Here is a 119,675-nt window from a genome sequence, read left to right as displayed (position 1 = left end):
ATCATCTGTGTTTCTTATGCTGAGATGGCCATGCACAATGGCACAGCTTTGCCTTTTCCTTGCCTGCACTGAATTTGACAAGTCCTTTTGATTCCAGCCTGGAGCTGGGTGTCAAACCGACTCGAGCTGCTCCGTTCTTCTGGACCTCAGTTGAGGGAAGCAAGGCTGGAAGAAGTAGCAGGGTTGCTGTAACCCACTGTCTTCTCCCCCTCCTCCTCAGCCTGTTTCCTGACACAATTCCTATATAGGACAAGTTGCTGTTGCAATCAACTGTTAGGTTAATGAAACCCTGAATTAACCCCCCTTTTCTCCCCCCACTGCAGGGAAACTGTCCCAGCAGGCAAAGCAAATCCCAGGTATCTGTTCTCTGCTCTGAGGGAGGCATGTTCCCAAGGACACACGTGGGAACTCAGGCTGGAGTGTCCTGCAGGGAGAGGGCTGGTTGATACTGACCTTTAAACCTCCGCCACATGTATGTGTGGGTATGCTCACGTGCATGCTCCCACCCTCACCAAGGGTGGTAGGAAGAGGGGGAGGGAGAGGTGGGATTGTGTAATTGGGATTTCTCTTACCCGACACAGAGCAATCTCCCTGGGCACCAGCAGATAACAAGGCAGTGGCTGGTAAAGGAGCCAGAGCTTTTGGGCATTGCTTGGCAGGACGTTTGCTGTCCCCAGACAGGCTGGTTTGCTGGTGGTTTGGAGGGTGGCCTGTCTGCATGCTTCAGAAGAAATCAGTGCATTGGGAGAGGGGCTGCTCCCTTCTTTCGGGAGCTTTTCTACCCAGGAACAGAGCTGGTTCAGGGTCACTACAAGTGCCAGCTTAGCCGGGGTGCTGAGCACCTTTTAAAACCTGCTGATGCCGGACTAACCAGTGTATTTTTCTTATGCAGTGCTTTTCCTCATTCGAGGTTGGCCCTGAGGTTCATGCCTGACTCTACATGTTTCCAGAGACCGTTTTTTTACCTGTAGCGCTTATGGAAATTACCGATCTAAAGACTTGAGTCTATTAATTCAATGTGTTTGTTTTTCTGGCTCTTCTCTGAATTGAGGTGTTGCAGCTTAGCTCATGCTAGGGGTAGAAAACTCTTTCCCTCTGCTTTTATGTTCAAGCTAGCATGGCTTCCCTCTCATTTGCACCTTTACCACATCTCAGATCAGGAGTGATGCTCGCCTCCTTCTGCAGAGGGGCTGGGCTCCCCAGGGTTATCTCTGGTCCTGCTCTAGCTCCAGGCAGGGATGCAGCAATGGGCTCTGAAGCATGAACACCTGTGTTTTTGCTGAGAGGTAGTGCTGGGTGGAAATGCCAAACTCGAACTGATGTTTCTGTAAAAAATGCAGGCAAGCTGAAAGGGGTTGGGGGAGAGCGTGAGTTATACAGAACAGATCCTTTAGTCCTGTCTGGAACTAGGAATAATAGCAACAATAGTAATATTCATCATCATCACAGTATTCAGATATCAGTTTCCATCTTGCAATTTCTGTGTGTCACTGAGTCATTTATTTTCCCTGGTGAGACAGGGAGGAATTGTTAGCTCGTGGCAGATGTAGGGAAGCAGACATCCCAAGCCCCGTGGAGAGGGCCAGTGGTGGGGTTTAGTCAATAAATTGGTCCCCGCCTTCTAGTTCCATATCCACAAGCCTCAGAGTGATAAGTGCCCACTAAAAAAAACACCATCCCGTCATGGTGTTGGTAGATTGCTGCTTATTAGCAATGCTGCTAAGGCCATGAAGGGCTCAGTGAATCAAAGTAACCAACTCTCCAAAACGATTTGAGATTATTTTTTCCCTAGCAAGGCTGTTATTGTGTGTGGGCACATGGGAAGGTATTTATCACCACTGTACGCTCCTGAAGTCATGGTATGGGCTTTAATTTTCAGTGCTGAGGCTCTGGCACCTCGCAGTGCGACTAAATCGGGTAAGAAGCGTATCTAACCACAGAGCCATCCGTGTGACGCATGAGCCACCAAGTGCCATGAAAGGCAGGCTGGTGGCTGAAGCCTTTTTCCCAGACCAGCCTCCCCCGCTCCCAGCTGTGCTGGGCAGGACCCTCTTTGCAGCCATGGGACCGTTGCGTCTGCAGCTCTGTGTCACGGCCGGCCATGCCTGCCCGAGATTCAATAGCAGCCATTGTCCCTGGGAAAAGGTCACCCAAGCCAGGCACGCAGACAGCAGCGAGCGTGGAGGCTGCTGCTGGAACAACTGAGCATGGGGAAGGGAAGCAGGGGCAGAGGGCAGAGAGGGACGAGGGGATGGAAGGGGCAAGGGTGCTGGAGGAGGTCTGGGTTACCTCCTGCTTGGGGGACGTTTTGAGTCCATACGTAGTGAGGAATCGGCTGATTTCCACGGGGTTAAGCTTGTGTTTGTGTGGGCAGCACCTGGACCCTTACTGGGAAATGTCTAACACCAGAAAGCTCCCAGCTTTCCTAGGCAATCTGCTTTTCCCATAACTGGCTGCACTTTTCTTCCCGTCTCGAGTGCAGCACTTGCAGGGCGTTAATGGCTTTAGCACCACACCTACAGCCGACATCACCTAGTCTCTTCTTACCCGTCTGGGTCCCCAGACAAGTGCTGTGATTTAGTACGTCTGACCTTGTGCCGGGTGACATAACGAAGGAATGTCCCTCTGCACAGGATCCCCTTGCCTTTATTGTCCCGATGAGGTGCTGCATTTGGACTGCCAGGGATTTTCACTCCTGTTTAATGAGGCCTTTACTCCCCAGACTGTGGGCATTGGGTCATTTTGTGCTTCTTACTGAGGCTTCACGAAGAAGGCGGGCTGGAGCCATTCTGGCAGTCATTTCCTTTCCCCTCATTCCCTCTCTCTGGAAAACACACTGGAATTTCAGTAACAAATATTCCTCCAATTTCACGATCAGATGTCTGGGCCATGAGTCCCACCCTGGTTTCTGTAGCACGGCTTCTAGCAGCCCAGGGTGGGCGTCTGCCTCCACCAATTCCTGCCTGCAAGGATATCCATGAAACCACTTGCAACGTCAAAGCAATTGCCGGCATTTTTTCCTAATCTATTCACAGTTCTGTAGGGCTTTAGTCAATGCTCTGGAAGCATATGCCATTGGGTGATCATCTTGCTTTTGAACAGCTGCTAATCTCCACAAATTTACATTCACTGGGGTTTTTAGCCTCCTTGTTAATCTCAGGGCATTTGGTTTTGGGGTTTCTGTAACAAGTATTTTTTAATTTTCAAAAGCAGTTCTCTTCTCATTATCGGAGGGATCACCCTGGGACAATCATTCTCCAGGGAGAATAGAATGGAGATAAATTAGAGGTGCATTTAATTTTAATTCATTTAACATGCCCAGGATGATCTAGAGGGTGGGCAGGGTGTCAGGGGAGGAAGAAAAGTGAGAGCAGTTTGCCCCCAGGTACCCATTGAGAGTGGCCTGGCTCGTTATGTTATGAAACATCCTCATTTAGGAAAGATCACAGGCCTGAGTTTTGCCCCAGACCCTGTGGAACCTCACTGTGCCCCTGGATATGTCTGAAAATCTCCAGGAGGATCCTCCATTTTGGGATCCTTCCCAAACTATGGCCTCCCAACCTTCTCCCTCTTCTTCCACTGCCAACCAGGGACTAAGGGAGCGGGGGTAGACCCCCGTTTCCAAGGTCTGCCTGCAAAAGGAGGTCACCAAAGCACACTGCCAGCAGGAGACCCCAGGAGAGCAGATTCTGCAGTGCTGTTTGCACCGAGCTGGTAAAGCCTCCGGGGCCCTATTTCCCCTGGCTGAACCTGCTTGAACCTGCCCTTGCATTCTGCCAGGCTTCTTTACGTTGGCACCAGCTCTTCTGCAACGAAAAAATAAGGGGACTTTCCCAGGCATCCTGCTTTAGTGGTACCAAAATGAGACAACTCTGAGAACGGACTGTTCTCAGCTACGAATATCCCTCTGCCTTCGCAGGGCTTGACTCTGCAAGGAGCTTTAGTGGTGGTTGTTATTTGGGTCAGAGCTCCTCTCTTTGGAGTTTCTTCTTCAGACTCCAGTTATGATTTCTGGTCAATTTTATTCCAAATCAGCATGACAGCCACAGGCATTTCTGAGTTCTCACCCTCAGAGATGTGCTGCTGTGAGAGACCTCAGTTACCGAGAGAAGACTCCTTGCAGCCTCCAACATGAGAAAAGAGAGTGGAAATAGTTGTGCTTTCTTTGCCTTTGGCTCTAAAGCATTTTGTCCCCCATCCCCATGTTGAAGAGACCCTTTTATTTTGATTGCCTTATGACCACTTCTTCAGAGGTTTTTCTGTGCTACCCAAAATCCCCAACGCACTATCAGAAAAGGACTAAGCAGCAAAATTAAATATTTTCTTCATTAATTCTGGGATCTCATTGTCGAAACAGAGATGTTTAGAGCTATTTGAGATGTCTTGGGGTATCTGAGACACATGAAGGGGGCTGGCAGATCTGTCACAAAACTTAATGGAGACCAACACCCATCTGGAGGAGCAGCTGGCCAGGCAGGATATGCTACTGCATCTAAAATGAAACTGGATACCAATATTTGGGCAACTGCATCAAATCAAACCACAGCTGAATGAGTTGCAAGTGCATCCCCAGCTTCAGTGAAACAACCTCAAGATGAATAAAAATCCAAGAGCTGAATAAACGTGGCACTACCAAGATTTGCAAGCACCCAGTTTTCTCTGCCAAATCAAATCCAGTTCTTACACTAACACTGAATCGAGCTGCTTGTCAGTTCTGCAACAAAATAATTTCATCCCCGCTCAGGCTGGCCATCTGTTCACTCTTCAGATTCACATGATTTTATGCCGTAGCTCTGTAACCTGATGATCAATAGCTTCACCATTTCTGGCAGCTGGCATGCTGCATAAAATCTTTCCCAAGTGCTCTTCTTACATGGATGGGTGGAAGGAGCCTTGAGATTTCATGATGGTGTTGACTAGCAGTTTCCTCCTGCTGTCACCAGAATGGAGCATGGCTCTCCACCATCTCTGCTTCTCCTGCATGAGGTGGCATGGACTATTTCTGGTCTTCCTCCTGCCCTTGAAGACTCACTGCTTTAGGGGCATCCAACCACCTGCAGCTACCTCCTCCCATCCTCAGCCAGCAAGCTCAACCTGCTCTGCTTCTGCCAGAGATTTAACTTGGTCACTGCATAAGCGTGCTGCGAATCACAGCAGGGTTGATAAGAGCCTGAGTTTTATTTCTTGGCCTCAGTTACATGAGGCTGATCAAGGTTGCAGTGAGTTATAGCACTGTCACGTGGCTGGGGCCACCATGTGTTGCCTGTGCTTGCTGCCCAGCTCAACATGTGCTTGGACCGGCACCAGACTGTGGTACCCCCAAAGGAAAGTAAATGGCTCTCTGTTCCTTGCAGGGATCTCCGGTGTGTTTGAAGAGGGCTGCAAAACCCAAAGGCGCTGTGGTGGGGGCTCAGGTGGGGATGGAGGTACAGGCATAGTGGGGAATGTGTGCTCAGGGGTGTGTGGTGAGCCACAGGGCAGGGACCGCTGTGGTCAGGAGCTCCCATCGCATCCCCCAGCAGACGGGGGTAGGGGAGGAGAGGCCCACTGAGGAACAACAGAGCATTGAACTGCCCTATCTCTCCGGGGCGAGGGAAGCGGAAAGACGATAAGAGCCCTCTCAGATGAGGAATTCCTTCTCACTTTCCCCTTTCTGTTTGCCTTTCGTCAGAGATAACATGAATCGCAGGCAGCTTACCCACAGCTGAGCTGCCAGCACGAGAAGGGGCAGCCGCAGCCACCCCTGCGTTTGTGCGCCCTGGGCACTTGCCCAGGCTGGCCACCCTCTCTGGTGGGCTTCCATGGGAGCCGCTCAGCCACAGCCTCCTCTCCTTGCCCCCATGTCTCACCCATGTCCTCAGGTCCCCTTGCATGACATCCCATTGATTACCATCAGGAGCTGTAACCTGAGGAGCAATTCGGAAAAGAGGAGTGAGATTATGTGTGGTAAAGCCAAGGCTGATAAAGATGGTGGAATATTTGGGTAGCGTTTCACTGTGGCACTATCTGCCTGGGAGGGAGCGGGGAGGATCTGAGCACCTGCCCACACTGTCACCAGCCTTGGCTGCACACGCCATTGGAAGACTTGGTCCCTCCTGGCCCTCAAAGCCTTTGAGCCCTCCAGCTGTATCACATGGCGATGGTCTTTCCAGCTACCACTGCCCTGTCTCAGCTGTCCCTTCCAGCTCTCACAGCCCACCACCGGGGCACTCTGAGACTGTTCAGCACCTTCCCATCATGGTGGTCAGCCATTTTCACACTCATGGTACCAAACACAGACCTGCACCAGAGCCAGGTTGCAGAGTATCATGAGCAACCCACAGCACCCATAACAGTGTGTGCAGGCCAAGGAGAGCAACCAAGGACCACTACCTGTGATAGTGGCCAGGTGGAAAATCCTTTCACAAATTCCTGCAAGCTTTGCCTATCAAGGCCACATTCCTAGTTCTCAGAGGCACTGAGTCCATCTCCTGCCTCCACAGATGTGGTAGGTTTGAAATGAGGAGAACTCTGGGAAGAAAGGCCCAGAGGAGCAGCCAAATGACAAGTCTCTTCTGTAACTATCTGAATCACCTCCAGAGGAGGCTGATTTCCAGCTGCCTTTCCTAAATTCAAAGACAACCACTCTGAGTGCTTAGTCCGATCCCCTTGTTCCCTACCCTGCATGACACAATCCAGAAAATCTTGCTTGCCAAGCCTTTCCCCCAGCCCATGTTTTTGTGGCTGTGATGCCTCCAGTGACCAATCCTAGAGATGTGGCACAGTGAGGTACGAGCACGTTACGGGCTCAGTGTGGGAGATGGGAAGAAGACAGAGAAGTTGCAAGCGGTTGGAACCAGTGAGGCTCAGCCTGTTGCCAGTTTTCTCAAGAGAGGTTCAGCTGCACGGTGCTCGGGAATCCCAGAGCATGACCGGGCTTGCTGGTTGCCTCTTCAGCAGATGTGACTGACGAACAGTTTGGCTGGAGATTTGAGCTGTGGTGGTGCCCCAGCTCCACACCTTCCTGCCTACACGCCCTTGCCAACAGCAGGGAGATTGGCCATTTGCTCTGGCAGTTCAGGAGGAATAACCTGCCAACTGTTTGAGGTGGGCATGGACGTCCAGGCTGGGGTCTACCCACTGGTGTGAAGAAGCAAATGAGAGAAAAAACAAGGAGGAAAGGCTGGATGATGGACCCAGAATGCCAAAGCACAGAGCTGGTGTTTTATCCTTGGTCTGGACACAAACCCTTGGAGCAGGGAAGGATAATTGCTCTGTCCAGAGCAGGATCTGGGAATGTTCCCTTGGTGCTGGAAAAGACCCCAGCTGGAATTCAGTCCTTTTGGGCAGCAATGCTTGAGTGCAGCTTCCAGTGAGATGACTTGGAGATTCCTCTGTCCCCTGGGGTTACCAGCCTGTGTTGCTCAGCAATAGGTACTGCCCAGTTCTCTGTGGTGCTGCAGCTGGGACACATGTAGCAGGATGCTGGGGACGGGCTGCTAGTCCCTTAGCCATCCGAGCCCCTGATTCATTCCCGCTGTTTGTTGCCAGTCTTTGCCAAAGGGAAGGCTGAGGAAAGCGCGGGAAGAGGGGGTGACTCATCCTCAAAGCCCAGGTGGCTGTCCTAGCTGAGGGACACCTGAGGGCTTCCAACGTGGCAGGAAAACGGTAGGAAGGGCAAACATTCCCAGAGGAACCATGCCGAATAACCGCAGGAGAACAAGGGTTTCCCCACTGCATTGTGTGTCGCCACATCTGCGAATCTCATCAAGCCCACGCGGCAGAGTGAGCTCATAGCCAGGGTGGGAAGGCAAACCCGCAGGCTTTGTCTGCCCTGAAGTCCCCTTCAGACGTTGCAGTGGCTCCCTGTTGTGCTGCTGACGCTGGTTGCTGAGTTACTACCTTCTCATCCCACCATGGCATCACCCCAGTCCACCCACGGTGGGACAAGGAGGTAAGATGGTCTTCAACAAATGTGACCTTGAAGGTACAGGCACACTTTCAATAGCATCAGTCACCTCGCTGCCACAGCACAACCCTGTGCCAACACCTCCAGAGACCAAGTGCTCAGGGGAAAGCAGGGTAGAGACCACTCAGGAGAGCAAAAAGAAGGGAGGAGGGAGAAGAAGGTATGGATGAAGGTAGGGGAGATGGTGGTCCAGACAACAAGGAAAGCCGGAGACAGCCAGGAAAAGCTTGGGGCTGTGTTTTGGAGAAGTAGGTGAGATGGAGGTGGAACCACTGTTAGTGAATACTGTATGTGACCTGGCAATTGAGATAGATCGTACAGCAAGATTAGAGGTCATGGAAAGTGTATAACAAGCCCTGCATTGCTTTTATTCACTGGAGACTGTTGGAAAAACAAGCAGGAAGGCAGCACAATGGGTACCCCAGCTACGGACATCTCAGCACACATTTGAAAGACAATAGAGAAAACTATTAACTCCAAGAGTCCTCTATCCTGTCTCCAGTAAGATGCATGCCTTGTTTTGCCTGGCCAGGAGCTACAGATCAAACAGACAATGCCAATTAAAGAAAAAAAAATCTTAGAAACTTCTTCAGGGGAAAAAGGGGGTGGGGAGAGGGGAAGAATGAGGAAGCCACAGGGATTAAGCCTGAGTAAACTGGGCCTTCAGCAGATGTTGACTTGCAAGGCAAAGCAGGTCTGCACATAGCCTGGCCTGTTGCTGTGGGATCCCTCATTCCTAGATAAGGGGTGCTTTGTTTTGAGGACGTGGTCTGGCTACCAATTCCCACCATCCCCAGGTGCTGATGACCAGCCAGGCCTGCAGAGCTGTTCCACCTGGCTGCTGAGAGCTGCAGTCCATGGCTTGGTCTGTGAACACCACATCTCCACCCCAGCAGAGGGGAGGACTAGAAATCCGAGCACTGTGGAGGAGAGGACACTCAGATGGAGCAAGGGCCTCAGGAGCTCAGAAGCTCCCAGCTCCCACAGAGATGCAGCCAGCTGGTTGTGTTGGGGGGCCATGTCTCATCTGTCCCCCCACAGACGGGAGGGCAGCCAGTGGGGTTGGGCAGTGAGGAGGATGCTGGGGACCTGCAGCCCCTCTTCTTGCCCAGGCACTTGGCCTTGGTTGAAAGAACAAGGTCAGGAGCATCCTTGCTTGAGGTCTCTCCAAAGTTCTCTCCAGGAGGTAAATTTACAGCCTGTCACCTGTCTTAATTAAATAGATTATCTAATTAAATTTCTCTTCCCTTGGTATTCCTCTTTCTGGTAACAGATGGTGGCTTCCTTTCCCAGGAACCAGGAAAGCTGTGCATCTCTCCTCATATTCTGCCACATCCCTGCTCATGACCACATCTCCCCCGCCTTTGCAGAACCATCAACAGTTCACAGGGCTCTACCGAGGATTCTAAAGTTCAGTCACATTTGTCTGACAGATGAGTGGATGGTACCACCTTCCCTGCATGAGATGACCTGAGTTCTTTAGCAGTGACTTGTCTACTAGACAGAAGCAGGCCAAGGAACGTAGGCAAGGCCTCTCAGGACTTCAGATCCTCATGCTGACAGGGCTTTCCTGTACCTCCCTGGGGAAGCAACACCAGGATTGACAGCTAACTTTAGCAATGGCAAAGCCCCGCTCAGATAGACAGTGGAATTGAACAGGCTAATGTGCTTTGTAAGTCCCTCAAAGATGAGAAAGGCCTGGCGTGATGTTCAAGCTGGCCTCTTGTTTCTCCTGCTGCTGCAACATGACCCTGCTTGCTCTTCCAGACCTCCCAAAGCCCATCACATCATCTCCACGGCCTCTCCAGGGTCAGCAATCTCACCCCTCTGTCACTACATTGCTCCCTGCCTAGTCCTGACCCACGTGTATCCTGTTTGCGTGGGCTTGGAAAGTTTCAATCGCCGGTTCTTGTTTCAAAATGAAAAACAGGGGGAGGGGGGAGACAAACATTACTGATGGAGGAAGGCTAGGAGAAACGGAGGAGGTGGGAAGAAGTGTGGGTCAACCCCTCCTGAGGACACCTGCTGCAAGTGACCCCCTCACCATCACTCTCCATGGAGCCCTAGGGAGGTACCGTCACATCTTGGCTCTGGAGGAGAGGGGATATCCTTAACATCACTTCTTAAGGTATTTTGGCTGAGCATCCGGTCCCCTCTTCCTCTCCCTGAGTTCCTGTCCTCTGCAAAGAGTGGTGACCTCAGCTTGTTCAACAGGCTCTTGAATTCAGAGATATGAGACCTCCCCATGGTCCCTTCTGGGCCAGTGGGCTACTTGGTTTGTTTCCTAAGTCTAGAAATAACCTGTTATTTCAGAAAATCCTTCCCAATTTCAAAATTATCCTGCTCAAGGGTTCTGTTTGCTGCTTTGACTCACATACCCTCTTCTTCTTTCTCCTCCAGCCTGGAATGGTCTCAGCCCCTAATTTAACCATGATGGAGTGCTAAGAAGTTGGAAAGAATTGGAGAGTCTCCAGTTGAACAGGTCCTCCCTGGAGGAAAACAAAGTTTTACACAGGTGGGGAGGTTTTACCACTCCTTACCTTCTCAGCTCTCCCTGGTGTAGATCAGCAATCCCTTTCCATTGCCCTGTATCCCTCAAGCTTGCTTTTTAGGGGCACCTCTGTTCCTGGAGGTACTCTGAGCATCTACTCCTTTGCCAATATGGTCCCTGAAAGAGAAGCCTTCCCTGATCCTGACAACATCCCTGCTCTAACCTCCACTTAGCACACGTCATCGCCTATCTCCCCTTCCTCTGGATGCCCTTCCACGTTTCCCTTCCCAGCCCTGCTCCTGGACACATGTGACAACCCCCAGGTCTGTTCTGCAGCACAACATGCCTCTGTCCCCGGCTCCGAGATACATCAGCCCCTGGCTGTATCCTGCTCTCTGAGAGTGTCTCGGCTTCATGATTCCCAGCCCTCCTGTCCTCGGCAGCCTCACCCCCTCCACCACCTGCCCCAGGAAATGCTGTTCAACACAAAGAGCAGCAGTGCTGGATCCTGCTGCCAGATCACCATTTATCTCCTGCCGGGCTCCATCCCTCAGTATCCAACACACATCCTTAAACCTTTTGTATTCTGCATAAACATCTTTGCCCAGATCTTCTAAAGGGCTGGGCAAGAAAGGAAGCAATAGTCTACAAAGAGCATGAAACCTTTGTGTCATAGTCTTATCCACTTGTCCTTCACGGATGCTGACAAGTCCAGCTGTGCGACACTGCGTGAGGCTGGAGTTGCACAGGGAGCAAATTGGGATATGCAGGGTTGGAATGTGACACAAAAGGCCAACATATGTTGGTGATGGATGCAGAGCCCTGATTTCCTTCTTCCTGAGCTTCCAGTTTCCAAGCTGGGTCCCATAGAGCATCCCACAAGCCACCCTGCACCTGCAGCATCCTCCCTGTAACTGGAAGCCCACAAACCATCCCACCCACCAGGGCTTTCCCTGCCAGGCAGAGCTGGGCTCCTGTATTCACATATGGGGAGTGAACACAGTCTATCCGGGAGGAAGAGCAGGTGCAGATAAATTTGGAGCATAAGGAGGTGGAAGAGAGCTCACAACCTGGAGGAAACCAGCTGCTGGTGCTGGGGTAGCTTAGAGGAGAAGCTGCAGCAGCACAGCCAAAGGCAGGGTTGTAAGAGCTGGGAGGAGGCTTGAATGGGGAAAGGGGGGTGAAGCTGATGAAGAGCATCCGGACATGTAAGTGAATTCAGGTAATTCCTCATATAGCAGTTCCTGCGCCACTCTGGGAACAGACAAACAAGGCCTTCCTTCCTCCTGGCTTCCTCCTCCTCAGCAGCTCTCCTTTTCAGGAGAGGTGGCCAGCTGGACCGCTCCTCCCGCATCGCTGGCTGCATCCCTCAGGGTGACTCACCTGGCCCTCACTGTGCTCCGCAGCTTTACACCTCCCCGTCCTGCCGCAGGCAGCGTGGCCAGCACGGGCAGCATGAGCAGAGGGGTCTTGCCTGGGACCCACATATGGCAATGGCCAGTGGTGGCCTGTGGTGGCACAGAGTGGTGGGACAGCAGCTGGTGCTGCATTGGGCAAAGGTTGCAAAGCACCTGCTCACCTCCCAGCATGGTGAGGTCATGGCTGCTATTTTAGGCTGGGAAAGTGCAGGATAATAGACCTGAAATCTCCCTGCAAAGCCGCAGTGGGCACTTGACCAGGTGTCAGCTCCAGAGCTGGCGAGCCCGAGTGGCAGTGCTATTTTAGGGATGTATTCTTTCCCTCTGCTGGGGCTATTTTTGGAGGCTGAGTGGGTACCAAAAGGACCCGGATATGTTGCAGATAAGGGGCTGATGACATTTTGGCGCTTGTGTTCCAGCCACAAACACTGCTTACGAAGGCAGACCCTGGGAACAGCAGCACTCCCGGCAGCAGCAGAAGCATCCTGGCTGCGCTGTCCTTGCTGCAGGCAGCGGGGCAAGGGTGCTGTGGGCTTCCCCCCAGGGAAGGCAAGGTTCCACAGTCCTCAAGGCTCCACAGTCCTTGATGTGTTCCTGGGCATTAGTGGTGCCCCCCAGCAGCACCGAGCCTCACGGTGTTGCTGATGGGAGATCCCGCTTTGGCTCTGCCCTGGAGGAGGTAGTAGATGTGCCATAGGGACGGGATTATGGACCAAGGGGGTCTGTGTCTGATGGGACTGGGATGGGCTTTTGCTCTTCTGCTGCAGAAGGGTCTGAGATGTGAGTGCTGCCCCCTGTAACACAGGAAAGGAGGGTCTCTGTTGCAGGCAACTGTGACACATGCCCTTTCTTGGAATTAGGCGTATGATGGTGGAGGGAATTTTTTTGGCACAAGTGTGTCAAGGAGAAGGTTGTGACCACTGTCATTGCTCTCTACTGCTATGCACAAGGCCAGGGCTTAGCGAGCTCTCCAGCCAATCCTGGCTGGGACACCTGTGTCCCACCACGCCAGGGCCTGGGAGACTCAAGGGCTTTGCGCCATGTTGGGACAGTGGGTTTCCTGCTCCAGGGCTGTGCAGACAAGGTCTGCACACCTGGTATTCCAGGAGGATGAGGGGCTTGGGCCAAGAAAAAGCCCTTGGCACTGCCAAGCCACACCTTCAGGAAAGGGAGAACACAGGGGCTTCCTTGGGACCTGAAGGGTGACGTGGATGGGGACATGTACAGGGACGGCTCATGACTCTGCAAGGCAGAGGCTTGCATGCTGCTCCTGGCCCTGGGTGAGATTGGCAGCCAGGGCCTCTGGCCTTTTTACTCAAAGTTTCCATTTGTCCCTGTGGGACAGAGGGCCCGTTGTGTGCGCAGGGAGCAGGGACAGCCCAATTGGCATTTCGGGGTGACGGAGGCAGAGCTTTGAGGCAGTGGTGAGGCCAGAGCCCATGCCACCACTGCGTGCTGCCCTGTTCCCACGGCCGTCCTCACTCCACCACCCAGCCAAAGCTCTAGCAGCCGGAGCCAGGACCGAAGACATTCCCCCAGTTGCCTTCCACAGGGCTTCTCCATGCCAAAACCATCAGTGTTGGCTTACAGCTGCCTCCTCTCCCCACTCTTGGCTCCCCTAGGTCCCCTTGCACCCCAGAGCTCAGCAGAGGGATCTCAGGTTGGGGGAGATGCAAGCACAGTGTGATGGAGGGGCGGGAGCTGTGCTCTAACCTGGAACTGAGACGACTTGTTCAAGCCGTCTCCAGCACAAGCCCATGCATAAGCCCTTCTGAATCTCTGTCTTTGTTCCCCTCGGTGGCGTCAGCAGCTCTTCGCTCCCTCCAGGAGATGATTCTGCTTCCGTCGCTGCCGTTTCCTGTGTTTCTCTCTCCCCCCTCACTCCCGTAGAGTCAGGCAACACCGGCACAAAAACAGGATTCGAGCTGCTGGAGAATTACTCTGATAACAATGACCAAGGAGACAGTTCGCTGGACAGGACCCTTCCGGGAGCCAGACCAAGCGGGGCCCCTGACCAGCTCACGCCAACCTTTGGTGCCCCATCTTCCCTGTCCCTGGGGGCCACTGGTGCATGGGGAGGATTTCAGGCAGGGGAATGAACAGGCGAAAAGGGGAAATCCTGGGTGACCTGCTGCCTGCTGGTCGGTGCATCCATCCCCAGAGCTTGGCCACGGTGGCCAGGCAAAGAAGCTCTGATCATCCCCACAATAGCTTCCGTCCCCACCAGTGATCAGCAGAGCAGGGACCACACTGTGCTCTCCCTGGCCAATCCAGCTTCATTTCCCTGGGGTCAGGGAGTTTTCAGGGATCAGCCAGCAGCAATTGCATTCCAGCCTCATCCATGAGCAGAGGTGAAGGCAGCTCTGGCTTGCAGGCAGGATCGAGGGATATAATGTCTGCAGACATGTGCCTGTGCAGCTGTAGCCCTGGACCTGAGCGTCCATCCATCCACGCTGGGCACGCCCAAGGGAGAGCTGGGATTGCTTAGCACCTCAGATCATAGAATCATAGAACAGTCTGGCTTGGAAGGGACCTTCAAAGGTCATCTAGTCCAACCCCCTGCAATGAGCAGTGACATCTTCAACTAGATCAGGTTGCTCAGAGCCCTGTCCAGCCTGGCCTTGAATGTCTCCAGGGATGGGGCATCTACCACCTCTCAGGGCAAACTGTGCCAGTGTTTCACCACGCTCATTGTAAAAAATTTCTTCCTTGTGTCAGGTCTGAGTGTCCCATCCTTTAGTTTAAAACCATTACCCCTCATCCTATCCTAACAGGCCCTGCTAAAAAGTCTGTCCCCATCTTTCTTATAGGCCCCTTTTAAGTACTGAAAAACCACAATAAGGTCTCCCCGGAGCTTTCTCTTCTTCAGGCTGAAAATCCCCAACTCCCTTAGCCTGTCCTTGTAGGAGAGGTTTTCCATCAGATCGAGCTCTGAAACCCGGGAAACCCTGACCCATGGCCCAAAGTCCTCTCCTGGATCTAGCTGTGCTTCTGGAGGAGGTCCCATCTCTGGCTGCTCACCCCCGCTCCCTACACCAAGGAGCTGCCGCCCTCTCAGCGTGCTGGTGGAGCCGTGGAGGGAAGCATCGCCCACCTTGCTTGGTGCGGAGCTTGCTGGTGCAGCTGGGGCAGGGGAAGAAGGGTCTGAGCGCGCCTGGCTGACGTTGCCCGCAGCGAGCTGGGAAGCACAAGCACAGACCAATCCAGCAGCAGTCTGGAGGCAGCGACAAGCATGGGGAGGGAGCTGCAGAGCGGGAGCGCAGCTGGAGCCTGAAGAAGACATGTCTGTAACTTCGCACTGGCTTGTTAAACAAGCTGGGTCCGTGCACGCACGGGTGTCTGCATGCCCTCCCCTTCGCAGGTGCTTGCTCACCCCAAACTTCGCCTCACGTGGCAGGGACCTGCAGCTTGGGGTGCAGCAAAAACTGCCTCTGGTTGACAAAAGCCACTCAAGTGACATCCCCCCTGGCTTTATGGCCTGGAAACCACACTGCCGTGCCCCACTTTAATGCGTCATCTGCCTCCCACTGGGCTGCGTGTGTCTGGGAGGTAGTGCAATGCAAGAGATGCCCTGGAGATGGAGGAGCTCAAAGAAGTCCTGCCTGCTGCAACACTCAGCAAACACCAGCCTTGCAGAGCAAAGCCAGAGCAGGATGCTGTCTCCAGCCTTACTGATCCCTCCAGATTTAGCCCTGACCTTGCTGTTTCAAGGGGAGATGACCACTACCCTACCCTGTAGATGCCCAGCAGATGCACAGGACCTTGGAGCAACTTGTGGGATCAAGGCCAACCGTAGGTGTGAGTCTGTCCTGCCAGGGCCAGGGGGTTGTAATCCCCTATTTACCAGTAATGCTGCTGATCCATAAATTCCCAGTGAGGGAGGAAAAGTTGACTTTCGGCCAGCACAGGAGGTCTCTGACCAACAGAGGCAGGAAATAGCTACAGTGAGCGAACAAATAAATGGTGTAACTGTAACTCTGCCTTACATGGTCTTCATGGGGAGTTTTCCTTTGTTTTTTAGGTTGGCTATTTATACCATGGAGTGTGAAGATTATGTCAGCGAAGCCTCTGCTCTTCACTACGAAGAAAACCAAGCCTGAGAATTTTTGCAGGGCTGAGAGACCTCCTTGAGCAGCAAGGCTCAGAGGCTGTTCGCAAGGCTGACAGAACTGGCGGGAAAGCCCAGCTGCTGTGTGACTCCTGAGGAGTCCCCTCCTCTTCCACACAACGCATCTTGGGGAGCCAGTTGTCCCAAACCCATCTAGGGTATGGCTCCATTTTGTCTCCCATAACCCGTTCCTAGAACATCTCCAACTCCCTCGCAGCCTCCCCTTTCTCACTGCTTTTGTTTTTTGCTCCTTTTTCTCTGTCCCCTTCTCCACCACAGCCCCTAAGGGTTTCAGCTCCAGTCTACTTAGTCTGGTGGTGTTGCCCCAGATCTGCCTTGAGGGACAGGGGAAGAGGGGACAGGGTATCCCCCTCTTTGTGGGTCTTTCCTGCCCCAGTGGGAAAGCCCAGGAGGTATTTTGGACAGCTGAGGTCCCAGACGGGCCATCCACACACTCACATGACGTAGCAAAGCACAAGTTCAGCCCAGAAGAGGAAGATCCACCAAGTTGAAGCTGAGCCTGCCTGGCAGTAGAGGAGGGAGGCAGTGGCCCCACTTTGGGAGAGGGGAGGAGGAATACACCCTCCCTTCCCACTCTGCTTGTCCCCTGCAATTAGGAGCGGCAATGGCGAGCCCACATGAGCTCAGCAGCCAGAGAAACCTCAGCCACTGGCTCTGGCACCCGCAGACAGGGGTGGCTGGTGATGGGGTGAGAAGGGAAAAGCCAACACGAGTTCAAGGGTTGCCGGTGTACTTGAGATGAAAAAAACCCTTGCTGGTGACACATGCATCAGGTGTTTCCAGACGATAACAAAACCTGCCTGAGGTCATCGATATTTAATTAGCAATGGGCTCAGTTAAACATTATCCCGGGGGCAGGAGGGAGGGGAAAAGTGCTGAATTGAAGAGAGAGATTTAACTCTTTGTAGAGAAAGAGGAGGAAGAGGGAAGGTTGCCTACAAGGAGAAGAGGTCTCCATGGTTGGACCCTGTCAGGTCCTGACGTTAGGCTGACCAAAGAGAGGAAAAGCTTTGGGGTACACACCTCTCTTGGGGCTCAAAGAGAAAGAGGTGCTTTGCCCATCATGAACTAAAATTGGAAACTCAGTGCTGTACGCAGCTGCTGGGGTGGAATGCTGGTGAACGTTGAGGCTGGTGGCTTGTCTGGTTTCCCTGCCGGAGCCCCCCTGGCCGCAGCCGTGCCGGCAGCTGGGGCACTGCGGAGCTTTCGGTCGGCTGAGTCACGGCCCTGCTACCTGCAAGGTTCACACCTGGGTCCCTGCCGCGCCGCCGTCTCCACAGCTTCCGCCGGCAGCTGAGCCCCTGGCACCCATCCCGTGCCCCTGCCTTGGGGAGACCCAGCTCAGCACCCTGGGACGAGGAGGAGGAGGGAGGCATAGGAGTGCCTTACCTAGGTTTTCCCTTTGGGACAAAGGCTCAAATTGAAGAAGGGATGCCAAGGGCTTGGAGCTGGGGGGGCTGTGTACATGTTGGCCCTCCAAGCACAGCCTGACACCCTGGTGCGCTCCAGAAGGAGGTGCTGTGAAGGTCTGGCTCAATCTGGGGTGCAAGAAGCAAAGCAGCGTGCAATGGAGGGTGAAAGGCACGTAATTAAGGGAAGGGAACTACTTTGGGGCTGCAGCTTTTGTATCCTACTTCCCCAGTTCTGTCCAGTGCTGAGCAGGAGCCTCATTTATGCAGCAAAGGAAAGGCCCAGGCAGCACACAAGAAGCCGTGATTAACAGAGCTGGATCATCCTGGTCTCTGCAGACTCTGAGTATGGTTGCAAGGGGGTAGCTGCAGACCCTGAAACAGGGATCTGGCGCCCAACTGCCCAGGGCAAAGGGCTGCCACAGCACCTCAACATGGAGCAGGGCAGGACCCAGGTGAAATGGCACCAAAATCCCGCTAGCACCCACCCAGCTCCATCCTCCCCTGGCCCCTCACTGTCCCCCAACTGCTCCTTGCTACCTCCCACCTCCAAAATCCCCTCTTGGCTGCCCCGAACTTGACACCTGTAATTACCCCTGAGATCATAGGGACCTGCTGAAAGAGCGACTGTGAGTCAGGCTGGGGGGGAAACATGAAAAGCAGCCGCAGCCCCTGCCTGCAACTGAGCCCCCGCCACACCAGCAGCCCCCCGGCGCTGGGGACACCTGGGGAAGGTGCCTGCTGGGAGAAAGGAGCGGGAACCAGCTTGGGAGAAGAACTGGACAGCACAGCCTGGCTTGGGATGTGGCCAGGGGCAGCTCCCGGGACCTCACCCTCCCCTCATCCCTGCTCATCACCAGGGCCAGGCACTGAGGAAGAGGAGGGAGTGATGGGACAGAGAATTAAACTCCTGCCAGGCACCTTCCCCTCATCCTGCTTTCTCACCCCCGGTCTCAGTGACACCCATGGGCACAGGCTGCATGTCCTGCACAGGAGCCCTCAGACCCCACGTGAGTCCTCACCAAGGTCCCTCAGAGCTGGGCCAGGGGATGAAGCTGAGCCAGGGAAGGTGCTGCAGTCCCAGTGCACCTACACCCCTCACCCATGACCTCTGAAAATGAAGGGAGGTGAGAAAAATTAGGAAATCCCCCATTTTGGGGCAGAAGAAACAGCAGGAGCAATCCCTCAAGTCTCTGAGGCAAGGAAGAGGCTGCAGCGCTGGGTAGGGCGGAGCGGGGCAGCAGATGCAGGGATTTCATCCGAGAGGAGCGAGGAAATGTCCTGGAGCTGTTTGATCTTATTGTATGGAGGGAAGCGGGAGTGGGCGTCCAGCCTTGCTGGAACCAAACAAAGATTATAAATACCTCCCACCATCAACAGCTCCTCGTCGACCCAGCCCACCAGGGCCCCGGTTGCTGGCTGATCCCCAAGGGGAAAAATCAACTTTGGTTTCCATCCAGCCCTCAAACACCGTGGTGGATAGAAATGGAGTGCACAGCAGACAACTCCAGCCGTAAAGCTGGGGGGGATTTGTGTCTGTGGGAGGATGCTGCTGGCGTCAATAAAGAAATTAAAAAATATGTATTTTAAAAGCCCTGTGATGTGATGGCTGAACGTGAAGTGATGCCTGAGCCCAGGGACAGCCTCTAAGAGGTATCCCCATGTCCCTTAGGGCACCAGGCTGGATCTACTCAGCATCAGGGTACTTTGGGGATGGGGGGCGGGCTGAGCCCCAGTGTTACCTCTCAGGTGTCACCTAGGGGCCCCGGGGACCCCAGCAGAGCGGCTGTCCCCTCTGGGAAGGAAGGGCAGCCCCGCACCACATTTTGGGGAAGCTAGGAGGTGGTAGGAGATAAATTTAATCTTCCCCACTGTGCCTGACGGCCACCACAGAAACATGTGATTCTGCAGCACTACGCTGCAGGGGGATGAGAAGACTTCCTAAAACTCATGTGGGCTCCTGTAAGCCCTGTGTGGGCCAGGAAGCAATGCTGCACTGGGACCAGTGTCACCCAACAGTGGGGAGGCCCTGGTGGCCACGGGGATGGGGGGAACTTGGGCTTTGCCTTGGCTTGGCATGGGGAACTGGGGGTGCCCGCAGGTTTGGGGTCCCAGAGCAGGCCTGTCCACCACCCCCTCACCCCATGCAGGGAGGACCAGACCTCCACAGGGACCCATCTCCCCACCGCATCCACTCCCACCAGGTCCAACAGACACTTCTAAGGGTTGGTGAGAAGCCAGAGAGTTGTCAGGTAGGAAAGCAGTCCTCGGGCTGGGGGTGGGGGGCTGCAAATCAAATGCACGTCACGCTTGGAAAAGCCCAGTAGAGAAAAGCTGCTGTGCCGCATGTGAACCCAGCCGTGGCTCCCCCAGGGCGCTTCCATCAGCCCCTTTCCCCCTTCCAGCATACTTAAAGCTCCCTGCCTGTCACTGAGATCAAAGACAGGGGCTGGGGTGGGAGGCAGGGGTGTCAGCTGGGCCACTTGTGAAGCTGATTGTGGGAGCCAAGACCTCCAACTTGAACTCCAACTTCTTTTTCCCCCCCGGGTGTCCTCACACGCTTCTAACGTCTCCGCTCCAGCCTCACAGCTGCATCTCGTTTCATCTCCAGCAAGGGAAAGAGGCAGCGCCAGAGCCAGATGTGCCCCAGGAAGGCTGGAAAAGAGGTCCGTCACCCCCCGCAGGGAGCAGCAGGTCCCAGCTCCTGCACCACTGGCAGCTGGGGATGAAACCCAGTCCCACTTCACAGCCGCAGCCCTTCCAGCACCAGCTGGGACGGGGCACGTTCCCACGGTGCCCGGTGCTCTTTTGGTGGGGTCAGGGCTGTGTCTGCCCCCACCGCGGTTCACAGGCTGGTCTGAGCATCGCCAGGATGCCAGATCTTTTTTGATGGGGTGGTTGTTGGCCATTTTGTAGCAGGGAAGATATACTTCAGTAGTGCCATCACAGCGCTGCACAGGAGAGATGACTGTGCTGAACAGAAAAAAAACTCACCGTTAAGAGAAAGCAGTTAAAAAAATCATAAACCCAAATAAAAGCAGTTTCTGGGCTGTCAGGAGCTGCTGGACTGATCTGTGACCTGCACTGATGGCTGCCTGTTGCTCTTGGGACTGTCCCCAAAACAGAGTAGGAAGGCTGGGGGGATGAGGGCTGTTGGGTGAAACCAGGCACTGGGAATGGGAAGCTTTGCTGAAGCCAGCTCAGTGTCCCTCAGCTTCACACCCCACCTGCCCAGCTTTGCAGGGACCTCACAAGCCTGGATCCCCACAGCACCCCAGCAAAGCACCTGGGGGGCATCATGGGGCTTCAGGGAGACCTTTGGAGGTGCCAAGAGCCTCAGGTAACCTGGTCTCAGCTAGGCGAGGTTTTTCTCCAGGCCAGTCCCACCAGCCAAGCCCCTCGGGACAAGTGTCCCACACACCATCTACAGAGGGAGGAGCGCCACCTCCTGACATTGGTTTTCCTCTTGTCCCCAGGATTCCAGGGTGGAAAACAATTAAAAAACATTTTTGTGGGTTTCACTCCCACCCCCATCCAGTGTTTTATCAGTCAGCAACCATCACTTCACAAACAAACTTAAGTCTGGCACTGGGTCCCAAGCTGAAGCAGCTCTTCCTGCTAGACACGTGCCAAGCATCTTCAGCAAGGACAGCATTTCTTCAGCACAACTTCCTTCTAATTAGGTGCTAATTTGACTAAAAATTTTCTCCCCTGCCATTGCCACTTCAAAAGACATTCAACAACTCCCCAGCCTCCACTGGAGCCCTCACCACGGGATTTGATTTGTTAAAAATAAGGTGCTTTTGCAGATTTTCATGAAGGTGGCACATAGCTCATCATGGATGCTCATCCCTGACACCTCATCATTTATCCCAATAATCCTGGTTGCCCCTGACACGCCTGACTGGTTTGATAGAAGCAGCAGTAGCAGACAGGGCTGGCTTAGGGCCGGGCACTTGCTAGCCAACTCACACATACATGGTTTAAAATTTCACAGCCAAGCAAAAAGGCCACTTAGGGCTCCCTAATGTGCAGGAAAACCTCACTCTTCAGAGCTGCTCATAAAGCCATGGCCTCAAGATGAACCAAGAATGGAAGTTCCACTTTCCTGCATTGAGGGAATAGTAATTTGGGGCTCTTCTCTGCTAATTTGAAACTTACAAAAAATAAAGAAAATAACATTAATGGGTGAGACCTCTTGTTACACTTTGGCTGAAATCAGGCAGCAGGTTCATGTGTTAAATGAGGTTGACAGGGAGCCAGCCAGCTTGTGCAGTCATGGAGTCTGGTTACTAAGGAAACAAGGTAAATGTTTTTCCTCCTTCTTGCCACCTTTTAACTCTTCAAAAGGTCCCTGCACGTCACCACAGGAAAAATTCTCAACATCCATTTTTTCCCCATTCCACTTTGAGCAAATAGCATCAATCTGGGTCCATCCCAGAGCATTGCTGCGCATCAGCACGTGAATCTGGAGGGTTATTGCCTTGATCGCTGCCGTGTCTCCAATTATGGTCAGTGAAAGCGACGCCAGCAGTTATCTAAATTTACACAAGCCTTCAGCCAGGGTACGGCCTGAGGCACGAGTGATCTCACTAGCGCAGCTGGAGGCAGATGGGCACCAGGGCCACCCCTGCCTTTCTTGGTATAAGGTCTCAGCTCCCGCAACTGCAACGCTTCAGTGGTGTGGAAGAGCTGAGGCGGGAATTCGTCATGTTACCTGCTGCCTCCTGCTGCTCTCAGGAACTGCAACAAGCTGCATTAGCAAACAGCCTGCAAGCTACATCCCCTCATATGGAAACAGGAAGGTTTCCATAGCAACAGCAAGCAGCAGCCACCTACCTAAAATTTTAGTGATGTTTCAGCAATCTGAAGTAGTTTCATTAATTCCAAAACCCATTTGATTCAAAGAAGTCCTCCAGTTTCCTGGCAGAGAATTAACATATGGAATATGTCAGTAACTGAAAACACCTTGAGAGCTCCTGCTGCTTTACAGTTTTGCACAACCAGGCCGAGGACCCTATGCCCCAAAATCTTAGTCTCCAAAACCAGCAATGACAGATTCCTCCTCATCACAGGACCCTGTTACAAGCTGAATGCTCATGAGTTTGCTGCTTTGGTTTGGCTAGTCCCACACACAGAGCAAGCAGAGAGTGCCAGACCGACACAGCTATGTACAAACCAAGAGACAAAATTAATTTCTTTAAAATATTTATTTTTTTGGTCTGAGAGCACAGAGATCACAAGACCATTGCACACATTAAGCTGTCTCCTCTTTTGCAATTCGATCTTTCTTGAGTGGTCCCTGAAAAAAATAAAAAAGAAACCATGTAAACAGCAGCCTACAAAGACCACATCACATCCCAGTCATAACACTGTAATTTCTTTTCCTTTTGCTGAAAAGAAATTAAGGCAAAAAAAAAGCCCTCAACATGGCAGCCTGTTCGAAATCCCAAGCCCCATCCCCAGAGCCACAGGTTTTGGGGGAAAGCTGAGCTTGGCACAGCCTCGCTGCACCAGAGCCCCGAATTCAGAGGTGACAGAGAAGAAATGCTGGTGCCACCTTGTGGAGAAGCTGCTGTGCAAGCCCAAGCAGCCAAACCACACTCTGACCCAGCCACCTAGAGCCTCACACCCAGGACTTCCATCCTCCCTTCTCCAGCAAGTGACAAATTGCCACCCCTGGCACCATGCTCCAGAGCTGCTCTCAGAAACGCAGTGCAGAGCCACCCCGTACAGGTGTCAGATACTTCTCAGTGCTTGTTCCTCACCCCATCACAGACTTGTGCCAAAACATGGCACCATGTGTTGTCACAGGGGAAGCAAGACCCCAGCCCCTCCTGTGGTTATAACCAAGCTGGCAGGATGAACCATCTTGACAAGAGGCAATGGCCTCAGTTGCACCAGGGAAGGTTTCGATTGGATATTAGGAAAAAACTTCACTGAAAGGGTTGTCAGGGATTAATTAGCACAGGCTGTCCAGGGAAGCGTTGAGTCACTATCACTGGACATGTTCGAAAGATGCATAAAGGAGGGTCCTAGGGACACGGTTTAGAGGTAGACTTGACAGTGCCAGGTTAACAGTTGGACTTAATGACCTTAAAGGTCTTTTCCAACCAAAACTGTTCTATGACTAAAGCTGTTTCTGTTTCACAGAAATTTGGCCTTGTGGCAGCTCAAAGGTGAAGCTACCAACTACCATTAGTTGAAAGACTAGTCCAGAAAAATGCAACAGAAAGCTGCCAGCTTCAGAAAATGTCCTTACCATGAAAGCCTTCTTCTCTTCAGCCGTCTGGAAGCGGCCATGACCAAACTTAGAGGTTGTGTCAATGAACTTCAAGTCAATCTTCTCCAGGGCCCGCCGCTTGGTCTGCACAAGCAGGGACTGCAACAGAGATGCCAGGTGAGTACACAGCAGCATCCTTTCAGACTGCTGGCTGCTTTTCCTTATCACCTCTTTGGATAACACCCTCCTAACATCACTTTGACCTCATGCTTCACGTGCTATTATGTGTAGGGAGCACTTGCCAATAAGCCAGCCCACACCTTTGGTCTTCAAGGCTGAAGGTTGGTCAGCTCACACCATCAGGAGAGCCCAAGTCTGCCTGCCCATGTCTTCAGGATCCACAGGAATTCTCAACCCTAAAGCACACCCTTTGCTACAGTTTGAAATAACTGGGGAACAGACCTCATGTTCCTCCCGAGGTCATCAACACAAGGTGGATTCACATGCATGTGTCCAACAACAGCCTTCTCATCTTTTCCTTCTAGCTGGCTGCATGAATCCCCATGGCAGCAAGCAACACCACCTGTAGCAGAGGCAGTGCAGCCAACTGAAGCTGCTCCAGCCCATTTGACAGCAGGCTGCAGTACTCACCTTGCGCAGAGTCAGGACCCTCTTCTTGGTCCCAACAACACAGCCTTTCAGCATGATGAAGTCATTGGTCACCTCACCATAGTGGACAAAGCCTCCCTGAGCAAGGAGAGAACAGTTAGTGCTCTGTATAAAGCATGACCAGTGACCACATCTGCCTACAGCCTGATGTTCTCACCCCACTTCTGTGCCTTGGCCACTCCCACATTCATTGAAATCCTGTCTCCAGCAACATACTTGGCTGCTAGTAAGACTTTTGCTAAGAACAGCAGGAAGAGGGTGACAAAACAGCAAAAGCTGCTCTCCCTGCTACACTAGTTCTTATTTATAATTTCTGGGTTTGTGACATCCCTCTATACTATTGCCACACACTGAATGCAATTAGCAAGTTACACAAGTCAATACTGAGAATGACTCAGCAACACCACCTCCCACAGCTGCTGAGTTTTTCCTCAAGAGCTCTTCACCCGATCATTTTGCATCTTGTACCAGGCCCACTTGGCTCTTTAGGTTGCAGCTCACAAGACTCTCACAACACAGCTCCAACAACTTACCAGAGGGTTAATGCTCTTGTCAGACAGGTCATAATCAGTTGATGCATTGTTTTTGATCAGCTTTCCATCCTTGATTTGGTAACCCTGGCCAATCTTGTAGATCTGAAAACATCAAGAATTTCTACTTAGGCACTTTCTCCTGCCTTTTGCTATCATCAGCCAAAATTAGAAGAATACTACACAGGGCTGGAGAACAAAAAAAATCACACTTTGAAAACACCTGGCCATACAAGAGTGTTATGGTTATCCAATATCATGGATTACAGCTACTGCCCCCAAGATGACATTCAAACAAACACAGCAAAATGTCCAAAGCAAAACTCTCCACTCTATTGGCTCTCCTGCAGCGAGTGACCATGGCCAGCTCTCGTTTCCTCCCAGCAGCTCAGAGAAACAAACCTTCTTATTGATCTCAGTCCGGTGGTGGTAGCCCTTCTGACCAGCCCGGGCCACCGAGAAAGCCACACGAGCAGGGTGCCATGCACCAATGCAGGCCACTTTGCGCAGACCCCTGTGAGTCTTGCGGGGCAGCTTTTTGGTGTGCCAGCGGCTGGTAACACCTGGAAGAAACAAAAGCAGTGTTGCTAACTACTGTCAAGCTGAGATGTTGCCAAACTGTTTAATCAGAGTCTAAGCCACCTTTGAAGCTGCTGTACCTGGGCAACCCACAGAAACCCAGAGCCAGCACCCCAGGAATTAAGCAGATTTCCTGGTGAAGTGCCCTGTCCCTGATCCACCCACACTCCCTCCTCAGCTGTCCTGGGTTGTGTTCTCAGAAGGAAGGCAGCATGGAATGACTCCTCACAGATATCAGGCGCTGTGCCCAGCGCTTATTCCATGGTTTCATCATTGAACTGTGACAGCAGTATGGATTTACCTCCTCAGCTCTTAGCCCCCAAACTTGTGAAAACTTAATTAAAAATATGTATCCAGATCACAAAGAGAACTTCCACACATTTACCTTTATATCCCTTGCCCTTAGTGACTCCAATGACATCTATCATCTCATCCTGGGCAAAGACAGTTGACACAGGCACCTGCTGTTCCAGCTTCTCCCGTGCCCAATCCACTTTCTCAGCAACAGTGCCACCATTCACCTGGATCTCCATCAGGTGAGACTTCTTCTGCCTCAGGGGAAGCAAACGCATCTAGGAAACAAAGAATGAAATTTACCTCCTGCTCTTCCAAGATGGAACACATTAATCATCCCAGTGGCATTCCAGTTGTTATCTGATTTCCTAGCTAAACAGATCCTTTGCCAAGATATACTTCTCCAGCCAAACTTCATCCAGGAAGGACAAGAGACAACAAGTGGCAATGGTTTTAAACTGAAGGAGGGTAAACTTAGATTGGACATAAGGAAGACTTTTTTTGGTCTGTTCCAACCCTAACTACAATAAAGCCTGCTACAATGGACACTTTGGGTAGGGTCACATTTACAGTTACTTCTACTATAATTAGCAGAGAGGGACTGATAGGAGTATCAGGAGCAGCTGCAATACTACCTTTGCTGTCTAGCATAGGAAACAAATTCTAGTAAAATGAGCAATGTCATAACTAGACATCTTATTGCACTGACAAAGATTTAAGTCTCCCAAAAAATGTGGCAGAGCACTGATGTTTAAGACATCACTGCATGACTCAGTGATACACCTCCTCCAGCTGAGCAACAGAAGCCTGAATATTTGCAGTCCTGAAAGACCCAGCCTGAAATTATGCTGACCACACAAACCTCAAAGTGTTCAGCCTGTTAATTAAGAGAGCCGGGATCTACATGGTATCTGCACATGACTGAATCCAAGAAGTTCCTATTATAGGGCAGTCTGTTTTGAGGACTGCGCTTCAGAAGACTGGTAGGGGTTGCTCTCAAGACTCCTCAACCATCCTGTGAACTCACACCATACAGAATGAAAAGTACTAGTGTTTATATCATGCTTAACAGGCTGCAGGGGGAAGGCAGAGGTCTCCCCTACAGAGACAGATCACGTTTTATGTTTGCTCTCTTAGCTGTACACCTGAGTCCCACACTTACCTGAGTGTGAGCCATGACTCTAATAACCTGGCAGTATTTCTTCATGCTATTGAAATCCTTCTCCAACTGCTTTTTGCCCTCCTCATCTTGCCATTTCTTGCAGTATTTGGTGAAGGCCTTCTTCTTGGACTTGTGCCTTCAGAAGCAGAGCAGAGACAAGGTTTGGCTAAGCCCTTCATCAATCCCCTGGGGAACGGGGACGAGCGGAAGGAGCTGCCACCTCAGCTGGTTTTGGCTCATTGTCAGGTTCTAAGGACACTGGCAAGCGGAGCCTGGAGCTCATCAGACAGAGGCAAAGTTGCCAGAGCTGAGCGGAGCTGCCATGAATTCCAAAGCACATTAATATTCACAGTACAGAAGACAAAAGACTGTAGAGAGATGTTGAACAATAACAGAAAAAAAACAGGTCTTTAAAGCAATTATCAGATGACTGCCAGTTGTTTCAGTATACTGTAATTTCCCCCCTTTTAAGCCTAAACTATGCTTGACAGTAGGGTTATTACTCTAACACCCTTGAGATCATTATTGCTTTACTCTGACATCTTTTCAGCCTGCAAAGCTCATAAACAGGCTGCAAGCTCTAGACATGCTGGAGCCGCACTTTGGCAAATGCGCAAGCTTTGAAGCACAACAGTGCCTGGAACAGTCATCAGAAATAACACTTGTCTCCCCGTTTCCTGAGAAAACAGGGCTACAGTCAGGACTCGACACTCAACAACAAGCGCCAAAGGCGATTTCCTTATGTCCGCCCGTCGAAGTATCATCACGTGTAGCCTTTTAATGAGATCTCAGGCAAAAAACAACATTGCCACCCCCATGCCATAAAGGGCACTAAAATTATGCTGTCACCTCCCAAAGCCATTTCTACAGCCTACCCCCTTATTAAGTCGGTTCATCAAGGCCAAACACTAATTTTCAAAAAGCTGTACTAGCATAACGTGCAACTCAGCAGAAAAAAAAAATAAAGCATGGTATGAGATTAAGGCAATGAAGTCCTGCTCACTTACCAGTTCTTGTAGAAGCGACGCTTACACTCATCACTGATGTGCTCAGCAAAGATGGTCTTGAAGCTGCGGAGACCGTGAGGAGTCTTCACGTAGCCCACGATGCCCACAATGACCATAGGAGGTGTCTCTATTATAGTGACTGCCTCGACCACCTCCTTCTTGTTCACCTCTGGATTAAGACAAAAATACAGCACAACAATTAACACCAGCATTGACTACTAAACGTCTCCTTTCTCACTCACAAATCCTTCATGTGAAAGGTCAAATGATTTAAGTTCTTTACACAAAGATACAGAAGACACACGGTAAAGTGACCAACTGTGAGTAGGAACTTAATGCCTTGCAAAAATTTGAGGCTGGTTTAGCAGGAAGCACAGACAAAGCCTGACAGGCAAAAGAGATGGTAGCAAGTAACAAGTCTATATTCAGGACTCTACAACCAAAAAAAACAACAAAAACAAAACAAAACACCAAAGGTGGCTTATGTCCACCCATGAAGAAGAGGGCATCCTAAGTAGCCTGTTACAGTAAAGCTAAACCAAGCCATCAGGTCACTACACATCTCAAAAAGGACCATTAACGTAACAGCCACTGCTGTGAAGTCTTGCTGCTGACACATCACTTGCTTTGAAGTGGGACAGGTTTGGGTGCTTTATACCCCACCCACTCAAGGACTTTGAACACCGTGAAGTCAAGCCAGGACTAAAATCCAGAGCTACCAACAAGGAAGTCAACTTTCACCATTCATAAGGAGAAACTACCACCTCTATTCAGAGGAATGTTAATACATACTGGAACCAGGTCTGTCGACTTCACGGACAATGTGGGTCATGCCAGCTTTGTACCCCAAGAAGGCAGTGAGATGGACAGGCTTGCTGGGGTCATCCTTGGGAAAGCTCTTCACCTTGCCCCTGTGCCTGCTACTGCGCTTGCGGGGCAGGAAGCCCAGAGACCCGTGCCTCGGAGCCGAGAACTTGCGGTGAGACTGGAGACAGAAAATAAACATTTAGTGCTTGCTATAGAGATTCACTTATACCCACTTAAGGACCAGGGCCCATTCTCTTCTTGCCTTTTAACATTATGTATATACAAGACATTTTGCATTCTAGAAAACCTTCTCATTATCAGCTGTTTGGCTTCTGAATTCCATTATGTTTTAAGAACAAAATCCTCAGGTCCCAACCACACAGTTCCTAGATCTCCTTTCAAGCTTATTTTAAGACGTTACTAAGTGCTACTCTAGTTAGGGAACCACACAAGCTGCAGTTTGATCAGAGCATGCCACCAGAACTTCAATACACCCCAGAAGCCTAGAAAATAGAGGAGCACAGACAACTTAGAATACGTTTCAATGAATCAGCACCACTATGAAAATAAGCATCATAAAAACAATTACAGTTTGAAAAGCTGCAGGAAGAATATTTTTAACATCCAACTTTGAGCTAGTCACTTTGGGAGGAAGTGCAGGGGTTTTTTTCTAAGCTATTCTCCTTAACTACCAGCCCTGCAGCGTCTCTCCGCAACCCAAAACCCAAGTAAGGCTGGTTTCTATCCAGATAACTCTTAAGCCCAACAAAGGATTACCCATCCAATCTCACATCCAAGTTTAGGAAAATATTGTGCTGCTAAACAATAGCTACGCAATACATCTTACTTTTAAAAAATACTCAAGTTGCCTTAAGCAAAGTTTACTGGTCCCCAAAGGGTCTGCTGTTCGGATCAAGAATCCGGTGGCAGGGCCAAGCAGAACTAAATTTTGACAACTACATAAGACTGAAGGCTGCCACCACAATTACCTTCCCATGAGTGAGATAATCAAACACGAATTTCATCCTACAGATGAAAAGGGTGAACTGCACCATTACACTGATGGCTCCATGCGCTCGCAGCCCCCAGCACAGCCTCACCACCCCAGCAGGGGCGAACGAGAGCAGCCACGTCTCGCCCCAACCCCGCTCCCGGCCCTGACCTGGCCGCCTGTTCGGACAGACCCCGCTCCCCACAAAATGAATCTTTCTCAAAAAATAGAACGCAAACCCCGCCGTGGGCAAAGCGCCCCCTGGTCGCGCCTCCGCCCGCTCGCCACCAAGACCCCCAGCGCCCTCGGGCACCGAGCAGGCCCGGCCGGCGTCCCCAAGGCACAGCCTCGCCCGCCCACGGCGCCTGCCGCAGCCGAGCCCCGCAATGAGCCCCGCGCCGCCTCCCGCAGTGCCGTGGGACGGCAGGAGCGCGGCCGAGCAGCCGCCGGGGCCGGGATGGCGGCGATACCCGAGGGATGGCGCGGCCGGGCCCAGGCAGCGCCTGCCCCCGCAGCACCCACCATCTTGTCCCCGCGCCGGGCCGGAAGGGCTGGAAACAGCCGCGCGCACTGGTTTTATAGGCGCCCCCCCCCCGGTGACGTGCAGTCCGCCGGTCTCGCGAGAGCGCCGTGGGGCGGTGCGCGCACGGCGCTACGGGTGGGGAGCGCGGCCACAAGAGTGCGCGGCCAGGGAAAAAAGTAGATACCACGTTATGTAAAGCCGTGACATCCCCGGGTCACCGTTCAGATGCATATAGCGTCAGAAAGCGTGTCCCGCTGCAGTCCTCCTCGTAGAGTAGGCTTGGTGTTTCCACGTAAATAACGTGCTCGTTCCAAGCTGGGAGATGCACCTGCCTCAGCAGAGCATCCACACGCGGTGTTTAATTGGTTTTATTAAGAAGCTACGGAGTCATAGTGAAATAAATAACTTACCCTTTTTCTATGGATAAAAAACATTTAATCCAATTCCTTGTATTCCTTAAACACGTGTTCATTAGAGCATAAGCAAAACAGTGCTGGGTGCGCGGGGGATCCACTCCGCCCAACACGCACACCTTTAAACAATAAGAAGTGTGCTTAAATACAGTAAGGTATTACATATTCATAATGACCCCAGGAACGCCTATACATATTCATAACCTTTCCCCGCTTCTGATTAAAATGAGTCTCAGATAACCAGTTCCATAGACCCTCCCCTGTTGCGCCTGAGCAGTGCCACTTGGTGAATTTGAGGAGGGGTCTTTGGGGGTCTTTGGATGAAGGCTCCTTCAGCTTCATCACAGTGAACTTTTTACCTTTGGCTCATTATGTTGAATTGACCGGGACCCAAGCTGCCAAGTTGAATGAAACCAGACTGGCGCCCCCTTTTGCTGTAAATCTTCATTATCTTGTCTCCTCAAGTTTACAGCTAGGTGCAGTAAAACTTCTTATCTTGGCATTCGATGGGGTTCTGTTCTTCTTAACATAAAGCTCTAAACTAAGCATTTATTGTGTGACTAAGCCTTAAAGTGTTAGCTTGTTAGTAGGCACCCATTATAAGTTTAGTTAACCCTCAAAATGTTAGTTCCCTCTGTCAATATAACTTCATAAGCAAGTTTCATAACTTTTTACATAGAACTTAGCCACTTTTTTCCAAGTTCAGAGCCCGTGCCTCATTTGGTTATATCTGTAAACATTAAACATCTTAGCACGAATCACAACTGCATTTTTCACAATAGGAAGCTGTGATGATGCCTGTGTCCAAAGGTGCTTGGCAAATCTTAACTGTAGTTTGCAAAATACATTAGACAACGTGAAGAAATGCAGTGACAAGAAAACAAACAAGTAATTTTAAAAATTAATATGATAAAATAGGTTTCTCTGCTAACATTGGCACCCGTTACTTTTGCATATATCTCCAAATAAAAAAAGACGCCAAATAAATTCTGTTCTTTCATGCAGAGACATGTTGTCGGGCCGATCGTGCGTGCCACGGGCTGTGTCCTGCTGCGTATCCCCGCGGTGCTGATACAGCACAGCTCCAGACTTAACCAGGGCCTGTGTGTGCTCCTGCTGAATTAATAATAAACAATAAACCCAATGGTAAAGTTATGCGGCAAAAGAGGAACCAAAAATCAGACTTGCTGTTATTTTGCATGCTGTTATTTCTCTCACTCCATGTGCTGCTGTTCTGGCACACAGATCAGCACTGCCAGGACCAGCCGTGTCTCTGGATGATGTTGGCTGGCTCAGCCCACGTCAGAAACTCGCCAGTACAGGAGCTGGCATTGGAGCACCTCTTCAGGGTAGGGGCGGAGCGGAATAGAGGTGAAACCTGAACAGGGAGGGAGCTGGAGGACATGAGATAAATTATTCACTCTCCTTCCCTCAGTGTCAGGAAACTGGATAGGACCCGGCTGAAGAAGCTCCCTCAGACTTCCCTGGACTGGGAAGAGTGTGAGCACTTGTGCAGGACAGGTGGTTTGACACTCAGATTTGGCTGAAATGTCCCCTGATGTGGCTCTGGTCCTCAGCCAGAAATCCTGCACTGCCTGGCCAAAGATGGGGAAAGAGCACCACCCCAAAGGATCTGGAGTGGACCCATATCCAAGGGGCAGGAAAGAGTAATGGGGCCGGGCAGAGCTGCTCGCTTTGCCCAGCCGCCTGCCTGCTTGGGCTGGGCTGGCAAAGTAGAAGGTGAGGAGGTATCAAGAAAGCGATGCTGTGAGATGTGGTCCCTCCAGACCTCATGAGTTGCACACCCCATTTTTCACATCACTGAAGACTTGGGACATGCATTTGGTGGCTGGGAGAGTGGGGGGCTTCATCCATCCCACGCTCCAGCAGCCAAAGTCCAGTCCCTTTGGAGGAACAACTCCTGGGCACTCGCTCAAAATGTCGGGGTGTCATGTTGCCCCTGGGTCAGCCTGAGAGCCGCATCTGAGATAATAGGGGCTGAACCCAGGCTTTGGATAACTGGTGTAGCATCCGATATGTGGGTGGCTGGTGAACCCAAGAGCCCAGCCAGTTCTGCTGATGGCCACATCCTGCAGCCTACAGCCCCTCTATGGGGTGAGGATGCACAACACAAGCAAACCAAGGAACCCAATGAAGCCACGAGAGGGCTGAGATGGTATTAGATATATCAGCGGGGTTATCTGTGGAAAATAACCAAACTGCCGAATAATAAAATCCACACCCAGCACATGCACAGGCTGAATAAATAGGGAATAAGTTGATAATTTCGTGTTATTGTAAGGAACATGGGCCTTAATCCACCACTGCTTGTGGCAGAGAAGGGGATGCAAACCCAAGGCTGTGACGATGATGGTCTGCAGAGCAGGGTAAGCTGGAGCTTCCCACACATGAGGAACACAGAGTTTGCCCCCAAGATCTCCCAGGCCTTACAGACAAGGATGTGTTTGACAAACACAGCATCATGGGGAGATCAGTGCCCCGGGGGTGGCTCCTGCCCTGCCTCCTCCCTCCCTGCCGGGGACCATGGCACCGTGCAGAAGCCATGCCAATTCCCATCGTGGGGATGCTGAACTGTCACATGCAATGTAAGTGCTGCACATTATGGTTATATCAAGTTACTGCAAACGTTAATTAAACAGTTCAAGCAAACACCTACCTATAGAGCCAAATCCCGCCACCAGCTGCGGAGGTGGAAGAGAGGTAAGCCATTCCCCACAAGGAGACTGGTTACCCAGCTAGCAGGAAATAATAAAGGAGGGCATTTCCAAGTGTTAAACATGCTTGATCAACTCCCAGAGACCATCCACCTCCCCACCCCAATTCTGGTGTCTGCAGGTTAAGTAAAACCCAACACTGGAGGCTTTGCTGGAGAGGCTTTGTGTAGAAACCTGTGTGAAAAAGCCCATACAGACTGAGAGGCACTGCATTTGAAGGACGTTGCATGGCCTGCCCTAACCTGGCAGACAGTGGGAAGGGAACCAGTATGAACTGGGGGGCTGAGGGTTCAGTTGTGTTAGTGCTACAGTGCATCTTCCCAAAACAGAGTTGCCCCATCCCTGGAAACATTGCAGGCCAGGCTGGATGGGGTTCTGAACAACCTGATCTAGTTGAAAATGTCCCTGCTCATTGCAGGGGGGTTGAACTAGGTGGCGTTTGAAGGTCCCTTCCAACCCAAACTATTCTGTGATTCTATGGCTGGATGTGATGGGGGACCAACCATTCTCCACCTCCAACCTGCCCCTCAGAAGATGCCACATGAAGGATGAAGTATGGCTGCTCACTTTTTAGGATGCTACTCCTAATGAGTAACCAAGAGTGGACTTTAAATGCTCTTTTATCTCCACATACTTTGCTTCTAGCTCCTGCACTGAGGAATCAGGGAACTGATTCATAGACTCCTCCAAGAACATGGATTCAGATTTGGGCAGTATGAAGCGGTGCCAGAGGAAGTCAAGCACGTTCCCCACCCCACTGCTGTGCCCTTTGCTCCCTGGCTGCTAACCTGACTCCCTGCAATAGGTGTGACCCAGAGGCGAGTGGGACATAAGCCATCCAACTGGTCATTCTGCTTCATCAGGCTCCATGCAGCACCATCGCGCCGCCTGGGTCCAGAGTGGAAGCAGCTGGTTTTGCTGAGTATCTGGCTTGTTTGGCCATGTCCAAACCCTGTTCATCCAGAACACTGGAGCATTTTGAACACCTATTAGCAAAACCAAATCTCTCCTTTCTTCATTTATTTTGATCCATCTCGCCCAGTTCATGGAGATTTAGCTTTGAACTTGGGGACTTTAGTCTTTCTGGGCACTCCAAAGATGTCCTGGCGCTGTAAGTCCTTACAAAGTGCTCACAGTGTAGCCACCTCTTCCTCTGGACAGTTGCTTCCAGCAAAGCTGCTGCCTGGTTTGAGTTGAGTATGTCTGTAATGAAGAACTAGAGTCATCCTGTGGTTTGCTAGCCAGAAACGTGGTGCAGAGGATCTCTGCTTGGCTGAAGCATCTGGGTAATTGGGCTTTGGTTGTGTTCGGGCTGAAGCGCATGAGCAAACTCAGAATGGTTTTGTCTTCTGCTGCTGAGCTTAGGAAACCACGCTACAACCCACAGGCTTACTTTTAATGTCACTCACATAAATATAGATTATCGGGTAGTCTGCTGAAGCCAGTACGGAGCCACTCTGTGCAGAATGCACAGGCCAAGGAGCTTGAGCCGCCTCTAAGGCTGAGCGATGGCTTCTCCCCAGCCATCCCTCCCTGGCTGTGCTGGTGGCCATGGTGGTGCTGTGGGCTCTGGTAAAGCCCAGGTGACTTTGGAGGCTGCAGCCTCAGGGATGCGAGGTACCTTGCAGTCTCTGCCACCCGGAGTCAGGAGCTCTCCCCAAAATCTGGACTTTCCGTGTTTGAAAAGGACCTTTTTCCTGCTGCCTCCTCCCAGGGATGTGGTCTCTGTAGGGTAAGTGATGAGAGCTGGCAGTTTTGCTGAGTGTGATTTCAGGGCTCACCAGGCACCCCTGTCTGGGAGCAAGCACCTAGCAGGGTGCAGGCAGCTGCCTGCACACAGGGAGCACCACCGGCTGCTCCACTTGGACACTCTCCCAAGCTGACCAGCCTCACCCCTCTATGGGGGCTGCGAAATACTGGTGCTGGGCTGTGTGGCAGAGGGGTGACAGGAGTCGAAGGTGTGAGCAGCTGGGGGGGGCTGGCCCCGCAGTTCTGCTAGGCCCTACCAAAACAAACCGAGGCAACACCCTCACCTCTCTCCCCGTGTGGTGGAGGGGTGGGCTGCTTTTGTACCGGAAAGGTGTTCACACCCCCCTCCCAGCACACTCCCCGCCATGCTGCACCTGCCGTGCCCTCACCCTCCCGAGCCCTTCACACACCCCCCAAGCGCCTCCTCCTCACACTGCTGCCCCACGGACACCTCCCGCCTTCCCCCCGAGACGTGTCCCCTCCGTCCCCACCCCCCCGCGATGTGACGCGGGCAGCGGCGGCGCGGAGAAAGGGGGTGGTGCGCGCTCCCGGCGCGGCGCGTCCCCGTGGGCGGGAGCGCGCGGCTCGTCGCCGCCGGGCTGCCAGGCACGGCTCGGCTCCGCTCGGCTCCGCTCGGCGCGGCGCGGCTCGGCTCGGCACGGCTCGGCGCAGCCCGGCACCGCCCGCCGAGCCCCCCGCCCGCCTCCCGCCCACCCCCGTGCCGCCATGGACGGGGGCGCCTTCGGAGCGGGGAAAGCCGGCGGCGCCTTCGACCCGCACGCCTTCATCCGGCAGCCGCAGACCCTCCTGCGGTTCGTCTCCTGGGTAAGGCCCCGCCGGTACCGGAGCTGCCGCCGGACCGGGGTGGGGGGCGTCTCGCCGGGCTGCGGGGGACTCGGGGCTCCCTCCGGGGCGGGCGGTCACGGCCGGCCCCAACCCCCACCTCTCTACATACCTAAAATCGTTATGTTATGTACGATTTTATATTGTTACGATGATATACTATTACATATTTACTATTCTATATTTGTTTTATATATGCTTGTGTATGCATATGTATCCACAGATATATATATATATATATATGCATATGTCTGTTGATATGTTTCACTCATCTAGATCCATGCACACAGAGATATATATTGTACATGCCTCCATAAGTATTTACGGATATTATCCATGTATATCCATGTATGTTTGGATATATGGCTCTATATGTGGGTTCATATATTTTTGTATGTATATATCTCCATGTATATATCCACATATGTGTGTGCACACAGATGTACAGCTGTATGTACGTATGTATCTGTGTGTATGGATATAGGGCCATATAGACATAGGGCCATACGGGGTGAGAGCACTGTGCTTTGGGGTTTCTTCCCTGGGGAGGGAAGGGGTAAGCTGGGTGACCCACCACCTCACCCACCAGCTCCATCTCTGCTGTTTTGGGGATGGTGGTGGGGTCTTGTCCCCCCTCTACATCCGCCCCCCGGTGGGTATATGGCGGGCATGAGGAGACAGCAGGATGTGGGGTGACGGGGGGGAGCTGCGGGTGATGCTGAAGCCCTGGTACAGCTCCCCAGCAGGTTGGGGCTTGGGGGGTGCTGGGCTCTGGTTGTGCCAGGGTGAGTTGGGGGTGCTGTGGGGGCTGGACGGCGCTCTGCGTTTTATCCTCATCCTCTCACCCACCAGCCTTCTTTCCCCATGATGCTTTCCCCTCGGTAATTTGTGGGGAAGCGGGTAGGGGGAAAAGGGGTCTAAGAGGGGCAGTGGGGAAGCCATGGGGTGCCAGGGGGAAGGTCTCTCCCTCTTCCCGTGACGCCGATGATCCCATGGCTGCCCGTGGGGCCGATGCGTATGTGCAAGAAGGTCATTGGGATTAAGGGAGCGAGAGCCGCAGAACCGAGCCGGCGATGGAGAGATTGAGGTCTCAGCCGGGAGCGGAGAAGGGGAGGGCAGGGAGAGGGAGTGGAGGAGACACATGCGCACCGGAGCAAGGAGGAGAGGCGTCAGGCTGGCTTTGGGAAAATAAAATAAAAGCAGTGCCAGGCGGGGAAAATGAGGAGGGAAAGGGAAGGTGGCCCAGCTTGCTGCCGGTCGTGGAGAGGCAATCTTTGTGTTCCCGGCTGGGTGGGTGATGTCCCCCCCAGGGTGTCGTGACTTGGAGGGTGGCCGGAGAGCCCCGAGACAGCTGAGGACGTGATTAATGCAGGCGGTGTGTCCATCTGCCTGGGCTTGTTTACAGTACAGCACATTACACTGGGAGTGGGCTGGCTGTGCTGGGGCTGCCACTGGGTGCGGGACAAGGGGGTACGTGTGCCCCACACTCCCAGGCAGGTGGAACGGAGCCAGCTTGCGTCCCTGAGGATGATGGGCGTGATGTGACCTACAAAGGCTCTCCCGCTGCTAATCTCTGTGGCAGAATTTCTTCTTTCTCCCTCTCAGTCTGGTGTTTTTTTATTTCCCCTTCATCCAAGCACTGCGGGATTTTGGCTTCCCAGAGGCACCAGGTGAAGGAGAAAGAAGAGGAAATAGGTTTATTTTTTAATTAGTCACCTACTCTGCTTCAGAGTATCTCAGATGCTGTCATCTCGCTCTCCGAGCTCAGCTCTGCGCCCTGCAAAGTCTCCCCAGGCAAGGAGTGCTTCCTGAAGCCCGGCATCTCCTTGGGACCCCGTGGTGTTTCCCCCTGCCCATCTGACCTTGACAGAGGACAGGACTGGATTTACCCTGGGTACTTCACTTGACTGTGGAAATTAAAGTCCTTTTGCAGGAGCTGGAGGTGCTTCACGTCAACAGTCCAGCAAAGGAGGCTGGCCTGGCCACCATGGTGCAAGGTTACACACGCATATCTTCTCTCCCAAAATATGAGTTCTTTCTTCTGCTTTTCTACCAGCTTGGTCTTGTCTGTCCTCTCGAGCATCTCGCCCTCCACAAAGCCAGGGAGTGACAAGCTCACCTCAGATATTTAGTTGTGGTTTTGGTCTTTTTTTTAACTGGGGAGTCCCAAGAGGGGTCCTCATGGGCACCGAAGTCCTATCTCAGGCTGTCACAAGCGTCAGACCCTTTATGACCCCTTCCATAAACTGACTGAACTTTGCTGAAGAAAGACTAGCACGTGGGGTTTTTTTGCCCTTCTCACTCCCTCTGGGAGGATGTTCAGCAGTTCCAATGGTCAGGGCCTTCCACCATAAAATCTATTTGTGGCTGGGTTTGTATCCATTTGCTTTTGTGCTCTTGTGCCTTTCATTTTAAATGGTGCTTTCCCCTCCCTGGCGTTTTCCCCTGGGTATGTTTCTAGACTGTGATCACATCCGCACTTAGCCATTCCATCACCAGGCTCTACGAGCCAAACAATTCTGGTGGTGAAGGGCTCTCCCTCCCCGTGGTCTTTGTGAGAGTCCTTCCTTCCACCCACTCTGGCATGTGCTGGAAGCACCTTGCCTGACATCTTGTTTGCCTTTATCCTGCTCGTGGCCTGGATGATCCATCATCTCCCCAGAGCAAGCCGGAGACTCCTTTCGGCCGATTTCACATGATGAGCTTTCACTGAGAGCAGAAGTTCTCGTGATCGTTTCCCCAGGCAGTGACCTTGTGCTCGGTTCATCCTGCCTCTTAGAAGGTTGTATGATGGTACAGAGGTTGTTGGCAGCAAACAAATTTCTGCCCATGGAGTTTGCAGCCCAATCAAGATGGCAGCAATAATGCAGGGAGAGCTGCAGGATCAGGAGCAGATGGGGTGACTGAAGGTTATTTATGTTGAGGAGGAGATGGGGGTAGGGTTGACAAGGAGGTTGCTAAACTATGGAAAGAGGTCAGCAATTCTGGAGCATCTGTCCACCGCAGCGGTGTTGTGAGGCAGCTCAGGTTCCTCGGGTGCTTCAGAGGTCAGGCACAGCAGAGTAAGGATGCATCTTCCTAAAGAAAGGTTGTCTGACATGGGTGTTGGCAAGCGGTGGTGGTCCTGCAGAGCACCCATGTTAGGTGTGGATGTTCAGCCTCAGCACAAGGCATTTCCCTGCTGCTGCCAGCCCCAGATGCACTCACCTGGATGAAGCAGCACCTGGTAGCGCAGGGAGGCAGCCCTGTGGATCAGTCCCTCCTGTGCATCTCCGCTGAGGATGCCTCTGGGGGTGCCTGGATCTTGCAGTCAGGAGACTTGTCCATTCTAGCTGGACTGAGGCTTGCTGACAAAAGCAATGTGCTACTGAAAGATCCCGGAGGCTTCCCTACCTCTCTGTGGCGACCTTGACGTATAGACCTGCCTTCAGCCTTCTCAGGTGACCCAACAGCTGGAGCCAGTGGAACTGGGTGACCTGCATCGAGCTAGAGCTGTGCTACAGTGTGTGGCTCCAGGATCGTTCTTCAAATAAAGCAGGCAAGTGTGGGCACATCCCTGAGTAATCCTGTTGTGCCCTGACCCACAGTGCTCTCTGCAGCCAGTACTGGCCAGCTGGAAGGCTCCTTTGCAGCCTGCAGGCGTTGAATGTAGGGATGTAGCACTGCCTCCATAAATAAGTAAAATGATAATTGAAAAAGGTTGTTCCAGGTGCTCCTGACTGCTTGGAAACCGGCTTGCTGGAGAAGCTGAAGTGCTACTTGACGTGAAAGCCTAACAAGGCAAAAGTAACTTGCTTTTTGGAAGCAGGCCCGGCTAGGTGGCTCGAGCGAGAGTATTTCCAACCGGAGGCACGCAGGCAAAGCAGCTCATTAAAAGTTGCCACACGGACAGAGATGCTGAGTTCCACTACAGTGACAAGGGCACTGCCCCTCCAGAGGGAGGTTTGGTGAGGAGAGGCACTGCCTGCCCTCCATCTCCTCCTCCATCATCTGCTGCCGTTATTACCACATCTACAGCCTGGTTTGAGCACGCAGATGTTTTGAGCTGGGATGAGAAGCTCCGTCTCCTGTCTCTGCAGGCACAGCATGTCCCAGGCAGCTCCGGCTGAGCAGACAAGGCAGGTGAAGGACGGGAACCATGTCCCTGGCATAGCAAGGGACAAGCCCTGGTGCAGCAGGGAGCTCCATCTCCTGCCTGGCCAGCAGGTCCCTGGCTCAGCATCTTGATGCTTGGCTTATGGTGTCCCTTGCCTCTTCCACCCTTTGCTGTATGGGAATGACACCCAGCATGGCCTTGTGGTGGCAGTTAAACTGAGCCTTAGGAGGCCACACTGGTCTGGAACCAACTGCACCCTCCACCTTCTTTCTGTTCCAGCTGAACTTAGCTGAAGTGTTCCCTGTTTTAGTGGACCATAGCTCATGCTCTCTGCTTCTGCTCCTCCACGTGATTTTTGCCCCAGCCCCCATGCTTGCAGGCTGAATGCTTGTGAGATACATTGGCACAGAATGAAAGGAACACAGCAGTTCAAAGCATGTGCTTTGGGGCAAGCCTTAGGTACAGTTCTTCATGGCTTCCCCTTCCTTGGGTCAGCTTCAAAAGAGATTTTTGGGGATTGCTTTTACTAGGATTGGGTGAAAGGCCACATCAGATGAGCAATAGATATGCAGAGCCAGAGGGTGATTTGGGGTTGGATATAGCAGGTTGCATTGTTTCCAGCATAGCATTTCCAGGAAGGATCTTGGAGGAGAAACAAGCCTCTTATTAATGGCATTTGCAGATAAAAATCTGAGAAAAAGCACATAGGAGCCAAAGGCAGTCACAAATAATTAGCAAAAAAATAAGATAAACATATGTAATCTGCTCTTTGAAAATGTGAGAGGCACACAGGTGAGGAACAGAGGAACTGCAGGGAGGTGAAACATAGATGCAAACATTTGCAGAAAGACAGGACAGCAGAGTGGACTAGTGTGGTGGTGAGAGGAGCAGGTGCAGGTGACAGTAGATGTGATCCTCCACCCAGGTTGGCACAGCCAAGCAAAGGAGGGATAGATGTGTTAGTAGAACAAAAGCAGAACACTTCCCCTTGGAAAAAGATGCAACTTTTGGGGAGTTGCTTCACTAAGCAGTGAATGTAGGTGATATAGGGACCATCTGGAAAGCACAGAAGGACCTGGATGCCATCATGGAGTTTTGGCCATGGGGAGTCATCACTAGGAGCGCTGGGACAGCAGATGCAGTTTGACCATGGGAAGAGCATGAGACCTGCAGGACTGGATGGGGTTTCCTGAAGATGCTCTCTGGGCCACAACCCCCTCTTTGACCAGTGGGCACGTTCCCATGGGAAAACTCTTTCTTTCTCCCCATGGGTGCCCCAGCATCACCCAGAGCTTGGGCCACTGCAGAGGGGAAGATTGACCCAGGCTCCCAAGCATGGGTCTGGAGGGAGGTGGAAGGGTTAATGGCTGGCCTGTCAGCTGCCAAGCCATGTGTGAAAAAAAAGGCTGGCTGGCCAGGAAAGCCTGTCCCAGATCCCGTGGCAGGAATTAGGGATGTGGAGCTTTTCTCCCCTCCATCACGTGCTCCGGCTCAGCCCCGGCTGGAGAGGGTGAGGTGGGAGGGGGGTGCTGGCATACCCGTCTGCTCTTCCCCTGTCTGTGCTCAGGGGAACTGGGTACAAGTGGGTCTGGGGAGGCTGGTCCTCTCCCGCACCTGCACAGGGCCCAGACACGCCATCGAGACCGTGGGCAGGAGTTGTTCGCTGCCTGCGTGGTGCCGGCTGGAGGGAATAAATAGAGGCCGCCTGTTTCCAAGCTGCCAGTCCCATGCGTTTCAAAAGCTGCATATGTTTTCTTCGAAACGGGCTGAATACAAGTAGATTTAATGATTATGATAATATTCATAATAATCCACGTCTGTGCAGGGCTCTCCAAAGCTTTCCAGAGACTCCATTTGCGAGTGGCTAAAAATTAAAGTCAGATCATCTCTGCCCATTTATCGTTTGTATTCTCCTCTGCTCTTGCTTTCTTTTAAAACAGATTTATTCCTGGTCATTACCAGATCAGACACAGAAGAGGTCATTGCTTTATTCTGCCTGAGGTGGATTTGATTTGAAGTCCCATGAGGAATATTATGTCACCAAATTATTTCCTCTCTATTATAGAATAAAAAGGGGGTGTGGGAGAGGGAGAGGCAACATGCAGTGCAGCAGACCCCGTGACCAGAGGGCACCACGGCAAGCCCAAGCAGGTGGCTCGACAGAAACCCTCTTCTTCAGCCTCATCCCTGCCAGGACCATCATGGGGATCTCGGGGATGAAGTCAGGAGGCAGCGTGACCAGCTCCTGGGATGAGGTGCAGGAAAATCCTAGCGCGTGGCCGGAGGCTGGGCTGGCGTTGCTGTGTGTCCATCACATGGTGCTTGGGAGCGTTGAGTGCTCGGCTGGCGATGGGCAGTGAGGTGGAAAATCTCACATGATGCTCAGGAGGTTTCGGCTGGCTTTCTGCACAGCCGAGCCTGCAGCGGGGAGGTGGGGAGAGACCGGAAAGTCTCTCTTCTGAGGGCTTATCTCTTGCCTTCGCCTGTGGCAAAATCAGATCCCCCAGTTCAGCAGGAAGGAAAAAAAAAAAGGCCTTTTATGGTGAGATGTAGCCTTTTGCCTATTCTGTGCTTTTCTCGTTGTAATGAGCCCTTACACACCTGTAATGGCCAGCATGAGCCCCTTGAGAAACCGGGGAAGGAAAACTCTCAGCCCCTCCCTGTCTCCTTGCCCCAGTACTCAGTATTGAGTTCATCTTGCTGTGTCTTTTGGCAAGCTGCTGTCTCTGTCACCTTTGCAAACTGCCTGGCCCTGGGCTTCGCTTGGTGTCTTGGAGCTCTTTGATGAAAACACAAGCCTCGGAAAATCATCGCAACAACCTGTGTTGATGTGATGTTTAAGGAGCAGTGAAGTCGAGAAAAGCCAGGTCCCAACAGCAGTGCTAAGTTGGCCATATCCTCTCCAAGTGCTGTTTTCTTCCCCTTTTTCTAGTTCACAGCGTAGCTGAGTAGATTGCTCCCTGTTAAATGTACACCTCCAGAGAGGCTGCACGCCAGCCCGATTAACGTTGCTCTTGGAGGCTTAAGGAAACCCTCTCAACCTAAAAATCTAAGTACTTCAAGTCCTGTTAACCAACTTAAGCAGGCTTGCTGAAGAAATGAGGCCACTCAGGTGCACAGAGCTGGGGATGGCTGGCTAGGTTTCATCACCGAGCACAGGAAAGCAGCTGATGAATTATCTCCCCCTGCGGAGCAGTAGGATGGGCTGTCTTTGGGAGTGTCAGGATGCAGTGCTGCCCTGCATCTTGGTGCTCAGTTAGGAGAAGACTCATACCATCTTTTCCTCGCCTCCTCTTTGTAGCTGGATTTATATTTTGGACCATTTTATCAGTGGCTATAGGTGCAGTGGGTATTTGCTATACCCAGAGGGGGAAGAAGGAACAAGCAATGGGGACACAGAAGGACGGGAGGCTTGTGCCAGCACTGCTGGTAGCCAGCATTTCCTCTGAAGTGCTGCAGATGTGATGGGAACAGGAATGCAGATGCTTCATCCTTGCAGACTTTGTGGATTTCTTTGTAATGCAGGCAGACATTCATACTGCACCTGCTGCCTGGGTCATCTTTGCACAAGCACAGATTGTGAAATAAGGAAATAAAAAATACTTGCTTTTGCTAAGATGACTTGCTATGTCAGTGAGCTTCCACCCACCCGCACCCTTACTGACAAGGACTAGCTGTCATGGATTAAGAGTACAGCAGTTTCTCCTGAGGGCTGCGAGATCTGGGCTCTCATAATTTTCCTTTTTTTTTCTATAAAATTATTTGTCTGTGCACCCGTTGCAGCAGCTTCTGGGTACAGACATCACGGGGATAAAGCGGGTGACGCTGCCTGTCAGCAGCAGCAGCAATCACCTCTTCTGCCATCCAGCTCTGCCTGTCAGTCTGAAACCTCTGGTTTGAGCCTGCCTGTTCTTGCCCAGCCGGTGTTTTCCAGTCCGGCTCAAGGCGTCTGTGCACAGCAGATCCTCACAGCATTTTGCTGTGCCGTGGGAGTGGTGGTGGGCTGGCAAAGGGAGCAGGCCCTCTCTGCTGCCACTGACCTTGCCCTTGAACCAGCAGTGATACCAGTAGTGATGAAAACATGGAAAGGAGGAGACAACCCTTCAGCTACTGTGCTTGGGTCTGTAGAAAGCTTTCCTAAGGACAAAGAGTATTGTGGGATGGCTGTTTCAGGACACGGAAGATAAGCACCTGCATTGACTTGTTCTGCTCATGAGTGAGAATATCCTAGAATCACAGAATAGTTTGGGTTGGAAGGGACATTCAAAGCTCATCTAGTCCAACCCCCTGCAATGAGCAGGGACATCTTCAACTAGATCAGGTTGCTCAGAGCCCCGTCCAGCTTGGCCTTGAATGTTTCCAGGGATGGGGCATCTACCACCTCTCTGGGCAACCTGTGCCAGTGTTTCACCATCTTGTATTTTCCCTGAGTGGAACATTCCCAGAAAACACTTAAGATCATCTTAAATCAGATGCTTGCCAGTGAATCATACCTTGGGCACCTCGGGCTGCAAAATAGGTTTCTCTTCATAGGAGAGAAGTTGTGGCATCTTGGCTGACTGAAGATGGAGAAAGGAAGTTAGCAATACCACCTCAGCTTGGAAATTTAGGGAGACAGATATGTCCCCCTGGTCTCGTGACTCTGAGCGCTATCTTTATGAAGGGCCAACACAGATAGGTATAAAGGGGCAAATGCAAAAAAGGAGTTATTCTGCTTCTTCACTTGCAGATGAGAGCCCTTCCAGGCCAGCAGCAAACCCAAAGATAATAGCAGAAGGAAGATGTGTATCAGGATATGAGCAGTGTAAATAGAGGTGTCTCCAGGGAGAGGCCGTACAGAAGTTCATTCATCCCGATGAATAAGCAGAGACTCACAGTGCAGCAAGGGCTGGCCTGACTCAGGGTATCGACACTTTACCAGTTTTGAGGCCTAAACCAAAACTGAACACCAGACAATACCTCCCTCATCTTACAAAGAGAAGACATGCTTTTTGTCTCACGCTGTGGAAAACCAAGAGCCCATATTGTAATCACAGTATAAGGAGGCTGGAGGTGGCAGCGTCAGCACTGGTCAAGCCAGTGACCCAGATGTCACTTCAAGGAGTCTGTTTGGTCTCCTTCAGGCTAGAGGAACATGGTGGTGCTGTCAGTGGTCCTAGGCAGACCTGTCAGCTCAGCCTCTTGTGAAGGTGTGTGAGACTTCCCACTGAAAGAGCCTGGCTGTATTTGTGTGCAATTTTGCTGCTTTCCAAACCATCCAGGCTGAAATTTTGAAGACCAGAAGAGATTTTTATTTAATTTTCATGGGCAATTTCTGCAAAGTATGATCAATGTCAATTTTCAAGAAGAAGGATGAGGAGGACGAATCAGTTGTTTTACCTGCAAGCTTAAGCTCTTATGAACGTTCAGAGAACCCATACAGCCCTCATGATTAGGAGCACCAGCTTCCAGCTTTTTTTGGTTTGCTCTAGTATGTCAAAAGTATGCCCAATCTCAGCAACCCAAGTGTGGCCCAATTTTGAGCCTTGGAATGAAAAAAATTATATCCGTGTCAGCGGATACTTATTAGAGTCTGGCAGCGTTATCTGCCCAAGGGCTGTTGGGGACCGTAAGTAAGATTTTCCTCTGGTTCTTGATGCCACAGGTCAAACAGCAGAGGTCTGTGCTGTGGATCTCAGTCATCCAACCCCACCAAGGGCAGACAGCATATTGGGTTGGCATTAATCAACAGTTAATTTTCCCTGCACTCACAAAGCTGCTTCTCTGCTTTCTGGGTTATCTGCCATGTTGTCTCCTGGTTCTTGGTTGGATGAAGTCATACTGTGGTCCTTCTGACCTAGCAAACTCTCAGACCTACCGCTTCTCCCTGCAGGAGACTTGGCCACCAAGTCTGCTTGTGTGCTACTTCTCCTTGTGGACAGAGTCGTGGTTCCAAGGGATGCTTTAAGGGATGCCAGGCTCCTGTTTCATGGATAACTCCCAGGCTAGCAGAGTGCCCCGTTGGTGTCCTAGTGCACATCATATGTGCATTAGGAGGAGTGTGGCCAGTGGGTCAAGGGAGGCCATCCTCCACTCTGCCCTGCCCTGGTGAGGCTGCATCTGGAGTATTGTGTCCAGTTCTGGGCTCCCCAGCTTAAGAAGGATGAGGAATTACTGGAGGGAATCCAGCGGAGGGCTATGAAGATGATAAGGGGTCTGGATCATCTTTTTTATGAGGAGAGACTGAGAGAGCTGGGTCTGTTCAGCCTGGAGAAGAGAAGGCTGAGAGGGGATCTCATCAATGCTTATGAATATCTCCAGGGTGGGTGTCAAGAAGGTGGAACCAGACTCTTTTCAGTGGTGCCCAGCAATAGGATGAGAAGCAATGGGCATAGAAACATGGGAGGTTCCATCTGAATATGAGGAGAAGCTTCTTTACTTTGAGGGTGCCAGAGCCCTGGAACAGACTGCCCAGAGAGGCTGTGGAGTCTCCTTCTCTGGAGACATTCAAAACCCGCCTGGACACATTCCAGTGGCATCTGCTCTGGGTGAACCTGCTTTAGCAGGTGGGTTGGACTAGATGATCTCCAGAGGTCCCTTCCAACCTTGACCATTCTGTGACTCTGTAATATGTGTGTTCACCCCATGCTTGAGGTCCCATTTCCCATTTGCCTGGGGCCATCGCAGGCAGCCTGCAGATGGGCCATTCCTACCACAGGTCTCAAGATGCCCCACAAAGAAAAATCTGTACTTGCCACTTTAATCTTCCCCTCTTTCTCCTGCAAGGAAAGCTGTTTATTTGAGATGTAGGACTGGGACTGCTGTAAATAGCTCTCTTCTTTGGTGAACCTGCTGTGTCAAAGAGTGATGGCCTTGTGGCAGGTGATGAAGGCTAAGCTCGTGTGCAAAGATTAGACCAGCAACTGCAGATTATGGCATTTCTACCTGGACTCATCCTTAATTCTACCTGACTTAAAATAACATGCAGTGTCAGTGGCTGTGACGGGTATGGAGGATTCACGGTGGCCCTGCCAAGGGGACCTGGCAGGGGGATGTTTGGCCCCTGAAATCCCATGGGGAAGGTTGGAGAGTGTCAGTGTGTGGGTGAAGGTGCAGAAGGATAGGTGGTGGCATGGTTTGGGCTGGTGCAGCACTGGTGGAGAGGTGTGTGATGTGCAGGGAGACGGGAGCCCGGCAGAGCTGTGAATTGTGGGAGGGTGGATGAGGAAAAGAGCATAGTAGCTGGATGGATAAAATTAGTCAACAAATGCGTGGTAGAAACAACGAATTCCTAGAAGGGAAAGGAGTGGGTGGGAGAATAAGTGCAGACTGAGACAATTTCTGCTGCTTGGAGCCCTTGTACGCAGGCACCCACAGCAAAACTGTTTCGCAAATTATACTCTACGTTGCCTCCTTGTGTGTCTGCGGGAAGCCACCCTTACTCCAGACTGCGACTGCTTTACATCACTTTAGATCAGATGGATAAAAAGGTTCAATCTAAAAGTGTCCTATTTTAAGTTAATCCTCAGAAATAAAACAAAATCGTCTCCCCAGTAAATTCCCTGCAGCTACAGCCCAGGCAAGGCAGTGGGACGGGAGCTCAGCAGAGCAGAAAGGTGCCTGCAAAAGGTGTCTGTCCCCTGCAGAGCTCTGTTCCTTTGTGCTGGTCCACAGAGATGGGGCTTGCCCTGATGTGTCTTCTGCCTTCCTCCCCACCAGCTGTTCTCCATCGTGGTGTTTGGCTCCATTGTCAATGAAGGGTATGTGAACCGCCTGGACGAGACACAAGAGCACTGCATTTTCAACCGCAATCGCAATGCCTGCAACTACGGCATTACCGTGGGTGTCCTCGCCTTCCTCAGCTGCCTTCTCTACCTGGCTCTGGATGCCTACTTCCCGCAGATCAGCAGCGTCAAGGACCGCAAGAAGGCAGTGCTCTCAGACATCGGAGTCTCGGGTGAGCTTCCCGGCCACTTGGCCATAGTGGCTTCTCCACCAGCAAGTGAGAGGGAGGGAGCTTCTGCCGCCTCACAGGCCAGGTCCCTGCTAACATAGAGGTCTTTGGATTCCTTACTCTCTCAGGCCTTCTCTCTCTCTCCTTTTCTTACCCATTTTCCTCTGAGCCAGTCTGGCTGATGCCTCCCTGCTGCTGTCCATAGGCATAGCTCATGGAGCCCTTCAGGATCAGCAGGTCTTGCCTGCCTGCATGCTTGTGCTTGCTATGGCCAAGTGTTGATGCCTCTGAAGGTGGTACTTCCTTCTTATCCAGCTCCAGGTGATTGAACCCTATATATTTTAACATTAAAAAGCGTGGAGGATTTCATGCAGGCTGACTAAACCAGTCCTCCTAGGTTACTTGGCATTCCCCATGGAAATAGCCGTGCAGGACCTCATCCAGCCCTGAGGCTTATTCTGACTCACAGTCAGATCTCTCCATCCCCAGTAGTGTGTGGAAGTGACAGAATGATGGTGCATGTGTACATGCATGTGTCACACCAGTCAGCAGCATCAGGAGGAAGCACTTTGCTGTCCTGCTGTGATCTCAAGTCCCTCTCCTGGCGTATTGCAGCCATACAGGCAAACTTCTGCATGTCAGGGTCCCCCCCCCGTTTGTCAAAGGGCAGGATCAGGTGCAACATCTGAGCTTGTTCAGGACTTCTGGCTTGTAAGTTTGTTCAGGGTTAGCCCCTTGCCCAGCATGCAGCTGACAAGAGAAAGGGGAGGGAAGATTCCTGAGGGCATGGCAGGAAGATGTGCCAGGGGAGGTTTAGGTTGGACATTAGGAAAAGGTTCTTCACACAGGGGGTGCTGGAGCACTGACAGTGTTCAAGAAGAGACTGGACAATGCCCCTAGACACACGGTGTGAACTGTGGAGTTGTCAAATGCAGGGACAGGAGTTGGACTCGATGATCCTTGTGGGTCCCTTCCAACTCAGGACATTCTATGATTCTGTGACTGAGCCCTGTTCTGCTGTCGCAGGAATTCCCATTTCCCTCGCTGCCGGCTATCAGGCTGTGCCTGGCAAAGGGGGTGAGTCCCACAGTCCCACTCCTCCCCACCAGCTGCCGGTCTGGACTCAGGGCTCCCCATTACCTTCACCCCTTTCCTGGGGGTGCAGCATGTTAATGATCCTTCACACCTTTCCTTGGTGTGAGTCCCTTCTCCTGCACTGTCCTGAGTAAAGGCCGGTCCCTGTGCAGCTGCAGGCTGGCTGCTCACACTCTCCTGCGGCTCCTGTGGAAGGAATTGCTCTTCGCTTGTCCTTCCAGGACAGGGTTGCGAAGTCGTGGCTGTTTCAGAAAGCCCAGGTGATTGCTCCTGTACTGGAAGCCCTTCAGGCTCTTTCCCAAGGCCAAATGCAAGTCCTGTGATCAATCCAAATGCAAGCAAATGAAGTCTCCTGAGGTACTTTCTGCAGACACCTACAGTCACCTTGACAACTCAGCCATCAGCGAGCCTGCCAACTCGCTTGGGCTAAGCCAGGCTGCGCAGTCAGAGTTTGGCCCAGTCTGCAACACACTAGTGGGTCTTGCAGGATTGAAGTTTCCAGAGAAACATGGTGTGTTTATGTTCTGTTCACACATACCTTCTTGATCTCTCTCCCCTGGTGGCATGCTGGTGGCGGTCCATCCCAGCCTTTTGGGCGTTCCTCTGGTTCGTTGGCTTCTGTTTTCTGACCAACCAGTGGCAAGCTTCAAAAGAAGAGGACAACCCACTGAATGAGGGAGCAGATGCAGCCCGAGCAGCCATCACGTTCTCGTTCTTCTCCATCTTTACCTGGGTGAGTAAAGCAGCTGTGATGTTGTATTGTGTCCTCTGTGGTGTATTAGCTTGTGGGGAAGGGAAGGTGACTGCCTAAGAGTCATTTCCTCTGAGACACCATTTCCCATGGTTTCTGAGAAGGAAAAGCAGGAGGGGAGGTGGTTAGGAGGTAACCTTGGGAAACAAGGACTCCAAACTATTGTGGCAGAAAGTGCTAAAGCATTAATAACCCTGATAGGAAAGAGGGTCCTGTGTCCCAGTCAGGAATGTCCTTGACAAACCTCTGATATGACCTTGAGCAAGCCAGCCCCCCAAGCATCGCTTTCATTGTGCATCAGAAGAGTTGAACAGCATTTTCAGCACACAGACGCCCAGCAGAGAAGGGAGCTCCATGCTGGCGGTTGCACCCATCTCCCTCCCTGCTTTGCCTTCATCACGTGAAATATCATCAGTGGCCACGAGAGGCTGTGATCAGTATCTCTCTGGGCTCTCTCCTTCTGCACCCATGACTGCAGCTCCACCTCACTGCATCGCCCAGCAGTTCCTAATGCCTGCTTTACTGGAAAAACTTGTGGTGTGCAATATAAATATCCTCCACAGTTCCCTGCCGTCTCTGAAAGCACCGAGCCCAAGTGATTTGAGTCTGAAGTGACAAGGTTAGTGCCAAGCAGGAAAGCAATTTAGGCCAGTCTCCATATGTAAGTCCTTGTGGCTTTATCTTCTCCTCTGCCTACAGGCCTTAACATTGGGTGGAGACAAGGTAGGAAGAGTGCTGTAAGATCTCAGAGCTGTCAGAGAGGAAGGTGGGCTGCAAAGGGTTGTGTGGTCAGCACCCTCACCAAGATGACACCAAGGAGAGGCAAAGGGACAGCAGCATGTGTGTGTGTCCGCCAACAAGCTGTGTCCTGCACTTGAGTGCTGCCAAAAGCCCCTTGCAAGCTCCAGCAGAAAGTGTGACAAGGAGCAAGGCTTTTGCAAGGAGTCCCCCAGGACCCTTTTTGAGGTGCCACCAGCTGCAGTGGTCATCCCCAGGCTTGCAAGTGGCTAAATAGGCATCCTCTTCATCCAGTTTCTTAGGGTTTTTATTTCAATCATGCTTTGGTTTGCTCTTCCTTACTGATTCTCCTCCCCACACCCCTTTCTCTCCTCACAGGGCTCCCTCACATTTCTGGCTTTCCGGAGACTCAGAGAGATTACTTTTCAGGAAGAGTACAACACCCTGTTCCCTAATTCCCCATCCTTGCTGCCTTAGTGCCCCTTGGTGATGGGGGAATTCAGGGGAAGGGTAGAGGGATGCAGCTGGAGGAGGTTCTGAGCAGAGATGGTTCCAATGCCCCTACCACAGGTGTCCATGTGTGGTCACAGCAGGGCATGAGGTGGGAAGAGATGGACCATTCAATTGAAGTGGGTTGTTCACTGAACAGGGAATCTCCCTCTAGGGAACTGGAACTGCAAGTTTCTCCTCCTCCTCCTCTGCTCCCTTCTCTCCTTCACCTGTACCCTAACTAATACGTGTAACGCTGCTGTGCCTTTCTTTTGGTGACTGCTCAAACCTAATACTTCAGCCAGGAGATGCCCTCTGCCCCCACCTCTGTATCTCCTCCATTTCACCCAGCCCTCATTCCCCAAAAACTTCTAACCCATCACCTACTAGACCACTTACCTCTATCAGGGATGCTCTGGGATGATGAGCCATGCCTGCTGGGGTCCATGATGCTGACTCCTGTGCCCAGGCTCCCTCAGGCCACCAAAGGGTGTCCTGCCTGCAGTGCCTGGGGCAGGAGGCAGCGGGACACATGCCAACCGTCCCCTGGTCTGGGCAGTAGCCACCTTGCTTCCTGCTGCCCCTTCCCCGGATCTGTGCCACACTGTGCAGATGCTGTGAAGGGATTATGGGAGGTGACCACTACCTCACTACTCCAGGTCAAATCCTGGTCTCCTTCCTGGCCTCTGCAGGCAAGATGTCTGTGTATGTCCAGTCTGGCAGATGAACCTCCTGCACTGGAACTGAGACAGGTTGCTTGTCCCAGGGACAGGAAGCCCTGAACAGGATAACCATGGGCTGCCCGAGTCTCTGCAACCTGCGCTGTGTTGGTAAAAGCCCATGGCCAGGCAGGAGGTGCCCAGCACACCCCAGGGGCAGCAGGGAGCCCTGGCTGGGCTTGCAGCCATCCCTGCCCATCCCTCGTGCTTTCTGTGGGGCAGCCTGGACCTCCACGCTCTCAAGGGTGTTTCATCAGCGGTCTGCCAGGCGGGCTTTGCACACTAATCCGTAACCACTACTAACCCCACTTCTGTTTGTTTCTCTCTTTGGGTACATTCCCCCTCTCTTTCTCCCCTCCCCTCCCCTCTCTGCTTCCCGTCTCTTCCTCCCACCTCCTCCCATAAAGGTGGGCCAGGCGTTCCTGGCGTATCAGCGATTCCGGCTGGGTGCCGATTCGGCCCTCTTCTCCCAGGACTACATGGACCCAAGCCAGGACTCCGGCATGCCTTATGCTCCCTACACGAACGAGGAGGATGCTACAGATGCGGTGGGGACGTACCAGCAGCCCCCTCCGGCGGATGCTTTTGACACCGAGACACAGGGGTACCAAACGCAGAACTACTGAGCCACCGATGCCCCTTTCCTTCCCTCTTTCCCTTCTGCCCCCTATCCCACTGCCGGCAGAAAGCCAAGGCACAAACCAGACACGTGCGTAGTGGCACAAGAGGTGGCTCTCAGCTATGCTCCAGCCTTCTGGGTCATCCGTTTTTATTTATTGTTTTTAAAAAAGAAAAAAAAAAAAAAAAAAAAAAAAAAAAAGGTTTTCCCATCACCTGTTCTGTGTCCTTCCCTCAGAACTACCCGCCAGCACCAAATTTCTTCCAAAATATGTCACTGCCTTGTGACAGGAAGGTCCCCCCTTCCCTCCTGTCCCTCCTGCCTCACTGCAGAGGGCAGAGTCTGGCTGGTGGGCAGGAGAGGGGGGATGGCACCAGCAGGGAAGGGGAGAGGGTGCTGGAGGCAGAAGGGAAAGGGTGAAAGGGACCGAGGCCCTCCCCAGAAGAGACGGTGTTGTGAGAGGCTGGAGTAGACATGGGAGCATCCGAATAGGGCCAGAGGGCCTGGTGGCTCAGGGAGGGGGATGGTGTTGGGGTCAGCATGCAGGCGTGCAGGGGGGTGGGGGGGCTGGAAGGGAGCAGGGACGGTGTCCTCCATGCAAAGATGGGGAGGCTTTTCTGTCCCATCCACTAGTGAGAAAGGGGTGCTTTATTTTTAGAGGGTTTAGGGAGAAGTGGTATCGAGGGTGGGGAAGAATTGCAAGTACAATCAAAAACCACAGGCACGTCTGTAGGTTACAGCAAGAGACTGAGCAGAGCAGAGGGACGGTGCCATGAGGGTCGCTTCTTCCCCAGCCCCCTTGGATTGAGGTGAAGGTGGTTCCCCTCACCTGGACATCCTGCTTACCACTCAGACCTGTGTTTGGTGAGGCAGGACAGGAGCCATGCCTAGTCCCTGGTCCCCAGGTGCAGGGCCTGTGCAAGGAAGGATGAAGGAGGTGGGCTTCTGGGTGGTTCTGAGAGCCCCCATCCCCAGCTGGGCTGGTTCAAGGGGGACAGAAGAGCTGACATTCCACCCTGGGTAGGAGGAGGAGAAGAAGGCCAGTTTTGCTCCTCAGGCCCTGCTGAACCCCTCCTGCATTCCTCTGCTACCAGAGAGCAAAGCCACTCGCTGACACCATTTTTGTAGCATAGGAATGGAGCAATACTCCCCTTGGAAATAACCACTGCTGTCATGGCCAGCATGCATCTGGCTCTTGCACAGGCGTGCAACCAAGCGGGGTGGGGTCCTGCGCCTTTGCCTCCCACTCAGATGGGGAGGGGGTCCTGGTGTGCAGAGAATTGGCTGGGGCCAGACTGAGCTCTCTAAAAACTGGGCTTATTGTAAATTACATAGACAATACCTTAGTGCATTTTCTGCAGCATCTCAAATCCTGTTTTTAAAGCCTCACCTAGGTGGCAGCAGTGACTCTCAGATAGAGCTTGTATGGACATCATTCCACACTCTTCATGATTTTGCTTTCAAGTAAAGACACAGCTGTGGAAGCACACTCTTTATTCCAGGCTGGAAGTAAGATCTATGTGTGAAGACGGTCCCTAAGGGGAAATAATTCAGCAATAGTCACCTGGGCAATTCTCCCCAGCACAGACATCTCTCAGAGCACAAGAATCAGGGTAGCCTTGCAGCAGTGAGGAGCTCTGTCCCCCACGCAGCCACCCTGCTCCACACAATGCTGACCACAAGTAGCAGAGGTCAGGAGCAGATCCAAAATCCACAGGTGCTTCCCCTGAGCGTCCAGCCTCTTCCCTCTAGCACCCTTAGGAGTCGGGAGGACGGGACACAGGTCTGGCCTGTGGTTGTGTGAACGTCTCATCTGGAGGACACCGAGGTTACCTGTCCTTCCCCTCTCAACACAACTCCTCTCCAGCTGCCCCACAACCATAGGGAAGGGGTAGAAAAATGTAGAGCTGCAAGCCCCAAGAGGGAAGGGGGAACAGTTGTTCTCTGCTGTATATAGGCACCATTTCTATCTGCTCCTACCAGCAGACTTGTGCTGCTGGTGACCATCCCTGTGGTCCCATGGCTTGCCCACCCTTGTTAACCACTGGTGAGGCTGGGAGAGGGGCACCAGCCAGCCCCGTAGTCACACCTCTTGCTCTGTGTCTGTGAGTGAAAGCAATACTGTAAATAGGAGGGGTATTTTTTGGAGGGAAGCCCCTCGGGCTTCTTTTTCTGTGGGCTCAGCCTAATATTTAGGCTTGGGAGGGGGTTACTTTATTGGGAGAGGTTTGTTATGACTGTGGCTGTGGGGAGAGCTCCCTCCAGTCCATCTCTCCTGCTGGTGAAAGAACAAATGACAAGTTGAAGGAGGAGAAAAAATCAGTCGTACTCACCCAGACTCATCTGTGTCAGTCTTATGGCTTTCATTTTGGGTGGAACCGAGAGGAGGAGCAGGAGGCTATAAATAACCAGCTCTCAGTACAAAAATGTGTTGTACTTTTTGGAAGGCACTGCCCTTCACCTATCCCCTCCCATTAGTGAGGGTGCAAGGAACCAGACATGTGAGGAGAGGTATGGGCCATATGTGGGGGTCTTAATCTGGTGCTCTGTTTTGGTCTGTAGCACAGGAGCATCTTACATGCCCTTTCTCCCATCAGTTATGCAGACGGCTAAACACCATTTGGGGCTGACTAATGAGCAAGTTTTCCTTTATCCCCTTTGGCTTGTTTCCCTCATGTAACCAGCTGATGGGCTCTGGTGGGCTTGGAGGAGGAATGGGCCTCCCTGTCAGAGCTGGCACTTCAGTGATAGATGAGCCAGCTGGCTTCATCATGGGTTACTGCTCATCTCTGTGTCCCTTTCCTCCTTGCTTTGTGTCATAGGAAAGGCAGTGGTGTAGCAGGGGACACTGTAACAGTAGATATTCGGGCAACTTCTTGCTTTTGCTCATGGGAGGAGGACACACTCTCCTTGTGTTTACTTGCTTTCAGCCTTTGCAGTCAAGGGTTGGTGGTGACAGACCTTGGGGACAGAACTCTCCTTGTTTGCAGTCGCTCTTTAAAATGCAGTTTCCAGTGGCATTTGGCTGGTTCTGCAGCTGATAAGAGATATGGACCTACCCAAAGGGTTGGTTATCTTATCTATGGGGCTTCTGATAAGGTGCTGCCTTTTTCTAGTGATCATAGGCAAGACCTGAAGCAGCTGGCTGGAACATGTCCCTTTTAGATCCTAAACATGAGTGACATCAGCCCTACTCTGGGGATTAGGAGATCAGAGGGAAGGCTGAATAAGGAAAATGATAAGGCGGCTTTCTTTCCCCTCTGCCATTTGTCCACATGACAGAGGATTACACATCCCCCGTTGGGAACAACAGCCCCTTGAATTCTTATCTTATGAAGCCCCCAAGAAAGGGGCTGTTCTGTGGCAAGAGCGGCTGCAAAGGGCAAAGGGATGATGAAACTTTGCCCAAATTCCACCTGTGGGTTCAGCCTCCTGACATGTCCGCACTCCCAGCTCACCCACATTCCCGCCACAACGTTCACCTCCTCACACACCCTTCCCCTCCACATTATTCTTGGCAGGTCCCTCCGAGGAGGAGGTGTCTTTGTCCCCTGCACCCTGGGGAGCCCATAGGAGTTCCCGGGAAGGTGGGGTTGCAGGGTGGTCCCCACAGGAGCCTCAGCTCCGGTCCCCATAGCAGGTACAAGGCAAGGAGCCCAGTGAGGCCACCTCCTGCAGCAAAGTCCAAACCATCCACCCAGACAACTCCCTGCTGCCTGCGTGGCATCTGTCAGACCACCTGGGCTGCCCTGCCCCTTCCCTTGCCGCATTACTGCCTGTGTATAGTATATATATTATATATATATATTTAAAAAGATGTATAATATAAAGCTATACATATATACGTATATACGGTGACTCATGGATGGCGTGCCGCGTACAGGATCCCCTGAGTGGTCTTGTCTAAGCCAGAGTGTCCCTTCACCCCTCCTCCCCCTCCCCCCGTCTGTTCCAAAACCCAACTACAGTGAACCCCGCCACCTCGGCACCTGTGTTTACAATGTCCTATATATTTGTGGTTAACAAAGTGAAGGTGGTAACTACTGGTGTCTCAATAAAGTTATGACGTTCAAAATAACCAAACTATATGGAAAAAAAAAAGTGGTCTGGACGTTCTTTTCTGGGGAGGGATGGCTTTTTTAGCTACGAAACCACAGCTCCCATGCTCCTGCACAGCCGGACAGCAAGTTTAGTGACAATCAGTGGCTTGAATGGTGGAAAGAAACCTGAAGATCTGCCCTTATATTTCAGGGGGAGCTAATGGTTACTTGTTTTGCTTGGCCTACATTTCAAATCACATACACTATCAAGTGGCTCTTACCTAATCAGCAGGAAAACATGAGAAGGAGCTTGACGTGCCACATTAAAAGTGGACTCTCATTGTGAAAGGTATATGGCTACAGGAGGTATGGATGGGGGACACAGAGAAATATAGGCTACAAACCTAAATGAAAATAAAATATCAGTATTTCCAGACCCAGGGAAGAAGATCTGTTCATTACTTTGATGTGTCTTTACCTCTGTTCATCTATGTGTGACCATTGCTCGGCTGTTTAGCACAGCACACGTTTTCAAAACATAATCAAACACAGGGAAACAAGAGCTCCACAGCATTGCTGACAGTGGGTTTCAGGACTTGATAGCCCACCATTAAAAAAGGATCTAATTTCAATGGGCTCTGCCACAAAAATAAAATTCAAAATCACATCCCATGCCAATGCTTAGGAAAAGCTTCCTTCTCATCCTCTTTAAATGAGCCTGTCACCCTGGTACCTCATTTCCCAACCCTTGTGCAGCTGGAGGAGGGTGAGCAGAGGTACACGATGGCCAACAGGCTCTATCCGCCCCTCCAAAATGTCTCCCCTCTTGGGGACACAACTGAGCACACACAGGCTGTAGCATCACATCAGATGACAGGTAAAAGTGTTGACAGGCCCATCTGTTTCTTGATTAATCTTTGTTTGGGCAAAGACCCTTCCTACAGTCCCAGCTTTTGGAGTGCAAGTGTTGTGGAGATACCAGGCCAACAGACAGGCAAATGTCTGTGTTGGCGACAGTTGGAGTTAAAAACTGCTGAGACAAAATGTTGCCAAAAGCAAGATGAACAACAGTCCAACATCACCAGTTTGTTTGTTTCTTGTAATCATGTCAAATCTCTTTAATTTTGCTTTCTGGTATTTCAACTGGTATTTCATGACTTATGAGTCATGTTTTGAAGTTTCTCCCTGCAGCCACGACATCTACAAACACAATTCTATTAAAAAGTTGGTTTTTTAAAAAAAGTTCACATAATCCCAGGATTCGAGGAGATGAGACTTTCTTTAATGTATCTCAAAATTCAATAAAATCAGATGCTTTTACACAACTGAAACAACCCCATTCCCCCCCTCAAAAGCCCCACTGGCCTAAGGCTCTGTGCAGACTCCCTTTTGCAGTGACATTTGGCTCTCTCCTGGGGGGAACAGCGCTCCCTCATCATTCCGCCCCCCCTGGCAGCAGCTCTCCAGCTCTCTGGAGGGTGCTGGGGGAAGGAAGCTGCTGTTTCCAGCCCTCCTTTAATGCATGTTCTCTCTAACTGCACTACCTCTATTATTTTGCCTTTCTAGCATGCCTGGGAATAGGGGCCTGTAGGGGAACGAGGAGTGTGGGGCATTTGTGCCTGCGGGCAGCATCGGGCTGAAGTTGCCAGAGGGAGCTGGGGGGAGCTCAGGTTGGAGCTGGGCGAGGCTTTGCAGTGCCACCCCTTCCACCCCCGCTTTCTGTAATGATCTGTGGTAGAATCCGGCTCGGTCAGAGACCCTTCTTTTTTTCCATATCACCTCCTGGAAACCTTGCCAAAAATCATGACTTCCATTTCCAGCCCCAGCCTTCATCGTCAGCAAAACAAAGCAGAAAAAGAAGTCTCTAAACATATCTCACATGTGATCAGTAGAGAGACACTAAATGATGTGATGGCTTCAGCGGCGATCCCATAATTGCTTCCCATCGTGTACAGTTTCCGAGTGCCTACAACAGCCCCGCAGGGGGGTTGCTTTGTGCTCCCTGCTCCCCATGGCACACTGTTTAGTCCTGGTGCTCATTTTTTATCCACTCAGCAGTGACCACGCTTCTTCCTTTTCTACAGAGAAAACATTAGTAAGAACAGGAAGGCAGTAGTACAGCTTGGCACCAGAAATACCGTGTGTACAACCCCTTAGCACTGGGCACAGATAAGCAATGAGAAGCAATAAATATCAAGAGAGGGAAAAATTAGAAACATGGGAGTTAAACATGAGAGAGGGAGCTGTAGATCTGCTAGTCACTGAATCATACAATTAACTTATTGGTGCATAGATGATGAGGTTCAGAGACTGATATCCCACATTCTTGGGGAGATTTTGGCTCCATGAGAATACAGCATGGTAATTTCTGAGAGGATTTGCTGGAAGTAAGAAGCATGAATTTTAAAAAGGGAAAAAATAAGGTCAATCAATACAGCCAACAAAAACTGCTGGTGCAGTATTTCATCTTGCAAGTGCTGCATAAAGCTATCGGTCTCATGAAGCGGCACTCCAGGTTCAGTAGCACTTTCCTTTGGAGCACCGTGAAATGCTGGACAAATATTTATTTAGTACTGCAAGCAGCCTCGTTTGGTAAATCTTACTATTCACTTTTTGTAGACCGAGCAGTTAATTGCCTCACTCAAGGTTAGGGCAGAGGCTCAGTCACAGAACCATAGGAATATCAAGACAGAATCTGGCATAAGTATTTTCACCAAGAAAAAAACACATTTTGCACCAGGTCTGTGTTCCAGCCCAAACAGGCAGGAAAAAAATAAACCAGAATGACAATTATTAGTGACTACCAGATGAAGCCAGACATTTAAATGAGGAACAGGGCACATTTTTAAATACTGCAAGAGATGGCTAGTCATTGTACATACAAACAAGGAAAGTGGCAGCTTTGCTATCTTGTATCTTTAGGAGTTGTTTTGCCCACTCATCCCTCTCTGCCTTTTTGCATTCATGCACAGACTCTGCTCTTGTTCATCTCAAAAGGACTCCCTTAGGGATACAAGACGACAGAAATTACTCCTAAATTCCCAGTTCTGCAATGCGATAGATGCTGGCAGTCTCTGAGGACACCTGAAGCTTTGCTGCTTTCAGTGGCGCTCTGTGCAAGGACAGGGTCTGCCTGCGCTCATCCAAGATGTGTGACTGCAACCTTGAATGTCATTAAATAAGCATAAGCTTCTGCTGCAATGCTCAAAAAGTGACATCGTGCTTTAAAGCTGATAAACCCGCCTGTTGCTTTTAATGACACGGGCTATGCTGTACTACGCAGATTTCTGCAGCGCCAGGAACTCTCTTTTATGCTGGCAAGAAAACAAATCTTTATTAATACTAAATCTGTCCATCCTACTCTTGATTTTAATGCGGACTGAAGCCCCATTCCTATAATTACTTGTACCCACTCATAGCTTTACCCATGGGAACACTCCAAATTGACATTAGTGAGACAAAGCTTATACAGAAAGCTAAACATGTGGAAGTTTGTTTGTAAACTGAGGTTCTAAATTTAGCATTTTCTTCTATCTTTGGCCAATATAACCTTTTAAAAAAGTAATTCTGCCTGTGTACCTAAGTCTGCTTGAACGGCTGAATATTTGTGAGCCTTGCGTGAAGGGGAAGTATCTGTAAACTACATATATTTGGAAGAAAGACATGTAACAAAACAATTGACAAAGGATTTACAGGAAAAAGAGCTGGAATCCTCTTACAGGATCCCCTGCAGCAAAATCCATCATTCCATAGAATTAGGTTAATTAACTGGCAATTATTTCTGAAGTGCACCTGAATCTAATGTATTTGCCAGAAAGATGTCATTGAAAGAGTATCAAGCCACTGCTGGAAGTCAAGACTACTTAACACTCCTACCTTCATCACGATCGCACTGCTACGTGACTGAAACTGCAAGTCTCCTATATCGGAGCCTCTTCAGCCTCAATTGACACAGGGAAACACACTTTTCCCCAGCCTCCTGCTGCTGCAGCCTGTCTGCCAGCCATCACTAACTCCAAGACATGCCACTCATACACCTGGAAGGTCCTTCCACTGACTTCAAATGTTAAGAAAGCAGTGGGAATGATGCTTGCACCTCCCATCCTGCTCCAACTGAGTTGGTTCAACAGAAACTGTCGCTCCTGAAACAGCCTACCTCAGCCTGCTAAGGTTCTTAAGGAGCAGAATCCACCATCTCTGGTTTTATTTGCGTAATTCAGGCAGGCACACAAATGATTTTACTGTTGTGCCTGACTGGAGACTACCAAGGACTGCTCCAAACTGCAGTAGGTACTGAGAACCATCAGTCAGCTCTTCTAGACTCCTTCCCGTTGCTGGGCTGAGGGCATGGTCTCACTATGTCCTTGTGATGGCCTGCAAAAGAGAGTGGGAAAGGGCTGTGGAGTGCCTCAGCAGGGGATGGGCTTCAAACTGAGACAAAAGGACACCTCTAGTGTTGCCTACAGACCAGCAGTGCAGCTGTGAGCTAACATTTTGGGCTTACCTGGTCTAGGACTTCCCTAGGCTTGGTGTTCCCTAGAGGTTGCGCAGAGCACGCTGTGGTGCTAAGAAAAACGTTTCAACACGAGCCCCCCAGCCCGGGCTCTCTGGTGCCCAAGGTGACCCCGTTTCACAGGATCCTCACCACCCTCTCTCTCCTCTCCACGCTGAAGGCTTCAAGGCAACAAACAGATCTGCCACTATTCCCCCTAGACAAAAGGGACGGCTGACAATAGGAAAGTTTAAAAACATTTAACTTCCGTGGGATTTCCCTCCTCACGGAGGTGAGCGGACCGCGCTCCCTCCTCCAGCCACACAGGCGGGCGCTGCAGCACAGGCCTGCAGTGGGGTGCGCCCTTCCCCAGGGCATCATTTTGGGAGCCTCACAGAGCTCCGCCGCATCTCTCGGGCCACGTTTCCAAGTGCCCTCAAAGCCCAGACGCCGACGCCACTTTAAAGTTTGAAAAGAACCACGGAGCGGGAAGCACCTCAGAGCAATCCGCCCGCCCCCCGCACGGCGCCGCCGCAGCGCAGGGGGCGGAGCCTCAACGGTGCGCTCGAGCGCGGCTCACCGCTCTCACCCATTGGGCGGCGGAGGGGGGGGGAAGGGGGCGGAGCCGCCGCCGCCGCGGGCGTGGCGGGAAAGGCGGGTTCCTGAGGAGCGGCCGCTCTATCCGGCAGACTCGGCTGCTCTGGAGGAGAAGGACGGGGGTGGGGGGAAGAGGAGAAGGAGGGGGGGGTGTCTCTCCTGCTCCAAGATGGCGGCGCAGAGGAGGAGCCTGCTGCAGAGTGTGAGTGGCAACTTCCCCCCCTCCGTGCACACGCACCCCCCCAGGTGGGTGCGAGGGGGGAACCTGGGCCTCCTCCTCGCCCGCTTCCCCGCGGCGCCGTGCGGGAAGGGGCAGGCCCGGCGAGAGCGGGGAGCGCGTCCCCTCAGTCGGGGGGCGGGGGCTGCCTGAGGGCGGCGGCGCCCAGCCTTGGGGCGGGGGGTGGCCCTGCGTGGTCGTGGATCCCCAGCCTGGGCCGGCCAGCCGCACTGTGTGGCCGAGGGGGACAGCAGGTGGCCGGGGGGACCGTGCCTGGGCTGCGGGCTTGGGGGGCAGCTGGCGTTCGCAGGCCCTGAGTGAGTGAGTGAGTGTGTGTGTGCGTGTGTGTGTGTGTGTGTGTGTGTGTGTGTGTGTGTGTGTGTGTGTGTGTGTCAGTGTGTCCGTCCGTCCGTGTCCGGGCAGAGTGTGCTTGTGTGTGTTGAAGAGAAGCTGCTAAATTAACGTACTCTAAGATTAAGTTACAAAAGACGTACCCATCGTTAACCAATTGACATGATAAACAGTTTCGGCCACCTGCAGAACGAGGTGATGTTTTTCAAGTTTTCAGTCCTTCTGCATGACGAGAGGGAGACAGGAGATTAAGTAATAAATTGTTTAGAAGCAGAGTGCTTCCTTTATATTTAATAATTAATAGATGTATTGTAAGTAAGAGACTAAATAATTGTAACTAATATCATCAATGATTTCTTAGTATAGTTATATGTCAAAATTTTCATAAATTGTAATGCATATGTAATAATTATGTGAATATAACCAATGCAAGAGCATCCAGTCTTTGGAGCACTTACAGAAGATGATCCCCAGTGTTCCTCAGTGCTGATAAAATAAAGAGTGCTGCTTAACAGTATAATTGACTCTGCTGTTAAGTTTATTTCTGTGTTTCAGTGTGTCCCCTGGCAGTGTGTGCCAGGGAGATGGTGGCCCCAGGGCTGCCTCTGGCATTGCTGGCAGCAACAGGGCCCCCGTCCCCTTGTCCTGGTGAGGTACTGCAGCCGGGAGCCAGAGCCTTCCCCATGGTCGTGCGCCATGGACATGTGAGGGTCTGATTCACCACACGAATGCGTAGTGCTGTGCCATGCCAAGGGTAAAACTCGGGTGCAAAAGGGTTGAGAAGAGGGTGGAGATGAGCTTGTAACCCGTACTGGAGCAGGGTCTTCACTTCAGGCTGCATGGGGTTTTCATGATCTCTTTCCATCTCCCAGGAACAGCAGCCCAGTTGGACAGATGACTTACCATCCTGCCACCTCTCTGGGGTGGGCTCAGCTCCAAACCGTTCCTACAGTGCAGATGGCAAGGGGACGGAGGGTCACCCCTTGGAAGATAACTGGTTAAAATTGAGGTAAGTGGGTTGCACCTGGGATACAGATTCCTTCAGACACTAGAGCAGGTAAAAGTGGCATTTAGTTTGTCAGATAGGGCTTTGAAGGAGAGGGTGGGGTGCAAGTATGCAGGAGGTGTCTGGAGGAACTTGTTACATATCTAACATCAGACATCATCCCAGACATTTGTGACCTCTTTGGTCCTGCCCTCTTTGACAGGAGTGAGAACAACTGCTACCTCTATGGTGTCTTCAATGGCTATGATGGCAATCGAGTCACCAACTTTGTGGGTCAGAGGCTCTCTGCAGAATTGCTGCTGGGTCAGCTGCGCGCAGATCACAGTGATGCTGATGTGCGTCGAGTTCTGCTGCAGGTAAAGTAGCTTTGGTTGGGGATGGTTCCTGCTCCTCGCGCAACCCACCTCCTCTTTTTGACACCAGGGGAGCAGCATCTGGTTTCTGTGGGGCTTGGTAACATCTGCCAGTGGTTGTGATTGTGTTCATCGTGAGCAGCTGTAGTGCTTTGTTTCACTCCCATCTCCTACCCATCTGTCCCCCTGGCTCTGTCAGCGCAGTGCTGAGAGCTCTTCAGGAAACTGCATCTGGTCTTCACTGGGCATGTAGGAACAAGTCAGCCAGTGAAGGAGATGACAGTGAGTGAAAGGAGGAGGTTAATGTGTGGGGAGATGGATTTGTGAGTGTGCTCTCTTGAGTGATAGACAAGTTCTTACCATCAACACGCAAAATCAGATAGGTCTTTGACATTGCTTTCAATGTGATTTTTATGGTTTTGTCTTCTGTTCTGAGTAGCTGCAGATTGTTTTTACAAGCTGTTATCTAGCTGCACTAAAATAATTGTGTTTCAATGTGACACAGCAATCCTTGAATGTCTCTATGTACACTGATCAGCCACTAAGAGCCAGTTTTAGGGAGGTGCAGATGGGTAGCCTCCCAGGTCTGTAGGTATTGAATAAGAACCCAATTTCTCTTTATGGCTTTTTTTAGGCTTTTGATGTGGTAGAAAGAAGTTTCCTGGAGTCTATTGATGATGCTTTGGCAGAGAAGGCCAGTCTGCAGTCCCAGCTACCAGAGGTAATGTAGCCTTGAGAACAGAGATTGCTGGAGCTCTCACCTTCCAGACTGCTGGATGAGTCTTTGGCATATGAGTCATTGTGGTCCACAGGAGGCTGTAATTGAAAGTTATTTCTCTGTGTTTCTCTTCTGGGAGCTTGCATAAAGTGGAGCAAGTGTCTTAGTGCATTTCCAAGAGTTCCCACTATTCATAGTGTCACTACTTAGACCTACCATTGGTTATCTTAGTAGGGAACTGAAAATATAATGCCGAGAAGTTCAGTCACAAAATCATAGAATGGTTGGGGTTCGAAGTGACCTCTGGAGACTATCTAGTCCAACCTACCTGCTAAGGCAGGTTCAACTAGAGCAGATTGTTCAGGAACCTGTCCAGGTGGGTTTTGAATGTTTCCAGAGAAGGAGACTCCACAGCCTCTCTGGGCAGCCTGTTCCAGGGTTCTGGCACCCTCAAAGTAAAGAAGTTTTTCCTCATATTCAGGTGAAACCTCCTGTGCTTCAGTCTGTGCCTGTTGCCCCTCATCCTATCATTGGGCACCACTGAAAGAAGAATCTGTGTATATGGCTCTTCCAGTACAAAGCCATATGATTCAGATGAGAGGCAAGGCCTCAAAGTTGCACAGCATCTGGGTCGATATGGATTGTGTTCTTCAGGTGAACTGAACTGTTGTCTCCAGAACCTTATTGGAACCATGTCATTTGTTAGGATTGAACAAATAATTTTACATCTTGCACAATCTTGTCATGAGGCTAAGAAATGCCAAGATGAGTCCCCTCCCTACAGAATTTTGATTCCAGCTGTAGTTTCTGTGTTATGGGCTGTGTGTTTAAGCTTCTCCCTTATTTTGGGTTCCAGGGTGTCCCTCACCACCAGCTGCCGCCTCAGTTCCAGAAGATTGTGGAGAGACTGAAGGCTGTAGAGCAGGAGATCTCTGGAGGAGCCATGGCTATTGTGGCTGTTGTTCTCAACAACAAGCTCTATATCGCCAATGTGGGTGAGTGTCTTTTTCGTCAGCACCTCAGTCGAGGTGTTCCTGAGGATGGCTGTGGTTCTAGGAAATAATAGAAATTTGAATGTGGGGGATGGTTTCTTTGGTCTGTGGCCAAGGAGTGATGTGCTTCTTACATACAGGAGCACTTGAAGCCAGCTCAGCTTTTATCTCTGCAGGTGTTGGCTGATGCCATGTGTATGACCAAAGAGTAGAGGGAAAGTGGGCTGAGAGGCAACAGTGCAGGTTCACTGGGAAGGGAAGAGCTTTCTTGTGAGGTACCGGCTCTCAGGCCTGGATGAAGAGTTGCCTGGCAGGCCTGCTATGCTGATAGCAGGGCTACTGTTTGGAGATCACGATGGGACAGAATATGAGCCTTTCTTTTCTTTTCTGTCTTTGTTCCACTCTCCTGTTCCTTTTCTGTTTGGATATGTTCTCCCTCTTAACGGCAGAGCTATCTGGTGCCTCATCTCGCTGCTCCCACTGCAGGTACCAATCGGGCACTGCTATGCAAGTCCACGGTGGATGGGCTGCAGGTGACTCAGCTCAACGTGGACCATACGACAGAAAATGAGGATGAACTTTTTCGCTTCTCCCAGTTGGGTGAGTGTTTGGTGTTGTGTTCTTGTCTGAAAACATTGTATGGTTCCATTTATCTGGGGCACCAGGAATGACTCAAGCCACTGGAAGCAATAAATGACCACAAAAAGAAGCTTACTGTGTTTTCTAGTGACAAGTTTAGCCCTGCCTTTTTCTGCATAATTAGCCATTGCGAGGCTATAGAGTAAGTTCAACTCACTGAACTAGCAGAAAACTGTCCGGTTTTTTTTGTTTGTTTTTTTTGTTTTTTTTTTTTCAAGTTTCAAGAGTTAGTTTTGTGTCTGACTGCCAGACGGACATTGATTTGCCCTCCAGCTGTGTGATTGCTGGAGCTAGTAGGAAGGCAGGAGTGGAAGCACGCAGCCGGAGGGTAGATGCAGGATGGACAGTAAGTGACTGCTCCTTTGGAGGCAAACCACGGTGATGCTGGGTTGTGTTCTGTGTGATGCTGCACCCTCGGGATGATGCGTTTCAATATGCCTCTGTACAAGCTGCTGCAAGAAACGCAGCTTCAGACAGAACTAGACCAAGCACTGGCATTTACTGTTCTCACATCAGTAACTATTGAACTCTAATGCTGACATTTTGCTTTAGGCAATTTGCCTTTTCCTTTACAGCTTTTCACATGTTTTCTTTCTTTTTCTAGAACTAGCCCAGACCACTTGTGTGACTGCTAGTACCAAATTCTTCTTACTGAGTTACTTATGTTCTGTACCTTTGTTTAGGTAGATCTAACTTGGCATTCTTCATTAGGTTCACCTAGTAGACATATTCTTATCTAGTGAGGCTGTTCATGTAATTTTCTGTTTTGTTCCATTTCTTTTCGATTTTCTCTTTTACTCATACTCCTGCAGAAGTGGTATGTGCTATAAAACAGAAGACTGAATACAAGGATCCAGGGAAAGAGACCCTTTGACTGCCTTTCTTCTGCCAAAAGTGCTCTGCAGATTTTACCTGCACTCCACAGCAGAAAAGGGATCTGTCAGAAATAGTGGCCTTCTTAACCTGGCGCAGCAGTGGCTCTCCTGCTGGCAGTCCCAGCAGAAGAGAGAGCATGTGGAACAACTTAGTGTGCACAGGCTGTTTGGGGCACCCAAAAGAGGTTGTTGTAAGGCTAGGTTGAAGCACAGCGACGAAAAGTAGCAGGGATAGCGTTTGTCATGATGGTGCCTGTATCACACCTCTCCTGGGGAAAGGTCTTGGCGCCTTCATAGTTATTATCTCATTGCACTGCAGCTTGTTCATTGCTCCCCGAGAGGTACTGTGATGCAGACACAACCTCTCTGGTGTGTTGTGAGCCTCCCTGTGTTTGCGTCTGTCGACAGCGTGTATCCCCTGCCAGGAGCTGGCAAATGAGCCAGGCCGTGTTGGTGAGTCAGCCTTGGTCTGCAGCAGATGGTGGAGTTGTGTCTTATTGCTGGGGTAGGTGCAGAGCCATCTGTGTGGTGAGGCTGGGTTTGACTCAAAGAGTTTCAGTTGGACCCCTGCCTTCACCTTGTCCTGAGGGCAGTCATCCCTAGACAAAAATCTCAAAATAACATTTTTTCTGCCTATTAGCTTTAGGTATAGCCAGGAAGGGGGAATTGCCAGAACAGACCAGGTAAGTGGCTCGTCTGCTCTGAGTCCTGCCTCAAATAGTAGCTTCGCCCATATGGTCCCTGTTAGGACCTTCTTCAAGGTGGATTTCCTTCCTAGCCCCTGCCAGATTTGAGTTGTACACTGAAGTGGAGGTATATCCCCTTAATTTTATTGGAATAAGTATTTTTTGGTCATTGTCCTTATTTTAGGAGTAGCCAACGCCGATTTGAGCACTTGAGCAAATTCACTGGCTCTTGTTGATAGTTCTCCTGTTCTCCCTCTGCAAACAAGCATATTAGTGAAATCACCAGGTGGAGTTCAGGAGCAGGGATCAATAATAGGTGGAAGAAAAAGCAGAATCCTTCATGTATGTTTTCCCCCCTTCCTGCTTTCCTCCTCCCATCGCGCCGTCTGGAGCTGACAGGCACAGATGTTCCTCTGCCTTTTCAGTGAATGCCTGTGTGCCCAGGCCAGCTGCTGCTGGTGGCTTTGGACTGGGATGTGGGCTTTGTCTCAGAGCCAACCACTGCATTCATGGTGCAAACGTCAGGCTGTGTACATCTCTCTCTTCTCTCTCCTTCCCAGATTACAATTAATGAGAGGGCATCCTTTGGAACAGAGCAAATTGCTCTTTGTTTTCTTCTTGATGTCCTCCTGATGATTCTCTGGCATCTCATTTTGGCTTACAGTTCTCTTTAGATATGGATATTTCTTTTCTCCTGACAGTGTAATCGGAGGAAGTCCTGCTAATTTCTAAGTCACTTAAACTTTTTTCTTTTTCAATCTGGCAGGCTTGGATGCAGGCAAAATAAAACAAGTGGGAACTATTCGTGGGCAGGAAAGCACTCGGCGCATTGGAGACTACAAAGTCAAATACGGCTATACTGATATTGAACTGCTCAGGTCAGAAAAACTCAGCTTTGTGGTTTCCAGCTCTCCTTTTCTTCATGGCCCTTCGATTCTCACCTACTGTGTCACCATCAAATACTAAATAATACCGTCTCTTTCCAGTGCTGCTAAATCAAAGCCCATCATAGCTGAGCCTGAAATTCATGGAGGGCACTCGCTGGATGGGGTGACGGGCTTCTTGGTGCTCATGTCTGAAGGGCTCTACAAAGCGCTGGAGGCAGCTCATGGGCCTGGGCAGGCCAACCAGGTGAGCCTGCTCGCTGAGGACATGTTCCCTTGACTTTTGACCTGCTCCAGCAGTGTCAACTGCTCTCATACAGATTTTCGTCCTCCTCTGTCCTCTGCCACTCCATTCCAGTCTATAATAATACGGGACCTGGTTTGCCAAGCCAGTTCTTCTGGGCAGTTGCCCTGTCCTTCAGGAGTAGCCCATTAAAAGGAATGGGATGATTCAAGGCCCAAGGGCACGTATTAGCATCTGAGACTGGCAAGCTTCGCAGCTGGATGAGTTGCTGTAAAAACTTTGAGGTTCTCCTAAACATCTTTTGTTTGTTTGTTTTCCTTCTTGGCTCAGGAAATTGCAGCCATGATTGCCACAGAGTTTGCCAAGCAGACGTCTCTGGATGCTGTGGCACAAGCGGTTGTGGACCGGGTTAAACGGATCCACTGTGACACATTTGCCAGTGGTGGGGAACGGTCCAAGTTCTGTCCCCGGCATGAAGACATGACACTGCTTGTGAGGAATTTTGGGTACCCCCTGGGTGAGATGAGCCAGCCCACGCTGACGCCAACACAAGGTATGTTGGGGAGAGAAGGAAACAAAATGGAGGATGGGAGATAAAATCTCTTGATCAGTCCAGTGCTGACCTAACACTGGGAGAAGAGATAGTCAGAAGGAATTTTCTTATTAAAGGAGTTTTTGGCTCCTGAGACCTAGAGTCTGTGGCAATTCGACAGAATACAGTACAGCATCTAAGAAAGGCAGTTTAATATAAATTCTTGGGTTCTTTGGCCCTTCCTTTGACCTTTCTTTGTGCACCCTCAGTCACTCATGTCTCGAGTGCATTTTGTAATTCTTGTTTTCTCCCTCTTCAGGAGGCCGTGTCTACCCCGTCTCCGTGCCGTATTCCAGCTCCCAAAGCACAAGCAAGACGAGCGTCACGCTGTCTCTCGTCATGCCTTCCCAAGGCCAGATGGTCAACGGTGCCCACAGCAGCTCAACTCTGGATGAAGCCACCCCCACGCTCACTAAGTAAATGTCCTGCTCTTTTGCTACCCACAGTCTTCCCCTGTGCCTCACACTGTGCCAAGTGGTTGAAAAGCAGAGAGACAGCTGTCAGTTACCTGTCAATCATTCTCTTATCTGGAGCGTGGCCCTCCTGACTGCAGTTTTGACAGCCAGCACAACATGTTAGCTGGAAAGCAATTCTGTGAGGACCAGGAATGAGTAAAGCAAGCGGCTCTGAAGCCAGCGCTGGGAACGTGCCTGGGGAGCAGCATCTGCTGCTGTTTGCAGAGGCCGCTCTGGCAGCGAGCAGCCCTGCTCTTTGTATCTTGTGTGCCAAGTGTGTTGGGTGCTGTGCCTGGAGGGAGTGTGGGTGCCCTTAATTTTAATAAGGAAGAGGGGCTCTGCAGGTTAGGCTGCTGGAGAGGCTGCACTGCACAAGCTGAGGCAGAGGCCAGGATAGGAAAAACTATAAAGTTTAGAACTGGATCCTATTTGGATCCACTTTGCAGGATCATACTAGTTGGTGGCTCTGGTTTAGGTTTAGCCTTTGGCACGGGGTGGTGTGTGTACACACTGCTAAGTGAAGAAGTTCTCTGGTTATTGTATTCTGGTAGCTCCAGAAACAATGAAGCTGACGCACTAGCGCTGCTTTGGCTGCAACGCAGATCGCGCAAGAATAGTTTTCCTTGCTTCCAGGCTCTTCCCGTATGGGTCTGAGGAGGCCAGAAGAGTGCATGCCTCTTTTTTTCATTTTTTTTCCTGCTTGCTCTGTTCCTCAGATGCCTGGTCATACTTAAGGCCTTCTAGTTAAAGGTGCATCAAATATCTTTAGCATTCATTCATTCCAAGCAGTTCTCAACACTTCGAGTGCTCTGATAGAGCAAGAGACTGCAACTTCTTTTACCTGTTTGTTAAGGACAGCTTGATCAGTGAAGAAGACAGCATTTGTTGTGGTGCTTTTCTTGTCCAAAGCATGAGATGGGGGAAAAATAAAGATGCTTGTGTTCTCTCTCTCTCCATAGCCAAAGCCCAACTGTAACACTCCAGTCCACGAACACTCACACGCAGAGTAGCAGCTCAAGTTCAGACGGGGGTCTCTTCCGCTCCCGACCCACCCACTCGCTCCAGCCAGATGAAGATGGGCGCGTGGAGCCCTACGTGGATTTTGCAGAATTTTACCGGCTTTGGAACATGGACCATGGTGAGCAGGGAGCACTGACTGTATCCTAACGTGGAAAGGTGCCTCTTCCAGCCACCCTGTGCTTGGCTGCCTGAGAAAAGACTGAGGCAAGAAGTGAGCGCTCCACCAAGGGCTGCGTTCTGCCAGGAGTTGACTCCTCTCCAGGACGTGCTGAACTCTGGGCTGGGAGCGTGAGCAGTGCACTCGACGCACGTGTTGCCTGTGCCATGCACCCAATCCCCACCAACCTCCTCCCCGTGGAAGCCCTGTGAATAGGGGAAGAGGTCTTGAATGCAACTCTCACTGCAGGTTTTTGCAAATAAAGTTGCAGAGAGGGCTCTGTCTGGATAATGCAAGAGTAGGGGCCTGTACAAAGGCTGTGTGTATGTGTAGGTGTACGCGCGTGTGCCTGCGGGTGTGTGTGCTGTCATAATGTTTCCACAACTCAATTCATAATGCTGTGATTCCAGTGTTCAACTCCATAGAAGATACCTCTATTTTCCAGAATAAATAACTTATAGCTACACTCATTGGCACCTGTGTGGCTTGCTCTCTTCCTTATAATGTCATGTGTGGGCGTGACAGCTCTTCCTCGTGAAACCCTTTATTCCTCCAGAGTCGGGGGTTGCACCCTGCAGCAGACAAGCTGCTGTAGCAAAAGTGGCCTGAGCCCTTGCAGGTGACTTAAAAGTGTCATGTTTTTGTCCTATATTTATTCCATGAGTTTTGGCACTGGATTATGGCTTGGAGTTAAACTATAAATTCAAATTATTGTTTTTTGTAGGCAAAATGCACACCGTTTCCCTCAATGCAGGCTACCTGCGGAGTTGTAGAGGGCAGGTGGAGTTTATAATGCAGTTTTCCTGTAGAGGGTTCTGGTAGTGCACCGCAGGGACTGAAACTACATTGCAGTGCAGCTGCTTTGAAGACACAGACATGCACCCTGGTGTTGGAGCAGAGAGGTGGGCAGTGAGGAGAGGAGGGGTCCGGCTGGTCTGCTGGCTGCCCATCTCATCAGCTAAGGCCGGGACAAGCTGGGAGAGGCGTCGGGATTGCAGCCATCTGCCTCTTCAGTTCAGGCTTCTGACGGCAGGCGGCAAGCGAGGCTCTTCCCTCCCTGCTCCAGCCTCCTTCCCCTTCAGCCGGCCTCGCTGGCTCCCGGGGGGAAGGAGCCTTTTCCCCGCAAACACGGGGAGGCCTCGGGGTGACCGCTGTGCCGTAGTGCCTGGTGCCTCCCTGGGGAGGTGTGATAAAGCGCTGGGCAAAGCCAAGCAAAGGACAGAGAAAAGGGCCAGTGAGGGAAACAGCTTGGGTTCCTTCCCAGAATTATTTTTGCTTGCAGGCTGGTCACCTTGGGACGGAGAAGGGTAATGGGAAGGGTTCAGGATGAAGTAGCAGAGGATGCTGTAGTCAAGGTCAGTGTGCAGCCAAGCCCTGGTGCGTGCAGGTTCGAGGCACTCAGGGTGTGCTAGCTTAGAAAAGAGCAGAGAGGGATTTATCCCTTTGGATAAATCAAGCAGCAACGAGTGCCCTGAGGCAAGATCTGAGTTCAGTGAGAAATATGTGGGCAGGATCAGAGCAGTGAGAAACGCCTGTTTCCTCAGAAGGCATGACAGGCATTCTTGGCAGGTAGATGGGTGACACTGCCACTGCTCCCGCCAGGTCCTGCTAGCATGGCTGTGCTCTGTGGGGTTTTGTGGGAATCATGTGGGGCTGTTGGCTGCTGGGCTGCCTGCAGAAACTCTCCTTTCCTTGCCCTCCCGTAGTTCCCAGGAAGGCTGGGTGGGCTGAACGTGGCGGCAGAGGCACCTGATGTTGAGACCCTTTCAGGGATGTGGCATTCAGTGATGGGGAGAGCTGTGAGCAGAGCTGTGTGAGGTTTGGTGCTTCATCCCTAGAGCTGACTGAGGCAGGGGATGGTGGTCCCTCCGTGCTTGCCTCTGCCCTTCAAGGAACAGGGAGGTCAGGTATCTGACCCCTTCCTGGCCAGGTTGTTCAGGGCCACTCCAGAATGTCATTTGACCTGAGGATCCCTGTCCATTCCCTCAGGCTGTTCTGTAGCTATTTAATAGGATGGTGCAAACCTGATACAGACTAAAATGGCATTGAGGAGGTTTTATCCTATTCTGTGTCGCCTAACCTGGCATGGATTTCGATAGCTGTACAAACAAGTCTTTCTTGCTTATTCCCACATCCCATTTATCTATGGTATTTGGTAGCTTATACCAAGAACAGTTCCAATGGGAAATATTCCAGCATGTGGATGCTCCAGATACAAGTTTAAGAATTGCCAAATGCACTTACATAAAGCAGATCACTCAAAACAAACCTACCCTTTGGCATAATTACTAGTTTGGGAAGTATGGAAAAACAAAGTTGGTAGGAGTGAGTGGATTGCACTGCGCTGTGTCTGTACAGCCACTGGAAAAAAAGACAAGGAAAATCAGTTTTCTGTACACGCTATGTGCACAATGGCTTAGGAGTCCAGGTCAAAGAAACTGACTGAATGTTGTTTCTGTGGGAAGAAGGCTTGTAAGCAAATATCGGTATTTAATATTGTCCTTAGGGACCAATGGGAAGATGCAGGCTGTAACAACAGTGGAAAAACCTCTTCTCCCCTGCCCATTTCAAATGGAGTGGATGGAAGAGGTCAGAACCAGAGTGATCTGGAGAAACAAGAGCAGGGGCCTTTTTGCAGTGTTGTGAAATCCAAAACCACCAGCAAGTCCTAGGCAGAAAAAGAGAAAAACTGTGCAGCTACAGACCACAGGACTGCTGGAGAGGAGCTGGCAAATTAAATCCGAATATGCAGAACAAGTCTGCCATGAAGGCAGCTAATCTTATTTTTCAAGAGCTATCCCTCCTCGAGACAAGGGTAGAAATGAGAAGCCCTGTCCCTGGAATGGAAGCAGCAGGGATGCCCCATGTGTCCCCGAGCCGTGGGTGCTGGCTGAGCGTGGTTAGAGGTGCTCAGGCTGTGACTGGGGAGGCAGGCTGGTGAGACCTTCTCTGGTCCCTGGTCCTGATGCTCATGGGCAGCTGAGCTGAAGCCGCGTGCTGAGGATTCAGCAGGGCCGAAGATGATGCAAAGACTCCGGGTGCTCTGGTGGAGGACCGAGGCCGTATGTTCCTTGCTCTGCATGAGGAGCATGGATAAAACCCAGGAAAGACACCCTGCTGCCACTGAGGACCTCCAGAAAGAGCTGACTGAAAGAGGAGATCATGTTGGGGCTGGTCTTAGTATGGGGCTAGGGCTTGTGTCTGTCTGGAGTTGAAGCGGTACCTCTGTCCTGAGCAATCCCCAAAAGCCTTCTCTAGGCTTGCTCCTCTCCAAACCACTGATACCACCTCACCAAGTGGAGGTGTCTGGGTGGGAGACAGGAGATGCCCCATTGTCCCTCCCATCCCTAATTTTCTGTCCCTCCTTGTTTCTGCTCCCCTGAGAGACCTTCCCAACAGCCTGGTGGGAAGCACCTAGTGCCAGTGGAGGGGGCTCGGCCAGTGTTGCCCTTGCTGACGGCTGTCCATACCTTCTGCCCCCGCCACCCCCATCCCACAGTTCCAGGACAAGTAGAGGGGCCTCTGCAGCAGTGGGGAAAGGAGGTTTCCAAAAAATGGTGGTTGTCCATCTCAGCCTGGGGTGGAAATAAGCCATCAGAGGGAGACTTGCAAACTCCTGGGCTTCCTCAGGGTACAGGGTTCTGCAGTCACAGGGGACCCTTCAGTGCCACCTAAAACTGAGGTCCTCACCATCTCTGCTGCTGAAGGATCACCTTTATTTTAAGCTTTATTTTAAGCTTTCCATTAGCTGAGCAGCACACCCATTTATAAGAAAATCTTTAAATAGCGGAAGGATGGCTGGGCAGGGTTCGTGGCCGGCAGTTCATGCTCGGCTCTGGCACGTGGTCTGTGGGCAAGTCATCCAGGACTTGGGTTTTATTCGGCAGCCCAGGCATGAGCTGAAGCTAACATGGGCTGGTTTGTTCCCATTCACCTCTTACTTTGCACCTGGTTGCTTTTGGCACACCTGGACTTTCCAGTAGGAAGGAGGCACATGGCAAGCAAGTGCCACTTAGTGCCACCAGTGGTCCCTGGTCTGTGCAAGGGGAAAGCAGCATCCTTGACCAGTTTCTGTTCTCTCAGCTGCCATGCTCTGAAGAGCCAGGAATATGTTCCTCTCCCCTCTTCTTTTTTTTTTCTACTATGTTAAGCTTTTGAGAGCGTTAGGAGGTAGCAGGAAGGTTTGTGACACTGCTGAAAAAAAATCCTGCAATTGGCCTCCTGCTGTTGTGGGCCAGAGACAGCTATAGCTGAAGGGTGAAGCTGCCTAGAATATATAAATATTTTTTAATTTGATAGCTAATAGATAGTTGTTTATATGTAATAGTTCAATTTTTCCTTCTCTAGAAATTCTGAGGAAGAGCGTTAGAGTAATCCTGTATAGTTCATCGCTCAAGTGTCTCGCCTTTCTCCGGTTAAGAGCGTCGCTGGCATCCTAAAGCGTCAGTGCTGTTAATATGAGTTGTAAATAAACCACCAGGGATGGGTTAGGTATTTTAAATCCTATAGCTCTTTCTGTAAGTATAGGAATGCTATTGAGAGTATTCTGGCTAAAATTCAGCACAAGTACCTATATTCTGCCAAGTCAAATCCCCTCCTGGAGTTTCAAATGGATACGATATTTATCTTCACTTGCTGTCTTAACTATTGTGTGTTGTCGCTGTAGGTTGCTAAACAACTGCTGTCTCATCGGTGGCTGTATTTTGCTGGCAAATAAAGTGAGCCCCATGTGCATATGAACCATAAAGCTATTTGGAGTCCTTGCGTAAGAACCCCAAGATACATGTAAGCTGTTAATATTTATTATGTGGAGCCGAGAACATCACTGGAGATGGAGGGATTAGAGTAACTGAGTTCAGGCTGTTGAACAGCCCGACAGAATGGAAGAGAAAACAGATGCCCGGGAGGAATAAGAGCAAAAAGCATGAGGAATTTTCTGCATGCAGGATTAGACTCCAGTGGAGCATGGAAAGAAAAAGCCTGGGAACGCTCCAGAGAGCCAGGGCGGATGGGATGGATGCAGCATTATGGCTTCTTGCTCAGGGGTGAATCTTACCCTCCCTGCTTCCCCGACACCAGCAGCAGCTGCACCACAGGCTTGTTGGGCGGCCAGCAGCAGAAGCCCTGTGACAAGGACCCGGCCACAGCAGGAGGTTGGTTGAACAAGGTGTTTCCAGGGCGTCTGAGAGAGGACTTTGACTTCTGGACCATGCAATGCTTGAGCCCGGCTCTCTGTCTGCTAGGTGTTCCCGGAATCTCCTAACCTGTTTTCTCTTTTTGACTCATCTCTTGAGAACACCGTGACCTAGAAATTCTGCATTTCTTCTGCAGTTTTGCCTGAGCTGGGCAAAGAGCTTTTCTCTGCCTTACAAGCAACAGTGGGGAGCGACACCAGCCTCTTTCTGCGGAGCAAGATCATCAGTAAAACAGCTGCTTTGGTGTTGCAAGGACTGGTAGCAAGGAAAGGCTCGGAGAGCCGGAGGCTCTGGAGGGCAGGCAACCCTATACCTCTCCGTTTGGGAGCTATGGAAATGTTTCTGCGTAGAATCATAGAATCATTTTTGCTGGAGGAGACCCTCAGTATCATTGAGTCCAACCATTAACACAATATTGCCACTAAACTATGTCCCTTGGAACCTCATCTCTGCGTCATTTAAACACCTCCAGGGATGGTGACTCCACCACTTTCCTGGGCAGCCAGTTCCAGTGCTTGACAACCCTTTCCGCGAAGCAGTTTTTCCTAATATCCAATCTAAACCTCCCCTGGTGCAACTTGAGGCCATTTCCTCTCATCCTATCTCTTGCTACTTGGGAAAGGAGATCAGCCCCCCCCTCCACGATACAACCTCCTTTCAGGTTGTTGTAGAGGGCATGAAGCCCTTCTGGTGGCTGTGGCATGAAGGTGGCCAACAGCCACCAAAACATCTTGGGGAGCCACTGTGGTTTGTTGCCAAAAGCAACCACAAGACCACTCATCCAAAACGGAGGTTCCTCAAGGTAGTTGGGCATTTCCAAACACGCAGTGCAGAGCTCCCAGCCCAAAGCAAAACTGGGCAAACGTGGCCGCCTTCGACCTCTGATGAGAGTTGGTTGCTTTGGAAAATTCAGGACTCCTTTCAAAGTAGGGGGATCAAAGGCAAGCTGTTCGTGGTTTCATGCATCAGCGATTCGGAAAGTCCCTTGCTCCAGCCAAGGGCGAGTGGCAGCCAAAGCAAAGCAGGTAGCCGCTCTCATTTGCCTGCGTGCCGTGGGCTCCTCCTGCCCTCGTCGGTGCCTGATTGCTCAACCCTGTCCTGACTGCAGACCTGCTCAGCTAAACGGCCAAAAAACTGGTGCATCCATCAGCTCCGAGGCAGAAGGTGGGTGCCCACTGTGGCGTGGGTGCAAGGACAGAAACAAAAACCTGTCTCTGAACAGGCTTGTCAGGCGCTGCTCATTGGTTTGGCGCGGAGGCTGGTCCCCACTGGCCCCAGCTGGCCCTCCTGTGACCCACAGCATTTTTTACCTGCAGCCACATGCTGTATGAAAAGGGAAGAGGCTCTTCCCTCTGTTTGAAGCAAGAAGGAAACAGAGAAGCAGCGTCAGAGCTCGTCCTTAAAACGCTTACAGCTCTTAAATGTAAATGAGTGTCAGGCAGTAAGGTAAAATAGCTTTTGGATATGAATTCTTTATCCAGGTAGCTCAATAATTTACTGAATTCCCTCCCTAATCCAAATATATTCTGGAGCCAAGTCTGCTTTTCCTTATTTCTCCTTTCATTAGCTCTTCCATGAGTTCTCAGCTGCTGTGATGAGAAATATCCAAAATAGCTCCACAAGGGACTGCTTGGAAATCTGAAGCCTTGAAACAAAAACAGGGGAAGAAAAAAAAAAGCTAGATGGGAAATAGAAAAGGTGAGGAGACAAAACCAACAAGCAGTCAATAAAAGCTTCCAGAGAAAAGATAAGAGCAACAAAAACCAGAATGGCTTACTGCACACTAAAGGTGTGATGGGAATGAAAAGAGCTTTTGCAAATGTCTGGAGGGGAAAAAGAATTAGAGAAGTGTATCCATTAGTAAATGAGTGTGTGAGTGCTTTACTCATGGCTGCAAATATCTGAGCTGCAAAGGTGCAACATTTTTTTTTCTATCTGATTTTAGTGGCAAATGTAAGAATTTTGGATAGCAAAGAAGTAATTAAGATCTAGTAAAGCAGATTGTGCCTGCTGCTGCAAGCGAGGAAGGTGGCAGCATTGCTTCCGACCTCCCCAGGGCTGTTCACCTGGATAAAGTTACTCAGTGCTTGCAGAACTGCAGCTTGTGTCAGCATGAAAAACCCAAACAGGTACAGCACCTTGGCAGAAATAAGGTACAATATTCAATGATTTAGCTGAGATGCATATCAGCTGGTGCCCTTCACCATAGCACTTCACTTTTGATAAGTCACTGAGGTCCTGCAGCTGTTTGTCACCAAAGGACCCTCCCTGTCACCTCCTCAACCCCTGGCAGTGCCCCTCAGAGGGGTGCAAGAGGACGATGCTGTGCCTGGAAGCAAGGTGGGCAGCCAAATGCACCTGAGATTTGCAGCTGCCGTCACCAATCCTACCACAAAGTGGCTGTTAATTGTTTCGTTTGGCACCTCCAGACAGCCTGGCTACATCTGGTCGGCTGCCTGCCAAGTGTGCGAGCTAATGTGTAGTTCAGGGGAGACACGCTGTCCTGCTGATGGGCTGATGTGGAGCTTTAAGTAGGCTGGGGACCTGCAGCTCCCCAAGCAGGAGAAGCGTTTCTCTCTCCTCTAATTAGACCGATCTCTCGAGCTGAGGCGTTGCAGGGGGGCTGTGATTCCTGGAGAAAGAGATGGCTCCACAGGCTCTTTGCCAAAGCCACTGCATGCAGAGGGAGGTGACGAAGATGATGAGAGGACTGGAACACCTCTTCTGTGAGAAAAGGCTGAGAGAGCTGGGGTTGTTCAGCCTGGAGAAGAGAAGGCACCAGGGAGACCTCATTGTGGCCTTTCAGTACTTAAAAGGGGCCTATAAGAAAGATGGGGACAGACTTTTTAGCAGCGCCTGTTACCACAGCACAAGGGGTCATGGTTTTAAACTAAAGGAGGGGAGATTCAGGCTGGACATGAGGAAGAAATTTTTTACAATGAGGGTGGTGAAACACTGGCACAGGTTGCCCCGAGAGGTGGTAGATGCCCCATCCCTGGAGACATTCAAGGCCAGGCTGGACGGGGCTCTGAGCAACCTGATCTATTTGAAGATGTTCCTGCTCATTGCAGGGGGTTGGACTAGATGACCTTTGAAGGTCCCTTCCAACCCAAGCTATTCTATGATTCTATGATGCTATGACTTAACCAGACCCCCATGCAGGGGAGCTTGAGGAATGCTGCCATACCAAGCCTTTTGCTAGTTCGCAGGGAGGCCAATACCCTGTGATACAAACCAAGACATGGGACAGGGGAGAGATGTGAGGTCTGAGTGTTAGCCAGGCTCCACTTCCACTGGGAAATCCAACTTCATGCCCATAGTGGAGAAATTAGGGCAATTTCCAGAAGAAGAGCAGCCACAGCGAGCAGAGATCAAGGGACGAGACAACAATATGTTGTGACAAATTTCGTTTGAGAGGTGGCTGATGTTTATTCAACCACAGGAGTACGGCAGAGTCGTTGGGAAGTTTTGGCAGAGAATACAAGTATTTCTGTATTTCTGAAAAACACAGAAAATTGGCATAGCTATAAATACAGCCTTGCGCAAGAACGCTGCCTGGAGGACCCAGACCGCGGTGATAAATGACTGCTGAGTGCTATTTAGGGCATGGAGGCCTAAGGAAGTGCCAGCGAACTAAATATCTAGTCAAGTCTTGGCATCGTTACTAATGAGTTCAAAGGAGGATGGCAAAGGGAGCTGCTCCAGGCTCCCTGCTTATCCAGGGCTGGTGAATTCCTGGTGCTGGAAAATAGCTCTGAGAGGCACAAGCTGCAGCAGTGTCACCGCAGAAACTCCTCCAGGCAGCAACATCAGTGTTGTGATGGCCATATTAGAAGGCACATTCACTGAATGACATTAAGTGGATCATCTTGGGTAGAGATGTGGCCAGGAGGTAGCACAAAAGGAGGCTGTGCCCTGTGGAGTTGGTGGGGACGACCCTCTGAAATGTTAGAAAAATGTACTGGGCATTGAAACCAAAAGGGTTTGGAAGGTGACACCATGTTGAACAGCCTCTGGTGGGAAAGCTCTGCAGAGCTGGGCTGTCCAAGCAGCCCGATCCAGCATCCGCTCTGTGCCTGGTTCAGTCCCTCCGTTTATTTCTGCTGGCACGATCGAAAAACCAAGCCACGAAGGGTTTTCGAACTGGAATGATTCCCTGGCCAAACACCAACGTAATTTTGACTTTTATCCCTGTCTGGTATGTAAACACAGTTTGAAGGGCTGCAGTGGCAGAGGGGAAGGAATCTCATCTCCAAGCCAACTCCTGCTAGCCAGGAGCAGTGGCCGTGCTCCTCAGGCACCTGCCCTTCTGCAGGAAGATGCTGCTTCTGGTCTGAAGAGGGGAAGGGAGGAAAGAAACAGCTCTGGAGTTTGGTGTTTGAACTATCCTTGGACAGCTGATGTCGCAGCTTTATCACTGGTGGCCTGAACTCTGCAGCATCCTTGTCCTCCCACCTGCCCACAGGCTGCCCTTTGGCTCTTTTGGAGGAACTGGAGGAAACCTGGTTGAGTAGCTGAGCTGGATTAAAAAACAAACAAACAAATAAAGCAAGGAAAACAAAACAAAAAGGCATTTTTTTATCCAGATCAGTTCCCCAGCTGGATTTGGTGAATGGACACGTGTGGCCAAGCTGCTCATGGTGCTTGGTTTTGGAACCATTCCTACCATGGGGGTTGTACTGAGGACAGCAGGCTGGAGGGGTGCAACAGGGACCTGGGAAACACGAGGAAAATGTAGCAAACTGCACTCAACCTTGCTGAACTGGTACCTTGCAGGGACCACTTGCAGGAGGAGGCAGAGTGAGAAATATCTCCGAGGGTGGCAGGGCGGTGATGTGGGCAAAACTGGATTTTGCTCCCCTGGGGGCAGGAAAGGGCTGAAGACAGGAAGGTAGAAAGGGACAGCATGGGCACTGAGAGCAGAGAGGGCATGGGTGACCGCCCGGGCTGCTTGCCCTGGTCCTGGCCACTCATGGTGGTGGCCAAGGTGCCCAGAGTTTCCTGCCATCAAAGGGCTCTGAGAGCCAGTGTGTGCCCTGCAGCCAGCAGCTGGGGAGAGCTTGGCAGGTTGAGGACAATAAAATGGATTCAGTCCCCTTTTGACAGCTGAGACCTGAGGAAAAGTGTGCAGACCACCCCATCAGTGGCATCCCTGTTTCTGCAGAGCCAAGGATAGGACTCCCTGGTCTCCTGAACTTCTCAGCTCCCATGCACTGGCTGTGTTTGTTCACAGAGATGTACAGCAGCATCTCTCTCATCCCCGGTTCCCTAGCTGTCCCCTCAAATCCCCAGATACCTCTAGTTTATCACTCCAGCAGCAGTGGCATTCCCACAAGGGAGCAAGCGCCATCGTTCGCTAATCAAGGCATGTCAGAGAGATGCTTTTGCTCCCCCTTGCTCCAGCTATGCTGAGCGCATGGGCTGACTGGAAGTGAGAGAGACCAGGGGAGATCAGCCCCATGGGGAGCATATCATCCCCACAGCATTGACCTACCACCCCTGGGAAGGATGGGCAATGTAGATAGTCAATTCTCCATTATCTGCAGCACAGGTAAGGCAGCTGGGGCTCGCAGGGAGCTGGCAGGAAGATGGAGGCGTTGAAGGGATGCAGCAGAATTTGCACTGCGATAACTAAATCCGTCTAAAATATGAGGCCAAACCATTTATTTATGGTCTGGCTGATGTGCAAAATTTTGACCACAGTGACTGCTGCTAGAGAGAGACCAGACACTCATAGAAAAGCCACCAGCACAAACCCCCTGCTTGCCACATTCCCCCTACACCAGTGCAAAAGGCCACTACAGCTTTGCAAGAGCGGCACCGCTGCACACAAAAGCGTGGTGCAAACGCAAGAGGAGGCAAGTGTCAGCAAAGGGAAACGGCGTTTGGAGACCTGCTCTCAGCTGTTTCACAGGAGCCTGAGCCTGTGTGCATGTCCTGCCCTGAAACATCGTTGCTTCTTCCAAAATAGCTGCAAAACACCATACCTGGACACTGCATTAAGCAGATACCTGAAGGCAGGAGAGGATGATCTATGTAACGGGGTATGCAGGTGGGATGAGGTAGCCATAAAACCATCACCAACAATAACATGAATCTTGCTAATTTAACTAAGCCTCTATATTTATTCACTGATCCATAAGGCCTTGATTAGAGATTGGCTAGGAAGACATTTGTTTTAGATTATATGCAGAGAAAATCTCGTGCCTCTGAGAAGGCTCTGCTGTGTATCACTCCCAGGTGTTCAAACACCATGAATCAGATCCCTTAATATTATTGTGTTTGGCTTAAAATAAAAAGAAAATAATACCAGCTCCTTTCCATTTGTGATCGGCTCTTCCAGCCTCTGAGGTGCCTTGAGTAGCTTCTCCAGGTGGTTCTTTGCAACCTCCATGGCCCAAAGCTTCCAGCAAAGCAGAAAGGGCAGTGCAGGGGGGCTGCAGCCAGGGGATGACACCTCCCCACCCTCCTCCCCAGCTTGGTGCTTTCCCCATCCCACTGATGCTAAAAGGCAACTTCACCAGGCCTGAACTTGCTCTGTCCTTAAGGCCATTTTAAGGTATTTTGTACACATGCAGGTTCCTCCCACCCTCCAGTTCCTGTGACCCATCTAAGTCCTCAAAAGGGGCCTATAAGAAAGATGGGGACAGACTTTTTAGCAGCGCCTGTTGCGATAGAACAAGGGATAATGGTTTTAAACCAAAGGAAGGGAGATTCAGGCTGGATATGAGGAAGAGTTTTTTTACAATGAGGGTGGTGAAACACTGTCCCAGGTTGCCCCGAGAGGTGGTAGATGCCCCATCCCTGGAGACATCCAAGGCCAGGCTGGACGGGGCTCTGAGCAACCTGATCTAGTTGAAGATGTCCCTGCTCATTGCAGGGGGCTTGACTAGATGAGCTTTGAAGGTCCCTTCCAGCCCAAACTGTTCTATGATTCTATGAATGTCCCTCTGCATCTCCACCTGCTGCAACCAGGGAAGCAAGGACTGGGGAAGACCTTTTTAAATAGAGTCTGCTGGTCCCTCTTAAATCTGGAGGAAAGCTCCAGTAACATCTAAAACCTGCCTCCTTTCACCTTCGAGGATTGTTCAGTACAGGAAAAACAGGTTTAAATAAGCGAAAAGAAAAATAAAAGAGCACTCAAAAGGGAAATAGTTCTGCAAATTGAGACCCAAAGAATCCCGGAGGTATTTGATGCTTGAACGGCTGAATGAGATGCCATTCTGCAAGGCAAAGCATTCAGACTAATTTATTTATTTAAACTGGCATCGAGACGCTGCTCAAATTTGCTGCCTGCAGCTATCCATCAGCTGGGACCCAGCAGGCTGACAAGGACACCGTGGGCATGGGGGGATGCAAAGCCCTCCTCACTCAGTGCCTTCCTCGGGAGGGTTTTCTTCCCCAACAGCGAGGGCAGGAGAAGCAGGGGACCATATGCCCCCCAGCACCTCAGAAATGCATCGCCATGATTTCCCAAGCTGGGTGCCATCACATGGGTGGCTCTGGGGCAATCTGTGGGGACCAGACAATCCTTCACTTTCCTGGGCTGTGACATTTCTGGTATCACGTTGGGTGGTGTCAAAACAGCCCATCAGCAAGGATAGCAATAATTCACCGAGGAGTTTGGCCCTCAGCCACTGGTTCATAAGCACACCAGGGAAACCCAGCTCTGGGTTGCCCACGAGACGGGGCAGCCCATGACAAGTTGCCTCACATGAATTTGGGAGGGGGAGTTAGCAAAAGGCAGGAGGAGCCTGTCAAACCAGTCCCTCCCGAAAGTCTAATAGTGCCGGTAACTCCCGTACGTGCCTGGACAAGCTGTCAGCAGGCTCCAGGATGGGATGTAGACCCCATGCAGTTATGTGGGGCTGGGGCTGGTGGCCTAAACACACTCTTGCCTCCCTATGTGGGGTGCACACAGCTTGGATAACTGCTTTTTCCACTCCATGGAGAGCAGGGATGGAGCAGCTTTGGCCCTGGCACGGGCCAACAGCCAAGGGATAGAGTCAATAGCTCTCCCAAGCATCTTCATCTCCCAGGCACAAGAACCCTCGCCAGGCAGGAGCGCTCCCAGCACCAACCTGTAGATGGAAATGGTGCTGGTTTGGAGGGGGGTCCTCCAAATACAGGACCTACTCAGAGATACCCACCAGTTGCTCTCCTGCTCCATGACCCAAACACAACCACTGCAGCTGGTGGTGATAAACAGCAGTCTGTCAGGAAGCAGCAGGAAATGGGAATTAATTGCATGAGGTTTGATGGGTCTGCATAGGGCCAGACCACTCATTTTTGGCTGCTAGCCTCTTCCTGGCTTCTTGCAGCTTAAGATGTACAACACAGCCTGTGGGTTACTGCAGCCTGTCAGGACTGATCTGCAAAAAAATCAGGCAGCTGGGAAAGCAAGGAGAATTTTTTTTACCCTCCCCAGCTGTCCCTGAGTTCACCTGCATTCAGAGGAGAGGTTCGGTGGTTCAAGGTGGAAATAAAGGTGAGATAAACCCAATCCAGGTTTTGTTTAACCATGTTCTGCTTCTCTCTCTAGGGCTCTGCTGACATTGTATGTTGTTTTCCGGACTAGTGCCAGGCATTTTCTGTGGACACATTCCCAAAGGCTTTCCAGATGAAGAGCTGCGATAAAAACCTAACCTGCTACATTGTAGGGCACTTCCTCTTTGCCCTTGGAAAAGCAGGGAAGGGTATTTATTTGGGATATTTACCGCTGCAAAGGAATAGCACCTGGGTAGAACAGCTCACCAAACAAAAACGAAAATGCCACAATTAAAATGCAACTAAAGAAAACACGTGAAACACAAGATATGGAACAAATCCCAGCTTGAATCATCTGGTTCCAAGACCTGCGTGGAGCCCATTGAACTTGAGCTAATATCTATTCACAACATGCAAGAAGCAAAGACAAATAGAAATGGCCCAGAGCTAAAGTTACACGGCGCTGCATCCGGAGACGAAACCAGCCCCCTCTTCTGCTCCAACACTGGCCAAGGCAGTGGCCCTGCTCACTGCATACCCACCTCTGTGGTGCTGTCACCGCGCTGTCCTTGAATCCCAAAGCCATTCTCCAGGCAAGGCGGGAGCACCACCAACGGGTGCACAAAGCCCTCTGCAAACTTTTTGGTGACTCAACCTTGGGCTTGGGGGTACTCCTGTTCCCGTGGCAGCCCAGCAGTGCTGGAGCACATTGCACCCAGGGGCCAGCAGTTGCACGGAGCACTTTCTACTGTCCTAGCTCCGAGCTCATTCCCACCAGGGAGCTGGATGGAGACCCAGCATCTCCCAACCAGGCATCCCCGCCACAGGAATCAGCTGGAGCAGCACCCACTTAGGTGTTGCTCCCATGGAGATGGCCCCAATCATTTAGGTCCCACACTCCATCTCTGGGTGCGAGATGGAGTGAGCCTGTCTGGACCCTGGCTGCAGGGCTTCACAGTTCTTAATGCCAGGCTCACGGGGTGCTTTCCCTGCACCCTTCCAGCTCTGCTGGAGTACAAAATGAAAGCAGGTTGAGCTCATCCTCTTCTTTTGTTCTCCTGTACACCCATGTGGCACTTTGAGGCACATATACTACTAAGGCCCCCTTTGCAACCCAAACTGACCCACAGGACTCAATCTGTTGGCAGCTGCACCTCAAAAAGAGTCTCTGCTTCCTACCTCCCCTGGCCAGGACGATGCTGCTCCCAGCTGCCCTCCCCACATGCAGCCCTGCCCGCCCCACTGCAGGCAATGCGAGCTGGGCGAACGAAGGCTGGTTAACAAAACAGTCACAATTAACCTGAGTCACTTGAGCAAAAGGGGTTACAGAGAGGCTGAACCAGTAATTTGGAAAGTGTCTGGAAGGAGGCTGAGCCTGCTGGTGGGGAGGCTGGTAGTGACAGCTTGGCAGACTTGGTTACCTTTTAACCTCACCCAGCTGCAGGCAGCTCAGATGCGATCAGACCTTTAGGTGTCATTTCCTTTCCAGGTCTTGTTTTGCTTTCAGAGTGTTTTCCTAATTTTGCATTTCTGGGCTATCAGGAATCCATCCTGGCTTGGAAGATGGGTAAATCTCTGGTGAGTGCTCTGTGCCTGCTCACAGCATCCTATTGAGCCAGACAGGGTTGCGAAGCCCCCAAACAGGCACGGGTCGTGGGTCCCCCAAAGAGCGTGCCATGCCAGGCAGGGCAAGCAGCTTGTGGCAGCATAACCACATTAACCCTGCAATAAGCTGTCACCCTGAGCAGAGTTTAATGGTTTAGTCAGATTAATGAGCCTGGGAGAGCCGATCTGGTTCACGCCCCAGCCGTGTGGTTCAGTCAGTGCAGCCAGGGTAAGCACAACGGTTAAGGCAACGCAGCCATATTTACCAAATAAGAGGCTGTGGGGTCAGGGCAGTCTTACTGATGGTGATCCCACTGGTCTTCTCGCTTGTGCCTGTCACCCCTCCTGCGGTGGTCTGAATGGTTACCTCTGGGATGCGTTGATAAGCCTCTGTATCTCACAGGTACTTCAGAAAAGAGCAATAAAATGAGGGGCTGATAGCACAGGCACACAGGGAAGAGAAAATGACGCACATGTTGTAGTTGCTGGCTGTTGCACGTAGACAACAGCCCCATCCTTGGGGTCCCCTTTGAAGGGACAGGCAGCTATTGTCCCTCCAAGATATCCCACTGCTCCATATCCCCATCTTCTCCTGAGATGGAGGAGACATGAGTGAGTCAATATAACCCAGGTGCAAGCAGGGATGAAGCAAGCAGCTCACCAGCATGGTGTGGGACAGGCTGAGGTCTCCCTCCTCGTCCTGACCACTGGCCCAGCTCCTCACCACTTGCAAGAGATGTTTCTTAGGTTCTCTAAGTGCTTGCTGGTACCTGCCTCCAGCTCCCCTCTGCCAGCAGTGAGGAAGCCATAGCTACAAGACAGCTCTTTCCAACATCAATAACTCTTCTCTGCAACGTTATCGAAGGCCTTATCAACACACACAGCTGGCGCTGGTTGCAATGGAATTGGTTTCAAGCCTGTTTTCTTTACAATTCCCTGGCTGGACATGCTTGTATCAGTCACAGGGGACGGGGAAATCAATCCAGCCCCAGCCGAAGCACATTTTCAGCAGCATTTTAACTCATTCAGCCGCAAATCCCACCTTGCCTTTGCTCATGTTGGAGGTGGGAAGAGGGAAGGCAGGGATGGCAGTGCCCACTGTGCTTCAGGGGATGATGGCCACAGTGTGAACCAGCCTCTCCTTGCATGGGGGGCTACAGTGCTCCTGGCCCTACCCTCATCCCCTCCCCAACTCTACTCGCCATGTCTCTGCGTGGCTGGGTGGGTCAAAATCCAGCCTGTGGCTCTTTGACAGATATAATCCTGATGAGATGAGGAAAGATGCCAAAAAAGATGCTGAATAAAAGGATCCTCAGATCCGCATGAAGGGCTAAGAGGGAAGGAGGAGAAAGCAGCAGGAAGAGCTGGACTGGGGCCTCACCTGTGACTGTTGAGGCATGGACGTGGTTTCAGACAGGCTGTGGTGGGAACCAGGCCATGGGGAATATTTCCTCGATTCATAGGATCATAGAATAGGCTGGGAAGGACCTTCAAAGCTTATCTAGTCCAGCCCCCTGCAATGAGCAGGGACATCTTCAACTAGGTCAGGTTGCTCAGAGCCCCGTCCAGCCTGGCCTTTAATGTCTCCGGGGTTGGGGCATCTACCACCTCTTGGGGCAACCTGTGCCAGTGTTTCACCACCCACATTGTAAAAAATTTCTTCCTCGTGTCCAGCCTGAATGTCCCATCCTTTAGTTTAAAACCATAACCCCTTATCCTATCACAACAGACCCTGCTAAAAAGTCTGTCCCCATCTTTCTTATAGGCCCCTTTTAAGTACTGAAAGGCCACAATAAGGTCTCCCCGGAGCCTTCTCTTCTCCAGGCTGAACAACTTCAACTCTCTCAGCCTGTCCTCAGAGGACAGGCAATTTGAAAGTAAACTCCAGAAAACACCATTCCAGGAGGAATTCTGCAAGTGGATGGGAATGGCTGTGGTTTAATGTGGCTCCTCCGCTTTTGACTTGTGGGAGCAAAAGTCACAATTTAGAGGCATTGGGGACATCCCCACACAGCAGGCAGGCAGAGAAAATCCATTGGCTTTGGTGAGCCTGTGTGGTCCTGGCCAACAGCTCCAGCACCCACAGAAAATGCCCCAGATCCTGGGTGCCCCAATGCAAATCCCTTCTGCTCTCTGTGCTGCTGGCAAGCACTTTAAGCCCCTACAGCACACACCAAACAGTTAAGTGCTGCTTCTCTGTAGGCACAGTGAGCTTACCGTGCTTCCTGGAGCTGCCCAGCCACCCATCCCTCCACCAATTTCTCACCCGCTCGCTGCCCCAATGCCTCTCTTGTCCCTCTGACAGCAGACACAGAGCACCCCACTCACCAGGCGGGGTTTGTGGCTAAACAGCCGAGCTGCAGGTACATGCGAGAGTTTCACTACAACTCAGGCTACATGTCATGGGGAGGATGTGGGCTCCAGGATTTGGCCATGTCCCATCTGACAGCACCTTCCTGCATTTCTGCAGGTTTCTTTCTTCAGCCCCAGGAGCTACTGGCTGCATTAAACACTGAGACTGGCCCCCAGCCCATGGGTCAGACCCTCGGTGATCAGACTCATGTCCCCTGCAGTGCTGTGGCACCGGGGCTTTTCCTAATGCAGCCAGCATCACCAGCATCAGGGTCAGCCCAGAAGCTAATGGAGGTGAAGATTCATCAGTAGTGAGTGGAAATAACAGAATAAAACCTGTCCAGACTGTGGCCACCAGGCAAAATGCACCAGCATACCATTTTCCTTCCCTCCCATGCTGGTAAAAAAGATTCTAAACCACGTCTCAGTATGCCCAAGCACACAGCTGCTGCTGGGCTGAATGGGGCTTTGAAAGAAAAAGGTGTTTCTCAACGTATCCTTGTTTTGGCTGTAGTTATTGCCTGAGATCCTGCCAGGGGGGAACAATGTGCCTGGAGACACTGTGTCCGGTGAGTAATGTGACACGGAGATGCTGAAACCTAGGTCTGGAAGAGGCCTCAGGGTGAGGATTAAGGCCAGCGAGGTTGGGGAGAGCACGTGCTGTTCTTGCCTTCTCCCTCAGCATCCCTGTGGGACCAGGGCTTCTTTCCCTGATGTGTAGGCACAGCTCCATTTTAGGATGAAATCTGGAAACTATACCCAAGTGGCAAATGAAAAAAGCCCCTTTTCTGCATCGTGCTGCCCCTGCTTTCCGCATGGTACTTCTCAGCCCTCCCTCGGGAGCTCCCACTGGGCCAGAACTGCAGCAAGGTGACATGCGAGGGGCACATTAGATGAGGAGACAGCGGGCTTGGAGAAGTGAGGAGGTGGGTCAGTTTGACCTGAGCCTGGTTACGTGGGGAAAAATGCAGCATGGGTGTCTGCAACACCACTAGTTGTGATCCGGGGAGAGGTCAGGGGTGACGGCTGAGAAGTGCTGTGTGTGAGGAGGGAAAGTAAATGTGATTCACTTTTCCCCAGGCTATTTTATTCCCCCCTATGTGGTGATAATTTTGTTTGCAAAACTAAATTAACAATCCAAGTGTGAAGAGCAAAACTCCGCCTTGGAAAGGAAGAAGCAAACTGCCTCCCTCCAGGAACAGAGGTCCACAGGTCTGTGCACTGCCGAAGGAGGGCTGCTGCACCCACATCTGTGCATCCAGTATCTTCCCAGGGCCCTTCTACCCCCTTCCACTCATAGAGACATGTTCCTGTTGACTTCTCCTTTATCTTGTTTTGGCCAATTCTGCACATTGCAGATAAAAAAGAAAATAGTTTATTTGGTTTCCATGGCCAAGTGGTGACGACTTGTTAATTCATGTGTCCAGCACTGGAAGAGCTGATAGGTACTGAACCCCCTGCAATCTGGAGGGTGCAGGCTAACCTGAGCTCAAGCAGTGACAAGACCCGGAGAAATGAAGGCAGGTGACGATCTGCTTTTCTGTTTGCTGTTGCTCCTGAGGGGAAGACACCAGAAAGCTCCCAGCCAAGCAGCATTTCTTTTGCCAGAAGGGCCTTGCTGTCACACTCAGAAAAGATGATTCAGAGTAAGAGCGCCCAGTGCCACCAGGTCTCCCAGTACCCTCCACTGCTTATATCTGATTGTGAAATGGAGAAATAAACTCAACAGCAGAGTCAATTATACTGTTAAGCAGCATTCTTTATTTTATCAGCACTGGGGAACACTGGAGATCATCCTCCATAAGTGCTCCAAAGACTGGATGCTCTTATGTTGCTTATATTCACATAATTATTACATATGCATTACAATTTTTAAAAATTTTGACATACAATACATATATACTAAAAAATAATTTATCATATTCGTTATAATTGTTTAGTTTCTTACTTACATCTATTAAGCATTAGTTAAATATAAACGAAGCACTCTGCTTCTAAACAATGTATCACTTAATCTTCTGTCTCTCTCTCGTCATGCAGAAGGGTCTAAAACTTGAAAAATATCCCCTCGTTTTGCAGGGGGTCAGAAAGCATTTATCTCATGCCAATTGGTTAATGATGGGTACATCTTTTATAACTTAATCACAGTATAGATGAATTTAGCAGCTTCTATTCAAATTGCTGTTAGAGACCTTCCTTGCTGCAGAAAGGCCTCTGAAGCCACTTCTGCATGTGCTTTTCCTTGAACGCACAGCGGTTTTTTATCAAATTTATGTAGAGATATAATCTGTCACTGCCAGGCCAAATTTTTGCTCAGCTTTTCCTTCAACCTCCTTCTGACAAGCCACCACTGACTTTCTATTATTTATATTTCCTTTGTTCTTAGAGGAAGTGATGGAAGCCCCAGTACATCAAGTGGTCTAAAACCACACAGCAAAACATAACCTCAGGCTAAAACGTGTGCAGGCTGGAGAGGCATGGCATGAGCAGGAACAAGTGGCATGACCTGGGCCAGGCGGGACGGTGGTGGCCACAGACACTCACCTCCACATCCACCACCCTGGGCAACCGTGCTCTATGTGCCACCCTCCTTGGCCCTCACAGCTGTGGAAAGATTGGATGTTTCATGCTGCCCAGAATCACATAGGAGATGAGGATGAAACTCGATCGCTTTGCCTTTAAGATCGCAAACTGAAAAAGAGCCAAATGCATTTCAGCAAATAATCCAAGGAGCAGGGCTGCCAGAAACCCCTAAGTGAGCACAAACAACCCTTATCTGGCAAAGTTTTACATTACTTAACACCAGTGCAAGTTTAAAGGCATTTGTTTGTTGCTGTTACACACAAGGCATCTTTTCTGGGTGGTTCCTGTTATTAGAGTTAATCCTCGAGCATTTGTACCTGCACTTGTTCACCTTCCCGCTTGCTTGACTGCAGCCTGATTGCTGGAAATGGTGATTGTCAGTAACTGTATTTTTTTTGAGATCTGAGGCCCTAAAGTGCCCAAGGAGGAGATAAATATCATTGTCTTATGCTGTTTGCTCTGTGATCAACGATAGAAATGTCACTTTGCTGTTTTCCTCCCCTGCCACCAGCAGTGCAAAATGAACAAGGGCATCGGATTTCAAGACTGGTTGGCTCAAAGGAGGACTTTGTTTGCGGAGTCTAGCTGGAAGGGATGTTAAAAAGACTGTAATCCCAAAGAGGTGGAAAAGAGTTGACCTTTTGGTGATCTTCTGGGGAAAGGGCGACAGTGAAAGTTTGGCTCTGTGACCATTAACTCGGCTCTGTAACTCAGTGTGAAGGAGTTAACCCAATGTCAAATGACTTGCACACAGGGAGCCCGAGAATTGCTTATCAGCAATAGCCACATGGTGAAAACGGGCTGCACAACAGCAATTGAACAGGAAGTGTTTATAATCTCTCTTAGAAAAGGGGCTGGCAGAGTTACCTCTGTCTGTAGCAGCAAACCCTAAGGCACAGCCCCTTGGATGTGAGCTGGGTTCACCCAGAAGTGATGGGGAAGCACCTTTCCACCCCCTGACTTTGGCTGGCAGGTTGCAGCTACCCGGATCTGCTGAGGCTGGTAAAGCCCAGCACATGCCTGACACCCCGCCCGGAGGCTTTTGCCCATGGCACCCGCTTTTGGCGCTGCCCGAGAGGAAGAAAATAGGGCTACGTCATAGATTCTGGCCACAAAAACCTGAAAAAAACACAGACGACAATGTTTTGCTTCAAAGCCTTGCACCTGGTAAAGCAGTAGCATAGGGTAGGAAGGTGCAAATCATCTTGAGTCTGGGGTGCCAAGTGTTAAGGGGCTGAGGACATCACTAGAGTCCACCTCTGCTTTAGCTGCAAACATAGAAGTGTCTCAGTTAGCAAACAAGCTGAGCAGAGGGCTCAGTTGTGGCTGGGCGGTGTTTTGTCTTGCTTCTTCCATCAGAATTCATTTGCATGCAGAGGTTTGGATGTTTAGACCATTTAAGGTTAACTCGTTGCAATATGTTGATCAGCTGCTTTCCCGGAGGAGCAGCCGGCGGGGGTTAGGGAGCGCCGAGAACAGAAGTCGCTCTGCTGCCAGTGGGATGAACAACCTCTGCCACACTTTTGCCTGGGGTCACTGCACACCCAGGACATCCCTGCAGCACGCTCAGCTCCTTCCCAGCCTCACCAGCTCCACACGTCGCGCCCTGAGCTCAACCTCTCTTTCTTGCCCCGGATTGGGGCGGGAAGCGTCACACACCATGCCAGGAGCGGTTGTCTGTCTGTCCCACAAGCACACAGGGCCATCCCTCTGCTTTCTCCCTCTCTTCTCTCCCCTATTTCTGCTTGTTGTGAAGTCATCCGAATCACTTTGCTGTAAGATCTGTTCCTTGCTGTTGGATTCGGTTGAAATTGGCCGGTGGATTTAAACCATATCGTGGGTGGCTGATAGACAGGCAGATAGACAACATGATTGCGAGAGCTTCATTCCTGTAAAAAATCAGGCTAAAAATGACTCCTTATCCCAAGGGAATTTGTCCAGCATGTCTCAGAATGGAGTATGCAAAGCAGAGAGAAAACACTACACAGACAGCAATGGTTAGGGTGCTAATTCAAGACCCACAGTCAAATTTCTCCCCTACCACAGCCTCTCTGTTTGGCCTCCAGCAAATCACATATTTTTTTCTAACTCTCTGTTCCTTTTACATAAAACAGAGCCAAAGGTTTGGGGGTTTTACCTTCTGGAGAGGATATGATGGCTAAGTAAAGTAGAAATCATGAGGTGCTTAGACACTACATCTAAGCCTACAGTCTCCTCAGTCTGGTGCCATCAAAGCACGTAATACCACTGAATTAAAAAAAAAAAAAAAAAAAAAAAGAAATAATAAAGAATAAAGAAAAAAGACTTCTGCTGTCTGGGCCCACAAACCCAGAACCACACAAATTTGGAAACAAGGTCACGCTTGGGAGGTGGACATGGCTGCACTGGGATGAAGGAGGTACCAGTGTGCTGTTGCATCTGGTAACGTACTAGCACATGCTGAAACAACAGCCTGCTGCATCATTTTGCTCCAGGGTTAGCCTGGGGAAGAAGAGCTAAATCTTGTCTTTCTTCACACAGAGACTGAAAGGTGAAGCTAAAATCCCCCCCAAATCTTTGCAGGGTGTAATAGAGGGGCAAACACCCCCAGGGAGGCTGTGGGAGCCTGTTTCTCTAGTTAGGAGTACTCAGCGTGGCAAACACTGTTTGTCACAGGACAGGGGAGCTGTGGTGTTACAGCTGCCTCTCTGTGCACAGGGATGTTATTCTGCCTCTAGATTTGTGAGCTGATGTTCCTGAACATTTACAATCTCTGGGTGAGCCTATAAGCCTTCAGTATTATCACATTAACACGGAAAATTGTTGGCTGTCTTCAAACTGCTCCAGGGATAATATTTGAAGCAAAGGGATACTGTTTTGCAAGCTAAGGAGGTCCAAAATAGCGACGTTTTCTTCCCATTATTGCCAAGCACCCCTTCTGTGATGGGTGTTTGCTGCCTGGGGGAAATGAATTGGTGAGTGCTGCCCATCCCTAATAGCATTTATACTCCTAGAGCTGAAATAATCCACACGAGCAAAGATAATGCTGCCACTTGCCAGCCACCTCTCTCTCAAAAAAAACCCAAAACAAAACAAAACAACACAATCGTGGACTTGATGCAAATTGAATCATGGCTGCCAAATTCCCCCTGGGGATGCAGGAGTTGCAGAGAAACTCCCTTCAAGCCCAGTTTTCTGCTAGGGACCCATGGCTGTCCCAGAGAGCATTGTCCTGTGGGTGGGCGACTTCATGCCTGACCCAGGGAGATGATGATGTTGCTGTCTTGCCAACATGTTCCCTCTGATATTCTGTTGCTGTCATTGAGATGGAGCCTTTTGGTGTCCTCAAGGACTTCTGCTGGTATGGTATTGTGTTCTGCCACAAAATGACCTCCTTCGTGTGGTGAGAACTTCGCTTGCTGCATTGTTGTCTTCCTCCTCCGTCCTCATTCCTTTCCCTCAGTACTTCTGCAATACTCCTGAGGCACTACTGAATCCAGCTGACCCCTGGCTGTCTTTAGTCATCCTTCTGGCTGAGTTTGAAGCAGGGAAAATTCCCCTTCACTTATGCTGTCTCTGCCTGAGCTCTGATATAGTCTCCATCTTGGGCCTTAAAACTCAAAATTAGGATGTCCCCTTCCCATGGAAGCCCTCCCTGGTACCAGCTAGGTGAGATGAGGAGAACAGGCAGAATACCAGTCCGTAGCGCAGACTCCTGTGCATCCCTGTTAGGTTGCTACAAGTGCTGCTCAGGAGAGCAGGCATTGGCAGTTTAACAGAGCCGCTTCTCCCCAGCAAGCCAGACAGCTTGCCCATCTGATAAATGGCAGCTTGGAGGGATGTTGGCACCAACGCTTTGTTTTTAATACAGTTTTTCTGAATTCCCGTTAAATTGTGAGGAAGGGTGTACTCTAGTTGGGCTTCCTTTTGACCTCTCGTTAACTCTTGGCCTCAATAGGTGAGGTCTCACGCTTGCGTGTCAGCATGTTTGTAGCGGTGCCGTTCGGCCGGGAGGGTTGTTTTGGTTTGGCTTGGCTTTGTTTCCCCCTTCCAAAGATGAGCCTGATGAGGAAGAAGGCAGGGAAAAGTTGAATTAAGAAAAGGCAGCTTTTGCGGTTGGGGAGCAGGATTGAGAGTCAGCAGATGCAGGTTCTATTTCTGGCACCGCAGCAAAACTTCCTGGATGTCGCTGGGCACAGCAGCTCGCACATCTCCACCTCGCCTCGCCTCCCTCCCGCCAAACAACGAATGCTCCTGCCCCCCCGGGGCACGGGGAGGGATGCTGCCGGCCGGCGAGGCGCCGGCTCCGCCGTAGGGCTGCGAGGCTGCAGCGCGGCTCTGCCTGGACCCCGCAGCATCTTTGGGGGTGGGGGGCACCGCCTGGCCCGGCACTCGCTACCGCAGCTCGCTCAATAACGCACCCTCGGCCTTGTCACGGACCGCCGGACCCCCTCACAAGACGCTCCTTTGTGCGGAGAGGCGGGGGGCGGCCAGGCCGTGCCCCGGGGGGGGCGGGCGGGCGCGCCGGGGGAGGAGACAGGCGGGGAGGGCGGCACAAAAGGGGCTGCTGCAGCCCTGCCCGCCGCTGCCGGCGGGGCTCGGCTGCGCATCGCATCCTTTCCCGCGGCCGGGAGGAGGTGCCGGGCCGCTGCGCTCCGCTCCGCGGCGGGGAAGGAGGAGCAGGAGGAGGAAGGCGACGGGGGGCTGCGGGCTCGCCTCGCCTCGCCGCGGCCGTCGCCGAGCCATGCCGGGGGGCGGCGGGCGGGCCGGGGGCGAGCGGCAGCCTCGCCCCGCCGGGGGCCCGGCGGGCACCGACGCTGCGCCGGCCGGGGGTGAGTGAGTGAGCGAGCGGGTGGGCGGTGGGGCTGGGGGCGGCGGGGGGGGCAGCGCACACCCGCCCTCCCCGCTGGAGCCTCTCCGGGGCGGTGGGCGCTGCGGCCAGCGGCGGCGGGACTCCACTCCGTCCGTACCCCCCTTCCCGCCGCTGTTGCCACCTGCAAGTTGTGCCTCGGCCCGGGGGGTGCGGCGTCATCCCCTGCGGGCACTGCCGGAGAGGCTTCCCCCGCCGAGCCCCCACCTTCCCGCTCTTTATTTATTTATATTAGTGTTTGTTTTTTGTGTGTTTTTTTTTTTTATTTATTTTATCTTCCCCTTCCCCACGCCCCCCCATAATCCCGGCATCCCCTGCTAGGGAGCATCGGCGCTGGGGAGGAGGGAGGCGATGCTGCCAGCCCCTGCCCGCAGATGCGGGCTGGCCGGGGATGGAGGCAGCCTCCGGCCAGGGCACTGCAGCGAAGGCCCATCTCGGCTTGCGAGGAGGGCACGGGCTGGGGATGCGTGCCAAGCCTGCAGCAAGCAAGGAGGAGTAACAGGAGTGTGTGTGTGGGAGGGAAAACATACATACAAATATATGTGTATAATCATCATCAAACGTCACCTCTCCCCCTGCTCTCTCTGTGTCAGGTTGCTGCAAGTACCCTGCGTGTTGGGGGCTGGCTACTAAAGGAAGTGGGCACCCAAGTTCTCCCTGCTCCTCCAGGGCTGTCGGGTTGTCTGCAGGCTGGGTATAGCTGTAGGTCCTGCTGGAGTGGCACAGGCTGGGGTAGCTCTGTCCTTGTGAGAGTTTTGCTCCCTGGTTGAGTGTGGTAAGGGTGATGGGGAGCACAGCATCTGCTGCAGCTCTAGACTTGCTCAGACAGCTCAGCGAGGGAGAGAGCGTGGAGTGGAGAGAGGCTCCTGGTGCCTCAGCCTGTGGTTTTCCTCTGGGGATTTCTGCAGGCTGTGTTTCTGTGAGCATGCCTGGGTTGCTTGGGAGCCTTGCCTGTTTGCCCGAGCTGAAGCTGGGGTCTTGCACCTCTCCCTTTCACCCTAGGGCAGAGCTTGGGTCAGCAGAGAGCCTGCCCTGTCTGCAGCACATGGTGTGGGTGCTGAGCACCTCCCCTTCTAGAGAATGGCTCTCTAGTTAACTCCAAATCCCTCCCCTTGAGTGGGAAGTTCAACCCTGTGAAAACACTCAGTGACACCAATGCTAACAAGTATGACTTTAGTCACTGGAAACCCCCCAGCCCTGTGCAAACTGAATTTCAAATTCTTGCCTACTCCTGCCCCTGTCTCCCCCACCCTAGCAGGGTGTGAGTCAGTGGGAACCTTTCAGGCCCCCTCCCCTAAAGGGTGGCTCCTATGCTGTGTAAATCCCACCTGCAGAAGTGGTGTTTGAGTCCAGCTGGAGCCTGTGACTTGGGAGTCACTCACAAGTCCTCATTGCTGAAGCCTGGTTGCTGCCAGCTCCCCTGGGAAGAGCTGAAATTGTGCAGGACCTGCCATTGCTTGACCCTCAGGCAGTGGTGAGCCATCTCAGAGGGCAGGGAAAACCAATGGGGTTCCCACCCCCCAGCACACCTCCAGTTTCCAGAGCCCCCCTAAACTGTTGTAATAGCTGTGCTGGCTTTTATTCAGCCTTGGTAGTAGTGCTGGAAACACATCCTCCAAGCTGGGGTGGGGGAAGAGTGATCCTGTGAACTATTCCTGGGGTTCCTGCAGCCTCCCTGTAGCATCATAAAGCAGGCTTTAAATGAAAACCATTGTAAACTGCAGAAGAAGAGTGAAGCTGTGACTCTGCCACTTCATGTCATAAAGTCCCTTGAAGATTTATAGCTCCTCTACACCCTCAGGTGATTTTTGCAGTAGTGGTAAGAAATTCACTGCAAGGTATAACATTTGCTCCCTGCGAGGACTCTTGGTGATGCCTGCATAGCTTGTTTATTAGTGCCCTGGATACAGCAATTATATCCTTAGGAGAAGGGCGGGATTCTGGCTAGCTGTGGGTGAGTTTTGTTGCCCCACTCCCACTGCAGTGGGCCAGCTGCTGCCCTGCGTGTGGGCAGACCTTTGGTCCTAGGTGCTGCTGGGGCTTATCTTCATCAGAGGTGCCCAGAACATGGTGGACCATTTTGAAACTGGGTTCAGGCGCTGAGCCACTACCTGCCTCCCTCCCTCCCTGCAAATGCTGGTAAGATTGGAAAAAGAAAGATTTGACTGTGTGGCACACAGGGGTTGCCTTAGCAGGGAGGTGAAGAGGAGGAGGTGGAAAATAGTGTGTGTGTTTGCAGGGATATTAGCTTCAGGATGCTCACAACTGTAAACATTTATCTAGGGTGCTCGTGCCCAACATGAGACAGGGGTAGTGGGTCTGGAGAGTTGCTGGAGGCTGCTCTGTGGTCACAGAGCCTGGTTAACCTCAGCCAGGCACACGGCAGCAAGCGCAGATACAGCCAGTGTGTTTGCCTGGGGAGCGTACCTGCGAAGTTTGTGTGCTCATGTGTTTCTCATATGCTTTGTGTTTATCTTTCTCCTTCTCCCACGCGCAACTGGTTAAGTATGGTGTGACTTTATGGCCTGTCAGATTGGTGTAACATGCTTATTGCGTGTCTTTAAGGGATGCTTGCGTGACAAACATGGGTGGGTGTTTGGGTGTATGCAATGCACACAGGTGCTGCCAGATGCATTTATGAAATGCGTGTACTTCTCTAGAGTTTATGCCTGCAATAAGTGTGGTGTGTATAAGCAGTCATGGGGACAGCGTGCGTAGATGTTATTGTGCATGTTCAGTGCATGAAGGACACACCTTAGGACAGAAAAGGTTTTTCTCTCTGTCTCTCCCTTGTCTTGACCTGTCAGCAAGCAGAAATAACTTTGTTTCATGGCAAGGTTTGTAGCTGAGTTTTCAGCTTGCAGTGTCTGAGCTTCCTTCTGTCTTGAGAATAGCATCTTTAAGGTGCACCTGCTATCACAAATTGATATTTTTTCCCCTACCCCTGCCTTGGATCATAAAGGTGGAGGAAGAAAGTGGAGGGATTTGGTGGTGGATAGATGGGGCAAGCTGGGCCAGCATTCATTTCTAAAGGCTGATTAGGTTTTAGGTGGGGTTAGTTGCTCTAAAATGAGCCCTTTGTACATTGTTGGAATCTGTGACCCAATCAGTGGGATGTAGCTGGAGGAGGTGGTGCTAACGAAGGCTGGTACAGCTGACAATAACTCTGACAGAAAGGATGGTGGAGGGCGTACTGACTGGCACAAGAGGCATCTTCATATCTCTAGATTACTGTAAGGTGCCTGAAAAGACTGGTTCATGTTATCAGACCTCAGTGTAGAAGAGTGTGGATAGTTGTCCCCACTTGCTTTTCCCTACTGTCGCTATCACCCATCAGTTCTGCAACAAAAGGTCAGGCTGTATTATATTTGTCCTGGTGACAGGATGGCATCCTCTTGTACTACAACAAAGCGTTAACAGTGGCATCTAAAATTTGGGGAAGATAGGCACATGGGTCAGTGCAATGCAAGGGGACGTGGGGTGCATCTGAGGAATGCCTGCTGTTCCCCATCCTGGATGTTCTTGGAAAGGTGATGGTGTATCTGCAGGGCACATGTGGACTGTGCTGTGGGGTCGGTGCTGCAGCCTTGGCAGAGCTGCATGCAGGGGGCAGCCCTGGGATCGTGGGTGGCTCCAGGTCAGGTTTGGGGTGCTTTGATACAGTTAGGCAAGCGTGTTGCTAGGACTGGGCTGCGCAGGTCAGTGTGGTGCCACAGCAGCAATGCTGTGTGCGGTGCCAGGACCAGGTGCTTGTCCCAGGGGCTAGGGCAGAGTTGCAACCACAGAGCTGCTGAGTTCCCCCTTCTCCTGGAGGATGTGGGAAGCGATGCCGTGTGCTGAAGCAGTGGTGTAGGGTACACAAGAGCATTCCATGCCTTCATCCCTGGCTGTAGCTCTCAGGAAAGCAGAAAAAATGATTACTTTCCTTTTCTGATTTTTTTTTTTGGTGCTCCCTGGAGTGCAAACCCTTTACTTCCCTTGAGCTCCTCCTGAAGCACAACAGGTACCTCCTGCTTTTCAGACCTCTGAACACCCGAAACTGGGCAGGTGTATTTTTGTGCTCAGAAACTTGCCTGGTAGAGCTGATGGGTGAAAGGGAGTGTGGCACTGCACTCCAAGCTTTCATGAGGCAGGCTGAGGGAAGAAGCAGCATGAAGGAAACTGGCTGCCTTACAAAAAGCAAAGGCTTGTTCTTGAGCTGTGATTTAGGAAGTGATTATTCCCTGCTTTGAGATAGGAAAAGTGACCTGAGCTGCTTGCTGCGGGGGCCTTGACCTTTCATACTGACAGAACCCCCACCGTTGAATAAGGAGCTTGATGAGCTCAGTTAATACTCCATGTTTCCCCAACTAGGGGAGCGTCCTGGTCTGTTTTTAAATAGGCTTTTCTTCAAAAAATCAGCCATGGCTTTGGGGTATGATCAAACTGAGATCTGCCAGTAGTCTTTCAGCCTTTAATGTACAAGCTGCAGGCAGCAGGAGAGAGGGATGTGGCTGTCGAGAGGGAGAGAGGCAGTGGAGGCAACTCTTCCTTTTGAGGATCATCTGTGTCTTGCATTTTATGACAAGGTTTCTTTCCAAGGGCCTCAAAGCAACCCATTAAGCTTCTTTTAATTAGGCAAGCCCCTTACCTGGAGTAGAAGAGTGTCTCTCGCATCTCCCACCCAGGGAAACTGAGGCATGGAGCGAGTCTGTGATGTGCTCAGGGGCTCAGCAGGAGAGCAGCAACTGAAGTGCAACGCTTTCCGGACTTGCTTTGCTGATGTGGCCATCTCAGAAATCCCAGAGAACAGCCAGGTGCAGCTGCTGAGCCAGGGGTTATCGATAACTTTCTAGTCACTGCTTGGATCCTGCTGCCCTTTTCAACGGAGATATCGCCTCCTCCTTGATCTGCCCAATCTATAACCCCAGCTCCCTGCTGCCTTTCCCTTGGAGTGCCGTTTTCCCCTTGGTCTGTAAATCCTAACAGGTTGGGCCAGGGTTAGCAAGCAGAATCAGACTCTGCCATCTCTTTAAGGCTTTGTGGTAATTTTTATCTCAGGATATTGCTGCATGTGTCTTGCCCGATACCAAAGCTGCAGCGAGCAGATTTGAAGCATACTGTAAGACTAATGCAAATTAGAGGCGCTGCATAACGGCTTCGGCAACTGTGAAACCTGTGATCTGAACGCAGGTATCTGCTACGCTGACTTTATCTGCGCTAGGATCCCCTGTTTTGGCATGCAGATGCTGGAACTGAGCAGAAAACAAGAGAGAGAGCGTGGCAAAGAAAGAGACATGAAAGGGAGTCTCTCTCTCTCCTGGCTGCTGAGCCCTTTAAGAAAGAAGGGGAAGGTAAGCTGGAGCCCTGAGATTTTAAGCTGGTTGTGCTGAGCCTGAAGAGAGGGCTATGGCAGTGTTTTCAGTTCCTCTTTCCTCTGGCACAAAATGCTTCTTGCTGGGCAGCAGGGAGAAAGGAGAATGGAGACCCATGCGGACTGAGCATGTTGGGCACAGACAGACCTCAGAGGCGGCGGGAGCTGGGAAAGGTAGGGAATTTGGAAGAAGGGTTTGCCTGCGCAGGGGCTGAGAGTGGATGGTGCTCAATGTGTATGAGAAGCCCTGTGTTCGTGGAGCTTGTAGTGTGAGGGCTGGCTCTGAGGCAGAGCAAAGGGCAGGGTAAATCAGGAGAACGTTGCCCTGGAGTGATCAGCATGAGCTGCACGCTGTTATTTAATGACCCCATTGCTGAGGGAAACCTCGGTGGCCCTGATATTCAGAGAGGCGACATCTCCCGAAGGTAAAGGAGTGAGGCAGAAAGGCAGACTGAGATTGTCTGCTTTCAGCTCAGCCTTCCCTGTACGGTATTTGTGCTAGCAAAACTGGTACTACTTTACTGCCTCTGTAGCATTTTCAGTTCCCTTTTTTCCTTCTCACCTACCCCAGCAGTTCTCTGCTCCCCACCTCGCTGTGCCAGGGCTGTCCAGCTGCAGCTCTCGCCAGCAAACCGCAATCAATGGAGGCAAGGTGTACCAAGCAGCCTCACTTGAAGGGAACACCATTTGCTGCTTTTCTTCTGGGGCCATGTGAGGTCTCTGGAGAAGAGGTGGGTTAAAGGAATTGCTGCTTCAGCATCAGTGCTGTGTCCCCAAATACCTCCTGTCGTGCTGTTGTTCAGTGCAGGCCTGGCTGTTAGCAAGTGACTGTTGTGCTCTCAGATATGTGCTCCTGGCACGGAGCCTCTGTGGCCTCGAAATCCCTATCTAGCAGCAACTTTTGGAGCAAGGATTGGCCACACCTGCATTCAGCTTGGCCAGGGGGACGATGGGATTGCTTTTGCATAATTTAGTAGTGTCTTAAATTATTTATAGTGCAGTTGTGCTCTGGAACAGAGTCTTCTTGCTTCCCGTGAGTGCTTGGGGGGCAGGGAAGGGGAGTTTGTCAGGCATCCAGAGTCTGTCACTTAGCAAGAATTGCTGTGGGTTTCCTTTCTGCCCATGTTTGTTTGCATATGCCTTTGTGCAGCTGAACCACCCTGAAAATCCAGTTCTGGTTTCCATGTCACTCAGGTGTGTGGTGCTGTCAAGCATCTCCGTGGCTTGGTACTGTGCGAGAAGTTCCTGAGTTCAGAGCCTTGTCTTTACAGTAAAGAGATGGTGTCAAGTTGGAGACAGTGAATCTGGTGCTTGGACTTGGTCCCTGACTCAATTACAGTGCTGTGGATCTGGGGCAGGGATCATTGGGCCTGCTCTCTAAAACATTCAGATGCTTGAGAGCTTTTTTTGTCTATCAAAGGCTAATCTTGTCCTGCCCAAGTGTTTTTTGGCTTTGGCGTGACACAGTCCATTGGACTTTACAAGAGATCATCAGGACCTGAAGACCTGAGAGATCAGGTGGCTGAGTAGCAAACTGTGCAGATGAAATTCCCATCATTTCTCAGTGATTAAATCCAGAAGAGCAACCATTTGAGGGCGGAGGGAGACTTGGGGCAGTTTTTTTACAGGCTTCTGCAGCAGAGGAGGGTTGTGAAGATGAGCTGGGTGGGCTGAGCACCTGTTCCAGCCACGTATGAGCTTCACACCCTTTGGCTCTCTACCTCGTTGTGGCAGGTTGCTGTACGATGGAGATGGGCTGTCCTGCTCCTGTCCTGCTTGTCCTGGCTACTTCAACATGACTGTGGCTTCCATCTTTGCATTACACATCCTTCTTCACCAGCAATTTTCATGGTGGTCTTGCGTATTAATTTTGTTATCTTCTCCTTCCTTTCTGACCTGGCTGTGGCAGCTGACTTCTCAGAAACAGTTAATTTCAATATAAATGTTTATGTTACTGGAAACCTGAAAGGGCTGAGGGTGGGGAGGGAAAGGAACTTGGCCTGTAATCAAGTGATTGTGGCAGTAAACTGCTCTGTCTACTGTGTTGTTGAGCAGAAATGCTTGGCTTCCCTGTTTTTTATGTGCACTGTGTCAGTTTGTGGCTTTTGCATTTGGGAATGCATTGGCCAGACAATCACCAGATGTCCCTTGGACAAGCTATGCTGTGCCACCTGGCCCCAGCTTGGTTCTCAGGTTCCTCAGCCTGAAATAAACTCCTTTCTTTATCAAATGGTTTGATGATCTTCATCAAACTTCTTTCATCAAATGGTTTTACCTTATGTCAGCGATGTCAGCAACTGGATAAATGCAAAATTCTCCCTCATCCTTCTCAAGAAATAAGGCGATGTGAGGGAAGAATGTGAATCCAAGTAGTCCCAAAGCCTGAGTGATGTCCAGGATGGCATTTGATTTCACAGATGAAGATGGGCTCTTTCCCCATAGACCTGCTCCCAATCCTTTCCGTTCGGTTTAATCTGGAGATCAGGGTACTGCTTTGCTTAGTGAAAGGGAATGTTTGTACAGAAGAAGTAAACATATTGTTGAGACCCAGGCCTGCTGCAATGCCTGTAAACAAGATCCAGCCATCTGTGGGAGGCAGAAGAGAGATTTATGTGACCCTGAGTTAAGTGCATTAGGAGGCTTTTGATTTCATTCTGGGAAACTGACCCTTTTCGTGGTACCATATGCCTGTTACCAGCACAGAGCTGTTACTGAAGATTTGGTTCGTATGGATTTAATCGGAGGGGCTGTGATGCTGCAATCAGAAGCATTACATAAGCAGGGGCTTGTCTCTGCGAGCCCAAACCCGAGGTGCGCTGCAGAGCCCCCGTGCCCTTTGCCCGCCCCAGAGGTGAGAGTCTGGCCTGATTCACTTCTGCCTTGGGGCAAGGCATTGAAGAGCTCTCTGCCTATCAGTGCTTTCTTTCCGAAATAATAACAAAGTGAAGTGGCAGCAGGGGATCCAGGCAGCACTGTGTCGAGGTCTTGCTACGTCTTGAGGGAGGAAATGAAGAACAAAGGCAGAAGAGACAAATAAATGAGGGTCTGTTCTTGGTCCAAGAAAAATTCCCATGGGTTCGTGTAACATGCTCGGGAAGACATGACACTCCCAGGACTGGAGTTGATTTTTGAGAAATAAAAGGAAAGGGGAAAGAGGTGAGAGAAGGGGGGAGGGGTCTTGGGGATGGGGATAAGTGAGGAGAGACACCCTAGAGAAACCTCCCAGCATGGAGTCAGGTTTCGCTGGCTGTTCCTGGTGAAGAGGGGTTAATGCTCTTTACATGGGATTGGCTGGTCACCAGACATTCAGAGGAGAAGAGGGATTTGGGGGCTGCCAAGTGGGACCCCTGTGGCCTGGGAAGAGGGGAAGGGAGAGGCTGGGAACGCTCTTCCAAAGAGTAATAGATCGGCTACTGTGGGAAAGTGAGCATACTGCCAAACACCAAGTGGTTGGTGATGGATGGGGCAGGAAAGAGGGCAGGGATGGAGGGCCAGCTCTTCTCTGTGGCCTCTAGGATCTTGCTGCTGTTCCATGGCCTCTCTTTATTTATTGTCTTCCTTGGGGTTTAATTACTCCCCTTCTTGATCAGTCTAAGAGAGCTTTTTATCCCTGGGGATGCACAAACAACTGCCACCCGCTTCAAAAATAGCTGGAGGCAAGGTGGTGCCTGCCTGCGTGGGTCTGTGCACTCTACCCATCGCCATGGCATCAAGCGCTTCTTGCCTCCTTCCTCCTTCCTCCTTTAACTGCATCTCCCTGGGCCCACAGGGTGCTCACTCCCCTCACCTTCCTCTGGGCTGTCCGGGCTGCCCCTTCCTGTTGTTTGGGCTGTTCATTTGTCCCCAGGAACTGTCCTGCTGTCCTCTGCACAGGGCTTATGTGCAAGTGTTGGTCTGGCACATGTGTGCTCTTCACCCAAGGGCCCTCAGCTCTGAGGGTAATCTTGATTTGTGACTCGTACTCCACTTGCTTGGCACACATGGACTGCCTGCAAGGGTCTGCTTTGGAAGTAGCTACCTGCTGCTGCTTCTTCCAGATCCCTACTTGAAATGTGCTCCTTCCCTGATGCTGCTGAGAGGAGCTAGCAAGCTCATGGTAGCTGAACAGTGCTTAAAGCCCTGTAATTTTTAGTATCTGGGGATGTATCTACATGATACCACAGTTCTGGTGGGAAGTGAACTGGTGAAGTAATTTAGAAAGTTTCTGCTGGTCAACTGCTGTTCCCATGCCTGGGTGCTTTTTCTTGAAGTTTATTTTTAACCCAGTTAGATCTGCTGATTTGGTGTTACAAAGCAGATTTTCATACGATTGACAACTTGAATTCATACAACTGACAGCTGAGGGGTGGTGAGCTGTGAAGGTGGTGAGTGAGGGGAGAGAACCTATGAAACAACAGCCTGTGTTACCACATGCCTCACTTGAGGTCTCTGAAAGCGTAATTTTCTTTTATCCTCAGACAAAATGGTTTTGTTCTGTCCCTCTCTGCAAGACACTGAGACTAGCTGGCAGTTCTTACATACTACTTTGCTTACCCTATGGCTTGTCTGAGGATATAAGTTGCTCTTTTTTGTGTGTAGTTTTGTCCCCTTTCCCTATTCATCATCTCAAGATGGAACATTCCTTCTCTGTAAGACACTGCAATACAGGAGCAGGAGAACCAGCCAATTCCATCTTGCACTGCTATAACTGCTGCACACTTGCAACAGTGAGCAGCAGCAGCGCTGTATTTGGCTGGGAGAAAGCCCTGGCATCCTCGGGGTGCGTGTGTGTCCTGCAGAGTGCAATGAGCCATGCCTGACACCCTGGTGTCCTGAGAGACCTGAGCTTGGAGCCAAGACGTGATGCAATCTCCAGGCCCATCACAGCAGTCTTCATGGAACCAGATGTTTTGAGCAGGGTTGAGCAAGAGTCCTTCCAGGAGATCAGGCGTAAGTGAAGGAGCGCCTAGAGCAGTGGTGCTAAGAAATTTAAACCGTGGCTTCTGAGAGCATCTGAATGATCAGTGTGTGCTGAGGCATCTCTGGAACCATGGAAGTTCCTATGGTGAGACTGGTTTTAGCTGGAGAGAGGAGATTAGTTACAAGAGAGCCCTGTACAGCTGAAGGATGCTGAGAAGAATATTTGAAAGATTCCAGTGGAGTTGGAAATACAGTTTCAAGTTTTCTTTAGCATGTAGTACTGTATCCTTGTGATGTCCAAGTTCTTGGATAAAATTAAATTGTTGTCGCATAGGCCATTATTGGATTTCAGTAGAATTTTCTAGTCTTCTTTGAGCAGATCTTCTTTTAAACCGGGGGCTGGAGAATGATATAATTATGCTGCTATTAGTATATGGTAGTTATAGTAAGAACAATCTGTTCAAGTGGAGGGGTTTTTAATGGACTCTGAAGGTGTTCAGATGCTGGTCTATTCTGCTGACTTCTGGAAGATCAGGCTTGAGCCAAAATCCTGTCAATAAGGACCATTGTATTACTGGGTCCCATGTGTTCTGTACAGAGTCTTAAGAGCTGCTTTGTCTCAGAGTGCACAGCTATCTCACTGCAGCTAGAGTTGTGGCATTTAAAATAACTGAGCCTTAGCCTACCAAAGATCTGGACAAGGCACTTGAGAGAACAGTGGAAACAGTGAAGGCCTGTGGAAAGCATGGAGTCCAAAGGTACTGTGCTTCCAGGAGCTGAAGAGGTGAGCTGCCACAGTACTTAAAAAGCTGTAGGCTTTGTATTGCATCCATCTTAGTTTCTGTATGCAACAGATCATAGCTACTGGCATGGAGCACTTTGTTTTCCTACAAGAGTGTGTGTGAGAAGAGACACCTGTTTTCTTTTTGACCACAGATGCTTCTGGACAGTTGAAGACTAGCAAGTCCTTGAACACCATCCTGAGGCTTGTGGTTGACATTATGTATTATACATCACATGTCTGCCTTCAGTGGGAAGGTGAAGAGAATGCCTTGGCTTCTCAGCTGTGCTTTCCCTCTTCCCTGGCCAACTTTGTCATTCATTACCTTGTGTAGATTCACCCTTTAGCTGTCATTTGTTTGTTTTTCTCCATCCAGTTTTCTTCCTGGCTTGATGGCACCCATTAATTAGTGGTGTATAGATGGCAGCTGTGGAAGTCAAATGGATGCTGTTGTGACAACCTGCTAAGAGTGGTCACCATATATTTCTGCTCACCTCTCTATTGAAAGGGTGGGAAGGTGCTTAGGACAGAGCCTGGCTCTCCCTTAGCCTGACCTTACTTGAAGAGTATCTGTGCTGGATGGCTTGTTCCAGCTGGTTGTACTGGCAGCAAGTCAGTTGCACCTTGTGGTCAGTTGCCTCGAAGCTGCGAAGGAAACACATAGTATGAGGTATTGCTATTTTGCATTAGCGCTGTGGGCAGTAGCTCTTGATGAAGGTTGCAGAAGAATGTTGTATTCTGTCCTTGAAGCTTGAATGGAAAATGATAGACCTTGTACTGTGACTGCCGGAACTGCTGGCTGACATCCTCCTTGCTTGCAGTCCCTGAAAACAGTGTGGCATCTGTCACGTGAGAGAATTGCTGAGCCCCAGCTACCTTCTGGTACATCCTACTCCTCTCCACTTTCCCTCCTGTCCAGCTTTGTAGGATAATCTTCTCTTTCAATCCTTAAGCAAAGCACAGTCCTGCTGTCCCTGAGCTAGTCACATTTCAGTTGTAGACAAATAGTAGGTTTTTATAGTTTCTCCTTACTTCTGTGGGTGTTTGCAGGACAAAAGTAATTGGAGACGTTGGAGTGTTGTGGGGTACTGTGACCCTGATGTGTGTTGTGATGCCCGTGTCCTGTGGAGGGCAGGTGGACTAGTATAACACTTCAAGGGTGGAGCCTCTTCACTTGCCTCTAGCTGGAGCAGAGAGAGAGGGAGTTTGGCCCTCACTCTGAAGTGGGGGATCAAATCATGCTGGATTTTAATCTGCTGTGTGAAAGCGATTCTAACTTGAATTGTTGCTTTCTGTTGAAGTGCCTGAGTGATGGGCAAATATGTTACTGCATGGGTGTTATGGGATAACTTCAGGCAGAGGAGATGAGCATCTCTGTATCAGGGATAAAACAGAAGCTTCTATTCTGACTTGTTTTCCACAGCAGTTTTTCTCCTGTAACCACAGGAGAGGTCTAGGGAGTCCTGTGCCCTAATGAGATGGAGTATGGGGTGTCATGCAGCCAGCAGCCTGTTGCATGGCCTCTTGCCAGTGTCCTCCACAAGAGAACATTAGGACTGGTGCATTGCCAGCTCTTAGCAGTGCATGTCTTTCTGGCTTCTTGAAAATCAGGGTATGATTTCAAGATGGTATAAATCAACTGGTCATTTGATATAATGGCAAAATAGAATGTTAACAGGTGCTTGGAGATAACTCACTTCTAGCCTTACTCCTTCTCTGAAAGCCCTTCCCCTGCATGGTAGGGACAGAACTTCTTCAAGCAAGGGATGCCTTACAAAAAGAAACTTTCTTCTTCTCTTGCTGAGACTGAATGCTGCTGAAGGGGTTTATAACTGTATGTTCCCAAAAGAGCTTTGTCTTAATGGATCTGATTGTCCATACTCCTCCTGGCTTTTTCTCACTGTAGTTTTTAACCTGACAGTAACTTGGTCACTCAGGTTGATTTTTTTTTTTTTTCTTTGTTTGGGTTTTTTTGTTTTGTTTTGTGTTTTTCTCCCCCTCCTCACTCAATTGTCAGAAGGGAAATAGCTCTTCATGCTGTCTTCTGTGTTCCTGGTAACTGATGCCTGCTTTGTGACAGAGTAGCTGGGCTCTTTTATGATAAGCTGAGATGTCTCCCTGACTGGTACCTCCATTCTCCTTTCCACCACATGTAAATGTTCTGGATGAGGAAGGAGGGTAATAACATCTTCTTCCCCTGCTGGCCTTTGTCTCCAATTAGCTGCCACTCAAAGACATCTTTCACTGCAGCACTGATCAGAGGATATGGGAAGGAATACCTGAGTGATGGATTTTAGCATCTTGGCCCACCCAAGGGTGCAGGAGCTCTCTCCACACCCTGGCAAAGGAATCCCTGGCATATGAGAATGGAGATGGTTCCCAGGGAAGAGGTTTTAAAGAGGATGTGGCTTGCTTCTTGGCTTCCCTTCTTTTAGGAGGGGATAAGAAATGTGTTCATGTTCCTACTCACTAACAAAGAACTGAGCAGTGAAAGTTGCCTCCTGGGACATGTCTGCAGCAAAACAGCAGAGGGTACTGCAGGGCCAGCTTGCTTTGGCAGAGCTGCAGGGAGGTCTGTGCGCACCAGCCCGGCTCTCCTGGGTGCAGACGGTGTAATCGGGAGGCAGGGCAGCTCTGAACGGGCTGAGCTGTGCCAGCGGGTGAAGAGCTGCTGAGCCTGACAGATACTGATGTATGCAAATGTCAAGTGAGGAAAATATGCTTTACCTCCTAAAACCATGCATCCTGCTATGTTGACATGAATTGCCACACCCCAGGAAAGTGAAGCAGTTTGAATGTCAAGAGTTATGACCTTTTGTCTTGGAATTTCCCGTGGCTTGCATGGTGTCACAGCCAGCTGGGAACAAGATGGAGATGTGCTTCATGTGACTCGTTCAGCACCTGGGCTGGCCCAGAGGAACCTGGCTGCCCTGCATTTAAGTGTCCTGTAGGAAATGGAGTGAAGCAGGAATTACCTGGCAGCCACTGAAATTGCCTTATTGGAGCAGGCCAGCTGTTCGTCTTGCCCAGGCTTTAGCATCTGAGAGGTACCCAATGTCTGGAGGTAAAACCTCAAAGTGCAGGATACCTGATTGGAGAAAGCTGTACTAATTAACCAGCAAGGGATGTTATCTCCTAACAGCCAGTTGCTGCTAATTCAGCGTTTTCAGCTTCCTTGTGCCCTTTTCTTCCCCACACTTGAAGAAAGAACAATAGCTGGTGACATGTAAGGAAAGGCACCGATTACTCCTCTACTTTGCAAGTGATCTCGCTGCTCCAGCAAGACATCAACAGAGTCTTAAGAAAAAATGCCCTGGACACAATGAGATGCTCTTGGGGGGCTTCTGCAGCCCCTTGTTTTGCCCCCATGAAGAAGGCTTGCCAGCAGTCCCCAAGATGGTCCTTTATGGCTTTGAGTGGGAGGACATCCAGCCCCTTCATGGCTGGGCCACCACAAAGATGGCCTCCCACCAGTTGGGCCACAACCAAGCATGTGAAGTTGGGCTGTGGAGCTGTGGCAGGAGGTGAGGGCCTGCCCTGGTGTGGTCTCCTGAGGAGAGTTGCCATTTCTTCCTTCCCTGCCTGACAAGATGGCCTCCTGGGGGCACACAACACCAGGACCCTGCCCCTCTGCTGACCTGTGGCATGTTGAAGTATATAAAAAACTGTAATAAACATTAACAAAGAGGATCAAGCTTTTTTTAATATATATATTTGTTTGGTTTATGTGTTGTGGGGATTTTTTTTCTTCCTATGTCAATGCTGTAACTTTCCCACTAGCTTCAGGCCCAAGTCCCACCCTTCAGAGCTTGACGTGAGACTCTTCACCCTGCCACCCAAGCATGGGGGATGGTGTCAGTGGTGCTTCTCACTTAAAAGGTGACTGCAAAGTGCCCAGGAAAGCTTGTCCCTGAGCTGTAAGGTATAACCGTGGACAACCCCTCTAACAAAGTCCATATCAAAGGCACATGTTGAGAGCCGGATATGTTTTCCTTTGGGCAGTTGCCATCTGTCTGAATGTTTTATGGCTTTCCACTTCAGTATTAAATTCTGTTCAAGTTAATCAGTAAATTTGCTTTGCATTTGACTTGAAGTAGGAGTGGGCTGGGTGCTTCTTCCTTTTGCTCCCACACCCAGAGCCTGCGTGGCCACAAGAAGCCCAGGTGTGGGGCTGGTGGCATGGGGTAGCTGCCTTGTGTCCCCCAGGGTTGGGGACAGCCTCCTTGAAGACATTGCCAGCACCATTGGGCACTGGGTGGAGGGTTTATCAGTGATGCCACAGGGTGTATGGTGCCTCCTGGGAACTTTGGCCCTGGGAGGGGGATGGTGCCAGGGCACAGAACCACTGTGGAGGAGTGTGCCGTGGAGGGGACATAGTGGTGCATGTTGCATGTATTGGGCTTGGAGTGGGTCTCTGCCTCTTCACCTGCTGCTGCATGGAGGGTTTCATGCTCCTGGGAGGAGAAGAAAGCCTCTGTGCTACAAAGGGCTTTTGTGTGACCTTGTTCCTCTGCTCACCTTTGCACCAGCCTTCCCTTCTCTAAGGAGCAGAAGGTGAGTGCCTTTTCTTCTTTCCTCAGGTGACCTTAATTCATTCTTTTTTGGTTGGTTGGTCTTTTTGTCTTCTTCATGGATTATAGTTTTCAATCACTTCTCCACCTGACAGCAGCTCTGCACTCCCTGCCGGGGCTGGAGGAGGGCGGGTGGTGTAGGCTGAGGATGAAGGCAATACTTTGTGGTGTTTGAAAAGAGGGGCTCTCCACCACTGGCTTCTTGCTGGTCTAGCGTGGATCTGTCAGGATGGACAGTATTACCAGTGGAGACAGCCAGGTGTTTATTTGAGCTGCTTTGATCCAGATGCAAAAAAAACCCTAAGAATCTGGTTAAAGCAAAGGGCAACATACAGTGGACTTCAAAAGGAGAGGAGGAGAGTAAAGGTGACAATCTTTATTGTATTTTTATTTTCCTGTTCACCATGTGAACTTGGGTAGCACTTCCTACGAACAAGAGTGGTTTTTAGGGTGTGTGTTGAGTAAACACGGAAAAGATCTGGGGAGTGTAGGGTTTTCCTGGTTGTGGCAGCATGGCTAATGATCTCAGTCCTTTAAAACTGCCACTCTGGTCATGTTTCAACCATGTATCCCCTACTCCCTCTCATACCTCCTGCTCCCTCTTCGTCTCCCCCCAACCCTCTGGTGACGCAGGGCCTGAGGAGTGCAGTGTTCATTTTGTTTCCATCAATGAGTAGGGACAAGTCTGCCGAGTGTGGCAAGTTCACTAGATCATTAGTTCCTGTTATTTTGGATTTCCTGGCTTTCTACTCTGTCACCAGTGCTTTTCTTGTCTTTATGAGTTTATACGACTGTGACTGATGTAGAAGTTCACCTTGGTGTAACCCCGCTGGGGCAAAAGGTCTACTGAAGATGGCAGGGTTTGGGAGGAGTAGTTCTTGGATTCAAGTCTCGAAAGACGTATACTGAACTTGGACCAGCTTCCTCCCATCCCCAACCTGTCTTTCAATCAGTGGTAAACTTTTTGCATGTTAGTAACGATTGAATGTGACTTTCCTTTTCATGGCTTTTCCACAGGATGAAGATGAGACGCCATAAGCTCTTTCTGACTCTCTGCATGGCTGGTCTCTGCCTGATCTCCTTCTTGCACTTCCTCAAGGCCCTTTCCTATGTCACCTTCCCCCGGGAGCTGGCTTCACTTAGTCCCAACCTCGTCTCCAGCTTCTTCTGGAACAATGCCCCCGTCACCCCTCAGGTCAGCCCTGAGCCCGGGGGTGCCGAGTTCCTCCGCACACCCCTCTACTCACACTCCCCCTTGCTCCAGCCCCTGCCTCCCAGCAGAGCCAGCGAAGAGCTGCACAAAGCTGAGTTCGTGCTGTCGGAAGACACAACAGAATATTTTGTCCGTACCAAAGCCGGTGGCGTTTGCTTTAAGCCAGGCACCAAGGTGCTGGAGAAGCCACCCGTGGGAGGGCGGCCAGAGGATCAAGGGGACGGTGCGTCCTCGGGGCGGCCGGTTCGCAAGCCGCTGAGCGCCGGCGCGACGAAGCGGCGCAAGTGGGTGGAATGTGTCTGCTTGCCAGGCTGGCACGGCCCCAGCTGTGGGGTCCCTACTGTGGTCCAGTACTCCAACCTGCCCACCAAGGACCGTCTTGTACCGCGGGTGACCCCTCGGAGGGTCATCAACGCTATCAACGTCAACCATGAGTTTGACCTGCTGGATGTCCGCTTCCATGAGCTGGGAGACGTGGTGGATGTCTTTGTGGTGTGCGAGTCAAACTTCACAGCCTACGGAGAGCCGCGGCCCCTCAAGTTCCGAGAGATGCTCCTCAACGGCTCCTTCGACTACATCCGCCACAAGGTGCTCTACGTCTTCCTGGACCACTTCCCCCCTGGCGGCCGCCAGGACGGCTGGATTGCTGATGATTACCTGCGCACCTTTCTCACCCGGGATGGCATCTCTCGCCTCCGCAACCTGCGCCCGGATGATGTTTTTGTCATCGATGATGCCGATGAGATCCCAGCCCGTGATGGTGTGCTCTTCCTCAAGCTCTACGATGGCTGGACGGAGCCTTTCGCCTTTCATATGCGCAAGTCACTCTATGGCTTCTTCTGGAAGCAACCAGGCACATTGGAGGTGGTCTCAGGCTGCACCATGGGGATGCTGCAGGCCGTCTACGCTACTGATGGGATCCGTCTGCGACGCCGCGAGTACTACACCATGCCTGGCTTTCGTCAGTACGAGAACAGCACAGGACACATCCTGGTGCAGTGGTCGCTGGGCAGCCCACTCCACTTTGCTGGCTGGCACTGCTCATGGTGTTTCACCCCAGAGGGGATCTACTTCAAACTGGTTTCAGCTCAGAACGGGGACTTCCCCCGCTGGGGTGACTATGAGGATAAACGAGACCTCAATTATATCCGGGAGCTGATCCGGACTGGTGGCTGGTTCGATGGTACTATACAGGAGTATCCCCCCGCCGACCCCAAGGAGCAGATGTACGCTCCCAAATACCTGCTCAAGAACTACCAGCGGTTCCGCTACTTGTTGGAGAACCCCTACCGAAAAACAGAGGGCACTGGGTGAGGCCACCAGGGCTCAGGTGGGAAATCAGAACTTCACGACAAAGGGAAAGAGTCAGATGTTTTCATACGTTCCTGTTTTGGTTTTCTTTGGTTGTGGGTGGGGTGTGCCATTCTGGGGTGTCTGCCCTCCTTCCCTTCCTCCCTTCCTTCTCTTCTTCCCTTCATCCCAGGCTGACCCTGAGCACACAAATTCCTCAGTTGTGTGAAGGGCAGGAGGAGAGATGTTGGGGACCTACTCTGGCAGTAGCATAAAGCCTTTTCTGCCATCTCCCGGACCTCTCCTGCTGGCTGGAGAGAATCTCTGCAGCCAGCTGGTGGATTTTCCTCTGGGGGAGGCTGGGAGGGTCCCAAGGGGAGGGAGGGCAGCTGTTCCCATCCACCCTCGTCCTTTGTGGATCAGAGCAAGCACAGATGTGAGTGTGAGTCAGCAGGCACAAACTGATGTGAGTGGTCACGTGTGCAGATGTGTCGCAGGCATTTTTTGGATGAGTGAATGTGCAAAAGCATCTCAGTATGCATTTATTTTTTTGTATATCTCTATATTAAAAGAGTATTTTGGGGAAGGGAAATCCTTTGCTTCCAAGGTGTTCTCCCCTTCTCCCGCAGGCTTAATGCATCTGTCCTGGGCTGTGTCTTGGCCTGATGCTCTACCAGTCCTGGAGCAGGCACATGGGAAGCAGAGGAGAAAGCTGGGTTTTTATTTTTATTGTTTTCTAAACTCCTTTTTCCCCCCTGCCCCTGCAACACTGCACTGGCTTGGCCCACAGAAGCGGAAGCATTTTCCCTGCAGTATGTGCTTCTTTTGGGGCTGGGATAAGCTGCAGGAGACTTAGATGGTGGAAGTGTACGTTTACAAGTGCATGGTTTCCTATGTGCATGAGTGCTAACATGCATGGTTTTGGTATGCACGTGGGCGTTTGTTACCAGTATTGGGGGGGATGGGGACATAGTTGGGCTTGTGTGTGTGCATTCAGGAAATGGTGGGATCCAGAAGCTGTGATCTGTCTCAGCATGGATGACTTTTCGGGGGATTCACAGGAGAGGGCCAGCGAGAGTGTTGGCTCTGCATAGTGCTACACACGTGGGACTGTTGCGTGACTCTGGCTGGCTCTGCAACCCTACGGGCTGTGCCTGTTGCAGGGCTGCTCCTTACATGTGCTGGCTATTCCTTCTTGCCATGGGGTAAAAGGGAGAGAAGGGCAAAGCTCTGAGTCAGAGATGGGTGTTGTGGGGAAACACTGAGCACAAGATCCATCTGTCTACTCTCAGGGGGTGAGGGAGCTTGTGGAGAAAGCGGCAGGCTCCCCCTGAGACCAAGAGCCTGTTTTAGGATCGCCATCCAATCCAGAGAGCATGTGCAGCCTGGGCCATGCAGAGGAGAGGGGATCTAGGATGACATTATTCGCAGCTGGCTGGGCCAGTGTTTGCTCAGAGTTTGCCAGTGGTGGGTAGTCAGGATCTGGCCCGTTGTTGCATTGGGTTGATTCAGCTGATTGAGGGGGCAGATCCACGTTTCCACCCTTACCACCCTTCCTTAGCAGATGGCTTGACAGGCTGCCTGGAGCCTGGGCTGTAGTGGGCAGAGGGTGAAAAACATTATGAACTTGCTCTGTTAGCCTCATGTTCCAAGCAGAGAAGTGAGGATCATATGATGGAGGAGGAGGAAATTGTTGGCATCAGGAAGAGTGACCTTGACATCAGGCCAGCTGTGCTGAAGCGGGAGGGTTTCCATTGCTGTTAACTCAGGGCTCCATATTTCTATGTTGTCCAGCCCATTCCCACCCTTGTGCCTCATTCCTATCTCTGGATCTCTTTTTCTTTCTCCTATTCCCCTCCCTAGAGAAGTGAGAAACGTCAGCAAAAATAAGCTGATTGCCTAATAAGACTGAAACTAGAAAAGAATGAAGATGAACATCTTTTTCTGATCAAACTGAGATGGATTTCATCTTAGCTCCTTCCACATCTCATGTGCCATGAACACTGCTTAGAAGAACTGAAGGACCCTCTTTTTTGAGTTTTGTTGTTGTTGTTTTGTAAATCACTATTCTCACTTCTGATGTGTCTTCCCTACAGGAAGAAAAGCCCCTTTGAGAACTGAGTGAAGGGAGAAGCTTTAGCAGGCAGAACGCTCTTCCCACGAAGGGAGGGAGTCATGTCACAGTTATGGGGTCCCTGTGCCAAGTGGCTGCGTGGAGCTCTTGGGCATAGAGAGATTACAGAGAAATGGGGACCCAGCTGAGAAAGGAGGAACCTGCATTGAGCAAGATGAGAGCAGTGGCACTGAGGCTGCAGTGCAAGGGGAATGCACTTTCTCCAGGGGCAGCTGCAGGAGAGCAGGTGGGTTCAGCTCATGGGATTCAGTAGCAGTAAAGTATGGAAGGAAGAAGCTATTTTTCATTGTTATTCTTGGAAGGGAGCCTAAGATACACTGTGAGATAAGGCAAAGCCAAAGGTCTGTGACATAACACCACAAGCCCAGTGCCAGGCCTTGCTGAAGACACGACAGAACGAGAAGTCAGTCTGTGCATAGGTGCTTTGGCAGCACCAGAGCCCTGTGAATCAGGAGAAGAAGTACATGTGTGCTGGGGCTGCACCTCATTATCTTCTACAGAGCAGCCTCTACCCCGATAGCAGCCCTTCCTGTGCATGGGTGTTTTGGGGGATTTTTAGCACGCTGCAAGTCATGGTTTCACCAGTGAGGTATGACCCTTTTCTGCTCTGAGTTTCAGATGAGCCCACAGCTGCAATATCTGGATCTCCTACTCCTGAAGTACAGCCTGTTGCCTTCTCTCCCCTCTCCTCCATTATTTTCTCCATCATTCTCTGCCTCTTCCTCCAAATTTCCTCTCCCTTCTGCCCCCTTGGGCAGGAGAAGAAGGTCCTGTTGGAAGAGCAGCACTGGGACTCTTCTGCAGGACTCTGGCCCTGTCCTCCCCTTGGACTTACTGATTTCCTTATTCTTAGGGAATTAAATTTAAAACAGACTGTTGTTGTGGTGGGAGGAAGGGACTTTACAGAATAAATGCATTCTTTTTTCTTATTTCTCAAGAATCGTTTAAACAATTTTTGATTTAAGGCCAAACCAGTCAATATTTCTGTCTAATTTTTGTCTGACTAACCCTGTGTTTGTCATCCTTAGGGAGCCAGAGTGTTTGTCATTAAAAACCTTCCTTCTTGTCCCTGCAGGGGACGTGGACTAGCAAGCTGACTTTTGCACAGTGATTTCCCGAGGTGGCGGCTTCCCTTGTGCCCAGCCTTGCCTGTACTGCTGCACTGGGACCTCCACAGCCGGGGGGAACAGCCACCCTCCCAGACAACCTGCACAAGAGGGAACCCAAAAGCGTGTGGGGGTGTGGGGTGGTGAGAGAGGCAGAGGAGGAGGCAGGTTTTTGTGTATCACATCTTCATTTCCCGACGTGGAACTCTTTGAGGCGAGCATTGAGGCTCCTTGCTCGTGTGTGAACCAGGTACTGAGGTTTGAGAAGGGAAGGACTGAACAAAAACACATCCTGCCCCTGGGCTGGAGCTGGGATCAGGCCACCAGAGCTTGATGTCTGTTGGTTGTTGCAGCCATGAGCAGCGAAGCCACGTGCCCGCTGCCGCTCTGGGAGTGAAGACGTCTGCTGGAGGAGGGTTAAGCATCGCCAGCCTTTCCCTGTGGCCCTTTTCAGCTCTGTGCATTTTCTTGCCCAAAACCTTTCCACCTTCAAATTAATTGGTGCAAATGAGGGCCACGTAGTAGGTGAAGCAGTGTGTAGCATCCGCAAGCCCTGCGCTTCTCTCTCTCTGCCCATCTCTTGCCTTTCTTTGTGCTTTTCACCTAAAAAAGGGATTGTGTGCCTGTGCATGGCTTTGGGGTGGGGAGCTCATCTTCCTCCTTCACCCCAGGTGAAGGGGAGGATGTGCGCTTTGGACCTGCAGCAGGTGAGCTTGCGGAAGCAGAGGGAACAGGGTAGGTCAGCTGTCTCTGCTCCCCCAGAGGACTGGGGGTTATGCTGTACCCAAGTGAGGGACAGAAAAGATGGTGTGGTTTGGTGCCTGTGTGGTTGATATGAAGGGCAACATGCTCAGGTCCACTCTCACTGTTGCTTTCTCTGATCCCTGTGTCCTGCTGAGGTGTTTGCTGTCATGCAGCTCAGGCCAGCCTGCTCTTTGCGTCTCTGTGGTGGGGAAACGAGGGGACCTTCTGCCCTCCGGGTAATGTATGAGTTGGGGTGGTGGGAGCATGTCAGAGCAGATGGGTATTTGTTCCCTTCTGCCCCCCTTCAGTGTATCCTTGTGGGATGGTGGGGTCTTTTCCTCTCCCAAACATCCCCTGGGCTCTGTCCCCATCTCCCAGCTCGTGCCAGTGAACTCTGTGGCTGCTGCGCCTCTGCACTGTGATGACACGTGTCCAGGGTCACCCCTGGTCTTATTAGTGAACACAGGTGGTGAGGAGGGAAGGGATGGCTTGTCCTGGCTTCACTGACCTCAAACCTTGGTGGGAAAGGAGGGAAGTGAGTGGGAGAACGGTTCCCAAATCCCTTCATCAATGTGTTGTCTCTTATCCCACCCCCTCCCCCCCAAAAAAAAACCAAACCCACCTTCCTTCTGATTTCTGAAATGTTGAACAAACTTGCTCTTATTATGAAAACAGGGGGAACTGGAGGTAAGGGGTGGCAGGAGGGGCTTGGATCCAGCACCAAGAAAGGGGAGCTGTTTCTAATGCAATACACTGACATTAAAAGCTTTGGGGACTACAGATAATGGCTCAAGAAGGGATCTGGAATACTCTGAGGCTAAGAATTCGAACTGCTGCTTTTTCCTTCCTGTGCGGATGATGATGCAGTATCATCCTGGAGGTGATCCAGCAGCGCTTCCATGCCTGGGGTCCACCTGGACCTACTGGTGGTGTAGCCCCAGAACACCCTGCTTTGGCAAAAGAATGCGTGGATTTGCCAAAAATAAAAGAGAAAAAAAACAAAAAGAAATTAGGAGTGTCTGCAAAGCTCCTTTCCACTCTGTAATTTATAAACTGCAAGTAATAATGAACTTTTTGTAAGGATAAATCAAATGTACATTCTGAAATCATTTTCTCTGTAAATGGTTGGATTTCATTTCGCCCTTAAAGGGATGTTTAAAAGGAGGAGATAATAAAAAAATAAAAAATTTACAAAGTATGAAAGGAAACCAAGGTGTGTGTGTGTGTGGCAGCTTTTATTTCTGATCACCTGGCAGAGGGGCTGCTGGAAAACAGAGCAAGGGATGTTGCTGCTTTCCACCTTGGCAGGACCGTGTTCCTGAGGAGACTGAGGGGGAGCCTGGCTGTTTTGGGGCATGATTCCTGATTTTATGGGCCCACGTCAGACTCCTGATCTTCTGCATATTAGGTGAGTGTGAGTAGTACAGGCACAGAAGTGGGGAACGATGGCTGCCAAGGGGCTTTCGGAAGAGCTGGTGGAGGTGGGAACCAGCATCACTGCTCGTGAAGGGATCCCTTGTTACCTTCTCCTCTCCCTTGGATGCATCCACTTTTTCAAGTAAAGCTGGAAAAACCCTGCAGCCCCAAATTAAACCTTCCCCACTGCAGACATGTCTCTCTGGTAGCTGACTTTTCAGCACACTGTGTGAGAGAATGTGACCTCCTTGTTTTAGCTTATTTTTAAACCCATCTCATGTAATTTTGGCTATTCCCATTAGTCAGTATCAAAGCCTGGTCCTGCTCTGAATCCTCCTAAGCATCTGGTCTCAGAAGTGCCTTTGGCAAGGACCTTTTGCAAACTTATATGATATCTTATAGCTATTTCACTTTTTGCC

The 119,675-nt window shown here is 51.0% G+C and overlaps 4 protein-coding genes and 1 non-coding gene across 8 annotated transcripts; 3 read left to right on the top strand and 2 right to left on the bottom strand.

Annotated features, from left to right (window-relative positions):
- Positions 1–22,586: 22,586 nt before the first annotated feature.
- On the bottom strand, positions 22,587–30,305 carry RPL3 (ribosomal protein L3). Its single transcript, XM_065046976.1, has 10 exons — positions 30,180–30,305; positions 28,652–28,844; positions 27,860–28,028; positions 26,853–26,988; positions 25,782–25,968; positions 25,220–25,380; positions 24,821–24,922; positions 24,270–24,365; positions 23,658–23,777; positions 22,587–22,697 (listed from the first exon to the last, which is right to left on the bottom strand). Exons 1-10 carry the CDS (start codon positions 30,180–30,182, stop codon positions 22,653–22,655), a joined length of 1,212 nt encoding a protein of 403 aa, XP_064903048.1. The 5' UTR covers positions 30,183–30,305; the 3' UTR covers positions 22,587–22,652.
- On the bottom strand, positions 25,586–25,678 carry LOC135578377 (small nucleolar RNA U83B). The gene has a single exon (XR_010469891.1). It is a non-coding gene; the product is annotated as a small nucleolar RNA U83B (small nucleolar RNA).
- A 5,326-nt stretch (positions 30,306–35,631) lies between the features above and the next one.
- On the top strand, positions 35,632–56,190 carry SYNGR1 (synaptogyrin 1). Of its 2 annotated transcripts, none has more exons than XM_065046951.1 (4): positions 35,632–35,902; positions 47,715–47,952; positions 49,632–49,777; positions 50,912–52,263. In XM_065046951.1, exons 1-4 carry the CDS (start codon positions 35,804–35,806, stop codon positions 51,008–51,010), a joined length of 582 nt encoding a protein of 193 aa, XP_064903023.1. In that variant the 5' UTR covers positions 35,632–35,803; the 3' UTR covers positions 51,011–52,263. The 2 variants fall into 2 exon arrangements, with proteins under 2 accessions (XP_064903023.1, XP_064903016.1); XM_065046944.1 differs by having other exon boundaries at positions 35,633–35,902; positions 52,149–56,190.
- Positions 56,191–61,620: 5,430 nt separating this feature from the next.
- Positions 61,621–71,144, top strand: TAB1 (TGF-beta activated kinase 1 (MAP3K7) binding protein 1). The gene is made up of 11 exons (XM_065046963.1): positions 61,621–61,691; positions 62,930–63,066; positions 63,266–63,419; positions 64,051–64,137; positions 64,991–65,129; positions 65,613–65,726; positions 68,093–68,204; positions 68,313–68,457; positions 68,785–69,007; positions 69,306–69,462; positions 70,461–71,144. The coding sequence occupies exons 1-11, from the start codon at positions 61,659–61,661 to the stop codon at positions 70,666–70,668; spliced, it is 1,509 nt and encodes a 502-aa protein (XP_064903035.1). The 5' UTR covers positions 61,621–61,658; the 3' UTR covers positions 70,669–71,144.
- A 24,296-nt stretch (positions 71,145–95,440) lies between these two features.
- Positions 95,441–119,052, top strand: MGAT3 (beta-1,4-mannosyl-glycoprotein 4-beta-N-acetylglucosaminyltransferase). 3 transcript variants are annotated; one of them, XM_065046895.1, is made up of 2 exons: positions 95,441–95,711; positions 112,371–119,052. In XM_065046895.1, exon 2 carries the CDS (start codon positions 112,372–112,374, stop codon positions 113,878–113,880), a length of 1,509 nt encoding a protein of 502 aa, XP_064902967.1. In that variant the 5' UTR covers positions 95,441–95,711; position 112,371; the 3' UTR covers positions 113,881–119,052. The 3 variants fall into 3 exon arrangements, with proteins under 3 accessions (XP_064902967.1, XP_064902972.1, XP_064902960.1); XM_065046900.1 differs by lacking the exon at positions 95,441–95,711 and adding an exon at positions 95,783–101,082; XM_065046888.1 differs by lacking the exon at positions 95,441–95,711 and adding an exon at positions 104,298–111,336.
- Positions 119,053–119,675: the final 623 nt, after the last annotated feature.

Source organism: Columba livia, chromosome 1 (assembly GCF_036013475.1).
Source record: "Columba livia isolate bColLiv1 breed racing homer chromosome 1, bColLiv1.pat.W.v2, whole genome shotgun sequence".
NCBI classification, from domain to species: domain Eukaryota; kingdom Metazoa; phylum Chordata; class Aves; order Columbiformes; family Columbidae; genus Columba; species Columba livia.
This window is presented reverse-complemented; position numbering and strand designations above follow the sequence as displayed.

What these genes read in the sequence shown, in the direction of transcription:
- MGAT3 (XM_065046888.1), top strand. Translation starts at nt 111,056, where the DNA reads ATGCCACAGGGTGTATGGTGCCTCCTGGGAACTTTGGCCCTGGGAGGG. An exon ending in CCTTCTCTAAGGAGCAGAAG is followed by an intron (nt 111,337 to 112,370) that starts GTGAGTGCCTTT and finishes GCTTTTCCACAG; the next exon opens with GATGAAGATGAGACGCCATA.
- RPL3 (XM_065046976.1), bottom strand. An exon ending in TAAGGGCAAGGGATATAAAG is followed by an intron (nt 25,381 to 25,781) that starts GTAAATGTGTGG and finishes TGTTTCTTCCAG; the next exon opens with GTGTTACCAGCCGCTGGCAC. An exon ending in GGGTCCTGACTCTGCGCAAG is followed by an intron (nt 23,778 to 24,269) that starts GTGAGTACTGCA and finishes TCTCTGTTGCAG; the next exon opens with TCCCTGCTTGTGCAGACCAA.
- TAB1 (XM_065046963.1), top strand. Translation starts at nt 61,659, where the DNA reads ATGGCGGCGCAGAGGAGGAGCCTGCTGCAGAGT. An exon ending in GATAACTGGTTAAAATTGAG is followed by an intron (nt 63,067 to 63,265) that starts GTAAGTGGGTTG and finishes CCTCTTTGACAG; the next exon opens with GAGTGAGAACAACTGCTACC. An exon ending in GCCACCCCCACGCTCACTAA is followed by an intron (nt 69,463 to 70,460) that starts GTAAATGTCCTG and finishes CTCTCTCCATAG; the next exon opens with CCAAAGCCCAACTGTAACAC.
- SYNGR1 (XM_065046944.1), top strand. Translation starts at nt 35,804, where the DNA reads ATGGACGGGGGCGCCTTCGGAGCGGGGAAAGCCGGCGGCGCCTTCGAC. An exon ending in CTCAGACATCGGAGTCTCGG is followed by an intron (nt 47,953 to 49,631) that starts GTGAGCTTCCCG and finishes GGTCCATCCCAG; the next exon opens with CCTTTTGGGCGTTCCTCTGG. An exon ending in TCTTCTCCATCTTTACCTGG is followed by an intron (nt 49,778 to 52,148) that starts GTGAGTAAAGCA and finishes CCTCCCATAAAG; the next exon opens with GTGGGCCAGGCGTTCCTGGC.